Raw genomic sequence first — 144179 nt, forward strand, 5'->3', positions numbered from 1 at the left:
TGGAAGTTGCCTCTTCCTCTTCCTCTTCCCATTCTTGGTTGGTATCTGTCTCGTCCTTGACCAGTACCACTGGTACCTGGTCTTTCTTCTTGGGCTACTTTGATTGGCTCTGCCTTCACTGGTTCAGTGTAGGCAACCACTGATAGATCCTTTCCTTTCTTAAAATGATGAATTCGGATGCCACAATTATTCCATAGGTGACCGAAGGCCTTGCAGTAGGTACATTGTGGGCATTCCGTGGAGATGTGGTCCTTGGATTTACATCTTGAACACCAAGTCTCCATCTTCCGGACCGGCTGTCTTGTGTGGCTAATCTCTGCAATTTGCCTAGCCATTTCTTCAATTCTCTTGGTCCATGATCCTTTCTTTGATTTTTCCTTTGTCCGATTATCGGAGCTGCTGGATGTTTCACTGGAATCGGTTGCTTCAGTAGCCGAACTACTGCTACTGGTCCTTCGCTTCTTGTGGCTCTTTTCTTTCTTAGCCTGTTGTTCCAGTTTTAATGCTCGCTGGACCAGGTCGTTGGATTTCTTTGTAGGGGCTGGTACTTCTTGTTCTCTCAGCTTCTTGCTTCTGAACCCATTCAGAAACCATGCCCTTAATCTCTTCTCAGACGGTGGTTCTTGCAACTGTCTGGTCAGTTCTTTGATCTTTTGGACATAGTTGTGGACTGACAAATTCCTCTGTTTGATCTGATATAATTCACAGAGAATATCCTCATCCCCTCGATTGTCGGAATATTCCAACCTGAAGGCCTTAAGTAATTTATTATATGATCTCAGTTGGCATGCAGGGTAATGGTAATACCATTTCCTTGCTGCTTCCTCCAAGGTTTGTGGAAAGTATTCCCCCCAATCATCTTCATCAATGTTTTTTAGTTCAGCATACTGCTCAAAAGCTTGTATGTGAACATCAGGATCATCCTTTTTCCCTCCTTTCAACATGGGAAAGGAAATCTTCAGGGAAGCGGTGTAATCATTTCGATTACTGTTAATCCCGCCAGTTCTCTTCTTGGCTTCAGACTGACGCTTGGGAACCTTCTTGCAATTGTCAGTGTCAGCATCCCAGTCAATCTCTGTCTCTGCCTCGGTATCAGTATTCTCTCCGTTTTGTCTACTAGAAGTTCGGTGACTTCCCTTTCTGCCTTTGATATGCTCATCTTTCTGGCGAGACTGAGAACTCTTGGAACTCTTTGCCTTTCGTGCTTCCCGTTTTGCCCGTATGCGTCGAGAATGATTGGAGTGCTGTGAGTCCTGCGTCTCATCAGCCTGACTATGCTCCTCCTGAGCCTTAGTGTCAGTCATTTTCTCTTGCTTGGGGTCAGACTCTCTTCCTGACTCCTCAGGAATGGGGTCCACACGATTGGTAGATTTCCGGCCACGATTGGATTTTGGTGCCATTTGTTGAAAACTTCAACTGGGAGAAGAGTCTTTCAGTCAACGAGCTTCAGCTCTAGCCACCGTGATCGCCAAAATGGAATTGGAGCTGATCTCTTGAGACAGCTAATTCCAGTGTTGAAGGATTTCAGCTACTTAGAGTAGGAAGAGTTCAGACAGCAGACTAGACAGAAATCAGTGACTAGACTGAAATATGAATACTGAAATGAGAATCAGACTTAGAGACTGGAATAAAGTTCAGATTCAGATTCAGAAGACTGTTGAGAAGTGAGTATCACTGGAATATATATATATCATGATTGAGATTACAGTGAATATGATTACAGAGAGAGAAAGTATAGCCGACAATACTGTCACTGATGCTCAAGTGCAATTATAGCTCAAAGCGCTAATACAAGTGATAACAATTGCCAACCCGATATCAAAGTAATGGGCCCTATTTATATGCTTCGGGTTTACCGTAGTAATTACTCTAGTAATTACTAAGTGATTCACTACCCATCTTCTAAGAACACGTTCCCACATGGTGACGCGCCAACCGTCTTCACCCACCGCACTAGATTCGCCTATGCTAAAATCGGGGTTCTATCGGAGTAGACTATGCTAAACCGAATGCTTCAAGGCAAAGTTTCACAATCTGAGGAGTATCTGCTAGGTCCTCCTCCTCCATCCACTTTGCATCCAATGTAGGATAGTTCTTGAATTTAACCAAGAACCACCTAATCACTTTACCTTTAATCTTTCTATCTTCATGTGCCTGTATTTGTTCTGGAACGAGTATCTCCTCGCTTTCCTCCACTTCCGGTTGCTCATTTGGCTCCCCATCATTGGGCTCATCGCCTTTAAAAGGCTTCAAGAGACTCACATGAAAAGCATTGTGAATTCTCCAAGTATCAGGCAGCTTCAGTCTAAAGGAGACATCATTTATCTTTTATTTTATCTGGAAAGGTCCATAGTATCTCATGCTAAGCTTTGGAAAAAGCCGCTCCTTTCGCTTTTTCTTTCTTAGGCGTGCCTTCTCAAAACGTAAGAATCGTTCTCCTTTAATTTTAAATCGTGACGGTGTCGATCTACTCCCTTTTTGTGTTTTTCTTAGATTTCTCTAAAGCCTCCTGGACCTTGGCAAAAGCAATGTTCAAGTCCCTCGTGTACTAGTTGGCTTCAAAGATCTTATCTTTCGTGCTTAAGAAGGGTGGAACCTTCGGAGCACCTTCAATAATCTCAAATGGCGCCTTCCCCGTCGAAGAGTGAATCGTGTTATTGTAGGCAAATTCCACCAAAGGTAAAAACCTTTGCCATTGAGTCTTTTGATCCGAGATGTAAGACTTCAATAAATCCAGTACGACTGAATTTACTATCTCAGATTGCCCATCTGTCTGCTGGTGGAGTTCCGCCCAAGCTGAAATCGGGGTTCTATTGGAGTAGGCTATGCTAAACCGAATGCTTCAAGGTAAAGATTCACAATCTGAGGAGTATCTGCCAGGTCCTCCTCCTCCATCCACTTCGAATCCAATGCGGGATAGTTCTTGAATTTAACCAAGAACCACCTTATCGCTTTACTTTTATCTTTCTATCTTTATGTGCCAATATCTGTTCTGGAATGAGTATCTCCTCGCTTTCCTCCACTTCGGGTTGCTCATCTCGCTCCCCATCATCGGGCACATCGCCTTTAAAAGGCTTCACGAGACTCACATGAAAAGCATTGTGAATCCTCCAAGTATCGAGCAGCTTCAGTGTAACAGACTTGGACACTCCAAGTCAAGAATCAACCGCGACAGCACCAAACAACCACTTCAAAACAATTCACAGATCACAATAGATTTGCACTGGCCCGGCGGAGTTCCGTGCCTAAAGATATTGGCACCAAAGTCTGGCGCCCCTTTCGGTATTTCTTTTTGTATTAATCAATCATCAAAGTACAAGAGAGCGGTTAGGGTTTCACTCTCAGACTCTGCGTCCAGATGCCCTGAGAAGTGAGGCCCTCACCACTAATTTAAAGGTTACAAGGGATGCCCAAAAGCAGAGCCCCAAAAGCTGCAAAGCAAAAGCAGATTCTCTCTCTCTCTCTCTCTCTCTCTCTCTCAATGAGAGTCAGTAAAAAGCAAGTTCTCTTTTTCTCTTTCTTTCTCCCGAATCAAAGCGAAAAGCTGAGACTTGCGTCGCTCAAAATTTCCCAAAAAAAAAATAAAAAAAAAATAATAATATTCCGCCTCCGCGATTTCCGGAAATTAGGGTTTTTGGCAGAAATTAGGGTTTGCAGGAATTTTAGGGTTTCTGCTATCCGCCACGTCATCACTTTGTGACATACCCCCCTCTTGAAAGCATTGTAATCGACCGCGATTACGCCTGCAAAACCGACAAAAGCCATAAACCGTCTTAGCAGACACTGACTGTTAGTACCTACGTACTAGGAACACACATCTGCACATGTACAAAATCGACAGTCACATCACACGACATCACCAGACATCACAGGACATCACATGACATTCAACATTCATTCGGATCTTAGACCATGATTTATCGGCAATGTAGCTAGCAATCACATCTAGGTCCAATCGGGACCTCATCGATGTCCGATTGACTAACCCCTATTGCAACCATGTCTATTCGAGATCAAGTAGACCAAAATGCTGCAGTCATTTCGTCTATCAGTTCCTGCACTCACAAGAAGTCAAGAACAAATCAGTATCATTATCAGGAATTCCATTTCATAAAGTCATCCAGCAGAATACTGTCAACTCTCAGTATCCCTGAAGCTCAAAGAGACATCAGTGACTTTAGTATCAAAATCGAGGCATCTGTTGACAAAGGAGCGGAGTAACTCCCCTCTTGTGCATCCCACTGCACCAGATCTTCGGCCAAGCTGAGTTTCTGGGTTCCGTTTGGAGTAGACTATGCTAAACCAAAACATTGAGGTAAAGTTTCACAATCCGAGGAGTATCTGCTAGGTCCTCCTCCTCCATCCACTTCGCATCAAATGCAGGAAAGTTCTTGAATTTAACCAAGAACCGCCTTCGGACTTTACCTTTCTTCGTATCATTATGTGCCAAAATCTGTTCAGGAACAAGGATCTCCTCGTTTTCTTCACTGCGGGTTGCTCATTAGGCTCCCCATGATCAGGCACATCACCCGGAGACATCATTTATCTTTTCAGTAATCTGGAAAGGTCCGTAGTATCACATACTAAGCTTTGGAAAAAGCCTCTCCTTTCCCTTTTTCTTTCTTAGGCGTGCCTTCTCAAAGGTAAGAGCACCCAATCATCCTCCTTCAGTTTCAAGTCGCGACGATGGCGATCCGCAGCCTTTTTCTGTCGTTCTTGAGACTTCTGCAAAGTCTCGCGAACCTTGGCAAAAGCCGTATCCAAATCTCGCGAATATTCATCCGCTTCAAATATCTAATCTTTCGTGCGCAGGAAGGATGGAACCTTCACAGCACTTTCAACAATCTCACATGGCGTCTTCCCCGTCGAAGAGTGTATCGTGTTATTGTAGGCAAATTCCACCAAAGGTAAGTTCTTTTCCGATTGAGTCTTCTGATCCGAGATACAGGACTTCAATAAATCTAAAATCACTGAATTGGCAATCTCAGATTGCCCGTCAGTCTGCAAGTGGAACGATGACGAGAACTGCAACCGCGTGCCAATGTTCTCCCAAATTGCCTTCCAAAACAAACTCATAAATCTGGGGTCTCTGTCGGAGACAATCGTCTCAGGCGTGCCATGTAATCGGAAAATCATCGTGATCATTCTGTATTCTCGGGAGATAAAAAAAAAATGAAATCCATTTCAATATTTTCCCAGGGGCGGGTGGGTATGGGTAAAGGCTGTAACAATCCCTGTGCCTTATGCCTGTCAAACTTGACCTTTTGGCATACCAAGCAACTGCGCACAAACTCTTCCACATCCTTCTTCAGTCTCCGCCAAAAGAAATCTCTCTCTACCCCTTTCATGGTGGTAGCAATGCCGCGGTGACGCGTAAAAGGTGGACAGTGGCAATCAGTCATAACCTTTTCCCTCAACGGCTGTGTAACGCACAACATAGTCTTTTTCATCAAGTAGCCTTCCCGAAGGGAGTATCCAGCTACTGTCTCCCCATCCCGTATCCGTGTGAAAATATCTGCAAAATCTGTATCTGTGGCACACTGATCGACCATATCCTCGAAGCTCCTATGATGTATCGCGGAAATAGCCAGAACCAACGGTTTTCGAGACAAAGCATCTGCCACCACATTCTTCTGTCCCTGCACATGGACAATCTGGAAGTGGAACTATGACAAGATGTTCGTCCACCGCATCTGCTTTTCCGAAAGCTGCTTCTATGACAAGAAGTAGTAGCGCCAACTCTGATGGTCTGTAAAGACAGTGAAATCCGCTCCGAGTAGGTAATGCCGCCACTGAGCAAGAGCGTGGATAACCGCCAAAAGCTCTTTCCCATAGATCTGTGCTGTCATCTCCGGCCTAGAGAACAAACGGCTCTCGTAAGCTATGACATGGCCTTCTTGCATCAAGACCGCACCCAGACTACGACCACAAGCATCACAATATACTTCAAATGACTTCTGCAAGTCCGGCAAAGTCAAAATAGGTCCCGTAGTCAATTTCTCTTTCAATGTCCGAAAGGCAGTCACCTCTGTGGGTCCCCACGAAAAAGGTACTCCTTTCTGTGTCAAGGTATGCAAAGGGGAAGCAACCTTTGCAAACTTTCGTATGAACCGCCTGTAGTACGAACACAATCCCAAGAAGCTTCTAACTTCATGGACATTCCTCAAATCGGGCCAATCACGGATAGTCTCTATCTTGGCCGGGTTCATTTGCACTCCTGCTGTTGACACAATGTGTCCCAAAAAATGTATCTCTAGTAGGAAAAATTCACTTTTCGTAGCATTAATCACTAATGTGTGATCTCGTAATGCCTGAAAGACTTGAAGCAGATGATCTCTGTGTTGTGCCTCATTCTTGGAGAAAACAATGATGTCGTCAAAGAAAGTGCCAACAAATAGCCTGTACTCTCGAAAAATCCTATCCATCATCCGGTTAAATGTCGCAGGAGCATTGGTTAAGCCGAAAGGCATCACCAAAAACTCAAATAACCCAAAAGTCGTTCGAAAAGCTGTCTTGTAGACATCTCCTGGCGCTATCCTGATCTGATGATATCCACTCTTCAAGTCAATCCTGCTAAAGCACGAGGATCCCTGTAACCTGTCGAGTATATCATCGATCCTAGGAATCGGAAATCTGTTCTTGATGGTGATTTCGTTGAGAGTGCTATAATCGATGCACATTCTCCAAGATGTGTCTTTCTTCAAAACCAACAACACTAGAGAGCAATACGGTGAAGTACTAGGCTGGACAAGACCCTTTTCCAAGAGGTCTTTCACTGGGTTCATAATCTTTTCATTCTGTACTCGGCTCACACGATAAGGTGGCCGATTCGGTGGCGTGCTTCTAGATATCAGATCGATGGTATGATCTTCAGGCCCTCTCAAAAGCAATCGGCATGAGCGTGGAGAAAAAAAATCTTGGCGTTCTTTTCTTCAGGTCAAACCATATTCAACCTTTATCCATCGTTCAGTTCTCCCAAAAGAATGAGTAAGAAAACTGAAGTTCATCAAGTACAATCTCTAAGCCCTTCATTTATCAAAGTCGCTTTCTCGGCCCGGTAGTCAACCACGGCGTAGTTCTTGTGGTACCAAGGGATCCCGAGTAGAACGTCACTCGCGTGCCCTGAACACCCCTGTCATTGCAAAGAAAGTTTGCCAATGCTCGGTGTAATGGCAACATCCCATCCGGGTGCCAGTCGAACTACCTCCGCCTGTGGCGTCAGTTTGTCGGGCGTAGTTCCAAATCGAGCCGCCAATTCCAAGTGAAAAGAAGTTGGCCTTGGCTCCTTCAAAAGAGCTTCCTGATCCTTCACTTTGCCCCGAAAGCGGCAAAGTTTGTACTTTCATTCATTAGATTCGGTGCAGGTCCCACGCCATGTGGTACCAGTTCTGCTTTTCTATCTGCCTTTTCTGCCACATTCCTCAGCTGCTCTCGAACTCTCAGACCTGTCGTCGTCTTTATCATTCTGTTCTTTCTGTGCCTTATCAGGGCACTTCGTGGAAATATGTCCATGTTCCCCGTATCTAAAGCACTTCCCCTCTCTGATGAAGCGAGCTCTCTCCTCAGGAGTAAGCTTGGGTTGTGCATCCTTTTTCTCTGGCTTGCTCTTTTTCTTTCTATTTTCATTCCCAGAAGTCTGTTCGGCTCGTTGTGTCATGGCCTTATCTGTGGGGTAGGTCAAAGTGCCAGAGTGAATGGCAAAGCCCCGCTTCGCATGACTCATCAACTCCTGAATAGAAGCTGACTTCTGTTCCAAGCAGTGATCTCGGATCTCTGTAGGTAGACTCAAGGTAAACCGCTCATCTGTTCTCTGAACGAGATCTTCTTGAATGAAGAGGCGGGTAGAAAAGAGTTCCAGAATCTTTCACAATAAGCATTGATTGTATCTTTCTTGGTCATCCGAAGATGGTTCCAAGCAGCTCGTGCATCTCGTTCATATTCTTGCGTCAACCAAGAAGAAATAAAAAGCTTCTTAAATTTCAGCCATTTAACTAGTGCAGTCTTGTTTAAAAGAAGCGTGGACCACCAAGTACGAGCATTCCCCTTAAAGTAAGAGGCAGCTCTCTGAATCTTGGAGTGCTCTGAATAGCGTCCTTCCGCGAAAGCGATGTCAAACTGCTGAATAAAAGACAAAGCCTTCGAAGCATCTGAGTATCCTGAAAAGTATCAAACTTGATCGAGTGGCCACCTTCCTTAAACTCTCGGACTTTCTTGCTTTTTTATTCTTCGAGAAAGTCATACTGGTTGGCTTTGTAATATTCTTCTTGTTCGCATAAAAGTTTCCATGATCAGAATCTGAGCTGTCTGTAGACAAGTCCTCAGTAGAACTGTCAGTCTCTGGGCGAGATGTAGCCTTCTTCTTGCCCTTTCCGAAGCTTTGTTTCTTGCTTCGCTTTTTACCTTTTCTGTCTTCTTCGCTCGAATCTGAAGAGCTAGAAGAACTGTCAGAAGAAGAAGAAGAAGAAGAACTGGGTACTCCTTCAAATCGAACACGCTTCTTCTGTTTCTTTGCCTTGTCAAATGTCGACTGACGACCCAAATATCCCGGGAAGTCAGTGCCTTTCATCTGTTTTTTGCCGTGCTTTTTGTCTTTCTTTTGCACGTCGAAAAGCTGAGCAATCCGTGCATCAACCACGTTCTATAGTTCCTTCTCCGTATATTTCTTGAAGGCAGAAGGTTTCTTGAGAGCGGGTTTCGGGAGTGGTGTTGTGGTTCTTTGCCACTCCATCTGTACCTCTTCCAAAGAGGTCTGGTTCATATATTTTGCCATCTTCGGGTCCTTGGCAAAATTGAGCATCATCTTTGTTGCATCGCCAATCAATTGACGACCTTCCATCTCTCTTTGCTCCGCCTGAGTAGGCCGAGGCGGGCCATACTCTCTGTCTGAATCTTCGTTGTGATCCCAGCCCGCATCTCCAGATGCAGAGGGAGTCGACTGATCCTTGCATGAAGCCATAGGTGCCGCGGAAAAAAAAATTCGGGGATCGGATTTCCCGTAGAAGAGAAATCGGCCGTGCTCTGATACCACTTTAACAGACTTGGACACTCCAAGTCAAGAATCAACCGCGACAGCACCAAATAACCACTTCAAAACAATTCACAGATCACAATAGATTTGCACTGGCCCGGCGGAGTTCCGTGCCTAGAGATATTGGCCCCAAAGTCTGGCGCCCCTTTCGGTATTTCTTTTTGTATTAATCAATCATCAAAGTACAAGAGAGCGGTTAGGGTTTCACTCTCAGACTCTGCGTCCAGATGCCCTGAGAAGTGAGGCCCTCACCACTAATTTAAAGGTTACAAGGGATGCCCAAAAGCAGAGCCCCAAAAGCTTCAAAGCAAAAGCAGATTCTCTCTCTCTCTCTCTCAATGAGAGTCAGTAAAAAGCAAGTTCTCTTTTTCTCTTTCTTTCTCCCGAATCAAAGCGAAAAGCTGAGATTTGCTTCGCTCAAAATTTCCCAAAAAAAAATAAAAATAAAAATAAAAATAATATTCCGCCTCCGTGATTTCCGGAAATTAGGGTTTGCAGGAATTTTAGGGTTTCTGGCAGAAATTAGGGTTTCTGCTATCCGCCACGTCATCACTGTGTGACATTCAGTCTAAAGGAGACATCATTTATATCTTCTTCTATCTGGAAAGGTCCATAGTATCTCATGCTAAGCTTTGGAAAAAGCTGCTTCTTTCCTTTTTCTTTCTCAGGCGTGCCTTCTCACAACATAAGAGCACCCAATCGTCTTCCTTCAATTTCAAATAGCGACGATGTCGAACTGCTGCCTTCTTGTGTCTTTCCTGAGATTTTGCTAAAACCTTCCGGACCTTGGCAAAAGTAGTGTCCAAAGTCCCTCGTGTACTGGTCTGCTTCAAAAATCTTATCTTTCGTGCTTAAGAAGGGTGGAACCTTCGGAGCACCTTCAATAATCTCAAATGGCGCCTTCCCTGTCGAAGAGTGAATTGTGTTATTTTAGGCAAATTCCACCAAGGGCAAATACTTTTCCCATTGAGTCTTCTAATTTGAAATGTAAGACTTCAATAAATCCAGTGCGACTGAATTTGCAATCTGAGATTTCCCATCTGTCTGCGGGTGGAAAGATGACGAGAACTGCAACCGCGAGCCAATGTTCTCCCAAATAGCCTTCCAAAACAAACTCGTGGATCGGGGATCTCTGTCAGAGACTATTGTCTCAGGCATGCCATGTAATCTGAATATCTGGGCAATGAACAGTCTCGCTAAGTTATCCGGCTTGACTGTTTTCTTCATTGGAATGAAATGAGCTTGCTTGCTAAATCTGTCAATAACAGTCCAGATACCATCGTGCCCACTCTGTGTCTTCAGGAGATCAAAAATGAAATCCATAGAAATACTTTCCCAGGTGCGGGTGGGAATGGGTAAAGGCTGTAATAATCCCTGTGCTTTATTCCTGTCAAACTTGACCTTCTGCTCACTTGGGACGCCAAGATTGTACAGTCTGCGCATCAATCTCACTCTACGCACTCTGTCAAAGGCCTTTTAGAAGTTGACAAAGCAGCAATAGATACGCTGCCCACGTGATTGACCCTCCTGGATGATAGCTCGAAGAGTGAATATGTGATCAAGAGTAGCAAAACCTCTTCTGAAACCTGGCTGCCCTTGTGCTCTTACACCCTCTCTCTCTGCTCAACGGCTGAGTTCGTGCTCGAGTACAAAAGTATAAAGCTTAGCCAATGTGTGGCATATCATGATGGTACGATAGTTACCAGGGAACATAGGATCCTTAGCCTTGAATATCGCCACAACGATATTGGAACTCCAACTCTCAGGGAAGCCTTCACGAACAAGCTCTGTTAAACATGTTGGCCAGGAAACGTGCCAATGTACCTTGTGTGTGGCGCAAATGTTCGGCAACCAGCCTGTCGTGGTCATGTGCTCTACCTCTATGCAGGCATCATGTATCATGCTCTCAGTAAAGAACATACAGATTTGAGGATGGGGCCTTGATGGCAACGCTAAGCTGGCACTACATATAAACTAGTCTCATACTGTCCCCAAGTATCCGTAGAGGTAATGGGTATGGAAGCTTGCCGTTCTTCAAAAAACCGCCATGCCTCGTTGGAGTCTTGGCTTAAGAACAACTCGTATAACTCCTGCTCAAGTCGAGCTAGAAAGCTTCTCTTCTTTCGCCTCACATGGCGCCAGAATGTTATCTGTGACTGTCTGTGTGTAATAATCCTTGCCACTACCTTTTTGTGTAGTTTGGTCCTCATCTCTCGACATTCATCGTCGTACTAGCTATTCGGGGACCTAGTGTATGGGCTAAAACCATGTCAAAGCCTTACCTTCTAGAATCATTCCAAATCCCTTGTACCCTCGTGCAAGCCATAGGAAAAAGTGGATAGATTAGCCAAAATGGCTAGGTTTATTCCAACCAAATTTGATGTTAAAACTCTTGGATTGGCTTTTGTAGAAAATCTCTATCCACTTTATGGTTTATCAACAAACATTGTGTCAGATAGAGAGAGGAAGTTTAATAGCCATTTTTGAACGGTCGTGTTTAAGAGGTTGGACACCAAACTAAGCATGAGTACAGCTAAACATCCTCAAACGGATGGTCAAACTGAAAGGGTTAATCAAATCCCAGAAGATAAGTTACGAGTATATTTGTAAGTAAAGGGAAAACTAATTGGGAAGAGTACTTACCTATAGTAGAGTTTGCATATAATAGTGCCAAGCACTCTTCCACTGGATATAGTCCATTTATGTTAATGTATGGGTTTAAGCCTAGAGCTCCTTATGCGCAAAAAGAAAAGGTTCAAGTAGCTAAAGATTTTTTAGAAGATATGAATGAAAAGATTAAACTTGCTAAGATAGTATTAGAAGGGCTCAAGATAGAGCAAAGACATATATTGATTTGCATAGAAGACCTCTTACCTTTGAGGAAGGGGAGCAAGTCTATTTAAAAGTGCCTCAAAAAAAGTCTGAAACATGAAGAAAGGACCATGTTTAAAATTATCACCAAGGTATTGTGGACCTTTTACAATACTAAAGAGAGTTGAAGATATGGCTTACAAACTCCAATTACTAGAGACAAGTGGTATACATCCATCATTCCACGTAAGGAGACTAAAAAAGAAGTTGGGTCAATCTGATAATCTTATTCAAGATGATCAAATAGTGAAACTCATAGATACTCAATTTCTTCCACATAAGCCAAGGAAAATACTAGACACTCGAGAAAAAATAACTAGAAATACAATTTATAAAGAGTGTTAAGTGGAAAGATTGTGCTAAAGAGAGTTCAACATCGGAGCGAGTAAGGATTATTTAGAAACGGTTCCCCAACTATAGGATTATTCGACAAGTGTGTGTGTGTAGCGACAGAAAGAGCACGCTATATTAGTTGCCCAAGACACCTTAGTTGCACGCCAAGCTACGCAACGCCCAATACAACTTCTTGGAAGCCTCTAAAGTATGAAAGGCAGCAAGAGGAATGCTCGAATATGCTGGTCAACTCTTCTTCTTTATAGTAAAGCATCGACAAAGTGGGTGAAATTCAAATAAATTGTTCTCTTTAGTATGGTTGACACGGTAGTACGACCAGGACGTGATCACACCATGGAACCAGATGAGGATGCAAGAAGATGACACTCTGGCCACCTATAGTGAACGTTTCTGGAATACCTTTTTGCCAATTGCTTCATTTTGAAAGATCTCTTTTGTGGAGCAGATGGAACAGTATTGGTGTTGATTACCCAAAGAGTTTCGACGATACTGTTTGGAACAGAAGTTCCAAGAGCATTCAGCAACTCATGGAAGATGCTATGGATTGTTTCTCCATGCACTTAGGCCCTTGACTTATGCAACAGATGAGCGAGTGTCCCAAGTCTTTGCAGGATTCTTCCAAGGAGAAGAAGAAATGCAAGAAGCAATAGAAGAAATCCGCAAAGAAATCATCCTAGATGTAAAATCAAAGGGTGAGTTTGTCCCACTTGTATCAGCTTCGGCCATTTCTAAATTAATGAAATCCAGTCATTTTTGTTTACTGGATCTTCTTGAGAGAGGTGAAAGACCATAAAAAATCTAAATTTGTCAGAGTTAGAACAACTTACAAGAACACCAAGAATTTTTTCAAGCTCAAGCCAATTGTTTCTCTGAGGGTTTGCTTGGAGAGCTACTTTCTGAGAGAAGTGAAGCTCATTTGCGGAGATTGCTTCGCCTATACACACCTTGATTCAAAAGGGTGTTTCATTTACGTGGGGACCTTCATAGATTGCAATGTTTGAGAAGCTTAAGGAGAAGCTGACGACTGGTCCTGTTCCCAGATTTCTAGAAACAGTTTGAGGTTTATTGTGATGCTAGCAATCTGGGTGCGGTCTTGATGCAGGAGGGCGATGTCATTGCTTACAAGAATGGTTGCACAGATTTACGAGGAGGAGCTGTTAGCAGTGATACATGCTCCGACTTAGTGGAGGCATTACTTGCTTCGAGCAGATTTCATAGTATTAACGGATCATCAAAGTTTAACGCATATTGTCCCAAAAACAGCCTTCAGATAAGCAAATGAAATAGGCAAACATTTTGTCACAGTTCCATTTCCAAATTGTTTACATCACGGAAAAGAAGAATTTAGCGGCCGATGCATTGTCTTGCAAATTGCAATCCACACATATCCGCTATCACGGCAGTGCATCATCAGAACTTTGAGGAAACGCTTGAGCAATATGCTACTGATATAGGTTTCTTAGACATCTTTGACAGGGTACAGAGTAAGAGTATATTACCGGTTAGGCCTCAAGTAATTCCCAAGGCCTAGGTCAGGCAATGACTTTGATATGACTTAAAATTGAATCAGTAAAGTCATTTTTTAATGAGTTTTCAGGAGGGTTAATTTTCAGATGAAACTGCTGCATATCTCCCAACTCAGGAATTGGATTGTCACACGAATTGGCACTATAGGTTCCTCTTAACCTAAATCTACATGCTTGTACTGTTAGATGCCCATTGAAGTGTGATTACATCCGATAAAACGTGTGTACAAGAGGGTTTTAAAGGTGGAAAATTTAATCTAATTGATTTGTTGGGGCATCTGGATCTTGCAAACATGCACACAAAATTTCCGGCACTAAATCCCCTAGGCCCTAAGACACTACTATGCACAGGATTGGCTCTAGAAGTGATGTAGCATGTCCATGTGGCACACAAACCCATGTGCACATGACAAGTACATCATTTATTGTTTCTAAATCGGGCAATATCTTGATTGCTTCCATTTAAGCAGGATCCATATGCACACTATATATCCTGGCCAAGGAAGTGAATTACTTCCAAAATGAGTTCGATTGACGAGCTGCATGTTCTTGCATAGCTTGTCAAAGACGATAGTCAAATGTTCCTAATGCCCTCTTAACTCTCCAAATACAAAATCATGTCATCAACGAATGTGCCAACTAATTCTCTGTGTGGTGCTTGTGAAAGATCCCAAGCTACGAGTATGCTAGATTGCCCTTCCATCATCTCAATAGCTAGCAATGGGGGAGACTCTAAATGCACCGATGTCAGCTTGTTTTAAGTTGCATTGCTTTATTATGGACAGATTGTCACCCTATTAGCACCCCTTGGACACACCATTACCTGCATCCACACGCTCAGTGTCACATAGTGATGATATGGCATGACAATACCGACCAGATGAGGAGAACATTCACCACATAGGAGCTGGACAAGAGCAGTGGAGCCAAGTCAGCGCCTGGCTGCACACAAATCCCCGGTGGGAATCGTGTTTTTGGCCAAGTTGTTGGAAGCGTTGACTTTTTGAGGCACCGGAGCTTTTGGGCTTGCCTGTTACACTTAAATTGAATCTCATGCAAGTTGATACAGAGAGTATATGGGTAATTTCTCAAAATGAAAATGTCGTTTTACAATGAGTGTTTTCTCCACAATAGTGAGGATGGAGTTATTGTATGGCCGAATATAAGAATGACAGCTCTCGCATAGGCTCCGATGTGTTATAGCTTACACAAGACTTCCAATGCAGGCCATGGAAAATTATTTCCTCATTTCAAGCTTCCATGTTACCATAGCCATTTTTCATTTCCTATTTAGGTTTTCATAATAATGAGCAGCTTCTAAGCCTTGAAAGTTGTTTCCTTTTTTCATGGACCCAAGTGTTGCACATACATTGCCCGTCCCATGTGACTATGCCAATAGTAACTACTTTTGTGGATGTGATATGTGGTAAGCATGAAATGGGTTTGATTCGGACCCTTGGGCCATTTCAAACGTAAGTCTAATTACTGAGCATTTTGGAAACATTTTATGGCATTCAAGTCCAAAAAATCATTGAGTATCAAAACAGAGCATTTGTGCATTTTCGTGACTATATAACATTATGGTCTAGAATGAGTCATGAATAAATCACCAATATGAAAGAAAATTCAAATAGAAAGTGATTCTTTTTTACCATCAGCTCGGGGGAGGTAGTAGGGAGAACTTTATAGATATCTGTGTACGTTGATGTACACATCACACCCACAAGGGGCCATACCGTGGGAACAACTTCCCCAATGGAGATTTGAGAAGTTGGTAAACAGTGAGCCTTAAACCCTCAACCTGAAGGCTACATCATGAGTGCTCAACCATTTGAGCTACATTCTTTGGGTAGAAAGTGATTCTTTGTTTGTGTAGACCTGCACAAGCAGCAAAAGTTTTGAATTGTGACATTAACTTAGGTCTTGTCATCTTCTTTGTTCTATTTGAAGCTTTACTTAGCAATAGTAAGCTTGCATTTTTTACTTTGCAGTGGAGATCCATTTCTCTTTGGGCCATTTTGGAAGCAGAACGCAGAAGAAAGCACAGTTGTGATTCCAGGATGGTACCGGATCGGTTATCAACTTCTTGAGAGTTCAGGGTATCGTTCGCTGACGCCAGCTCTGGAAAAAGAAATTCGAACTTTGCACTCGCTTGTTGGAAATGCTGTTACAGAGAACAAATACATTGTAGTAGGGGTTGGATCCATGCAGCTTCTGAATGCTGCCGTTGCTGCTCTTGCTCCTAATAATGGGACTCCTGCCAGCGTCATTTCTGCTGTTCCTTATTATTCGGTAAGCACTTTATCCTCTAAGTTGTGATAACTTTCTGATAGACAGCCAGAGTGGTGCTGATGGATTGTTTATTTAACATTGCTCCATATCCAGGCTTATCGTTCGCAGACAGAGCGGTTCGCAACATCACACTATGCTTGGGCCGGTGATGCATATATCTATGCAGAGCAGCAAAGCACTGTGAATGGATCATCAATAGAATTTGTCAATACGCCGAACAATCCCGATGGTGCAATTCGAGACGCAGTCGTCAATGGCAGTAATGCCTTCGTGATTTATGACCTTGCCTATTACTGGCCCCATTTTACAGCCATTACTGCAGCCCGTGATGATGATGTGATGTTATTTACTTTGTCGAAGGTCACTGGTCATGCAGGAAGCCGACTCGGGTAAAACTCCAGCATATGCTAAGTTGCTGCAAGAAATTTGGTGTTTAAGCTTGTGTGTGTGTGGGGATGTGTAGGTGGGCTATTGTGAAGGACTACTCTGTTTATTCAAGGTTGCTTAAGCATGTTGCATCGTTGGTCATTATAACATCACACGAGACCCAATTGAGAGCAACACAGCTGTTAAGAACTATCAACAAGGCCTATTCTAAGCAGCTTATTGCCAAAGAGAAAGTTCCATTGGGTCTTCCTCCTACTTATTATGCAAGCAAAGGTCTGAGCTTCCATTATGCATATGCCACTCTACGCCACCGATGGAAGAGGCTGAACCAAACATTAGAAACATCACAATGGCTTGGATTGCAGCTGTTGGATCCGAGTTACTGCAATTTTTTCAAAGAAGTGACAGGTCCTTCACCAGGTAAACCTTGAAAAGGAAAGTGGGTACATGCACACTCACACGAGCACTCACGCATGCATGTGCATGCACGCATGCGTGCGTGCGCGCACACACACATACCCCGCAAATTTCTGGAAATTTCCTAAATACCCCTCTAATCTTAAAAATTCCCAATATGCCCCTCAAAACTTGGACAAATGTTCCTAGTGTTCCCTTCAATTTGACCAAATTTTCCAATATGCCCCTTAAATTTTGCCAAAATTCTCAAATACCCCTTTAAAGTTTCAAAAAAAATCTCTCAATGCATTACATTTACGAACTTTTGATTGAAACAATTGTGCTCTAATGATTTGGCATGTTAAAATGAGGATTTTAAGGGTCTTTAGGAATAAATCATGATTTTCACATGCAGATGTCATATTTCTTGGTCCAATGGTAATACTATGAAATACGCATATAAGCACACACACACACATATATATGCATGTGTGTACGTGCACGCTAGATTGCACTAACGCTTGTGGTGATTGCTATTGATGTATGTGCAGCTTATGCATGGGTTCATTGCAAAGAAGATAGTGATGAGGATTGTGAAACGTTACTATTCCAAGCAGGAATCATAGCTAGAGCTGGTAAGAACTTTGGTTCAAGTGACCAATATGCTCGTTTAAGCCTTTTGAAACGAGATTGTGTGTTCGATAATCTTGTGGACCACTTATCAGTAATGGTATCAAGAGAGGATTCCAATAGGCCATCGGATCCAAAAGCAACCTTATCTACCCAGTAAAACAAAAATCTGGTCCATGTATGCTAAATGTCCATTTGATTGATCAAATTATTATGGCAAAAAAAAAGAAACTACGCCTGGCCAATGTACACGAGAAAATCTTATGAGATTACTCTTTAATTGAAATAGGAGATTGATTACAGTGAATTAATTCCTGTAAAATAGCAAAGCTATGATTTATAATTTGATGAAGTAGTGAAAACAAATTTTGAAGTTTTTTTAAAATATAAAAAGCAGGTGTTTATACTATTAGGGAGAATTACTGAAATAGCCTTGAAATTCGGGGAAATACCCCTCAATTTCTAAATTTCTCAAAATACATGTGGGTCACCTATAAATATGTGAACAGAGCACACGAGTCCTATATAAGGGGTTTTTAAACCTTGAATGTGACCCTTATTAACATACATAAGGGTAGGCAACAAAGGAGGCTTACACAGATTGGATAGAAAAAGGATTCATTTATTTGTGAAAAATCTAAAAGAGTATGGAGTTTTAAAATAGACCTTGAACGCACATGATATGGAGGGGTTACATATAGTGGACCCCCCCCCCCCCCCCCCCCAACACACACACACACACACACAAAGGATGTTTACAAAATAACAAAGGGTATTTTGGGAATTTTGGAAAAATGTAAGGGCATTTTGGGAAATTTTGGCAAAATATAAGAGGTAATTTGGGATTTTTTTTCCAAGTTTTAGGAATATTTTGGGTAATTTTCTCATATTATTAACGTCAAAGATACAACATTACCATAGAGAGGGTTGAGCAAGACATACATTCTTATTCAATACACAAGCAACCCGTCCTAGCTTGTTATCCCATGCACCCCGAACTAACTGATAGGCTTGAGGCATATGAGCATGCTCTAGTGTCCATACATGGAGCCTAAACAAAGCATGCATCATATGAGAAAGTGGGAACAAAACTTTTGATTCGTTGGCTCATCATCAACTCGCCATGTTCGCTATGGCAAGGTGGAACAAAGCTTTGTTACATCAAGGCAGATACTTCCTCATTACAATGAAAACATTTCGTATGAGAGAGAAGAAGAAGAAGAAGAGAGTTTTAACGTTGTAGGAAACTCTTCCTATTGGCCTAACTAATAACTTCATCCATCCTAGATGACTAGAGAGGTTTCCCACATTCTCATACTTGTCAAGTTGGGCTTAACCCCAAAAAACTCCCCCTTAAGCCGAACTTGGGGAGTTTTACAATGACTAATTTAATGGCTTATGGCTATCATGGGTAGTGTACTCCTAGGATACTACTGATACATCTAGGTGTAGTACATGATTCATCATGGTGGTTCTCATAATGGATTCATCACTCATGGCTCAATAATACTCATCCTAGGCTCACAAGGTAGTCCTAAAGAGATACTGTTATCATGTTGTTCATTCATTCATGTGTAGTTGATGTCGCGCAAACGAATTGAGTGTCATGATTCCATCATTCTTCGCTATCATCGGTTCTTCTTCATTTTCATCTTCAACTTGATGTTTGTCGGTCTAGTTGGTCTGGTTGTGGAGAATGAGTCTTCATGGATAATGGTGCAAAGCACGTATGCATTACAATGTTTATGATGCTTGTGTGTGTGCTTGTGTTTAGGTGAAAGTACTCATACATATCGTGTAGTGTGCTCATTATGTGTCGGAAGGTCTTACCATATCCTTTGATAGCAGTGTCTAGTCAATGTGCATTGTGCTTTTGTACATAGGTATTGCATACATATCAATGTGGGCCTTGTACAAATATATCCTCAAGGAAATTTATTGAATGTGAAGTCACTCTTCTCTTTTGAGAATCTCCTCTTCACAATGGTTGAAGCCTTGAAGCTTGAGGAAGAAATCCTTGAAAGATTATTTGAGATTCATTCGTCTTTGCTCCTGTGGGAAGCACCCATCATAGGGTCTGTCGCGTGGGAGAGATTCCTTTCAAAATTGGGTTCGAAGTCCTTTGGGAAAAACTTCGTGGGAATAACCCCTTTTGTGGCCTTGGCCCTTGGTGGCAAATGTCAAGTGGGAAGGGTTGCTTAGTGAAGACAAACTTCCAAAAAATGAAATGGAGAGCGCAATAGTTCTCGATGGTCAAGTGGTTTTAGCCGTGCCAAGGAAGACTGGCGGGTCAGCGTGGCTATGCAGGCTGTTGAGGAGCATAGACTACAGGGCCAGACCGAGGAGGGTTTCTTCGCAAGCAGTCCCTCACCACCTCCTTTCGCCCCTACCCACTCTCTCCTCACCCCCTGGCCCCTACCCACCTTCTCCCTTCCTCTCGCCCCTACCCACCCCCTCACCCCTAGCCTCCCCCATTTGCCCAACCCCCTCACCAAACAACCTCACCACTAGCCTCACCCCATTTACATTTCCCCCCTCACCTCTACATTTATACTAGCCTCTTACATTCTGAGATTTTGCTACAAACTTGGGCCTTCTTCAATTTCTACTTTCTGTACAACATATCTCACTGTGGAAGGGTTGCCGTACTTCTTCACTATATTCCGCAAATACCTACATTTCATCATTTCTTCTCCACAGAGCTTCAATCGGGTTGACTGCATTTTTTCTGCTAGTTTCAGTGTTCTTTCTAATTTCAAAGTTCTCTCTCACCGGTGGTCTTATGGCGGGCAACCTGTAGCAGGGCTATAATGTCACTGGCATAGGACATGCAGTTAGTTCACACTGGAGGGACTCTCACCCAGTCAGTGATATGGGTGGTGACCTAGTGGACACCGTGGTCGGATCACCACCGGCGCAGTTTGGAGATACGCTTAGTTGGATTGAGATATTTTGCTAGCCATTTGTGGCTCTTTATGAGATACATATGTGTGGTTAATTCCAATCGTATCATATATTATCATCATCCACTTTGTATGGTTGTGCGTCTTGAGCCTCGAGTCTAGAGTCTGGAGATCAGCATGACCCATTTGCACTCTCTCCCTGCACATTGGAGCCTCGACACCCCATTGTACCTGTAAGTCTTGGGCTTGAAGCTGAGTGTGCTACCATCCAGAGTTTGTATGGTTCTGAGTACCAGTGAGTTCTGAGTCGGCTAATGTGCTTTGAGTTGTTGTTTCATTGTTGTGTGATGTTTTCTTTTTGTTAAAGTGAGGTTTTACGCACACTGCATTGAGGAGCACCCACAATAGAGAGCACGACAGACTTTCCCTGCTACAATTTTGTATGTAAGACTGACAAATTTCGAAGTGCTTTTTGTAATTTATTTGGCTTGACTTTGATTCAACACAAATTTAGAAAACAAAGGAGTCTTTATTTCTAAAAAGTGAATTAAATTAGAAAAGAGAAGTTACAAAATACAATGATTCAGGTGGATAATACATGTGACCAATATTTTGGGAAAAACCTTTACGCTTCTTTCTTCAAAAACTAAGAGTTGGATCTCTCTATGTAGTAGTGGGATGTGTAAGATTTATTTAATGTCGTAATTAATGGTCACCCATTGGGAGTGTGTTTGATTTAATTTAAACGTGTGAGTGTGTTTTGACAAAAGGGCAGTTCATTTGAGGACTTAAATTACCCTTTCGCTTACTAAGCACCTCTTGGTGGACCGGCTACCTCATTGCTTTCGTGAAATGAGTGGTATAAAACAAACACACACACACACACACACACATGCACGCATTTTTGAGACAGACCAACTTATCGACGCGTGACATAGCTCGCTGCTTATTATTTTTTCAAGCTGCAAAGTAGAGTCACCCTTTACAAAAACAAAAGTAATCACCCTCCAAAATTGAAGGCTGGCTTGCTAAAAAGTTTGCATACTATAAATATATATATAGTACTAAGTATTGTGACTTTTTGTAGAAGAAGTAAAAAATAAGTCTTTTCATTTTCTACCATCACAATACTTGCTACTTAGCATTCACTTTTACATTTCAAACCAAATGTTTCTTAAGGTTCTTGAAATGAAGGAGAGAGTGACACATGGATGCCCTCTCCTTCCTTGAAACTTTTAAGCTCAATTATATATAGTATAGATGTTCCAAGAAGAATCATTTTTGGCTTTCTAAAAGAAACCCTTAGTGTTGTGCTTGGTTAGGGAGACTTCCATTGTTTTCAGTGCATGATGAGACTTACCTTTCATTTCACATTTGACATGTCTTTACTTTTCTTGCATTCTATTGTTTTAGAATGCTATAGTGAAGCTTTACCTTGCATAAAGTTTGCTGGTGAAACTAGCAAAATTTTTGAGATTTGCAAAATTTTGGGATGACTTTTTCACATATTTCGTCGGTTTTTCTTTCGTTTACCATGGTTTGCAGTTAACTAGTTTCGATTTTCAATCAGCTCAAGACTAAGCTGAGGCAATTCTTTCCCAAACACTGATACCGGTTTAATTCAACCTAGCAATTTTATCACTTTCTAATTGTTTTTGAAAGTTGTCGTGACCCTTTCACTTGTTTTTTTTTATAAGTGAAGCTTCACCTTGCATAATTTTAGTAAGTTTTACACACGCACACACATACACACATGTGCTTTTTTTTGCATTATATTGTTTTAGAATGCTAAAGTGAAGCTTGACCTTGAATAATTCTAATAAATTATATACACACACATTCACATATATTAATTAGTTCTTTTTGTTTCACCTTTCATTTACAACTTCAGATGGCTTTACATTTCTTGCATTTTATAGCTTGATTCCAGTTAGTGTTAACGTTTGAGAAAGTCTCTTTTATTAAGCCGTTGCTAGTCGAGTTTCTTCCTCATCACTAAGAAGAAAACCGGAAAGTTAATTGAGATTTGCAAAATTTTTGGACGACTTTCTCACATATTTTATCGGTTTTTCTTCCGTTTACCATGGTTTGCAGCTAGCTAGTCTTGATTTTCAATCGGCTCACGACTCAGCTGAGGCAATCCTTTTTCAAACACTGATACTAGTTTAATTCAACCTAACAATTTTATCACTTTTTTATTGTTTTTGAAAGCCGTCGTGACCCTTTCAGTTGTTTTTCAAACAAGAGGTCTTGGCTCTTCCTTAGGACTAAGTGGCACGGGCATGGTGGGGTGGGATCTACGACGGGGGCATTGTGGGCCGTAGATCCCAAATGCAGGTAAGTAATCTAGGGTACCTGCATTTCGAAAGTAATCTAGGGTACCCCCACTTTGGGGCGTCGGGTTTGAACCCGGGACCTCACGCATGAGAGGCACGTACCTTAACCATTATGCCATGTGTGCATTGTGAAACGTGGAGGCCCTAATCTACTTAAAACATGTAAATTACGAGCGGGTGCCGAAAGTAAATTAGGATACCGTAGATTACTTTTTATTTTAAAAAGTAATTTAAGATACCCTAATTTACTTTTGGTGCTGCCACTAAGATTTACGGCCCACAATGCTCCCGTCGTAAATCCCACCCTCCCATGCCCGTACCACTTAGTCCTTATTTTAAAAAGTGATCTACGATACCTTAATTTACTTGTGCGCCACCACTAAGATCTACGGTCCACAATGCCCCCGTCATAGATCCCACCCTCCCATACCCGTGCCACTTAGTCCTGAGACCCCCCCTTCCCCCTAAATATAGGTGTTACTTAGTGTTGAGGGGTCTTGGCTGGCCATCAACAACATAACCAATCAAAGAAGCTCATTAAGGGTGAAATTGACTTCCCGCTTGAAAAATGATGGCTGCCCAGAGGCTTGTTGGCTGTTCTTATTTGCGCAATGGGTGGACAAATTTTCTTTTAAGTGCCTAAACGTTGGGCAGGGTAAAGAGCCTTTGAAGACAGTACCGGGCTGCGCGGGCACGCCTGCTTAAAAGCCTACTCATCGCTGACGTGTCAATCAACTTCTCCTTCCCTCGGCTCCTCCAGCAGAAATCTCTCTCTCTCTCTCTCTCTCACACACACACCCGCGCGCACGTAATGCCTGCTACGAGTCCGCCTAGAGCTGGCGGACGTCAGCTCTTTTCGGCCACCTTTCTCATCTTCTCAGTTTCTTTCAATTTCCTCTTTGCTTCAAGCTGGCTTTGGGGGAGGCTCGCCAAAGAACCCGGGCTTACACGCCTTCAGGAACGAGAGGCAGGGACTGTGCTTGATGAGAATTTTCCCATAGCTGGATGGAGTAGACGGGCCGCTGATGCCGCAGAAGCAGTGGCCCTCTTTGATTGTAGCGGTAATGGAGAACTCTACACAGACACAGTTCCTGTGACGGACAAGAATAGCTTCGATGGAGGTACTGAAGAGGCGATTTCATGTGAGTGTTATGAGTGCTTCTCAGGGCCTCGCTGTGCAGATGCTATCGAGAATTGCAGCGCAAATGTAGACAGGCAAGAAGGCTAACATTTCTTTCTTTTTCTTTGCATGAAATTGGAAATTCTATTTGTAAGATTTACTTCTTGGCATTTATAGCATATGCTTTAACAATGGATTAAACTATACGTGTTCGGGCTTGCTCCCTCCAGGAAAATTGCAATTCAAGATACCTAGGGGTGTTTATCTAATGGCCTTTTTCCTTGCATGTGTACACAGAAAGAGTAGGGGGAGGGAAAGAAGCATGATTTTGGGCAATAGCTCATTTGATTAGGTCGAGCAAAGGTGACCAAGATATCTTTAAGATCAAGCGTTGTATCACTACCTGCATACAAATTGCTGGATAAGGTACCCCCACACGTAGGTGGGTAATTTGTAGTTGCCCTAACCCCCTTTGCAAATAACAATAACCTTCTCCATCACATGTGAGCATCACCCCTAGCAGTCACTTTCGCCCATCTTGCTGCATGAATTCATTTTTCCTCTTGGGATTCTCTTTTTGGCATGGGAAAATGTGGACTTTTGCTAGATTTTCCAACTGTATGATGGAGACACACTTTTCTATGTGTGCTGTTTTTATTAATTTTTTTTCCATAAAAGGGGGGCGCTTGTGAATTATATTAGAAGAACAAAATTACATGATATGCTCGTATACAAAACATGTCATGACCGTATACAAAAGCCATCTCAAAATATAGACCGTCGTGCCACCTAGTTACAAGGCTAATTTCATGTACATCATAATGTTCAGCATCTAGGAAGATCATTCAGAACTTTTTGGATGTGTTGGAGCAGCCTTGCCTGTACAGCTTTTCACCTTCATTCCTGCACTCGTCAATCATCCTTTGAAGGTGAGTATATAACCGATCAAGCAACACCTCTTGTTGCTTGTTTATGTTTGAGTATATGACCCATACACTCGGTCAGCACCTTGTAATTAGCTTGGTATAGACTGCAAATTAAGAGTAGCAAACACAGTTCTCAGACTTTTAGTCCGGTAAGAGCCATCAAATAACCTATTATTCCTCTCCTTCCAAATGACCCATAAAAATTCACCCCCAATTCTGTTCCATACAACTGAAAAGGTGGAGACGGAGTCTCCCAGTAGCATCTGCTTCCAATTCGGGCAAAAGCCCAGTGAAGAATAGAGCGGAGCCAACATTCTTTGAATTTTAATACAATTCATAAACAGGTGAGGGATATCCTCCACTTCCCTTTGGCAGTAGACACACAAGCCCGGCCCTAACCCTACTTTCTAAATACGACTACTTGTCCACACAGCTTTATGCAAGATTAACCAAAGCAGAACTGAATGTTTAGCTGGTATTCCACTATTCCACATAGACTTGAACTTAAAGTGCCACTGCGTCCTGTCCAGAGACACATTCCAACGAGCATTAAGTAGAACATGAATTGGGGTAGGCAAAATAGGGGGCAGGGAAGGTGGGTGGGAGAACATACTCCCCTGCTGCCAATAGATGGCCTTAGTCTAGGGAATAGTACCGAGGGACAGCATCCATTCGGATGCATTGGGGAAGCTAGGTCTCCTAGTTTTAACTAGATTCAGTTCCCACAGTTGAAGACGATGTCACAAAGTGATGATGTGGCTGCCCGCTCTATTGAAACCCTAACCCTAAAAATCAAAAACCCTAATTCTATTGAAACCCTAACCCTAAAATCAGAAACCCTAATTCTTCCCTAACCCTAACCCTAATGCCACGTGGCAGCTGTACAGATCTCCGTGATTTGCAGCGTGAATTGTGCTGGCAGCTTTTTGACAGTTTTTGAGCCATGCTACACAATTGTTGAGAGAGAGAGAGGGAATCTCTTTGCTTTATTTGAATAAGCAAGAGCGAGAGAAAGAGAAAAGCCTCTTTGCTTTATTTTAGCAAGAGGAAGAGAGAAAGAGAAACTGCTTTATTTTTGCAAAGCTTTTGAGCTTTTGATTTTCACCTTTTGGGGCTCTGCTTTTGGCATCCCTTGTACTCTTTAAATAAGTGGGGAGGCCACTCACAACTTAGAGCATGTGGACGCAGAGTCTGAGTGTGAGCGCCTGCCCGCACTCTTGTACTTTGAACTCAGATTAATACAAAAAGAAAGACCGAAAGGGGCGCCAGTCTTTGAGGCCAATACTCTAGGCACGGAACTCCGCCGGGCCAGTGTGAATCAATTGTGAACTGTGACTGTTTTGAAGTGGTTGTTTGGTGCTGTCGCGGTAGATTCTTGACTTGGAGTGTCCTAGTTTGTTACAGACGAGCCTTGTGGATTAGCTCTATATCATTGAGCCACCTGCATTCGGTACTGTGCCACAAGTCTTGCCATTTAACAAGCCCTTTACGGTGAATTCTCCTTGCTGTACGGCATTGCTGTAAGCTGAGAGGGAGAATAGGGGGGAGAGACCACCATAGAGAATCAAGTCCTCTGAGAGGGAAACTGTACTTGGAGTCCCAGTTAATTCAATGTGACTTCTGTATCGGTTCCACGAGTTCCACAGTTACTTGAGGAGATCTGATCCGCTAGCACGAATTTCATTTGCCCCAAAGAAGATGGTGACCCAAGGGAGGTATTCCCAGCCATTCGTTTTACTGATTTTGAACTTGTGAAGGTTTCTGAATAGTAGAACCGCCCACTCTTCTTCCCTTTGCTCAAGAGCTCTGATGATTAATTTGACAACAAGTTTGTCCGCCCAAGCCGTGATGTTTGTAAGGCCTAATCCCCCTTCCTCCTTTGGGAGGCAACATATGTTCCACTGAACCTTAGCCATTCCTTGCTTTGGGGGATTTCCTGACCATAAAAGTTTTGATAGACTTTGATGATGCTCTTCAAGTGGGAGTCTGGGGGACGCCAGCAAGAAAGGAAGAATACCACATAGCTACATAGAAAATGCTTAATAACTATAGACCGTCCTGCTATGTTTGCTTGAAACCCCAACCATTTGTTGAGCTTGGTGGAGAATCTCTCAAGGACCCATTGCCATCTCTGTCCAAGCGTTACTCTGAAACCAAACGGAATGCCTAGCAATCGGATTATAACTCCATCTTGCAGAATCTTGCACCCTTGGCTGACAATCCAGTTTGGGAGGGGGGAGAGAGATGATCGAATACTTGTCTTGTTGTGATTGATTCGAGAACCTGAGGCCTTGCAGAAGAAGTCCAAGTATTCCTAGAATGATGCTAAGGACTGGTTATCATTCTGGAGAAGACCATTGGTGTCGTCAGCGAATAGTGAGAGACACTGTTGCTGGCCATTAGGTAAAAGAATACCTTTGAGATTGCCACTAGCCATTTTGGCTTTGACTAACCAGTTGAGGGCGTCTGCAGAGATAGCAAATAGGAGAGGGGCAAGGGGGCATCCTTCTCTCATTGAATGGTATAGAGGGAAGGGGTCTGACAGTGAGTTATTGAGGGCAACTCTAGCATGTGCATTCCAAGGAGAGTGAGGACAAACCTTATCATCATGGGGCCAAACCCCATCATAACCAGACTCTGGATGATAAACGACCATTCCAACCTGTCATAGGCTTTATCGAAGTCTACTTTGACGAAAACAAAATCCTGGCCAGAAGCTTCAGCGTGTTTGATTCCCTCCCACATGTAGATAATTACTTCCATGATCCTTCTTCCCTTGATAAACCCCTTCTGCTCGGCGCGCAGCCACTCTGTCAAGGCCGGGGTAATTCTACTAGCAATGGCTTTCGCAAACACTCTATAAGAGGATGTTAACATGGTGAGGGGCCTCCAATTGGCCAACTGTTCCTTAGGGCCTTTTTTATGAAGGAGTTTGATAATACTAGTGTTAATGCTGATTGGGAGAGCTAAGAATTTGACTGCCTCATCCCATACCAACTTTAAGATTGGTGCTATCGTGTCTTTGAAAGCGTGGTAAAATTCTGCCGGCAACCCGTCGATACCTGGGGCTTTCTTTATTTTAAGAGCATTGATAGCCCTCCTGATTTCCTGTATGGTGAGGTCAGAATCCAGTTGCCTGGCTATGCGGGGAGGGATAACCTGCTTTCGACTATTTTGAATCTGTTCTCTTGCTCCAATTTTGGCGTGGTTAGAGCTCTCTACCGGACTAAAGAGATTAGAGAAATGGGTGTGGACTAGCAGGATGTTCTCCTCCTGGGGATGGATGAAATGCATACTCATTGGCCAATAAAATCGGCAATCAAGAAACCTCTTGTCCCACCGATGTGTACTGAAGATAAACTCGAGGACAAGTGAGTCAACCAACTTTTTGGGTCAAAGGAGAAGCAATTGAAGAAACGTAACAAGGGAGTTGACTTCCCTGGTTACTTGGGCCGAAAAACTCTTGACTTTCCTCTATTGTCCCCAGCATCCTACAGGCTTTCAGGACATAATCAAATGTAACCGCATTTAGACCAGCATTCTCAAGTTGCATTTGTTTAAAGAAATTGAGAACCTCCTCATCATGCCCAACATCCTGTCCTACTGCACTTCGACTACGACATGCTTGCAATAAACCCAGATTTAGTGTTATACCACCTGGATCAAATGGTATTAGAAGCGTCTTCTTTACTTTTCAACCCACATTGATTTTTCTTGCATCAATAGGCGACTGACATGCATCCATCTCATTGTCCAAAAACTTTATAAACTGCACATCAACCTCAGATACACGTTTTGCATACCCTCCTGAACCTGGCTTTGCAAGCCATTTTGGCTCATAGACTCCATCATATGGTATGGTAGCATCACTCTTCTCCAAGACATTGGAATAGCTCCTCAATTCATGTGATTGCAACTGGAGATCTTGGTCCAAAATCTGATTCGAATACTCATGTTCGATAACTGCTTGAAAATCATCCCAGCTTTGTCTATGTTTTTCTTGAATCTCTCGAACGCGACCATTAATTTCAGGTATCAGTAATTCCATCTCTTGCACATAAACCTGGAGATAACCAACAATATCATATCCATCGAATAATTTCTTCTCATTATACACAAACTGCAGAGCGATTTCCACTGTTGTTTCAATCCATTCTTCTTCTAGTCTTGCTACCTGACCTTGCGCTGAAGCATCTGTATAATCTCTCCTTTGGCTGTCGAGGCATTGTCCACCCCATACGCCATAGTTTCTTCAATCTGATCCAAAATATCTTCTCCTACTGCAGTTATCATCACTCCAACCCCAGCTCTTTCGCGTTGGGTCCACCACAAATGCCAAGAAGAGTTGTGCGCAGTGGCGGGAAGACGCCGGGTCCCTAGTTGTGGGAGTTTGTAGCTGAGATAAAGAAAGTAATTAAAATCACTTAAGTGAAAGCGGATATATACAGAGGGCTGATCCCTAATCACTGATCTTTGAACATTGCAGATATATATAAATCCTGGTGACAATCCTATGATTCCCAAATGCTGGTGCTCAAACTCAGTGATGGAATTCTGGAGTGGGTTGGGTAGATAGGTAGCCGGAGGGTCCGATCTCCCTCGCATAGCCCTTGCTTGCCAACCGCTCCTCCGACCATGAATTTTTCAAATCCCCTTTTATTCAAGCTTAGCCCAAACCATGAAGTGGACGTATTTTTTCCTGTTGTCGCTTTTCTTCTCCATCCATGCCTTCTTGGCTACTGCCTTCAACACTTTCTTCTTTTTCAGCTTGCTAGTTAGTATTCACCAATTTTTGTTACAGAGTTTCAAAAAATCCAAAATCTGTTTTGTGTCATCCTCCGTTGCACCTGGTGACCCATGACAAGGCATGAGCCCCATTTGAACAGGATGCACTTGAGGATGTGAGAAGCCGGCTATGAGTCCCCAATTGCTGCAAACTGCTGGATCGGCATATATAGTGTTCCTTCGTTTCTGGCTCTATGTCACATAGCTCGCATATCCGCTCCTCTGGGGGTGTCGAAGTGTATCTCCCTATCTCTATGTACAGCTGATGAGAGGAAGTGCGAAGCTGGCCTAGCGCACATCGGAGTCCATGCTGTAACAAACTTGGACACCCCAAGTCAAGTAACTACCGCGACACAACAGAGATTCACTTCAAAAGAGTTCACAATCCACAATTAGGTTGACACGGCCCGGCGTAGTTCCGTGCCAAGAGGTATTGGCCCCAAAGATTGGCGCCCCTTTTGGTATTTCTTTTTGTATCGATCTGTGTTCAAAGTACAAGAGAGTGGGTAGGTGCTCACTCTCAGACTCTGCGTCCAAATGCTCTAAGAAGTGAGGCCTTGCCCACTTATTTAAAGATACAAGGGATACCCAAAAACAGAGCTAAATTTTTGGACCAAATTTCTCTATAAGCTTGGATTTGGCTTTAGATAGGCTTATTCAGTGGATTTATGAAGTTTGGATAGATTTTGGGCTAAAAATGGCTCTGGAGACATCATACGCGTATGATGTCTTTTTCATCAATTTTGCATGGGATTGGTTCTGTGGACTCCCCATGTACTAGTGAAGGACTGTTCCTACTCAAATCTTGGTTTGGACTTGAGTATGTTGGATTTGGGCCAAAAATAGGCTTTAGGTGAAGGATTTTCCCTCAATTGGGCTAATGGGGTGATCCTCTTGACCAAATGGTTCCAAATTTCATATGTAGCATGTATTAGATATATATAATGGATGTATGATGACAAATGAGCAGTTTTGGCTCTGTAAGTGCAAATAGACATCATACGCGTATGATGTCTTTTGTGTCAAAATGGTGGTTTTTGGTTGTAGATAGCTTGTAGATGTGTTTAACAACAATCCTACAAAGTTTCAATGAGTTTGGAGTTATTTTGATAAAATTAGGACCAAAAATCAATTTTATGGCCTACTTTGCGTCTTTTTGGTTTTCCTTGGGTTTTCTATCATCTCTCCCTGCCTGCTGAGTCCCAGCATCAGCATTCTCCTTCTGAATTAGTCGGTAAATGGCCTCCTGCTCAAGCTGATCCCGCCGGTCTGTGGTCATCTCTACCTCATAAGGTGTGAGAGAATGATAGGTTTTGGTGTCAGGATCATAGAGTGTACGCTTTCCCTTGCTCAATCTGGTTCTGGCCAGTTTATGACAATGCGAAGCAATATGGATCCATCCTTCGGGAAGAGGCTTATTGGTTTTGACGCGAGCTTCGAAAAGAATCTCAGCCATCTCCCTGTACTGCGGTGCCAAACCCGGGTTTGCTGCAATGTCTTTCTCAGGCAGTTTGGAAGATTCGACCGTGAGCTGTAGTAGCTGATTAGTAATATTAGTCAATCCTCTGACCTGAATCTTCCACTGGCCCATACACAGCTAAATCCTGTGTAGCTCTTCCTTCATTGCGTGGATGTCATTGATTTGAAGAGCATCATTGAGCAATGTCTGCCAAGTCTTCCATTCCACAGTTGATCGCTCATACCAATCCCTAAGCTCATCAGTTATTTTGAAATATGTGAGTCAATCAACTGGTTCTTGATGTTGAGGATACAACGCTGGAAAAAATCTTGGCAACTCAGTTTCTCTTGCTGGAACAGCATACAAGAGAACTGGTGAATCAGGCACAAATTCCAAGAAATTCAGATCTGTCTGGTTCTCTTGTTGCATCATCTTCCTAGTAATTCTTACTAGCTGAAATAGGGTTCGAAGAGCAGTTGCCTGTGCTCCTACTGACATTCGCGTTTGGGGTCCTCTGCTAGTGGCTGTCTGGTTCTCCAGGATAGCTTTCACTCTCTGGTCCAAAACACCTCTGGCAGTTTGTAGCTGTACCAGAACATCCTTAAGTTGGACCCTAACATCCTTCATGCAGCGGTAAGTTGGTTTGTTACCCAGCAGAAGTTCCAGTTCTAGAGCTAAAGAGTGACAATCTGCAGTAGACTGTCTTTGCCTGTGCGGGTTTACCACTTTCTCATCAGCATTGAGTATCCATTCTGGAACTCATTCCAACAGCTGAACTGTACTGGGATGCGGAGGTAGTCTGCAGGCTTCTTTATCATGGAAAGCCGCAGATTTCCAATGTTCCACCATTTCCCTGGCTCCCAGATCAAACTTTATTACTCAGAGACCAGAGAAACTGGGTTAGAAGAAGTCACTAAGGAACTGGAGGTTGTTGATCAAGAGAGCAAGAGATCAAGAACCACTTTCTCATCAGCATTGAGTATCCATTTTGGAACTCGTTCCAACAGCTGAACTGTACTGGGATGCGGAGGTAGTCTGCAGGCTTCTTTATCATGGAAAGCTGCAGATTTCCAATGTTCCACCATTTCCCTCTGCAACGATAGCCTGGGTTTCTTCAAGAGTTTCTCTTGATCTCTTGAGAATCAGATTGGAGGAGTTTCCAGAATCAGATATTTTTGGTCTTTTCCATGTGCAACCAGTTCCAGCTTCAGAACCAGTACCTGAAGAATCAGATCAGGCTGATTTAAGAACCAGTACTAGTATGGTCCAGCCAGAGTGGGAATCAGTTCAGAACCAGTATGAACACATTTTCCAAATTTTAAGTGGCCAACGGTCAAATGGTATGCCAGTGATAATTATTACAAGGATGGGTAGCAGTCTTGTCCAATGCATGTTTGCCACGTCAGCAACGGCGCACACAAGTCTAGGTGCGGCGAGTGGTGGAGCTTTTATGGCGCGAACACGTATAACAGTCAGGAGAGTTAGCATTTTTCCTCATAAATCTCCCGTGCGGCGTTTTCCTCCTGTCAACCATTCGCCATCGCCAAGCTCCGAGGTTTCTTCACTACAGCCGCAAACTTCAATCTCTGACGAGACAGCTGACTGTCAGACAACCTTACCAGCGACACCAGGCAACGGCTTTAACACAAGTAAGTCCTCTTCGCCTTCGCCTGTTTCATCCTCGTCGACCTCACAATGTATGGGTAGAAGGAAACGTTCAGAGAAGATGCAGGAAACTCTTGAAGAAACCCAGGCTATCATTGCAGAGGCAAAGGCAAGCCTTCCTGTTCTTCCATACAGTAAAATCCAACGATATGTCTTTACTGATCATGCAATGACTCTGCTACAACTCTGGGATCTGCGAGTTGTATTGCAAGCGACAAGGATTGCTTTTGATGCAGGGATCATCAAGCAAGTTCTTGATTCCTTTGATGTAGAAAACAGCAGTGCTATGATAAATAATAGGAGGGTGTCAGTGACACCAGAAGCCATTGCATTTGCATTTCGGATGCCCAATGAGCCTAAACCATCGGTGGCAACTGCGCAGCAAATAAGTATTGCTCTAAAGGAGGATGAAGCAGCTCGAAAGAAGCGCAAGGCAAGTGCTCAAGGAGTTCCAGTAGCAGGACTGGAAGCCTCCGCTGCTTACAGGTTTGTAGCCGAAGCAGTCAGTCTTAAGAATAACCCAACTTATGTGTCAGAAAAATTATTTGCTATGCTGTTGGCCAAGATATTGGATCCACAAGTCCATATCAACTTGTGTCAAATACTCTCGCATAATGTACTTCAACAGACTGCCAAGTTGAAATCTCAAACTGTTTTCAAGGCATGGTATGTCTGGCAATTTCTGTATTGGGCTACTGCTGCAGATGTTAATGAGCAGGTAAAGTTGGCTTGGAGTGAGCAGCCTATTTCTGAACCTAAGAAAATTGAACTGTCCTCAGACGACGAGGAAACGGACAGTCAAACGATTTCCAATGACCTGAAAAGGAAAGCCAGTGCAGAGGAAGCTGGCAGTTCAAAGAAGCCAAGAATTACACTGACAAAAAGCAGTGAGTTTCTGAAGCGAATAGAAAGCCAGGTTAAGGCAGTGAGCACTGAGAAAGCTGAGAGAAGTAAAACGGAGCAGCATATTGTTCAGCAAACTATGCCTGATCAGTTAGTTGGTGCTACTGGGAAAGATCAGGTAAAGCCAGTCACTGAGGCAAAGGTACCAGACCAGTCAGGGGACAAAGGCAAGAATCAATTGGATAAGGGGAAAGGTCCAGCGTCCTCAACTATGTCTGAAACAGTTCCTATCATTTCTCAAAACCCTCTGCAACTGGTTAAAAAGGATAAGTTACAGCAAATGCAAACTTAGAAATTAAGAGGGCATCTTTTACTCACCAAAACTTATTATGCATCTCTACCTTATGCAGCTCCTGTGGCAATATATGAACCAATTGATTCTGATCCAACAACGGTCAAAGACAGATGTTCAGTACTGATACAGTCCTCTTGGAATACCATTGTCAGCTGTATGGGACAATTGGTGGAGGCTGCAGGATCAGAAGATGAAGTTAAAAAGCTTAAAGCTGACTTGGCAGAAGCACATCATCAGATTGCCACACTCCAGAAAGCCCAGGAAGTGCAGAACATACAGCACAGGGTATTGGAAGCTCAATCAGAAAGAGCTCAGGAGTTGTTGAACAAAAAGTTAGCTAAAGCTGAATCTGAAATTATGATCATAAAGAATCAAAGGAATGAAGCATCGAGAGCTGCCGAGCGAGCTGAAATGGGGCTCAGAACGAAGCGGGCAGAATTTAGAAAGCTGCTATTACACCATACAGCTCTGAAGCGTTCGCTGACGGACAGATACATCTACAATAGCTTGTCTGAAATTTTGAAACCCGTAGGCAATGCTGTTTTTGATTTAGAAAATTTAAAGTCCTTGATGGAAAGTCTGCAAAGTGATTTGCAGGACAAGGTGAGTGAGTTCAACAATGCTCTGATGAACCAAGCCATCATGGATTATATTGAGCAGCAGACATCCCCAGAGGAGGACGAAGAAGAAGAAGATGAAGCTGATAAGGAGGAGGATAATCAAGAAGCCGGGCATACACAGGATGATGATGATGCCTCACCACCATCTCCACCCCCAGGACCTGGTACTGGTGGGACAGGGCCAGATGAAGGAGGCCAGTCACAGCCAGACCAACCAGACTAGACTGAGGAACAGCAGGAAAGACAGGAAACAGAACAACAGTCGGCTCATCAGCAGACTGAAGAACAGCAGCCCAGTAACACTGGAGATAATCCAACTAATCAGTCCCATCATAGCAGAGAGGCTAAAGGGAAAATGAAGGTTAAGGATGAAGGACCAGTGAATGATCATCAGCATTCACTGCAGCTCATTACCTTGAATAAGCAGCTGAGACATCAACAAGCCTCCATCACCAGACAGTATCTGGAGGATGATGCTCTATGGACTGATTTAGAAAGGTTCCGAAGATTATATGTGGGAGCCAGGGAAATGGTGGAACATTGGAAATCTGCGGCTTTCCATGATAAAGAAGCCTGTAGACTACCTCCGCATCCCAGTACAGTTCAGCTGTTGGAACGAGTTCCAGAATGGATACTCAATGCTGATGAGAAAGTGGTTCTTGATCTCTTGCTCTCTTGATCAACAACCTTCAGTTCCTTAGTGACTTCTTCTAACCCAGTTTCTCTGGTCTCTGAGTAATAAAGTTTGATCTTTGCTCCATTATATACTCCGGCAACATTAGTCCCGATTTGTCTTTTAATTTGACCGTGCCATTGGAGAAGACCCAATCAACCTCAAAAGGTCCTGCCCAGGCAATCTTCAAATTCGGCTTCTTTGGACCCAGTCTTAACTGATATAGAAGCACTAAGTCTCCTTTCTGGAATTCTCAGACTTTAATTTGGCGATCATGCCAGTGCTTCCTTCTTTGTTGAACAATTTCCTGTTCCAATATAGCTCTTTGCCTGAGTTCATCTAACTGCATTAGTTCATCCAGTCGTTTCTTAAGATTATGGTTGAAGTCTAGTCCATACTTTACAGCCATTCTCAGACTAGGGCTTATAAACTCCATAGGAACCACAGCTTCAGTTCCATACACCATTCTGAATGGTGTCATTCCAATAGTTACCTTATAAGCTGTCCTATAAGCCCAGAGAGCAGTCTGAAGCTTCAAATCCCACTGGTCTGGTTTCTTTTATACCACCTTAGTGAGAATAGTCTTAATTGTCTTATTGCTACTTTCAGCCTGTCCATTGCATCTGGGATAGTAAGGAGTAGATTTCCGATGCTTGACTGAAAGCATATCCAATAGGATTTCCATAGTATCATTGATGAAATGTGTCCCTTGATCGGTCACAATTTCCACTGGACATCCATATCGGCAGACAATATTCTCAAACAGAAATCTTGCAGTTGACTTGGCTGTGTTGTCAGGAAGAGCCTTAGCTTCAACCCACTTGGTAACATAACAAGTAGCCATCACGATGTACTTGTTCTTCCTGGGAGTCACCTTCTTAAAAGGTCCCATAAAATCCAATCCCCATTTCATGAATACTCCCAATGGTTGTATTGGCATTAAGGGAGTTATGTCTGCAGCTGTTGGTCAGCCTATTCTCTGGCATATATCACAAGTTTTACAAAAGCTTCTGACATCAGCAATCATTATTTGCCACCATAGACCTGCTTGCAGAATCTTCTTGTAGGTTACTTCGTTGGAAAAGTGTCCACCAGACTCTCCATTATGTGCCTCTGAGATAACTTGCATTCTTCCCTCCATTGGAACACATCTCCGAAGTATACCATCCACACCCAATCGATAAAGTACTCCCCCAATGATGGTAAATTTCAGGCTTTTTATGATCAGAGCCTTCTTCTGATTCTGTTTCCAATCTTCTGGAAAGGCACCTTGGAAAAGGAATTGATAAATATCATACCATTCAGGATCCACTGATTCTTCTGCTTCTAATTGAAATAAATCAGCATCCACTGGTTCATCTCTCAGAGGTGATTCTGAATATCCTTCTGTACTTCTGGAAAGGAAGTCAGCTCCACAGTGGTTTCGGCCAGGCTTATAGAAAATTCTGAACTCAAATTCCATAAGGAACATCATCCATCTTATCGGCCTGCCTTGAATAATGACTTTGTTAATCAGAAACAGAAGAGCTTGATGATCCACATAAAAATGGAATAACTTCCCCAATAGGTAATGCCTGAACATTGTAGCGCTAAAAACCATTTCGAGGGCTTCTCTTTCAGTAGTCGTATAGCCTTGTTCAGCCTGACTGAATCTCCGACTAGCAAAATAGACCGGATAGTCTGTCCTGCCATTTGGCTGAGCTAATATTGCCCCCATTGCCAATCCTGAAGCATCTACGTGTACATGAAAAATAATATCCCAATTCGGCTGCCTGAGGACTGGTTTACTTGTAATGGCTTTTTCAAATTCTGGAAACTCTCCTCACATTCAGCAGTCTAATTGAACTTACTGGTCTTCTTTGTAAGGTCATATAGTGGTACTGCTTGAGAAGCAAATTTGTGTACAAATCTTCTATAAAAATTCACATACCCCAAGAAAGAACTCAACTCAGAAGCAATTCTAGGAGCTTTAGCTTGCTGGACACATTGTATTTTGTCATTGGCCATTTCTATTCCATTGCGGGAAACCACATATCCTAGTAGCTATCCCTTCCAAACCAGAAATACTGATTTAAATGGATTCAAGCAAATCCTTTTCTCCTAATAGCGTTTAAAAACCATCTCTAGGAATAGAAGGTGCTGTTCCTCAGCTGAATAGACAGTGAAGTCATCCATGAAAATGGCGAGGAACCGATGAAGAAATTCATTAAACATCTCCATCATACACCGCTGAAAAGTAGTTGGTGCATTGCATAGGTCAGAAGGCATCACCAGATACATGAATGCTCCCCACTCAGAAAGTGGTCTTGGCCCAATCTGTAACTGGTTATAGCCGCTATAACCATCCATGAAGCTATACATATCATATCCTGCGATCTCATCAAGCAACATATCAGTAAAAGGTAAGGGAAACGGATCCTTAATGGTCTGGGCATTTAGTTTCCTATAGTCGACACAAACCCTTAATTTCCCATTCTTCTTAGGAACGACGACTATTGGAAATAACCAATCACTACTTGCTACCTCCGTAATGAACCCAGCCTTGAGAAGATTATCATTCCCCTCCTTGACCTTCTTTGCATAGTTGGGGTTCATCCGGTATCTTTGCAATCTGAGTGGCCTAGCTTCTGGTTTCAATGGTATTCGGTGCTGACAGACTTCAGGATCTACTCCCTTCAAATCTGTATATTCCCAGGCAAATACATCTTTATAGTTCTGGAACATTTTCCTTGTCTTTTCCTTCATTGCCGGTTTCAGGTGCTTGTTGACTTTGATCATTCTGGGATTTTCCTCTGATCCCAGGTTCCACTCCTGCACTTCTTGATCATCTGGAAGCAACCAATTTGATCCTCCTCCTTTTCGTTTGGTCGAATCTTCAGCGTAGTCCCAAGAAGGTCCATTCATCTCTGAATCATTATTCTGATTTAGTGGATCCTCTTCAGAACATACTGATGCTTCTATTTTGCCAGTATCCGTTGGTTCCTCCATTCTTCCAGTTAGCTGAACGGTTCTTTCCCCTGTATTGACTTCAGTAAACTGATCAGGGAATTGTCTTTTTTGCTTGTCAGCTTGTTCTTTGTTTATTAAGATTGCATTCAAATCAATTTCTGCCAAAGGAAAGATGTTCATTGCTGCTAGCATTCGCTCAATTTTCTTAGCTCGGTATTTCTAACAGAACTCCTTCGGCCTCAGTTCCTTTTTCCATCTCCTGGTGTTGTTGGTTTGGATTTTGATTTTGCCACTGGCCCCTTCTGTGATTAAGGTTTGGTTGGCGTAGTCATGAACAGCATGTGCTGTTCTTAACCATGGGCGGCCTAATAGCATTCCATATGCTCCCTGGACATCCAAAACTAGGAAACTAGTTTTGAATTTTTCCCTCCCCACTCTTATCTGCATGTTTTCAATCATGCCCGTTGCTTGTACGACTCGATGATCTGCCATTCTTACTTTGAATGGTGTTGGTTTCATGTTAGTGATACCCATTCTTTGCTGAAGATGGGCTCCCAATATATCGACTCCTGCTCCTCCATCCAGTACGACGCTTGAGAGAGGTTCCCACTGCTTCCTGATCTTGTAATCTACCTGAATAAGTGGAACTTCATCATCCCGGACAGCCTTCAGGTCCACCGTTCTGGCCTCTGCCTCAGTCTTCCTGCGTTGTCTGATAAAGTTGGCCACCTCTGGTAAGGTCTTTCTTATATCCTCCAGTTCTACAGTCAGCTTCGGGATTCTCTCACAAATTTTCACATGAATTTCCTCTCGCTCCTGGTCAGACTGATTGTCAGAACTTGAAGAACTAGTGTCTTCACACTCTTCCACTCCCATTTCATCAGCTAGTCCGTGTACTACAGCCAGCATGGTCTCTGTCATGGCCGGTACTGACTGATCTTTATCAGTCGATTGGGCTGGTATCTTCTGAATGACCCTAGCCTTGGAACTTTCCGGCTGCTCTGGCAGCTTCTTAGCTAAATCCTCTGTGATTTTAGCTGCTAGTTCCCGTTGCTCTTGCCACTCATCTACCACCTTTTCTTTACCTTTGGCCTTCCAAACTTCCCTTTGCTGGGCCCACTTGCTGGTGTTAGGATTAGCTGGTACTTCTGAAATGTCTGGAATTTCTTCAATGATTACTTCCTTGCTCCTGGTAACTACTCTGATTGGGACTGGCTCTGGTGCCTTAGCCTCAGTAGCAGTCGTTACTGGTGCATCTGGACATTGGGTTGCAAAATGACCATACTTCTCACAGGTGTAGCAATTCATGCTTCTGGTCTGGAAGTTGCCTCTTCCTCTTCCTCTTCCCATTCTTGGTTGGTATCTGTCTCGTCCTTGACCAGTACCACTGGTACCTGGTCTTTCTTCTTGGGCTACTTTGATTGGCTCTGCCTTCACTGGTTCAGTGTAGGCAACCACTGATAGATCCTTTCCTTTCTTAAAATGATGAATTCGGATGCCACAATTATTCCATAGGTGACCGAAGGCCTTGCAGTAGGTACATTGTGGGCATTCCGTGGAGATGTGGTCCTTGGATTTACATCTTGAACACCAAGTCTCCATCTTCCGGACCGGCTGTCTTGTGTGGCTAATCTCTGCAATTTGCCTAGCCATTTCTTCAATTCTCTTGGTCCATGATCCTTTCTTTGATTTTTCCTTTGTCCGATTATCGGAGCTGCTGGATGTTTCACTAGAATCGGTTGCTTCAGTAGCCGAACTACTGCTACTGGTCCTTCGCTTCTTGTGGCTCTTTTCTTTCTTAGCCTGTTGTTCCAGTTTTAATGCTCGCTGGACCAGGTCGTTGGATTTCTTTGTAGGGGCTGGTACTTCTTGTTCTCTCAGCTTCTTGCTTCTGAACCCATTCAGAAACCATGCCCTTAATCTCTTCTCAGACGGTGGTTCTTGCAACTGTCTGGTCAGTTCTTTGATCTTTTGGACATAGTTGTGGACTGACAAATTCCTCTGTTTGATCTGATATACTTCACAGAGAATATCCTCATCCCCTCGATTGTCGGAATATTCCAACCTGAAGGCCTTAAGTAATTTATTATATGATCTCAGTTGGCATGCAGGGTAATGGTAATACCATTTCCTTGCTGCTTCCTCCAAGGTTTGTGGAAAGTATTCCCCCCAATCATCTTCATCAATGTTTTTTAGTTCAGCATACTGCTCAAAAGCTTGTATGTGAACATCAGGATCATCCTTTTTCCCTCCTTTCAACATGGGAAAGGAAATCTTCAGGGAAGCGGTGTAATCATTTCGATTACTGTTAATCCCGCCAGTTCTCTTCTTGGCTTCAGACTGACGCTTGGGAACCTTCTTGCAATTGTCAGTGTCAGCATCCCAGTCAATCTCTGTCTCTGTCTCGGTATCAGTATTCTCTCTGTTTTGTCTACTAGAAGTTCGGTGACTTCCCTTTCTGCCTTTGATATGCTCATCTTTCTGGCGAGACTGAGAACTCTTGGAACTCTTTGCCTTTCGTGCTTCCCGTTTTGCCGTCTGCGTCGAGAATGATTGGAGTGCTGTGAGTCCTGCGTCTCATCAGCCTGACTATGCTCCTCCTGAGCCTTAGTGTCAGTCATTTTCTCTTGCTTGGGGTCAGACTCTCTTCCTGACTCCTCAGGAATGGGGTCCACACGATTGGTAGATTTCCGGCCACGATTGGATTTTGGTGCCATTTGTTGAAAACTTCAACTGGGAGAAGAGTCTTTCAGTCAACGAGCTTCAGCTCTAGCCACCGTGATCGCCAAAATGGAATTGGAGCTGATCTCTTGAGACAGCTAATTCCAGTGTTGAAGGATTTCAGCTACTTAGAGTAGGAAGAGTTCAGACAGCAGACTAGACAGAAATCAGTGACTAGACTGAAATATGAATACTGAAATGAGAATCAGACTTAGAGACTGGAATAAAGTTCAGATTCAGATTCAGAAGACTGTTGAGAAGTGAGTATCACTGGAATATATATATATCATGATTGAGATTACAGTGAATATGATTACAGAGAGAGAAAGTATAGCCGACAATACTGTCACTGATGCTCAAGTGCAATTATAGCTCAAAGCGCTAATACAAGTGATAACAATTGCCAACCCGATATCAAAGTAATGGGCCCTATTTATATGCTTCGGGTTTACCGTAGTAATTACTCTAGTAATTACTAAGTGATTCACTACCCATCTTCTAAGAACACGTTCCCACATGGTGACGCGCCAACCGTCTTCACCCACCGCACTAGATTCGCCTATGCTAAAATCGGGGTTCTATCGGAGTAGACTATGCTAAACCGAATGCTTCAAGGCAAAGTTTCACAATCTGAGGAGTATCTGCTAGGTCCTCCTCCTCCATCCACTTTGCATCCAATGTAGGATAGTTCTTGAATTTAACCAAGAACCACCTAATCACTTTACCTTTAATCTTTCTATCTTCATGTGCCTGTATTTGTTCTGGAACGAGTATCTCCTCGCTTTCCTCCACTTCCGGTTGCTCATTTGGCTCCCCATCATTGGGCTCATCGCCTTTAAAAGGCTTCAAGAGACTCACATGAAAAGCATTGTGAATTCTCCAAGTATCAGGCAGCTTCAGTCTAAAGGAGACATCATTTATCTTTTATTTTATCTGGAAAGGTCCATAGTATCTCATGCTAAGCTTTGGAAAAAGCCGCTCCTTTCGCTTTTTCTTTCTTAGGCGTGCCTTCTCAAAACGTAAGAATCGTTCTCCTTTAATTTTAAATCGTGACGGTGTCGATCTACTCCCTTTTTGTGTTTTTCTTAGATTTCTCTAAAGCCTCCTGGACCTTGGCAAAAGCAATGTTCAAGTCCCTCGTGTACTAGTTGGCTTCAAAGATCTTATCTTTCGTGCTTAAGAAGGGTGGAACCTTCGGAGCACCTTCAATAATCTCAAATGGCGCCTTCCCCGTCGAAGAGTGAATCGTGTTATTGTAGGCAAATTCCACCAAAGGTAAAAACCTTTGCCATTGAGTCTTTTGATCCGAGATGTAAGACTTCAATAAATCCAGTACGACTGAATTTACTATCTCAGATTGCCCATCTGTCTGCTGGTGGAGTTCCGCCCAAGCTGAAATCGGGGTTCTATTGGAGTAGGCTATGCTAAACCGAATGCTTCAAGGTAAAGATTCACAATCTGAGGAGTATCTGCCAGGTCCTCCTCCTCCATCCACTTCGAATCCAATGCGGGATAGTTCTTGAATTTAACCAAGAACCACCTTATCGCTTTACTTTTATCTTTCTATCTTTATGTGCCAATATCTGTTCTGGAATGAGTATCTCCTCGCTTTCCTCCACTTCGGGTTGCTCATCTCGCTCCCCATCATCGGGCACATCGCCTTTAAAAGGCTTCACGAGACTCACATGAAAAGCATTGTGAATCCTCCAAGTATCGAGCAGCTTCAGTGTAACAGACTTGGACACTCCAAGTCAAGAATCAACCGCGACAGCACCAAACAACCACTTCAAAACAATTCACAGATCACAATAGATTTGCACTGGCCCGGCGGAGTTCCGTGCCTAAAGATATTGGCACCAAAGTCTGGCGCCCCTTTCGGTATTTCTTTTTGTATTAATCAATCATCAAAGTACAAGAGAGCGGTTAGGGTTTCACTCTCAGACTCTGCGTCCAGATGCCCTGAGAAGTGAGGCCCTCACCACTAATTTAAAGGTTACAAGGGATGCCCAAAAGCAGAGCCCCAAAAGCTGCAAAGCAAAAGCAGATTCTCTCTCTCTCTCTCTCTCTCTCAATGAGAGTCAGTAAAAAGCAAGTTCTCTTTTTCTCTTTCTTTCTCCCGAATCAAAGCGAAAAGCTGAGATTTGCGTCGCTCAAAATTTCCCAAAAAAAAAATAAAAATAATAATAATAATATTCCGCCTCCGCGATTTCCGGAAATTAGGGTTTTTGGCAGAAATTAGGGTTTGCAGGAATTTTAGGGTTTCTGCTATCCGCCACGTCATCACTTTGTGACATACCCCCCTCTTGAAAGCATTGTAATCGACCGCGATTACGCCTGCAAAACCGACAAAAGCCATAAACCGTCTTAGCAGACACTGACTGTTAGTACCTACGTACTAGGAACACACATCTGCACATGTACAAAATCGACAGTCACATCACACGACATCACCAGACATCACAGGACATCACATGACATTCAACATTCATTCGGATCTTAGACCATGATTTATCGGCAATGTAGCTAGCAATCACATCTAGGTCCAATCGGGACCTCATCGATGTCCGATTGACTAACCCCTATTGCAACCATGTCTATTCGAGATCAAGTAGACCAAAATGCTGCAGTCATTTCGTCTATCAGTTCCTGCACTCACAAGAAGTCAAGAACAAATCAGTATCATTATCAGGAATTCCATTTCATAAAGTCATCCAGCAGAATACTGTCAACTCTCAGTATCCCTGAAGCTCAAAGAGACATCAGTGACTTTAGTATCAAAATCGAGGCATCTGTTGACAAAGGAGCGGAGTAACTCCCCTCTTGTGCATCCCACTGCACCAGATCTTCGGCCAAGCTGAGTTTCTGGGTTCCGTTTGGAGTAGACTATGCTAAACCAAAACATTGAGGTAAAGTTTCACAATCCGAGGAGTATCTGCTAGGTCCTCCTCCTCCATCCACTTCGCATCAAATGCAGGAAAGTTCTTGAATTTAACCAAGAACCGCCTTCGGACTTTACCTTTCTTCGTATCATTATGTGCCAAAATCTGTTCAGGAACAAGGATCTCCTCGTTTTCTTCACTGCGGGTTGCTCATTAGGCTCCCCATGATCAGGCACATCACCCGGAGACATCATTTATCTTTTCAGTAATCTGGAAAGGTCCGTAGTATCACATACTAAGCTTTGGAAAAAGCCTCTCCTTTCCCTTTTTCTTTCTTAGGCGTGCCTTCTCAAAGGTAAGAGCACCCAATCATCCTCCTTCAGTTTCAAGTCGCGACGATGGCGATCCGCAGCCTTTTTCTGTCGTTCTTGAGACTTCTGCAAAGTCTCGCGAACCTTGGCAAAAGCCGTATCCAAATCTCGCGAATATTCATCCGCTTCAAATATCTAATCTTTCGTGCGCAGGAAGGATGGAACCTTCACAGCACTTTCAACAATCTCACATGGCGTCTTCCCCGTCGAAGAGTGTATCGTGTTATTGTAGGCAAATTCCACCAAAGGTAAGTTCTTTTCCGATTGAGTCTTCTGATCCGAGATACAGGACTTCAATAAATCTAAAATCACTGAATTGGCAATCTCAGATTGCCCGTCAGTCTGCAAGTGGAACGATGACGAGAACTGCAACCGCGTGCCAATGTTCTCCCAAATTGCCTTCCAAAACAAACTCATAAATCTGGGGTCTCTGTCGGAGACAATCGTCTCAGGCGTGCCATGTAATCGGAAAATCATCGTGATCATTCTGTATTCTCGGGAGATAAAAAAAAAATGAAATCCATTTCAATATTTTCCCAGGGGCGGGTGGGTATGGGTAAAGGCTGTAACAATCCCTGTGCCTTATGCCTGTCAAACTTGACCTTTTGGCATACCAAGCAACTGCGCACAAACTCTTCCACATCCTTCTTCAGTCTCCGCCAAAAGAAATCTCTCTCTACCCCTTTCATGGTGGTAGCAATGCCGCGGTGACGCGTAAAAGGTGGACAGTGGCAATCAGTCATAACCTTTTCCCTCAACGGCTGTGTAACGCACAACATAGTCTTTTTCATCAAGTAGCCTTCCCGAAGGGAGTATCCAGCTACTGTCTCCCCATCCCGTATCCGTGTGAAAATATCTGCAAAATCTGTATCTGTGGCACACTGATCGACCATATCCTCGAAGCTCCTATGATGTATCGCGGAAATAGCCAGAACCAACGGTTTTCGAGACAAAGCATCTGCCACCACATTCTTCTGTCCCTGCACATGGACAATCTGGAAGTGGAACTATGACAAGATGTTCGTCCACCGCATCTGCTTTTCCGAAAGCTGCTTTTATGACAAGAAGTAGTAGCGCCAACTCTGATGGTCTGTAAAGACAGTGAAATCCGCTCCGAGTAGGTAATGCCGCCACTGAGCAAGAGCGTGGATAACCGCCAAAAGCTCTTTCCCATAGATCTGTGCTGTCATCTCCGGCCTAGAGAACAAACGGCTCTCGTAAGCTATGACATGGCCTTCTTGCATCAAGACCGCACCCAGACTACGACCACAAGCATCACAATATACTTCAAATGACTTCTGCAAGTCCGGCAAAGTCAAAATAGGTCCCGTAGTCAATTTCTCTTTCAATGTCCGAAAGGCAGTCACCTCTGTGGGTCCCCACAAAAAAGGTACTCCTTTCTGTGTCAAGGTATGCAAAGGGGAAGCAACCTTTGCAAACTTTCGTATGAACCGCCTGTAGTACGAACACAGTCCCAAGAAGCTTCTAACTTCATGGACATTCCTCAAATCGGGCCAATCACGGATAGTCTCTATCTTGGCCGGGTTCATTTGCACTCCTGCTGTTGACACAATGTGTCCCAAAAAATGTATCTCTAGTAGGAAAAATTCACTTTTCGTAGCATTAATCACTAATGTGTGATCTCGTAATGCCTGAAAGACTTGAAGCAGATGATCTCTGTGTTGTGCCTCATTCTTGGAGAAAACAATGATGTCGTCAAAGAAAGTGCCAACAAATAGCCTGTACTCTCGAAAAATCCTATCCATCATCCGGTTAAATGTCGCAGGAGCATTTCAGCCATTTAACTAGTGCAGTCTTGTTTAAAAGAAGCGTGGACCACCAAGTACGAGCATTCCCCTTAAAGTAAGAGGCAGCTCTCTGAATCTTGGAGTGCTCTGAATAGCGTCCTTCCGCGAAAGCGATGTCAAACTGCTGAATAAAAGACAAAGCCTTCGAAGCATCTGAGTATCCTGAAAAGTATCAAACTTGATCGAGTGGCCACCTTCCTTAAACTCTCGGACTTTCTTGCTTTTTTATTCTTCGAGAAAGTCATACTGGTTGGCTTTGTAATATTCTTCTTGTTCGCATAAAAGTTTCCATGATCAGAATCTGAGCTGTCTGTAGACAAGTCCTCAGTAGAACTGTCAGTCTCTGGGCGAGATGTAGCCTTCTTCTTGCCCTTTCCGAAGCTTTGTTTCTTGCTTCGCTTTTTACCTTTTCTGTCTTCTTCGCTCGAATCTGAAGAGCTAGAAGAACTGTCAGAAGAAGAAGAAGAAGAAGAACTGGGTACTCCTTCAAATCGAACACGCTTCTTCTGTTTCTTTGCCTTGTCAAATGTCGACTGACGACCCAAATATCCCGGGAAGTCAGTGCCTTTCATCTGTTTTTTGCCGTGCTTTTTGTCTTTCTTTTGCACGTCGAAAAGCTGAGCAATCCGTGCATCAACCACGTTCTATAGTTCCTTCTCCGTATATTTCTTGAAGGCAGAAGGTTTCTTGAGAGTGGGTTTCGGGAGTGGTGTTGTGGTTCTTTGCCACTCCATCTGTACCTCTTCCAAAGAGGTCTGGTTCATATATTTTGCCATCTTCGGGTCCTTGGCAAAATTGAGCATCATCTTTGTTGCATCGCCAATCAATTGACGACCTTCCATCTCTCTTTGCTCCGCCTGAGTAGGCCGAGCGGGCCATACTCTCTGTCTGAATCTTCGTTGTGATCCCAGCCCGCATCTCCAGATGCAGAGAGAGTCGACTGATCCTTGCATGAAGCCATAGGTGCCGCGAAAAAAAAAATTCGGGGATCGATTTTCCGTAGAAGAGAAATCGGCCGTGCTCTGATACCACTTTAACAGACTTGGACACTCCAAGTCAAGAATCAACCGCGACAGCACCAAATAACCACTTCAAAACAATTCACAGATCACAATAGATTTGCACTGGCCCGGCGGAGTTCCGTGCCTAGAGATATTGGCCCCAAAGTCTGGCGCCCCTTTCGGTATTTCTTTTTGTATTAATCAATCATCAAAGTACAAGAGAGCGGTTAGGGTTTCACTCTCAGACTCTGCGTCCAGATGCCCTGAGAAGTGAGGCCCTCACCACTAATTTAAAGGTTACAAGGGATGCCCAAAAGCAGAGCCCCAAAAGCTTCAAAGCAAAAGCAGATTCTCTCTCTCTCTCTCAATGAGAGTCAGTAAAAAGCAAGTTCTCTTTTTCTCTTTCTTTCTCCCGAATCAAAGCGAAAAGCTGAGATTTGCTTCGCTCAAAATTTCCCAAAAAAAAATAAAAATAAAAATAAAAATAATATTCCGCCTCCGTGATTTCCGGAAATTAGGGTTTGCAGGAATTTTAGGGTTTCTGGCAGAAATTAGGGTTTCTGCTATCCGCCACGTCATCACTGTGTGACATTCAGTCTAAAGGAGACATCATTTATATCTTCTTCTATCTGGAAAGGTCCATAGTATCTCATGCTAAGCTTTGGAAAAAGCTGCTTCTTTCCTTTTTCTTTCTCAGGCGTGCCTTCTCACAACATAAGAGCACCCAATCGTCTTCCTTCAATTTCAAATAGCGACGATGTCGAACTGCTGCCTTCTTGTGTCTTTCCTGAGATTTTGCTAAAACCTTCCGGACCTTGGCAAAAGTAGTGTCCAAAGTCCCTCGTGTACTGGTCTGCTTCAAAAATCTTATCTTTCGTGCTTAAGAAGGGTGGAACCTTCGGAGCACCTTCAATAATCTCAAATGGCGCCTTCCCTGTCGAAGAGTGAATTGTGTTATTTTAGGCAAATTCAAATTCCACCAAGGGCAAATACTTTTCCCATTGAGTCTTCTAATTTGAAATGTAAGACTTCAATAAATCCAGTGCGACTGAATTTGCAATCTGAGATTTCCCATCTGTCTGCGGGTGGAAAGATGACGAGAACTGCAACCGCGAGCCAATGTTCTCCCAAATAGCCTTCCAAAACAAACTCGTGGATCGGGGATCTCTGTCAGAGACTATTGTCTCAGGCATGCCATGTAATCTGAATATCTGGGCAATGAACAGTCTCGCTAAGTGATCCGCTTGACTGTTTTCTTCATTGGAATGAAATGAGCTTGCTTGCTAAATCTGTCAATAACAATCCAGATACCATCGTGCCCACTCTGTGTCTTCAGGAGATCAAAAATGAAATCCATAGAAATACTTTCCCAGGTGCGGGTGGGAATGGGTAAGGCTGTAATAATCCCTGTGCTTTATTCCTGTCAAACTTGACCTTCTGCTCACTTGGGACGCCAAGATTGTACAGTCTGCGCATCAATCTCACTCTACGCACTCTGTCAAAGGCCTTTTAGAAGTTGACAAAGCAGCAATAGATACGCTGCCCACGTGATTGACCCTCCTGGATGATAGCTCGAAGAGTGAATATGTGATCAAGAGTAGCAAAACCTCTTCTGAAACCTGGCTGCCCTTGTGCTCTTACACCCTCTCTCTCTGCTCAACGGCTGAGTTCGTGCTCGAGTACAAAAGTATAAAGCTTAGCCAATGTGTGGCATATCATGATGGTACGATAGTTACCAGGGAACATAGGATCCTTAGCCTTGAATATCGCCACAACGATATTGGAACTCCAACTCTCAGGGAAGCCTTCACGAACAAGCTCTGTTAAACATGTTGGCCAGGAAACGTGCCAATGTACCTTGTGTGTGGCGCAAATGTTCGGCAACCAGCCTGTCGTGGTCATGTGCTCTACCTCTATGCAGGCATCATGTATCATGCTCTCAGTAAAGAACATACAGATTTGAGGATGGGGCCTTGATGGCAACGCTAAGCTGGCACTACATATAAACTAGTCTCATACTGTCCCCAAGTATCCGTAGAGGTAATGGGTATGGAAGCTTGCCGTTCTTCAAAAAAACCGCCATGCCTCGTTGGAGTCTTGGCTTAAGAACAACTCGTATAACTCCTGCTCAAGTCGAGCTAGAAAGCTTCTCTTCTTTCGCCTCACATGGCGCCAGAATGTTATCTGTGACTGTCTGTGTGTAATAATCCTTGCCACTACCTTTTTGTGTAGTTTGGTCCTCATCTCTCGACATTCATCGTCGTACTAGCTATTCGGGGACCTAGTGTATGGGGCTAAAACCATGTCAAAGCCTTACCTTCTAGAATCATTCCAAATCCCTTGTACCCTCGTGCAAGCCATAGGAAAAAAGTGGATAGATTAGCCAAAATGGCTAGTTTATTCCAACCAAATTTGATGTTAAAACTCTTGGATTGGCTTTTGTAGAAAATCTCTATCCACTTTATGGTTTATCAACAAACATTGTGTCAGATAGAGAGAGGAAGTTTAATAGCCATTTTTGAACGGTCGTGTTTAAGAGGTTGGACAACAAACTAAGCATGAGTACAGCTAAACATCCTCAAACGGATGGTCAAACTGAAAGGGTTAATCAAATCCCAGAAGATAAGTTTCGAGTATATTTGTAAGTAAAGGGGAAAACTAATTGGGGAAGAGTACTTACCTATAGTAGAGTTTGCATATATAGTGCCAAGCACTCTTCCACTGGATATAGTCCATTTTATGTTAATGTATGGGTTTAAGCCTAGAGCTCCTTATGCGCAAAAAGAAAAGGTTCAAGTAGCTAAAGATTTTTTAGAAGATATGAATGAAAAGATTAAACTTGCTAAGATAGTATTAGAAGGGCTCAAGATAGAGCAAAGACATATATTGATTTGCATAGAAGACCTCTTACCTTTGAGGAAGGGGAGCAAGTCTATTTAAAGTGCCTCAAAAAAAGTCTGAAACATGAAGAAAGGACCATGTTTAAAATTATCACCAAGGTATTGTGGACCTTTTACAATACTAAAGAGAGTTGAAGATATGGCTTACAAACTCCAATTACTAGAGACAAGTGGTATACATCCATCATTCCACGTAAGGAGACTAAAAAAGAAGTTGGGTCAATCTGATAATCTTATTCAAGATGATCAAATAGTGAAACTCATAGATACTCAATTTCTTCCACATAAGCCAAGGAAAATACTAGACACTCGAGAAAAAATAACTAGAAATACAATTTATAAAGAGTGTTAAGTGGAAAGATTGTGCTAAAGAGAGTTCAACATCGGAGCGAGTAAGGTTTATTTAGAAACGGTTCCCCAACTATAGGATTATTCGACAAGTGTGTGTGTGTAGCGACAGAAAGAGCACGCTATATTAGTTGCCCATGACACCTTAGTTGCACGCCAAGCTACGCAACGCCCAATACAACTTCTTGGAAGCCTCTAAGTATGAAAGGCAGCAAGAGGAATGCTCGAATATGCTGGTCAACTCTTCTCTTTATAGTAAAGCATCGACAAAGTGGGTGAAATTCAAAATAAATTGTTCTCTTTAGTATGGTTGACACGGTAGTACGACCAGGACGTGATCACACCATGGAACCAGATGAGGATGCAAGAAGATGACACTCTGGCCACCTATAGGAACGTTTTGGAATACCTTTTTGCCAATTGCTTCATTTTGAAAGATCTCTTTTGGTGGACAAGGCCTGAGACAGATGGAACAGTATTTGTGTTGATTACCCAAAGAGTTTCGACGTGACTGTTTGGAACAGAAGTTCCAAGAGCATTCAGCAACAAGGAAGATGCTATGGATTGTTTCTCCATGCACTTCAGGCCCCTTGAACTTTATGCACCAGATGGAGCGACGTGTCCCATATTCTTTGCAGGATTCTTACAACGGAGAAGAGAAATGCAAGAAGCAATAGAAGAAATCCGCAAAGAAATCATCCTAGATGTAAAATCAAAGGGTGAGTTTGTCCCACTTGTATCAGCTTCGGCCATTTCTAAATTAATGAAATCCAGTCATTTTTGTTTACTGGATCTTCTTGAGAGAGGTGAAAGACCATAAAAAATCTAAATTTGTCAGAGTTAGAACAACTTACAAGAACACCAAGAATTTTTTCAAGCTCAAGCCAATTGTTTCTCTGAGGGTTTGCTTGGAGAGCTACTTTCTGAGAGAAGTGAAGCTCATTTGCGGAGATTGCTTCGCCTATACACACCTTGATTCAAAAGGGTGTTTCATTTACGTGGGGACCTTCATAGATTGCAATGTTTGAGAAGCTTAAGGAGAAGCTGACGACTGGTCCTGTTCCCAGATTTCTAGAAACAGTTTGAGGTTTATTGTGATGCTAGCAATCTGGGTGCGGTCTTGATGCAGGAGGGCGATGTCATTGCTTACAAGAATGGTTGCACAGATTTACGAGGAGGAGCTGTTAGCAGTGATACATGCTCCGACTTAGTGGAGGCATTACTTGCTTCGAGCAGATTTCATAGTATTAACGGATCATCAAAGTTTAACGCATATTGTCCCAAAAACAGCCTTCAGATAAGCAAATGAAATAGGCAAACATTTTGTCACAGTTCCATTTCCAAATTGTTTACATCACGGAAAAGAAGAATTTAGCGGCCGATGCATTGTCTTGCAAATTGCAATCCACACATATCCGCTATCACGGCAGTGCATCATCAGAACTTTGAGGAAACGCTTGAGCAATATGCTACTGATATAGGTTTCTTAGACATCTTTGACAGGGTACAGAGTAAGAGTATATTACCGGTTAGGCCTCAAGTAATTCCCAAGGCCTAGGTCAGGCAATGACTTTGATATGACTTAAAATTGAATCAGTAAAGTCATTTTTTAATGAGTTTTCAGGAGGGTTAATTTTCAGATGAAACTGCTGCATATCTCCCAACTCAGGAATTGGATTGTCACACGAATTGGCACTATAGGTTCCTCTTAACCTAAATCTACATGCTTGTACTGTTAGATGCCCATTGAAGTGTGATTACATCCGATAAAACGTGTGTACAAGAGGTTTTAAAGGTGGAAAATTTAATCTAATTGATTTGTTGGGGCATCTGGATCTTGCAAACATGCACACAAAATTTCCGGCACTAAATCCCCTAGGCCCTAAGACACTACTATGCACAGGATTGGCTCTAGAAGTGATGTAGCATGTCCATGTGGCACACAAACCCATGTGCACATGACAAGTACATCATTTATTGTTTCTAAATCGGGCAATATCTTGATTGCTTCCATTTAAGCAGGATCCATATGCACACTATATATCCTGGCCAAGGAAGTGAATTACTTCCAAAATGAGTTCGATTGACGAGCTGCATGTTCTTGCATAGCTTGTCAAAGACGATAGTCAAATGTTCCTAATGCCCTCTTAACTCTCCAAATACAAAATCATGTCATCAACGAATGTGCCAACTAATTCTCTGTGTGGTGCTTGTGAAAGATCCCAAGCTACGAGTATGCTAGATTGCCCTTCCATCATCTCAATAGCTAGCAATGGGGGAGACTCTAAATGCACCGATGTCAGCTTGTTTTAAGTTGCATTGCTTTATTATGGACAGATTGTCACCCTATTAGCACCCCTTGGACACACCATTACCTGCATCCACACGCTCAGTGTCACATAGTGATGATATGGCATGACAATACCGACCAGATGAGGAGAACATTCACCACATAGGAGCTGGACAAGAGCAGTGGAGCCAAGTCAGCGCCTGGCTGCACACAAATCCCCGGTGGGAATCGTGTTTTTGGCCAAGTTGTTGGAAGCGTTGACTTTTTGAGGCACCGGAGCTTTTGGGCTTGCCTGTTACACTTAAATTGAATCTCATGCAAGTTGATACAGAGAGTATATGGGTAATTTCTCAAAATGAAAATGTCGTTTTACAATGAGTGTTTTCTCCACAATAGTGAGGATGGAGTTATTGTATGGCCGAATATAAGAATGACAGCTCTCGCATAGGCTCCGATGTGTTATAGCTTACACAAGACTTCCAATGCAGGCCATGGAAAATTATTTCCTCATTTCAAGCTTCCATGTTACCATAGCCATTTTTCATTTCCTATTTAGGTTTTCATAATAATGAGCAGCTTCTAAGCCTTGAAAGTTGTTTCCTTTTTTCATGGACCCAAGTGTTGCACATACATTGCCCGTCCCATGTGACTATGCCAATAGTAACTACTTTTGTGGATGTGATATGTGGTAAGCATGAAATGGGTTTGATTCGGACCCTTGGGCCATTTCAAACGTAAGTCTAATTACTGAGCATTTTGGAAACATTTTATGGCATTCAAGTCCAAAAAATCATTGAGTATCAAAACAGAGCATTTGTGCATTTTCGTGACTATATAACATTATGGTCTAGAATGAGTCATGAATAAATCACCAATATGAAAGAAAATTCAAATAGAAAGTGATTCTTTTTTACCATCAGCTCGGGGGAGGTAGTAGGGAGAACTTTATAGATATCTGTGTACGTTGATGTACACATCACACCCACAAGGGGCCATACCGTGGGAACAACTTCCCCAATGGAGATTTGAGAAGTTGGTAAACAGTGAGCCTTAAACCCTCAACCTGAGGGCTACATCATGAGTGCTCAACCATTTGAGCTACATTCTTTGGGTAGAAAGTGATTCTTTGTTTGTGTAGACCTGCACAAGCAGCAAAAGTTTTGAATTGTGACATTAACTTAGGTCTTGTCATCTTCTTTGTTCTATTTGAAGCTTTACTTAGCAATAGTAAGCTTGCATTTTTTACTTTGCAGTGGAGATCCATTTCTCTTTGGGCCATTTTGGAAGCAGAACGCAGAAGAAAGCACAGTTGTGATTCCAGGATGGTACCGGATCGGTTATCAACTTCTTGAGAGTTCAGGGTATCGTTCGCTGACGCCAGCTCTGGAAAAAGAAATTCGAACTTTGCACTCGCTTGTTGGAAATGCTGTTACAGAGAACAAATACATTGTAGTAGGGGTTGGATCCATGCAGCTTCTGAATGCTGCCGTTGCTGCTCTTGCTCCTAATAATGGGACTCCTGCCAGCGTCATTTCTGCTGTTCCTTATTATTCGGTAAGCACTTTATCCTCTAAGTTGTGATAACTTTCTGATAGACAGCCAGAGTGGTGCTGATGGATTGTTTATTTAACATTGCTCCATATCCAGGCTTATCGTTCGCAGACAGAGCGGTTCGCAACATCACACTATGCTTGGGCCGGTGATGCATATATCTATGCAGAGCAGCAAAGCACTGTGAATGGATCATCAATAGAATTTGTCAATACGCCGAACAATCCCGATGGTGCAATTCGAGACGCAGTCGTCAATGGCAGTAATGCCTTCGTGATTTATGACCTTGCCTATTACTGGCCCCATTTTACAGCCATTACTGCAGCCCGTGATGATGATGTGATGTTATTTACTTTGTCGAAGGTCACTGGTCATGCAGGAAGCCGACTCGGGTAAAACTCCAGCATATGCTAAGTTGCTGCAAGAAATTTGGTGTTTAAGCTTGTGTGTGTGTGGGGATGTGTAGGTGGGCTATTGTGAAGGACTACTCTGTTTATTCAAGGTTGCTTAAGCATGTTGCATCGTTGGTCATTATAACATCACACGAGACCCAATTGAGAGCAACACAGCTGTTAAGAACTATCAACAAGGCCTATTCTAAGCAGCTTATTGCCAAAGAGAAAGTTCCATTGGGTCTTCCTCCTACTTATTATGCAAGCAAAGGTCTGAGCTTCCATTATGCATATGCCACTCTACGCCACCGATGGAAGAGGCTGAACCAAACATTAGAAACATCACAATGGCTTGGATTGCAGCTGTTGGATCCGAGTTACTGCAATTTTTTCAAAGAAGTGACAGGTCCTTCACCAGGTAAACCTTGAAAAGGAAAGTGGGTACATGCACACTCACACGAGCACTCACGCATGCATGTGCATGCACGCATGCGTGCGTGCGCGCACACACACATACCCCGCAAATTTCTGGAAATTTCCTAAATACCCCTCTAATCTTAAAAATTCCCAATATGCCCCTCAAAACTTGGACAAATGTTCCTAGTGTTCCCTTCAATTTGACCAAATTTTCCAATATGCCCCTTAAATTTTGCCAAAATTCTCAAATACCCCTTTAAAGTTTCAAAAAAAATCTCTCAATGCATTACATTTACGAACTTTTGATTGAAACAATTGTGCTCTAATGATTTGGCATGTTAAAATGAGGATTTTAAGGGTCTTTAGGAATAAATCATGATTTTCACATGCAGATGTCATATTTCTTGGTCCAATGGTAATACTATGAAATACGCATATAAGCACACACACACACATATATATGCATGTGTGTACGTGCACGCTAGATTGCACTAACGCTTGTGGTGATTGCTATTGATGTATGTGCAGCTTATGCATGGGTTCATTGCAAAGAAGATAGTGATGAGGATTGTGAAACGTTACTATTCCAAGCAGGAATCATAGCTAGAGCTGGTAAGAACTTTGGTTCAAGTGACCAATATGCTCGTTTAAGCCTTTTGAAACGAGATTGTGTGTTCGATAATCTTGTGGACCACTTATCAGTAATGGTATCAAGAGAGGATTCCAATAGGCCATCGGATCCAAAAGCAACCTTATCTACCCAGTAAAACAAAAATCTGGTCCATGTATGCTAAATGTCCATTTGATTGATCAAATTATTATGGCAAAAAAAAAGAAACTACGCCTGGCCAATGTACACGAGAAAATCTTATGAGATTACTCTTTAATTGAAATAGGAGATTGATTACAGTGAATTAATTCCTGTAAAATAGCAAAGCTATGATTTATAATTTGATGAAGTAGTGAAAACAAATTTTGAAGTTTTTTTAAAATATAAAAAGCAGGTGTTTATACTATTAGGGAGAATTACTGAAATAGCCTTGAAATTCGGGGAAATACCCCTCAATTTCTAAATTTCTCAAAATACATGTGGGTCACCTATAAATATGTGAACAGAGCACACGAGTCCTATATAAGGGGTTTTTAAACCTTGAATGTGACCCTTATTAACATACATAAGGGTAGGCAACAAAGGAGGCTTACACAGATTGGATAGAAAAAGGATTCATTTATTTGTGAAAAATCTAAAAGAGTATGGAGTTTTAAAATAGACCTTGAACGCACATGATATGGAGGGGTTACATATAGTGGACCCCCCCCCCCCCCCCCCCCAACACACACACACACACACAAAGGATGTTTACAAAATAACAAAGGGTATTTTGGGAATTTTGGAAAAATGTAAGGGCATTTTGGGAAATTTTGGCAAAATATAAGAGGTAATTTGGGATTTTTTTTCCAAGTTTTAGGAATATTTTGGGTAATTTTCTCATATTATTAACGTCAAAGATACAACATTACCATAGAGAGGGTTGAGCAAGACATACATTCTTATTCAATACACAAGCAACCCGTCCTAGCTTGTTATCCCATGCACCCCGAACTAACTGATAGGCTTGAGGCATATGAGCATGCTCTAGTGTCCATACATGGAGCCTAAACAAAGCATGCATCATATGAGAAAGTGGGAACAAAACTTTTGATTCGTTGGCTCATCATCAACTCGCCATGTTCGCTATGGCAAGGTGGAACAAAGCTTTGTTACATCAAGGCAGATACTTCCTCATTACAATGAAAACATTTCGTATGAGAGAGAAGAAGAAGAAGAAGAGAGTTTTAACGTTGTAGGAAACTCTTCCTATTGGCCTAACTAATAACTTCATCCATCCTAGATGACTAGAGAGGTTTCCCACATTCTCATACTTGTCAAGTTGGGCTTAACCCAAAAAACTCCCCCTTAAGCCGAACTTGGGGAGTTTTACAATGACTAATTTAATGGCTTATGGCTATCATGGGTAGTGTACTCCTAGGATACTACTGATACATCTAGGTGTAGTACATGATTCATCATGGTGGTTCTCATAATGGATTCATCACTCATGGCTCAATAATACTCATCCTAGGCTCACAAGGTAGTCCTAAAGAGATACTGTTATCATGTTGTTCATTCATTCATGTGTAGTTGATGTCGCGCAAACGAATTGAGTGTCATGATTCCATCATTCTTCGCTATCATCGGTTCTTCTTCATTTTCATCTTCAACTTGATGTTTGTCGGTCTAGTTGGTCTGGTTGTGGAGAATGAGTCTTCATGGATAATGGTGCAAAGCACGTATGCATTACAATGTTTATGATGCTTGTGTGTGTGCTTGTGTTTAGGTGAAAGTACTCATACATATCGTGTAGTGTGCTCATTATGTGTCGGAAGGTCTTACCATATCCTTTGATAGCAGTGTCTAGTCAATGTGCATTGTGCTTTTGTACATAGGTATTGCATACATATCAATGTGGGCCTTGTACAAATATATCCTCAAGGAAATTTATTGAATGTGAAGTCACTCTTCTCTTTTGAGAATCTCCTCTTCACAATGGTTGAAGCCTTGAAGCTTGAGGAAGAAATCCTTGAAAGATTATTTGAGATTCATTCGTCTTTGCTCCTGTGGGAAGCACCCATCATAGGGTCTGTCGCGTGGGAGAGATTCCTTTCAAAATTGGGTTCGAAGTCCTTTGGGAAAAACTTCGTGGGAATAACCCCTTTTGTGGCCTTGGCCCTTGGTGGCAAATGTCAAGTGGGAAGGGTTGCTTAGTGAAGACAAACTTCCAAAAAATGAAATGGAGAGCGCAATAGTTCTCGATGGTCAAGTGGTTTTAGCCGTGCCAAGGAAGACTGGCGAGTCAGCGTGGCTATGCAGGCTGTTGAGGAGCATAGACTACAGGGCCAGACCGAGGAGGGTTTCTTCGCAAGCAGTCCCTCACCACCTCCTTTCGCCCCTACCCACTCTCTCCTCACCCCCTGGCCCCTACCCACCTTCTCCCTTCCTCTCGCCCCTACCCACCCCCTCACCCCTAGCCTCCCCCATTTGCCCAACCCCCTCACCAAACAACCTCACCACTAGCCTCACCCCATTTACATTCCCCCCTCACCTCTACATTTATACTAGCCTCTTACATTCTGAGATTTTGCTACAAACTTGGGCCTTCTTCAATTTCTACTTTCTGTACAACATATCTCACTGTGGAAGGGTTGCCGTACTTCTTCACTATATTCCGCAAATACCTACATTTCATCATTTCTTCTCCACAGAGCTTCAATCGGGTTGACTGCATTTTTTCTGCTAGTTTCAGTGTTCTTTCTAATTTCAAAGTTCTCTCTCACCGGTGGTCTTATGGCGGGCAACCTGTAGCAGGGCTATAATGTCACTGGCATAGGACATGCAGTTAGTTCACACTGGAGGGACTCTCACCCAGTCAGTGATATGGGTGGTGACCTAGTGGACACCGTGGTCGGATCACCACCGGCGCAGTTTGGAGATACGCTTAGTTGGATTGAGATATTTTGCTAGCCGTTTGTGGCTCTTTATGAGATGCATATGTGTGGTTAATTCCAATCGTATCATATATTATCATCATCCACTTTGTATGGTTGTGCGTCTTGAGCCTCGAGTCTAGAGTCTGGAGATCAGCATGACCCATTTGCACTCTCTCCCTGCACATTGGAGCCTCGACACCCCATTGTACCTGTAAGTCTTGGGCTTGAAGCTGAGTGTGCTACCATCCAGAGTTTGTATGGTTCTGAGTACCAGTGAGTTCTGAGTCGGCTAATGTGCTTTGAGTTGTTGTTTCATTGTTGTGTGATGTTTTCTTTTTGTTAAAGTGAGGTTTTACGCACACTGCATTGAGGAGCACCCACAATAGAGAGCACGACAGACTTTCCCTGCTACAATTTTGTATGTAAGACTGACAAATTTCGAAGTGCTTTTTGTAATTTATTTGGCTTGACTTTGATTCAACACAAATTTAGAAAACAAAGGAGTCTTTATTTCTAAAAAGTGAATTAAATTAGAAAAGAGAAGTTACAAAATACAATGATTCAGGTGGATAATACATGTGACCAATATTTTGGGAAAAACCTTTACGCTTCTTTCTTCAAAAACTAAGAGTTGGATCTCTCTATGTAGTAGTGGGATGTGTAAGATTTATTTAATGTCGTAATTAATGGTCACCCATTGGGAGTGTGTTTGATTTAATTTAAACGTGTGAGTGTGTTTTGACAAAAGGGCAGTTCATTTGAGGACTTAAATTACCCTTTCGCTTACTAAGCACCTCTTGGTGGACCGGCTACCTCATTGCTTTCGTGAAATGAGTGGTATAAAACAAACAACGTGACTAAATTTGAAAAGCACAAATATAATGAATCAATGACATTTGGTTGTAGTAGGAGCCTTTTCAAAGTACGAACCAATTGAAATGTATTCCCTCCTTTTCTTTGATAGTGCAAGCTCACTTTTTATTTCGCAAGTACACCTCTTTACTTTATGTTTGAAAAGCTGCAAAGACACTGACATTTGGTTGTATTAATAAGAGCCTTTTCAAAGTACTAACCAATGAAAATTATTCTTTCCTTTTCTTTAATCGTGCATGCTCACTTTTTGATGTATTCGGCATGCACACCTTGTTTAGTTTATCCTTCAAATATCAACTAGTATGTGACCCGCGCGTTGCCGCGGCTACATGTGCGTCAATTGAAGCAACCATTGTTCTCCTTCCCTTCACATGGAGGGAGAATTTGGGAAAATGCCTATGGTTCTCATGTGAGCTTTTATAGCTCTTTAATACACTTGTGCATCAACCACCACTATAACTACTTTTTAGATGACAATGTATGACAACACACAAGGTCTAAGTGCCCTCCACATTCACATCAACCAAGCACAAATCTATTTTTTGGATCAACAATATGTCTACCTTTGCGAGTGTAAGATCAAACAACTAATGAAGTGTAGTTACTCTCCACACTCTTGTGGAACGACCAAGGACAAATCTCCTTCTAGTTGATCATGCCAAGCTCCAACATTGTCCTCCTAGTCATGGTGAGTTTGTCCTCCCCCCCCCCCTAAAATCTCCTTCTAGTTGATCATGCCAAGCTCCAACATTCTCCTCCTAGTCATGGCGAGTTTGTCCCCCCCCCCCCCCCCCCCCCCCCCTCCTTGTCTCTATCTATGTGTGTGTGTTCAAGAATCATAGGGTCAATTTGAGGTCTCTTGCAAATGAATTAAGTAATGGGCTCCCTTCGCATGATGTCTTGTTTTAACATCCTATGTTTCTCTCTAAGGAGGTAGCGAATTTGCAATTAGGCTAGAGATGTCTCCCTCACACAATGGATATGGCACCATGCTGAGTGGTAGTGGCCCTCTAAATAGGCTAATAGAGAGCTGGTATCCTTCTATGATTATAGTGTTTGCATTGAATAACAAATTCTTTAGATGCATTAGCATCCCCTCTCACCATCCTTACCAATCAAGGCATTGGTCATAATAGCAACTCTCCCATGCTTCTCTCGTGTAGTTTTGGTCTTGCATTTGGGGCATCACATTCAACTAAATCATCAATTTCTATTTGTTGGCGCTTAGGATGCATGTACTAGCCATGAACCAACATGCCAACATTACACCACATAGTAGTAGAAGAAACTTTGCCATTGGTATGCACAACTGATTTGGTGAGCAATGTGTCGTTTGCTTCTCAAAGGCAATATTCATGATGGGTGTGTGACCTGGGGGTGATTGCATGGCTATAGCAACTTTGTCTCTATATGTAGATAAATTTCAAAACAAACACTCTTGTGAACGACCAAGGACAAATCTCCTTCTAGTTGATCTATGCCAAGCTCCAACATTGTCCTCCTAGTCATGGTGAGTTTGTCCTCCCCCCCCCCCCCTAAAATCTCCTTCTAGTTGATCATGCCAAGCTCCAACATTCTCCTCCTAGTCATGGCGAGTTTGTCCCCCCCCCCCCCCCCCCCCCCCCCCCCCCCCTCCTCTGTCCTATCTATGTGTGTGGTTCAAGAATCATAGGGTCAATTGAGGTCTCTTGCAAATGAATTAAGTAATGTGGGCTCCCTTCGCATGATGTCTTGTTTTAACATCCTATGTTTCATCTCTAAGGAGGTAGCGAATTTGCAATTAGCTAGAGATGTCTCCCTCACACAATGGATATGGCACCATGCTGAGTGGTATGGCCCTCTAAATAGGCTAATAGAGAGCTGGTATTCCTTCTATGATTATAGTGTTTGCATTGAATAACAAATTCTTTAGATGCATTAGCACCCCTCTCACCATCCTTACCAATCAAGGCATTGGTCATAATAGCAACTCTCCCCTGCTTCTCTCGTTAGTTTTGGTCTTGCATTTGGGCATCACATTCAACTAAATCATCAATTTCTATTTGTTGCGCTTAGGATGCATGTACTAGCCATGAACCCAACATGCCAACATTACACCACATAGTAGTAAAGAAACTTGCCATTGTATGCACAACTGATTTGGTGAGCAATGTGTCTTTGCTTCTCAAAGGCAATATTCATGATGGGTGTGTGACCTGGGGGTGATTGCATGGCTATAGCAACTTTGTCTCTATATGTAGATAAATTTCAAAATTTATAGGCTGATTGCACTCAATCTAGCTATCATGGAAGGCGCATATTGTTTGTTTGTGTACATCTGGGCACCATTGGCACCTTAAAATATGAGGCAATGAACAAAAAAAGTTCACCCCAATTGTTTCTCTTTGCAAGAGTTATGGCATCATGCTAAAAGAAAGAGCGTGCTGCAAAACACACACTCACACACACACACAACACACACACACACACACACACATACACACATGGAGTACACATGCACGTTCTTCTTTGAAAGAGAAGATTGTATTCAACCATTCACATGTTTTCCCTTACCCATCTTTTATACCATAGCAGCCATTTGGCTTAGCTCCCACTCCCTTAAATGTTAGATAGAGCATTGAGGCACTACATGAAGGAGAGTCCCTTTTTGTACGCGAATTATATCCCTTAACTATTTGAGAGTGCGACCATCATACCTACATGAGTGCTCAGCTTTTTGATCACATCAAACTTGCTTTACCCACATTTTAGCCCATACCATGGCCTACATACCTTTCTCTCCTACCACCTCATGGATTCAACTTGTTAGTGGCCACCCTTATATCCATATCTTCAAGCAATTTACATGTTGTACTTGGTCCCACAGGTCCAATCTGACCTTTAGGATAATCCTCTCTCTCTCTCTCTCTCTCTCTCTCTCTCTCTCCCGCCCGTTAACCTTTGAGTCACTGTGATTGTTTCTATGATATTTAAAGTTATGTCCCCCTCTCCTGTTAAGTATGTGACATGCAAGCCCTTGAGTTCAAATATCAAGTTCGTCGGCTAAAATTTTTAGGTCTCTTGTGATATTCTTCTTCTTCTTCTTCCCTTCTCTCTCTCTCTCTCTCTCTCTCTCTCTCTCTCCTCCTCTCTCTCTCTCTCTCTCCTCGCTCGATAGGCAGCATGATGACCTTGTTGCCAACAATGTTTGGATTGGATAAGTTTGCCTAAACTCAATAGCTGAGAGTTGGGATTAGTGGTCTCAAGATTAACGGGTCTCAAACCACGTCACTATGAAGAAATCTCTCTCTCTCTCTCTCTCTCCTCTCTCTCCAGGCTGCATGTCTAGTTTGTAGTATTAAAATGAAGCATGTGAGAGGCTAAGAGCCTGTCGTGTGTACCAGCAACCTGCTTTCTGCCCGGCAAGAGCCAGATCTTCTCTCTCTACTTATCTAATTATGGTAGTTAAGAGCCTCGAAAGGGGCATAGCCTTTCCCACATGTTGACTTGGTTGACTTTTGAGGCCCTCTTGGCTAGCAGGAACCTGTTCAAGATCTATCTCATCACTCACTCAAATCAAGCATTTATCTTTGAAGCCACCGATCTTCTTGACTCGCAAACAAAGCTGGAAGGCTATTTAGCTGTTCCAATTGATCAGGCTCTAAATGACACGGAGACAGTCCTACAATGGAGGCACAGGCATGTAGGCAGCCCTACAATAAGAGACCAGAGTCATCATTTCTAAGGGGAGGCAAAGGCTCACATTAGGTATGCAACACCAAGGAGATTCAAATGAGTAAAGGATTGCTAACTCCAAGACCAAGGCCCATACCCTCGACTGCAATGATTATCCTCCAATGCAATCACATCAGTGTTTTGGAAAAATAATTTTTTCAAAACATACAAATTTGCTTTCCTTTAATTTTCCAAGAGGAAATTTTGAAAATTAGGTTTATTTTGCAGGTTTTAACACTATTTTTCTCTATTTTGGGATAGAATTTCTCCTTTTCTCCCCTTGCCCTCAACCGGTATTTTTGAAATTAAAAACGGCATGATATTAAGTTGAGACACATTTTTCCCAAACACTGATTGAAGACCCGTCTTGCACGACCGTTGCCGTGAGCACTGTAGCAACAGGCAATGCCACCTGTCCCCTAGCAGAACCCCTTTTTTGTTGCCTATGTCAGAAGTTTGAGATGTAAAAACTTGGGAAAGCTAAAAAGCTTGGATGTTCACTTTTGAGCTCTCACATTGTAGCATCCGCTGACTCGCCAAAAAAGATGAAGAAAGTGTGGAGACGATGTGGGACTCTCTCTCTCTCTCTCTCTCTCTCTCTCTCTCCTCTCTCTCCTCTCTCTCTCTCTCGTGGGAGGGCCGCAACTATGCAAAAATGGAGTCCGTCGGGATCAAGGGGGACAGGTAGCGGTAGAGGAGTAGGTGGCTCAGCAAGCGCTTGTGGCGAGTGGGACATGTATTGATCAAAACTCTTGGCGTCCTGGCCAACAGAGATTGAGGTTGTATAAGGGTGTGGGGCTTGTGCGGATCAGCTGTTGGCAGCCAGGGTGTTGATAAAGGATACTACATTCTTGTTGCAGCAACATTTGAGAAGTTGTACATGAACTAAGTGGTGGGTTGTGTTCATGATAGAGTTTGGGAAGGGGGAGGGCATTCTCTGTCAAGCACTAAGGCCAATCAATGGCACCCTCTCTCTCTTTCAAACGAAAATAGACACACACACTCCTCAGCATGACTAAATGGGATTGGTCCTCCCTCTCTCTCTGTGTGTGTGGTGTGTGTTGTGTGTGACACACACACATACAACTGCAGCAAATAACGAAGACGTCTCTCTCTCTCTCTCTCTCTCTCTAAGATCTACGACCCGCACGACAATGCCATAGAAATGAAACATGATCTCCCTCTCTCTCTCTCTCTCTCTCTCTCTCTCCACACACACACACACACACACACACACACACACACACACACACACATGCACGCACACTCTGTCTCCTCTGTCTCACACACACACACACACATGCACGCATTTTTGAGACAGACCAACTTATCGACGCGGGACAATAGCTCGCTCGCTTATTATTTTTTCAAGCTGCAAAGTAGAGTCACCCTTTACAAAAACAAAAGTAATCACCCCCAAAATTGAAGGCTGGCTTGCTAAAAAGTTTGCATACTATAAATATATATATAGTACTAAGTATTGTGACTTTTTGTAGAAGAAGTAAAAAATAAGTCTTTTCATTTTCTACCATCACAATACTTGCTACTTAGCATTCACTTTTACATTTCAAACCAAATGTTTCTTAAGGTTCTTGAAATGAAGGAGAGAGTGACACATGGATGCCCTCTCCTTCCTTGAAACTTTTAAGCTCAATTATATATAGTATAGATGTTCCAAGAAGAATCATTTTTGGCTTTCTAAAAGAAACCCTTAGTGTTGTGCTTGGTTAGGGAGACTTCCATTGTTTTCAGTGCATGATGAGACTTACCTTTCATTTCACATTTGACATGTCTTTACTTTTCTTGCATTCTATTGTTTTAGAATGCTATAGTGAAGCTTTACCTTGCATAAAGTTTGCTGGTGAAACTAGCAAAATTTTTGAGATTTGCAAAATTTTGGGATGACTTTTTCACATATTTCGTCGGTTTTTCTTTCGTTTACCATGGTTTGCAGTTAACTAGTTTCGATTTTCAATCAGCTCAAGACTAAGCTGAGGCAATTCTTTCCCAAACCTGATACCGGTTAATTCAACCTAGCAATTTTATCACTTTCTAATTGTTTTTGAAAGTTTCGTGACCCTTTCACTTGTTTTTTTTTATAAGTGAAGCTTCACCTTGCATAATTTTAGTAAGTTTTACACACGCACACACATACACACATGTGCTTTTTTTTGCATTATTTGTTTTAGAATGCTAAAGTGAAGCTTGACCTTGAATAATTCTAATAAATTATATACACACACATTCACATATATTAATTAGTTCTTTTTGTTTCACCTTTCATTTACAACTTCAGATGGCTTTACATTTCTTGCATTTTATAGCTTGATTCCAGTTAGTGTTAACGTTTGAGAAAGTCTCTTTTATTAAGCCGTTGCTAGTCGAGTTTCTTCCTCATCACTAAGAAGAAAAGAAAACCGAAAGTTAATTGAGATTTGCAAAATTTTTGGACGACTTTCTCACATATTTTATCGTTTTTCTTCTCCGTTTACCATGGTTTGCAGCTAGCTAGTCTTGATTTTCAATCGGCTCACGACTCAGCTGAGGCAATCCTTTTTCAAACACTGATACTAGTTTAATTCAACCTAACAATTTTATCACTTTTTTATTGTTTTTGAAAGCCGTCGTGACCCTTTCAGTTGTTTTTCAAACAAGAGGTCTTGGCTCTTCCTTAGGACTAAGTGGCACGGGCATGGTGGGGTGGGATCTACGACGGGGGCATTGTGGGCCGTAGATCCCAAATGCAGGTAAGTAATCTAGGGTACCTGCATTTCGAAAGTAATCTAGGGTACCCCCACTTTGGGGCGTCGTTTTGAACCCGGGACCTCACGCATGAGAGCACGTACCTTAACCATTATGCCATGTGTGCAATTGTGAAACGTGGAGGCCCTAATCTACTTAAAACATGTAAATTACGAGCGGGTGCCGAAAGTAAATTAGGGTACCGTAGATTACTTTTATTTAAAAAGTAATTTAAGATACCCTAATTTACTTTTGGTGGCTGCCACTAAGATTTACGGCCACAATGCTCCCGTCGTAAATCCCACCCTCCCATGCCCGTACCACTTAGTCCTTATTTTAAAAAGTGATCTACGATACCTTAATTTACTTGTGCGCCACCACTAAGATCTACGGTCCACAATGCCCCCGTCATAGATCCCACCCTCCCATACCCGTGCCACTTAGTCCTGAGACCCCCCCTTCCCCTTAACCCCTAATATAGTGTTACTTAGTGTTGAGGGTCTTGGCTGGCCATCAACAACATAACCAATCAAACCTCATTAAGGGTGAAATTGACTTCCCGCTTGAAAAATGATGGCTGCCCAGAGGCTTGTTGGCTGTTCTTATTTGCGCAATGGGTGGACAAATTTTCTTTAAGTGCCTAAACGTTGGCAGGGTAAAGAGCCTTTGAAGACAGTACCGGGCTGCGCGGGCACGCCTGCTTAAAAGCCTACTCATCGCTGACGTGTCAATCAACTTCTCCTTCCCTCGGCTCCTCCAGCAGAAATCTCTCTCTCTCTCTCTCTCTCACACACACACCCGCGCGCACGTAATGCCTGCTACGAGTCCGCCTAGAGCTGGCGGACGTCAGCTCTTTTCGGCCACCTTTCTCATCTTCTCAGTTTCTTTCAATTTCCTCTTTGCTTCAAGCTGGCTTTGGGGAGGCTCGCCAAAGAACCCGGGCTTACACGCCTTCAGGAACGAGAGGCAGGGACTGTGCTTGATGAGAAATTTCCCACAGCTGGATGGAGTAGACGGGCCGCTGATGCCGCAGAAGCAGTGGCCCTCTTTGATTGTAGCGGTAATGGAGAACTCTACACAGACACAGTTCCTGTGACGGACAAGAATAGCTTCGATGGAGGTACTGAAGAGGCGATTTCATGTGAGTGTTAATGAGTGCTTCTCAGGGCCTCGCTGTGCAGATGCTATCGAGAATTGCAGCGCAAATGTAGACAGGCAAGAGGCTAACATTTCTTTCTTTTTCTTTGCATGAAATTGGAAATTCTATTTGTAAGATTTACTTCTTGGCATTTATAGCATATGCTTTAACAATGGATTAAACTATACGTGTTCGGGCTTGCTCCCTCCAGGAAAATTGCAATTCAAGATACCTAGGGGTGTTTATCTAATGGCCTTTTTCCTTGCATGTGTACACAGAAAGAGTAGGGAGGGAAAGAAGCATGATTTTGGGCAATAGCTCATTTGATTAGGTCGAGCAAATGACCAAGATATCTTTAAGATCAAGCGTTGTATCACTACCTGCATACAAATTGCTGGATAAGGTACCCCCACACGTAGGTAAATTTGTAGTTGCCCTAACCCCCTTTGCAAATAACAATAACCTTCTCCATCACATGTGAGCATCACCCCTAGCAGTCACTTTCGCCCATCTTGCTGCATGAATTCATTTTTCCTCTTGGATTCTCTTTTTGGCATGGAAAATGTGGACTTTTGCTAGATTTTCCAACTGTATGATGGAGACACACTTTCTATGTGTGCTGTTTTTATTAATTTTTTTTCCATAAAAGGGGGCGCTTGTGAATTATATTAGAAGAACAAAATTACATGATATGCTCGTATACAAAACATGTCATGACCGTATACAAAAGCCATCTCAAAATATAGACCGTCGTGCCACCTAGTTACAAGGCTAATTTCATGTACATCATAATGTTCAGCATCTAGAAGATCATTCAGAACTTTTTGGATGTGTTGGAGCAGCCTTGCCTGTACAGCTTTTCACCTTCATTCCTGCACTCGTCAATCATCCTTTGAAGGTGAGTATATAACCGATCAAGCAACACCTCTTGTTGCTTTTTATGTTTGAGTATATGACCCATACACTCGGTCAGCACCTTGTAATTAGCTTGGTATAGACTGCAAATTAAGAGTAGCAAACACAGTTCTCAGACTTTTAGTCCGTAAGAGCCATCAAATAACCTATTATTCCTCTCCTTCCAAATGACCCATAAAAATTCACCCCAATTCTGTTCCATACAACTAAAAGGTGGAGACGGAGTCTCCCAGTAGCATCTGCTTCCAATTCGGGCAAAAGCCCAGTGAAGAATAGAGCAGCCAACATTCTTTGAATTTTAATACAATTCATAAACAGTGAGGATATCCTCCACTTCCCTTTGGCAGTAGACACACAAGCCCGGCCCTAACCCTACTTTCTAAATACGACTACTTGTCCACACAGCTTTATGCAAGATTAACCAAAGCAGAACTGAATGTTTAGCTGGTATTCCACTATTCCACATAGACTTGAACTTAAAGTGCCACTGCGTCCTGTCCAGAGACACATTCCAACGAGCATTAAGTAGAACATGAATTGGGGTAGGCAAAATAGGGGGCAGGGAAGGTGGGTGGGAGAACATACTCCCCTGCTGCCAAAGATGCCTTAGTCTAGGAATAGTACCGAGGGACAGCATCCATTCGGATGCATTGGGAAGCTAGGTCTCCTAGTTTTAACTAGATTCAGTTCCCACAGTTGAAGACGATGTCACAAAGTGATGATGTGGCTGCCCGCTCTATTGAAACCCTAACCCTAAAAATCAAAAACCCTAATTCTATTGAAACCCTAACCCTAAAAAAAGAAACCCTAATTCTTCCCTAACCCTAACCCTAATGCCACGTGGCAGCTGTACAGATCTCCGTGATTTGCACGTGAATTGTGCTGGCAGCTTTTTGACAGTTTTTGAGCCATGCTACACAATTGTTGAGAGAGAGAGAGGGAATCTCTTTGCTTTATTTGAATAAGCAAGAGCGAGAGAAAGAGAAAAGCCTCTTTGCTTTATTTTAGCAAGAGGAAGAGAAAAGAGAAACTGCTTTATTTTTGCAAAGCTTTTGAGCTTTTGATTTTCACCTTTTGGGGCTCTGCTTTTGGCATCCCTTGTACTCTTTAAATAAGTGGGGAGGCCACTCACAACTTAGAGCATGTGGACGCAGAGTCTGAGTGTGAGCGCCTGCCCGCACTCTTGTACTTTGAACTCAGATTAATACAAAAGAAAGACCGAAAGGGCGCCAGTCTTTGAGGCCAATACTCTAGGCACGGAACTCCGCCGGCCAGTGTGAATCAATTGTGAACTGTGACTGTTTTGAAGTGGTTGTTTGGTGCTGTCGCGGTAGATTCTTGACTTGGAGTGTCCTAGTTTGTTACAGACGAGCCTTGTGGATTAGCTCTATATCATTGAGCCACCTGCATTCGGTACTGTGCCACAAGTCTTGCCATTTAACAAGCCCTTTACGTGAATTCTCCTTGCTGTACGGCATTGCTGTAAGCTGAGAGGGAGAATAGGGGGGAGAGACCACCATAGAGAATCAAGTCCTCTGAGAGGAAACTGTACTTGGAGTCCCAGTTAATTCAATGTGACTTCTGTATCGGTTCCACGAGTTTCCACAGTTACTTGAGGAGATCTGATCGCTAGCACGAATTTCATTTGCCCCAAAGAAGATGGTGACCCAAGGGGGTATTCCCAGCCATTCGTTTACTGATTTTGAACTTGTGAAGGTTTCTGAATAGTAGAACCGCCCACTCTTCTTCCCTTTGCTCAAGAGCTCTGATGATTAATTTGACAACAAGTTTTCCGCCCAAGCCGTGATGTTTGTAAGGCCTAATCCCCCTTCCTCCTTTGGGAGGCAACATATGTTTCCACTGAACCTTAGCCATTCCTTGCTTTGGGGATTTTCCTGACCATAAAAGTTTTGATAGACTTTGATGATGCTCTTTCAAGTGGGAGTCTGGGGGACGCCAGCAAGAAAGGAAGAATACCACATAGCTACATAAAAATGCTTAATAACTATAGACCGTCCTGCTATGTGTGCTTGAAACCCCAACCATTTGTTGAGCTTGGTGAGAATCTCTCAAGGACCCATTGCCATCTCTGTCCAAGCGTTACTCTGAAACCAAACGGAATGCCTAGCAATCGGATTATAACTCCATCTTGCAGAATCTTGCACCCTTGGCTGACAATCCAGTTTGGAGGGGGGAGAGAGATGATCGAATACTTGTCTTGTTGTGATTGATCGAGAACCTGAGGCCTTGCAGAAGAAGTCCAAGTATTCCTAGAATGATGCTAAGGACTGTTATCATTCTGGAGAAGACCATTGGTTCTCGTCAGCGAATAGTGAGAGACACTGTTGCTGGCCATTAGGTAAAAGAATACCTTTGAGATTGCCACTAGCCATTTTGGCTTTGACTAACCAGTTGAGGGCGTCTGCAGAGATAGCAAATAGGAGAGGGCAAGGGGCATCCTTCTCTCATTGAATGGTATAGAGGGAAGGCTGACAGTGAGTTATTGAGGGCAACTCTAGCATGTGCATTCCAAGGAGAGTGAGGACAAACCTTATCATCATGGGGCCAAACCCCATCAAACCAGACTCTGGATGATAAACGACCATTCCAACCTGTCATAGGCTTTATCGAAGTCTACTTTGACGAAAACAAAATCCTGGCCAGAAGCTTCAGCGTGTTTGATTCCCTCCCACATGTAGATAATTACTTCCATGATCCTTCTTCCCTTGATAAACCCCTTCTGCTCGGCGCGCAGCCACTCTGTCAAGGCCGGGGTAATTCTACTAGCAATGGCTTTCGCAAACACACTATAAGAGATGTTAACATGGTGAGGGGCCTCCAATTGGCCAACTGTTCCTTAGGGCCTTTTTTATGAAGGAGTTTGATAATACTAGTGTTAATGCTGATTGGGAGAGCTAAGAATTTGACTGCCTCATCACCCATACCAACTTTATGATTGGTGCTATAGTGTCTTTGAAAGCGTGGTAAAATTATGCCGGCAAACCGTCGAATACCTGGGCTTTCTTTATTTTAAGAGCATTGATAGCCCTCCTGATTTCCTGTATGGTGAGTCAGAATCCAGTTGCCTGGCTATGCGGGGAGGGATAACCTGCTTTCGACTATTTTGAATCTGTTCTCTTGCTCCAATTTTGGCGTGGTTAGAGCTCTCTACCGGACTAAAGAGATTAGAGAAATGGGTGTGGACTAGCAGGAGTTCTCCTCCTGGGGATGGATGAAATGCATACTCATTGGCCAATAAATCGGCAATCAAGAAACCTCTTGTCCCACCGATGTGTACTGAAGATAAACTCGAGGACAAGTGAGTCAACCAACTTTTTGGGTCAAAGGAGAAGCAATTGAAGAAACGTAACAAGGGAGTTGACTTCCCTGGTTACTTGGGCCGAAAAACTCTTGACTTTCCTCTATTGTCCCCAGCATCCTACAGGCTTTCAGGACATAATCAAATGTAACCGCATTTAGACCAGCATTCTCAAGTTGCATTTGTTTAAAGAAATTGAGAACCTCCTCATCATGCCCAACATCCTGTCCTACTGCACTTCGACTACGACATGCTTGCAATAAACCCAGATTTAGTGTTATACCACCTGGATCAAATGGTATTAGAAGCGTCTTCTTTACTTTTCAACCCACATTGATTTTTTTCTTGCATCAATAGGCGACTGACATGCATCCATCTCATTGTCCAAAAACTTTATAAACTGCACATCAACCTCAGATACACGTTTTGCATACCCTCCTGAACCTGGCTTTGCAAGCCATTTTGGCTCATAGACTCCATCATATGGTATGGTAGCATCACTCTTCTCCAAGACATTGGAATAGCTCCTCAATTCATGTGATTGCAACTGGAGATCTTGGTCCAAAATCTGATTCGAATACTCATGTTCGATAACTGCTTGAAAATCATCCCAGCTTTGTCTATGTTTTTCTTGAATCTCTCGAACGCGACCATTAATTTCAGGTATCAGTAATTCCATCTCTTGCACATAAACCTGGAGATAACCAACAATATCATATCCATCGAATAATTTCTTCTCATTATACACAAACTGCAGAGCGATTTCCACTGTTGTTTCAATCCATTCTTCTTCTAGTCTTGCTACCTGACCTTGCGCTGAAGCATCTGTATAATCTCTCCTTTGGCTGTCGAGGCATTGTCCACCCCATACGCCATAGTTTCTTCAATCTGATCCAAAATATCTTCTCCTACTGCAGTTATCATCACTCCAACCCCAGCTCTTTCGCGTTGGGTCCACCACAAATGCCAAGAAGAGTTGTGCGCAGTGGCGGGAAGACGCCGGGTCCCTAGTTGTGGGAGTTTGTAGCTGAGATAAAGAAAGTAATTAAAATCACTTAAGTGAAAGCGGATATATACAGAGGGCTGATCCCTAATCACTGATCTTTGAACATTGCAGATATATATAAATCCTGGTGACAATCCTATGATTCCCAAATGCTGGTGCTCAAACTCAGTGATGGAATTCTGGAGTGGGTTGGGTAGATAGGTAGCCGGAGGGTCCGATCTCCCTCGCATAGCCCTTGCTTGCCAACCGCTCCTCCGACCATGAATTTTTCAAATCCCCTTTTATTCAAGCTTAGCCCAAACCATGAAGTGGACGTATTTTTTCCTGTTGTCGCTTTTCTTCTCCATCCATGCCTTCTTGGCTACTGCCTTCAACACTTTCTTCTTTTTCAGCTTGCTAGTTAGTATTCACCAATTTTTGTTACAGAGTTTCAAAAAATCCAAAATCTGTTTTGTGTCATCCTCCGTTGCACCTGGTGACCCATGACAAGGCATGAGCCCCATTTGAACAGGATGCACTTGAGGATGTGAGAAGCCGGCTATGAGTCCCCAATTGCTGCAAACTGCTGGATCGCATATATAGTGTTCCTTCGTTTCTGGCTCTATGTCACATAGCTCGCATATCCGCTCCTCTGGGGGTGTCGAAGTGTATCTCCCTATCTCTATGTACAGCTGATGAGAGGAAGTGCGAAGCTGGCCTAGCGCACATCGGAGTCCATGCTGTAACAAACTTGGACACCCCAAGTCAAGTAACTACCGCGACACAACAGAGATTCACTTCAAAAGAGTTCACAATCCACAATTAGGTTGACACGGCCCGGCGTAGTTCCGTGCCAAGAGGTATTGGCCCCAAAGATTGGCGCCCCTTTTGGTATTTCTTTTTGTATCGATCTGTGTTCAAAGTACAAGAGAGTGGGTAGGTGCTCACTCTCAGACTCTGCGTCCAAATGCTCTAAGAAGTGAGGCCTTGCCCACTTATTTAAAGATACAAGGGATACCCAAAAACAGAGCTAAATTTTTGGACCAAATTTCTCTATAAGCTTGGATTTGGCTTTAGATAGGCTTATTCAGTGGATTTATGAAGTTTGGATAGATTTTGGGCTAAAAATGGCTCTGGAGACATCATACGCGTATGATGTCTTTTTCATCAATTTTGCATGGGATTGGTTCTGTGGACTCCCCATGTACTAGTGAAGGACTGTTCCTACTCAAATCTTGGTTTGGACTTGAGTATGTTGGATTTGGGCCAAAAATAGGCTTTAGGTGAAGGATTTTCCCTCAATTGGGCTAATGGGGTGATCCTCTTGACCAAATGGTTCCAAATTTCATATGTAGCATGTATTAGATATATATAATGGATGTATGATGACAAATGAGCAGTTTTGGCTCTGTAAGTGCAAATAGACATCATACGCGTATGATGTCTTTTGTGTCAAAATGGTGGTTTTTGGTTGTAGATAGCTTGTAGATGTGTTTAACAACAATCCTACAAAGTTTCAATGAGTTTGGAGTTATTTTGATAAAATTAGGACCAAAAATCAATTTTATGGCCTACTTTGCGTCTTTTTGGTTTTCCTTGGGTTTTCTATCATCTCTCCCTGCCTGCTGAGTCCCAGCATCAGCATTCTCCTTCTGAATTAGTCGGTAAATGGCCTCCTGCTCAAGCTGATCCCGCCGGTCTGTGGTCATCTCTACCTCATAAGGTGTGAGAGAATGATAGGTTTTGGTGTCAGGATCATAGAGTGTACGCTTTCCCTTGCTCAATCTGGTTCTGGCCAGTTTATGACAATGCGAAGCAATATGGATCCATCCTTCGGGAAGAGGCTTATTGGTTTTGACGCGAGCTTCGAAAAGAATCTCAGCCATCTCCCTGTACTGCGGTGCCAAACCCGGGTTTGCTGCAATGTCTTTCTCAGGCAGTTTGGAAGATTCGACCGTGAGCTGTAGTAGCTGATTAGTAATATTAGTCAATCCTCTGACCTGAATCTTCCACTGGCCCATACACAGCTAAATCCTGTGTAGCTCTTCCTTCATTGCGTGGATGTCATTGATTTGAAGAGCATCATTGAGCAATGTCTGCCAAGTCTTCCATTCCACAGTTGATCGCTCATACCAATCCCTAAGCTCATCAGTTATTTTGAAATATGTGAGTCAATCAACTGGTTCTTGATGTTGAGGATACAACGCTGGAAAAAATCTTGGCAACTCAGTTTCTCTTGCTGGAACAGCCAAGAGAACTGGTGAATCAGGCACAAATTCCAAGAAATTCAGATCTGTCTGGTTCTCTTGTTGCATCATCTTCCTAGTAATTCTTACTAGCTGAAATAGGGTTCGAAGAGCAGTTGCCTGTGCTCCTACTGACATTCGCGTTTGGGGTCCTCTGCTAGTGGCTGTCTGGTTCTCCAGGATAGCTTTCACTCTCTGGTCCAAAACACCTCTGGCAGTTTGTAGCTGTACCAGAACATCCTTAAGTTGGACCCTAACATCCTTCATGCAGCGGTAAGTTGGTTTGTTACCCAGCAGAAGTTCCAGTTCTAGAGCTAAAGAGTGACAATCTGCAGTAGACTGTCTTTGCCTGTGCGGGTTTACCACTTTCTCATCAGCATTGAGTATCCATTCTGGAACTCATTCCAACAGCTGAACTGTACTGGGATGCGGAGGTAGTCTGCAGGCTTCTTTATCATGGAAAGCCGCAGATTTCCAATGTTCCACCATTTCCCTGGCTCCCAGATCAAACTTTATTACTCAGAGACCAGAGAAACTGGGTTAGAAGAAGTCACTAAGGAACTGGAGGTTGTTGATCAAGAGAGCAAGAGATCAAGAACCACTTTCTCATCAGCATTGAGTATCCATTTTGGAACTCGTTCCAACAGCTGAACTGTACTGGGATGCGGAGGTAGTCTGCAGGCTTCTTTATCATGGAAAGCTGCAGATTTCCAATGTTCCACCATTTCCCTCTGCAACGATAGCCTGGGTTTCTTCAAGAGTTTCTCTTGATCTCTTGAGAATCAGATTGGAGGAGTTTCCAGAATCAGATATTTTTGGTCTTTTCCATGTGCAACCAGTTCCAGCTTCAGAACCAGTACCTGAAGAATCAGATCAGGCTGATTTAAGAACCAGTACTAGTATGGTCCAGCCAGAGTGGGAATCAGTTCAGAACCAGTATGAACACATTTTCCAAATTTTAAGTGGCCAACGGTCAAATGGTATGCCAGTGATAATTATTACAAGGATGGGTAGCAGTCTTGTCCAATGCATGTTTGCCACGTCAGCAACGGCGCACACAAGTCTAGGTGCGGCGAGTGGTGGAGCTTTTATGGCGCGAACACGTATAACAGTCAGGAGAGTTAGCATTTTTCCTCATAAATCTCCCGCGCGGCGTTTTCCTCCTGTCAACCATTCGCCATCGCCAAGCTCCGAGGTTTCTTCACTACAGCCGCAAACTTCAATCTCTGACGAGACAGCTGACTGTCAGACAACCTTACCAGCGACACCAGGCAACGGCTTTAACACAAGTAAGTCCTCTTCGCCTTCGCCTGTTTCATCCTCGTCGACCTCACAATGTATGGGTAGAAGGAAACGTTCAGAGAAGATGCAGGAAACTCTTGAAGAAACCCAGGCTATCATTGCAGAGGCAAAGGCAAGCCTTCCTGTTCTTCCATACAGTAAAATCCAACGATATGTCTTTACTGATCATGCAATGACTCTGCTACAACTCTGGGATCTGCGAGTTGTATTGCAAGCGACAAGGATTGCTTTTGATGCAGGGATCATCAAGCAAGTTCTTGATTCCTTTGATGTAGAAAACAGCAGTGCTATGATAAATAATAGGAGGGTGTCAGTGACACCAGAAGCCATTGCATTTGCATTTCGGATGCCCAATGAGCCTAAACCATCGGTGGCAACTGCGCAGCAAATAAGTATTGCTCTAAAGGAGGATGAAGCAGCTCGAAAGAAGCGCAAGGCAAGTGCTCAAGGAGTTCCAGTAGCAGGACTGGAAGCCTCCGCTGCTTACAGGTTTGTAGCCGAAGCAGTCAGTCTTAAGAATAACCCAACTTATGTGTCAGAAAAATTATTTGCTATGCTGTTGGCCAAGATATTGGATCCACAAGTCCATATCAACTTGTGTCAAATACTCTCGCATAATGTACTTCAACAGACTGCCAAGTTGAAATCTCAAACTGTTTTCAAGGCATGGTATGTCTGGCAATTTCTGTATTGGGCTACTGCTGCAGATGTTAATGAGCAGGTAAAGTTGGCTTGGAGTGAGCAGCCTATTTCTGAACCTAAGAAAATTGAACTGTCCTCAGACGACGAGGAAACGGACAGTCAAACGATTTCCAATGACCTGAAAAGGAAAGCCAGTGCAGAGGAAGCTGGCAGTTCAAAGAAGCCAAGAATTACACTGACAAAAAGCAGTGAGTTTCTGAAGCGAATAGAAAGCCAGGTTAAGGCAGTGAGCACTGAGAAAGCTGAGAGAAGTAAAACGGAGCAGCATATTGTTCAGCAAACTATGCCTGATCAGTTAGTTGGTGCTACTGGGAAAGATCAGGTAAAGCCAGTCACTGAGGCAAAGGTACCAGACCAGTCAGGGGACAAAGGCAAGAATCAATTGGATAAGGGGAAAGGTCCAGCGTCCTCAACTATGTCTGAAACAGTTCCTATCATTTCTCAAAACCCTCTGCAACTGGTTAAAAAGGATAAGTTACAGCAAATGCAAACTTAGAAATTAAGAGGGCATCTTTTACTCACCAAAACTGATTATGCATCTCTACCTTATGCAGCTCCTGTGGCAATATATGAACCAATTGATTCTGATCCAACAACGGTCAAAGACAGATGTTCAGTACTGATACAGTCCTCTTGGAATACCATTGTCAGCTGTATGGGACAATTGGTGGAGGCTGCAGGATCAGAAGATGAAGTTAAAAAGCTTAAAGCTGACTTGGCAGAAGCACATCATCAGATTGCCACACTCCAGAAAGCCCAGGAAGTGCAGAACATACAGCACAGGGTATTGGAAGCTCAATCAGAAAGAGCTCAGGAGTTGTTGAACAAAAAGTTAGCTAAAGCTGAATCTGAAATTATGATCATAAAGAATCAAAGGAATGAAGCATCGAGAGCTGCCGAGCGAGCTGAAATGGGGCTCAGAACGAAGCGGGCAGAATTTAGAAAGCTGCTATTACACCATACAGCTCTGAAGCGTTCGCTGACGGACAGATACATCTACAATAGCTTGTCTGAAATTTTGAAACCCGTAGGCAATGCTGTTTTTGATTTAGAAAATTTAAAGTCCTTGATGGAAAGTCTGCAAAGTGATTTGCAGGACAAGGTGAGTGAGTTCAACAATGCTCTGATGAACCAAGCCATCATGGATTATATTGAGCAGCAGACATCCCCAGAGGAGGACGAAGAAGAAGAAGATGAAGCTGATAAGGAGGAGGATAATCAAGAAGCCGGGCATACACAGGATGATGATGATGCCTCACCACCATCTCCACCCCCAGGACCTGGTACTGGTGGGACAGGGCCAGATGAAGGAGGCCAGTCACAGCCAGACCAACCAGACTAGACTGAGGAACAGCAGGAAAGACAGGAAACAGAACAACAGTCGGCTCATCAGCAGACTGAAGAACAGCAGCCCAGTAACACTGGAGATAATCCAACTAATCAGTCCCATCATAGCAGAGAGGCTAAAGGGAAAATGAAGGTTAAGGATGAAGGACCAGTGAATGATCATCAGCATTCACTGCAGCTCATTACCTTGAATAAGCAGCTGAGACATCAACAAGCCTCCATCACCAGACAGTATCTGGAGGATGATGCTCTATGGACTGATTTAGAAAGGTTCCGAAGATTATATGTGGGAGCCAGGGAAATGGTGGAACATTGGAAATCTGCGGCTTTCCATGATAAAGAAGCCTGTAGACTACCTCCGCATCCCAGTACAGTTCAGCTGTTGGAACGAGTTCCAGAATGGATACTCAATGCTGATGAGAAAGTGGTTCTTGATCTCTTGCTCTCTTGATCAACAACCTTCAGTTCCTTAGTGACTTCTTCTAACCCAGTTTCTCTGGTCTCTGAGTAATAAAGTTTGATCTTTGCTCCATTATATACTCCGGCAACATTAGTCCCGATTTGTCTTTTAATTTGACCGTGCCATTGGAGAAGACCCAATCAACCTCAAAAGGTCCTGCCCAGGCAATCTTCAAATTCGGCTTCTTTGGACCCAGTCTTAACTGATATAGAAGCACTAAGTCTCCTTTCTGGAATTCTCAGACTTTAATTTGGCGATCATGCCAGTGCTTCCTTCTTTGTTGAACAATTTCCTGTCTTCTTTTTTTTTTTTTTCTTTTTTTTCCAATTTAGCTCTTTGCCTGAGTTCATCTAACTGCATTAGTTCATCCAGTCGTTTCTTAAGATTATGGTTGAAGTCTAGTCCATACTTTAAGCCATTCTCAGACTAGGGCTATATAAACTCCATAGGAACCACAGCTTCAGTTCCATACACCATTCTGAATGGTGTCATTCCAAATAGTTACCTTATAAGCTGTCCTATAAGCCCAGAGAGCAGTCTGAAGCTTCAAATCCCACTGGTCTGGTTTCTTTTATACCACCTTAGTGAGATAGTCTTAATTGTCTTATTGCTACTTTCAGCCTGTCCATTGCATCTGGGATAGTAAGGAGTAGATTTCCGATGCTTGACTGAAAGCATATCCAATAGGATTTCCATAGTATCATTGATGAAATGTGTCCCTTGATCGGTCACAATTTCCACTGGACATCCATATCGGCAGACAATATTCTCAAACAGAAATCTTGCAGTTGACTTGGCTGTGTTGTCAGGAAGAGCCTTAGCTTCAACCCACTTGGTAACATAACAAGTAGCCATCACGATGTACTTGTTCTTCCTGGGAGTCACCTTCTTAAAAGGTCCCATAAAATCCAATCCCCATTTCATGAATACTCCCAATGGTTGTATTGGCATTAAGGGAGTTATGTCTGCAGCTGTTGGTCAGCCTATTCTCTGGCATATATCACAAGTTTTACAAAAGCTTCTGACATCAGCAATCATTATTTGCCACCATAGACCTGCTTGCAGAATCTTCTTGTAGGTTACTTCGTTGGAAAAGTGTCCACCAGACTCTCCATTATGTGCCTCTGAGATAACTTGCATTCTTCCCTCCATTGGAACACATCTCCGAAGTATACCATCCACACCCAATCGATAAAGTACTCCCCCAATGATGGTAAATTTCAGGCTTTTTATGATCAGAGCCTTCTTCTGATTCTGTTTCCAATCTTCTGGAAAGGCACCTTGGAAAAGGAATTGATAAATATCATACCATTCAGGATCCACTGATTCTTCTGCTTCTAATTGAAATAAATCAGCATCCACTGGTTCATCTCTCAGAGGTGATTCTGAATATCCTTCTGTACTTCTGGAAAGGAAGTCAGCTCCACAGTGGTTTCGGCCAGGCTTATAGAAAATTCTGAACTCAAATTCCATAAGGAACATCATCCATCTTATCGGCCTGCCTTGAATAATGACTTTGTTAATCAGAAACAGAAGAGCTTGATGATCCACATAAAAATGGAATAACTTCCCCAATAGGTAATGCCTGAACATTGTAGCGCTAAAAACCATTTCGAGGGCTTCTCTTTCAGTAGTCGTATAGCCTTGTTCAGCCTGACTGAATCTCCGACTAGCAAAATAGACCGGATAGTCTGTCCTGCCATTTGGCTGAGCTAATATTGCCCCCATTGCCAATCCTGAAGCATCTACGTGTACATGAAAAATAATATCCCAATTCGGCTGCCTGAGGACTGGTTTACTTGTAATGGCTTTTTCAAATTCTGGAAACTCTCCTCACATTCAGCAGTCTAATTGAACTTACTGGTCTTCTTTGTAAGGTCATATAGTGGTACTGCTTGAGAAGCAAATTTGTGTACAAATCTTCTATAAAAATTCACATACCCCAAGAAAGAACTCAACTCAGAAGCAATTCTAGGAGCTTTAGCTTGCTGGACACATTGTATTTTGTCATTGGCCATTTCTATTCCATTGCGGGAAACCACATATCCTAGTAGCTATCCCTTCCAAACCAGAAATACTGATTTAAATGGATTCAAGCAAATCCTTTTCTCCTAATAGCGTTTAAAAACCATCTCTAGGAATAGAAGGTGCTGTTCCTCAGCTGAATAGACAGTGAAGTCATCCATGAAAATGGCGAGGAACCGATGAAGAAATTCATTAAACATCTCCATCATACACCGCTGAAAAGTAGTTGGTGCATTGCACAGGTCAGAAGGCATCACCAGATACATGAATGCTCCCCACTCAGAAAGTGGTCTTGGCCCAATCTGTAACTGGTTATAGCCGCTATAACCATCCATGAAGCTATACATCTCATATCCTGCGATCTCATCAAGCAACATATCAGTAAAAGGTAAGGGAAACGGATCCTTAATGGTCTGGGCATTTAGTTTCCTATAGTCGACACAAACCCTTAATTTCCCATTCTTCTTAGGAACGACGACTATTGGAAATAACCAATCACTACTTGCTACCTCCGTAATGAACCCAGCCTTGAGAAGATTATCATTCCCCTCCTTGACCTTCTTTGCATAGTTGGGGTTCATCCGGTATCTTTGCAATCTGAGTGGCCTAGCTTCTGGTTTCAATGGTATTCGGTGCTGACAGACTTCAGGATCTACTCCCTTCAAATCTGTATATTCCCAGGCAAATACATCTTTATAGTTCTGGAACATTTTCCTTGTCTTTTCCTTCATTGCCGGTTTCAGGTGCTTGTTGACTTTGATCATTCTGGGATTTTCCTCTGATCCCAGGTTCCACTCCTGCACTTCTTGATCATCTGGAAGCAACCAATTTGATCCTCCTCCTTTTCGTTTGGTCGAATCTTCAGCGTAGTCCCAAGAAGGTCCATTCATCTCTGAATCATTATTCTGATTTAGTGGATCCTCTTCAGAACATACTGATGCTTCTATTTTGCCAGTATCCGTTGGTTCCTCCATTCTTCCAGTTAGCTGAACGGTTCTTTCCCCTGTATTGACTTCAGTAAACTGATCAGGGAATTGTCTTTTTTGCTTGTCAGCTTGTTCTTTGTTTATTAGGATTGCATTCAAATCAATTTCTGCCAAAGGAAAGATGTTCATTGCTGCTAGCATTCGCTCAATTTTCTTAGCTCGGTATTTCTAACAGAACTCCTTCGGCCTCAGTTCCTTTTTCCATCTCCTGGTGTTGTTGGTTTGGATTTTGATTTTGCCACTGGCCCCTTCTGTGATTAAGGTCTGGTTGGCGTAGTCATGAACAGCATGTGCTGTTCTTAACCATGGGCGGCCTAATAGCATTCCATATGCTCCCTGGACATCCAAAACTAGGAAACTAGTTTTGAATTTTTCCCTCCCCACTCTTATCTGCATGTTTTCAATCATGCCCGTTGCTTGTACGACTCGATGATCTGCCATTCTTACTTTGAATGGTGTTGGTTTCATGTTAGTGATACCCATTCTTTGCTGAAGATGGGCTCCCAATATATCGACTCCTGCTCCTCCATCCAGTACGACGCTTGAGAGGTTCCCACTGCTTCCTGATCTTGTAATCTACCTGAATAAGTGGAACTTCATCATCCCGGACAGCCTTCAGGTCCACCGTTCTGGCCTCTGCCTCAGTCTTCCTGCGTTGTCTGATAAAGTTGGCCACCTCTGGTAAGGTCTTTCTTATATCCTCCAGTTCTACAGTCAGCTTCGGGATTCTCTCACAAATTTTCACATGAATTTCCTCTCGCTCCTGGTCAGACTGATTGTCAGAACTTGAAGAACTAGTGTCTTCACACTCTTCCACTCCCATTTCATCAGCTAGTCCGTGTACTACAGCCAGCATGGTCTCTGTCATGGCCGGTACTGACTGATCTTTATCAGTCGATTGGGCTGGTATCTTCTGAATGACCCTAGCCTTGGAACTTTCCGGCTGCTCTGGCAGCTTCTTAGCTAAATCCTCTGTGATTTTAGCTGCTAGTTCCCGTTGCTCTTGCCACTCATCTACCACCTTTTCTTTACCTTTGGCCTTCCAAACTTCCCTTTGCTGGGCCCACTTGCTGGTGTTAGGATTAGCTGGTACTTCTGAAATGTCTGGAATTTCTTCAATGATTACTTCCTTGCTCCTGGTAACTACTCTGATTGGGACTGGCTCTGGTGCCTTAGCCTCAGTAGCAGTCGTTACTGGTGCATCTGGACATTGGGTTGCAAAATGACCATACTTCTCACAGGTGTAGCAATTCATGCTTCTGGTCTGGAAGTTGCCTCTTCCTCTTCCTCTTCCCATTCTTGGTTGGTATCTGTCTCGTCCTTGACCAGTACCACTGGTACCTGGTCTTTCTTCTTGGGCTACTTTGATTGGCTCTGCCTTCACTGGTTCAGTGTAGGCAACCACTGATAGATCCTTTCCTTTCTTAAAATGATGAATTCGGATGCCACAATTATTCCATAGGTGACCGAAGGCCTTGCAGTAGGTACATTGTGGGCATTCCGTGGAGATGTGGTCCTTGGATTTACATCTTGAACACCAAGTCTCCATCTTCCGGACCGGCTGTCTTGTGTGGCTAATCTCTGCAATTTGCCTAGCCATTTCTTCAATTCTCTTGGTCCATGATCCTTTCTTTGATTTTTCCTTTGTCCGATTATCGGAGCTGCTGGATGTTTCACTGGAATCGGTTGCTTCAGTAGCCGAACTACTGCTACTGGTCCTTCGCTTCTTGTGGCTCTTTTCTTTCTTAGCCTGTTGTTCCAGTTTTAATGCTCGCTGGACCAGGTCGTTGGATTTCTTTGTAGGGGCTGGTACTTCTTGTTCTCTCAGCTTCTTGCTTCTGAACCCATTCAGAAACCATGCCCTTAATCTCTTCTCAGACGGTGGTTCTTGCAACTGTCTGGTCAGTTCTTTGATCTTTTGGACATAGTTGTGGACTGACAAATTCCTCTGTTTGATCTGATATAATTCACAGAGAATATCCTCATCCCCTCGATTGTCGGAATATTCCAACCTGAAGGCCTTAAGTAATTTATTATATGATCTCAGTTGGCATGCAGGGTAATGGTAATACCATTTCCTTGCTGCTTCCTCCAAGGTTTGTGGAAAGTATTCCCCCCAATCATCTTCATCAATGTTTTTTAGTTCAGCATACTGCTCAAAAGCTTGTATGTGAACATCAGGATCATCCTTTTTCCCTCCTTTCAACATGGGAAAGGAAATCTTCAGGGAAGCGGTGTAATCATTTCGATTACTGTTAATCCCGCCAGTTCTCTTCTTGGCTTCAGACTGACGCTTGGGAACCTTCTTGCAATTGTCAGTGTCAGCATCCCAGTCAATCTCTGTCTCTGTCTCGGTATCAGTATTCTCTCTGTTTTGTCTACTAGAAGTTCGGTGACTTCCCTTTCTGCCTTTGATATGCTCATCTTTCTGGCGAGACTGAGAACTCTTGGAACTCTTTGCCTTTCGTGCTTCCCGTTTTGCCCGTCTGCGTCGAGAATGATTGGAGTGCTGTGAGTCCTGCGTCTCATCAGCCTGACTATGCTCCTCCTGAGCCTTAGTGTCAGTCATTTTCTCTTGCTTGGGGTCAGACTCTCTTCCTGACTCCTCAGGAATGGGGTCCACACGATTGGTAGATTTCCGGCCACGATTGGATTTTGGTGCCATTTGTTGAAAACTTCAACTGGGAGAAGAGTCTTTCAGTCAACGAGCTTCAGCTCTAGCCACCGTGATCGCCAAAATGGAATTGGAGCTGATCTCTTGAGACAGCTAATTCCAGTGTTGAAGGATTTCAGCTACTTAGAGTAGGAAGAGTTCAGACAGCAGACTAGACAGAAATCAGTGACTAGACTGAAATATGAATACTGAAATGAGAATCAGACTTAGAGACTGGAATAAAGTTCAGATTCAGATTCAGAAGACTGTTGAGAAGTGAGTATCACTGGAATATATATATATCATGATTGAGATTACAGTGAATATGATTACAGAGAGAGAAAGTATAGCCGACAATACTGTCACTGATGCTCAAGTGCAATTATAGCTCAAAGCGCTAATACAAGTGATAACAATTGCCAACCCGATATCAAAGTAATGGGCCCTATTTATATGCTTCGGGTTTACCGTAGTAATTACTCTAGTAATTACTAAGTGATTCACTACCCATCTTCTAAGAACACGTTCCCACATGGTGACGCGCCAACCGTCTTCACCCACCGCACTAGATTCGCCTATGCTAAAATCGGGGTTCTATCGGAGTAGACTATGCTAAACCGAATGCTTCAAGGCAAAGTTTCACAATCTGAGGAGTATCTGCTAGGTCCTCCTCCTCCATCCACTTTGCATCCAATGTAGGATAGTTCTTGAATTTAACCAAGAACCACCTAATCACTTTACCTTTAATCTTTCTATCTTCATGTGCCTGTATTTGTTCTGGAACGAGTATCTCCTCGCTTTCCTCCACTTCCGGTTGCTCATTTGGCTCCCCATCATTGGGCTCATCGCCTTTAAAAGGCTTCAAGAGACTCACATGAAAAGCATTGTGAATTCTCCAAGTATCAGGCAGCTTCAGTCTAAAGGAGACATCATTTATCTTTTATTTTATCTGGAAAGGTCCATAGTATCTCATGCTAAGCTTTGGAAAAAGCCGCTCCTTTCGCTTTTTCTTTCTTAGGCGTGCCTTCTCAAAACGTAAGAATCGTTCTCCTTTAATTTTAAATCGTGACGGTGTCGATCTACTCCCTTTTTGTGTTTTTCTTAGATTTCTCTAAAGCCTCCTGGACCTTGGCAAAAGCAATGTTCAAGTCCCTCGTGTACTAGTTGGCTTCAAAGATCTTATCTTTCGTGCTTAAGAAGGGTGGAACCTTCGGAGCACCTTCAATAATCTCAAATGGCGCCTTCCCCGTCGAAGAGTGAATCGTGTTATTGTAGGCAAATTCCACCAAAGGTAAAAACCTTTGCCATTGAGTCTTTTGATCCGAGATGTAAGACTTCAATAAATCCAGTACGACTGAATTTACTATCTCAGATTGCCCATCTGTCTGCTGGTGGAGTTCCGCCCAAGCTGAAATCGGGGTTCTATTGGAGTAGGCTATGCTAAACCGAATGCTTCAAGGTAAAGATTCACAATCTGAGGAGTATCTGCCAGGTCCTCCTCCTCCATCCACTTCGAATCCAATGCGGGATAGTTCTTGAATTTAACCAAGAACCACCTTATCGCTTTACTTTTATCTTTCTATCTTTATGTGCCAATATCTGTTCTGGAATGAGTATCTCCTCGCTTTCCTCCACTTCGGGTTGCTCATCTCGCTCCCCATCATCGGGCACATCGCCTTTAAAAGGCTTCACGAGACTCACATGAAAAGCATTGTGAATCCTCCAAGTATCGAGCAGCTTCAGTGTAACAGACTTGGACACTCCAAGTCAAGAATCAACCGCGACAGCACCAAACAACCACTTCAAAACAATTCACAGATCACAATAGATTTGCACTGGCCCGGCGGAGTTCCGTGCCTAAAGATATTGGCACCAAAGTCTGGCGCCCCTTTCGGTATTTCTTTTTGTATTAATCAATCATCAAAGTACAAGAGAGCGGTTAGGGTTTCACTCTCAGACTCTGCGTCCAGATGCCCTGAGAAGTGAGGCCCTCACCACTAATTTAAAGGTTACAAGGGATGCCCAAAAGCAGAGCCCCAAAAGCTGCAAAGCAAAAGCAGATTCTCTCTCTCTCTCTCTCTCTCTCAATGAGAGTCAGTAAAAAGCAAGTTCTCTTTTTCTCTTTCTTTCTCCCGAATCAAAGCGAAAAGCTGAGATTTGCGTCGCTCAAAATTTCCCAAAAAAAAAATAAAATAATAATAATAATATTCCGCCTCCGCGATTTCCGGAAATTAGGGTTTTTGGCAGAAATTAGGGTTTGCAGGAATTTTAGGGTTTCTGCTATCCGCCACGTCATCACTTTGTGACATACCCCCCTCTTGAAAGCATTGTAATCGACCGCGATTACGCCTGCAAAACCGACAAAAGCCATAAACCGTCTTAGCAGACACTGACTGTTAGTACCTACGTACTAGGAACACACATCTGCACATGTACAAAATCGACAGTCACATCACACGACATCACCAGACATCACAGGACATCACATGACATTCAACATTCATTCGGATCTTAGACCATGATTTATCGGCAATGTAGCTAGCAATCACATCTAGGTCCAATCGGGACCTCATCGATGTCCGATTGACTAACCCCTATTGCAACCATGTCTATTCGAGATCAAGTAGACCAAAATGCTGCAGTCATTTCGTCTATCAGTTCCTGCACTCACAAGAAGTCAAGAACAAATCAGTATCATTATCAGGAATTCCATTTCATAAAGTCATCCAGCAGAATACTGTCAACTCTCAGTATCCCTGAAGCTCAAAGAGACATCAGTGACTTTAGTATCAAAATCGAGGCATCTGTTGACAAAGGAGCGGAGTAACTCCCCTCTTGTGCATCCCACTGCACCAGATCTTCGGCCAAGCTGAGTTTCTGGGTTCCGTTTGGAGTAGACTATGCTAAACCAAAACATTGAGGTAAAGTTTCACAATCCGAGGAGTATCTGCTAGGTCCTCCTCCTCCATCCACTTCGCATCAAATGCAGGAAAGTTCTTGAATTTAACCAAGAACCGCCTTCGGACTTTACCTTTCTTCGTATCATTATGTGCCAAAATCTGTTCAGGAACAAGGATCTCCTCGTTTTCTTCACTGCGGGTTGCTCATTAGGCTCCCCATGATCAGGCACATCACCCGGAGACATCATTTATCTTTTCAGTAATCTGGAAAGGTCCGTAGTATCACATACTAAGCTTTGGAAAAAGCCTCTCCTTTCCCTTTTTCTTTCTTAGGCGTGCCTTCTCAAAGGTAAGAGCACCCAATCATCCTCCTTCAGTTTCAAGTCGCGACGATGGCGATCCGCAGCCTTTTTCTGTCGTTCTTGAGACTTCTGCAAAGTCTCGCGAACCTTGGCAAAAGCCGTATCCAAATCTCGCGAATATTCATCCGCTTCAAATATCTAATCTTTCGTGCGCAGGAAGGATGGAACCTTCACAGCACTTTCAACAATCTCACATGGCGTCTTCCCCGTCGAAGAGTGTATCGTGTTATTGTAGGCAAATTCCACCAAAGGTAAGTTCTTTTCCGATTGAGTCTTCTGATCCGAGATACAGGACTTCAATAAATCTAAAATCACTGAATTGGCAATCTCAGATTGCTCGTCAGTCTGCAAGTGGAACGATGACGAGAACTGCAACCGCGTGCCAATGTTCTCCCAAATTGCCTTCCAAAACAAACTCATAAATCTGGGGTCTCTGTCGGAGACAATCGTCTCAGGCGTGCCATGTAATCGGAAAATCATCGTGATCATTCTGTATTCTCGGGAGATAAAAAAAAATGAAATCCATTTCAATATTTTCCCAGGGGCGGGTGGGTATGGGTAAAGGCTGTAACAATCCCTGTGCCTTATGCCTGTCAAACTTGACCTTTTGGCATACCAAGCAACTGCGCACAAACTCTTCCACATCCTTCTTCAGTCTCCGCCAAAAGAAATCTCTCTCTACCCCTTTCATGGTGGTAGCAATGCCGCGGTGACGCGTAAAAGGTGGACAGTGGCAATCAGTCATAACCTTTTCCCTCAACGGCTGTGTAACGCACAACATAGTCTTTTTCATCAAGTAGCCTTCCCGAAGGGAGTATCCAGCTACTGTCTCCCCATCCCGTATCCGTGTGAAAATATCTGCAAAATCTGTATCTGTGGCACACTGATCGACCATATCCTCGAAGCTCCTATGATGTATCGCGGAAATAGCCAGAACCAACGGTTTTCGAGACAAAGCATCTGCCACCACATTCTTCTGTCCCTGCACATGGACAATCTGGAAGTGGAACTATGACAAGATGTTCGTCCACCGCATCTGCTTTTCCGAAAGCTGCTTTTATGACAAGAAGTAGTAGCGCCAACTCTGATGGTCTGTAAAGACAGTGAAATCCGCTCCGAGTAGGTAATGCCGCCACTGAGCAAGAGCGTGGATAACCGCCAAAAGCTCTTTCCCATAGATCTGTGCTGTCATCTCCGGCCTAGAGAACAAACGGCTCTCGTAAGCTATGACATGGCCTTCTTGCATCAAGACCGCACCCAGACTACGACCACAAGCATCACAATATACTTCAAATGACTTCTGCAAGTCCGGCAAAGTCAAAATAGGTCCCGTAGTCAATTTCTCTTTCAATGTCCGAAAGGCAGTCACCTCTGTGGGTCCCCACAAAAAAGGTACTCCTTTCTGTGTCAAGGTATGCAAAGGGGAAGCAACCTTTGCAAACTTTCGTATGAACCGCCTGTAGTACGAACACAGTCCCAAGAAGCTTCTAACTTCATGGACATTCCTCAAATCGGGCCAATCACGGATAGTCTCTATCTTGGCCGGGTTCATTTGCACTCCTGCTGTTGACACAATGTGTCCCAAAAAATGTATCTCTAGTAGGAAAAATTTCACTTTTATGTTGCATTAATCACTAATGTGTGATCTCGTAATGCCTGAAAGACTTGAAGCAGATGATCTCTGTGTTGTGCCTCATCTTGGAGAAAAACAATGATGTCGTCAAAGAAAGTGCCAACAAATAGCCTGTACTCTCGAAAAATCCTATCCATCATCGGTTAAATGTCGCAGGAGCATTTCAGCCATTTAAATAGTGCAGTCTGTTTTAAAAGATGCGTGGACCACCAGTACGAGCATTCCCCTTAAAGTAAGAGGCAGCTCTCTGAATCTTGGAGTGGCTCTGAATAGCGTCCTCCGCGAAAGCGATGTCAAACAAAAATGCTGAATAAAAGACAAAGCCTTCGAAGCATCTGAGTATCCTGAAAAGTATCAAACTGCATCGAGTGGCTCTTCCTTTAAACTCTCGCGACTTTCTTGCTTTTATATTCTTCGAGAAAGTCATACTGGTTGGCTTTGTAATATTCTTCTTGTTCGCATAAAAGTTTCCATGATCAGAATCTGAGCTGTCTGTAGACAAGTCCTCAGTAGAACTGTCAGTCTCTGGGCGAGATGTAGCCTTCTTCTTGCCCTTTCCGAAGCTTTGTTTTTGCTTCGCTTTTTACCTTTTCTGTCTTCTTCGCTCGAATCTGAAGAGCTAGAAGAACTGTCAGAAGAAGAAGAAGAAGAAGAACTGGGTACTCTTCAAATCGAACACGCTTCTTCTGTTTCTTTGCCTTGTCAAATGTCGACTGACGACCCAAATATCCCGGGAAGTCAGTGCCTTTCATCTGTTTTTTGCCGTGCTTTTTGTCTTTCTTTTGCACGTCGAAAAGCTGAGCAATCCGTGCATCAACCACGTTCTATAGTTCCTTCTCCGTATATTTCTTGAAGGCAGAAGGTTTCTTGAGAGCGGGTTTCGGGAGTGGTGTTGTGGTTCTTTGCCACTCCATCTGTACCTCTTCCAAAGAGGTCTGGTTCATATATTTTGCCATCTTCGGGTCCTTGGCAAAATTGAGCATCATCTTTGTTGCATCGCCAATCAATTGACGACCTTCCATCTCTCTTTGCTCCGCCTGAGTAGGCCGAGGCGGGCCATACTCTCTGTCTGAATCTTCGTTGTGATCCCAGCCCGCATCTCCAGATGCAGAGGGAGTCGACTGATCCTTGCATGAAGCCATAGGTGCCGCGGAAAAAAAAATTCGGGGATCGGATTTCCCGTAGAAGAGAAATCGGCCGTGCTCTGATACCACTTTAACAGACTTGGACACTCCAAGTCAAGAATCAACCGCGACAGCACCAAATAACCACTTCAAAACAATTCACAGATCACAATAGATTTGCACTGGCCGGCGGAGTTCCGTGCCTAGAGATATTGGCCCCAAAGTCTGGCGCCCCTTTCGGTATTTCTTTTTGTATTAATCAATCATCAAAGTACAAGAGAGCGGTTAGGGTTTCACTCTCAGACTCTGCGTCCAGATGCCCTGAGAAGTGAGGCCCTCACCACTAATTTAAAGGTTACAAGGGATGCCCAAAAGCAGAGCCCCAAAAGCTTCAAAGCAAAAGCAGATTCTCTCTCTCTCTCTCAATGAGAGTCAGTAAAAAGCAAGTTCTCTTTTTCTCTTTCTTTCTCCCGAATCAAAGCGAAAAGCTGAGATTTGCTTCGCTCAAAATTTCCCAAAAAAAAATAAAAATAAAAATAAAAATAATATTCCGCCTCCGTGATTTCCGGAAATTAGGGTTTGCAGGAATTTTAGGGTTTCTGGCAGAAATTAGGGTTTCTGCTATCCGCCACGTCATCACTGTGTGACATTCAGTCTAAAGGAGACATCATTTATATCTTCTTCTATCTGGAAAGGTCCATAGTATCTCATGCTAAGCTTTGGAAAAAGCTGCTTCTTTCCTTTTTCTTTCTCAGGCGTGCCTTCTCACAACATAAGAGCACCCAATCGTCTTCCTTCAATTTCAAATAGCGACGATGTCGAACTGCTGCCTTCTTGTGTCTTTCCTGAGATTTTGCTAAAACCTTCCGGACCTTGGCAAAAGTAGTGTCCAAAGTCCCTCGTGTACTGGTCTGCTTCAAAAATCTTATCTTTCGTGCTTAAGAAGGGTGGAACCTTCGGAGCACCTTCAATAATCTCAAATGGCGCCTTCCCTGTCGAAGAGTGAATTGTGTTATTTTAGGCAAATTCCACCAAGGGCAAATACTTTTCCCATTGAGTCTTCTAATTTGAAATGTAAGACTTCAATAAATCCAGTGCGACTGAATTTGCAATCTGAGATTTCCCATCTGTCTGCGGGTGGAAAGATGACGAGAACTGCAACCGCGAGCCAATGTTCTCCCAAATAGCCTTCCAAAACAAACTCGTGGATCGGGGATCTCTGTCAGAGACTATTGTCTCAGGCATGCCATGTAATCTGAATATCTGGGCAATGAACAGTCTCGCTAAGTGATCCGGCTTGACTGTTTTCTTCATTGGAATGAAATGAGCTTGCTTGCTAAATCTGTCAATAACAGTCCAGATACCATCGTGCCCACTCTGTGTCTTCAGGAGATCAAAAATGAAATCCATAGAAATACTTTCCCAGGTGCGGGTGGGAATGGGTAAAGGCTGTAATAATCCCTGTGCTTTATTCCTGTCAAACTTGACCTTCTGCTCACTTGGGACGCCAAGATTGTACAGTCTGCGCATCAATCTCACTCTACGCACTCTGTCAAACGCCTTTTAGAAGTTGACAAAGCAGCAATAGATACGCTGCCCACGTGATTGACCCTCCTGGATGATAGCTCGAAGAGTGAATATGTGATCAAGAGTAGCAAAACCTCTTCTGAAACCTGGCTGCCCTTGTGCTCTTACACCCTCTCTCTCTGCTCAACGGCTGAGTTCGTGCTCGAGTACAAAAGTATAAAGCTTAGCCAATGTGTGGCATATCATGATGGTACGATAGTTACCAGGGAACATAGGATCCTTAGCCTTGAATATCGCCACAACGATATTGGAACTCCAACTCTCAGGGAAGCCTTCACGAACAAGCTCTGTTAAACATGTTGGCCAGGAAACGTGCCAATGTACCTTGTGTGTGGCGCAAATGTTCGGCAACCAGCCTGTCGTGGTCATGTGCTCTACCTCTATGCAGGCATCATGTATCATGCTCTCAGTAAAGAACATACAGATTTGAGGATGGGGCCTTGATGGCAACGCTAAGCTGGCACTACATATAAACTAGTCTCATACTGTCCCCAAGTATCCGTAGAGGTAATGGGTATGGAAGCTTGCCGTTCTTCAAAAAACCGCCATGCCTCGTTGGAGTCTTGGCTTAAGAACAACTCGTATAACTCCTGCTCAAGTCGAGCTAGAAAGCTTCTCTTCTTTCGCCTCACATGGCGCCAGAATGTTATCTGTGACTGTCTGTGTGTAATAATCCTTGCCACTACCTTTTTGTGTAGTTTGGTCCTCATCTCTCGACATTCATCGTCGTACTAGCTATTCGGGGACCTAGTGTATGGGCTAAAACCATGTCAAAGCCTTACCTTCTAGAATCATTCCAAATCCCTTGTACCCTCGTGCAAGCCATAGGAAAAAGTGGATAGATTAGCCAAAATGGCTAGGTTTATTCCAACCAAATTTGATGTTAAAACTCTTGGATTGGCTTTTGTAGAAAATCTCTATCCACTTTATGGTTTATCAACAAACATTGTGTCAGATAGAGAGAGGAAGTTTAATAGCCATTTTTGAACGGTCGTGTTTAAGAGGTTGGACACCAAACTAAGCATGAGTACAGCTAAACATCCTCAAACGGATGGTCAAACTGAAAGGGTTAATCAAATCCCAGAAGATAAGTTACGAGTATATTTGTAAGTAAAGGGAAAACTAATTGGGAAGAGTACTTACCTATAGTAGAGTTTGCATATAATAGTGCCAAGCACTCTTCCACTGGATATAGTCCATTTATGTTAATGTATGGGTTTAAGCCTAGAGCTCCTTATGCGCAAAAAGAAAAGGTTCAAGTAGCTAAAGATTTTTTAGAAGATATGAATGAAAAGATTAAACTTGCTAAGATAGTATTAGAAGGGCTCAAGATAGAGCAAAGACATATATTGATTTGCATAGAAGACCTCTTACCTTTGAGGAAGGGGAGCAAGTCTATTTAAAAGTGCCTCAAAAAAAGTCTGAAACATGAAGAAAGGACCATGTTTAAAATTATCACCAAGGTATTGTGGACCTTTTACAATACTAAAGAGAGTTGAAGATATGGCTTACAAACTCCAATTACTAGAGACAAGTGGTATACATCCATCATTCCACGTAAGGAGACTAAAAAAGAAGTTGGGTCAATCTGATAATCTTATTCAAGATGATCAAATAGTGAAACTCATAGATACTCAATTTCTTCCACATAAGCCAAGGAAAATACTAGACACTCGAGAAAAAATAACTAGAAATACAATTTATAAAGAGTGTTAAGTGGAAAGATTGTGCTAAAGAGAGTTCAACATCGGAGCGAGTAAGGATTATTTAGAAACGGTTCCCCAACTATAGGATTATTCGACAAGTGTGTGTGTGTAGCGACAGAAAGAGCACGCTATATTAGTTGCCCAAGACACCTTAGTTGCACGCCAAGCTACGCAACGCCCAATACAACTTCTTGGAAGCCTCTAAAGTATGAAAGGCAGCAAGAGGAATGCTCGAATATGCTGGTCAACTCTTCTTCTTTATAGTAAAGCATCGACAAAGTGGGTGAAATTCAAATAAATTGTTCTCTTTAGTATGGTTGACACGGTAGTACGACCAGGACGTGATCACACCATGGAACCAGATGAGGATGCAAGAAGATGACACTCTGGCCACCTATAGTGAACGTTTCTGGAATACCTTTTTGCCAATTGCTTCATTTTGAAAGATCTCTTTTGTGGAGCAGATGGAACAGTATTGGTGTTGATTACCCAAAGAGTTTCGACGATACTGTTTGGAACAGAAGTTCCAAGAGCATTCAGCAACTCATGGAAGATGCTATGGATTGTTTCTCCATGCACTTAGGCCCTTGACTTATGCAACAGATGAGCGAGTGTCCCAAGTCTTTGCAGGATTCTTCCAAGGAGAAGAAGAAATGCAAGAAGCAATAGAAGAAATCCGCAAAGAAATCATCCTAGATGTAAAATCAAAGGGTGAGTTTGTCCCACTTGTATCAGCTTCGGCCATTTCTAAATTAATGAAATCCAGTCATTTTTGTTTACTGGATCTTCTTGAGAGAGGTGAAAGACCATAAAAAATCTAAATTTGTCAGAGTTAGAACAACTTACAAGAACACCAAGAATTTTTTCAAGCTCAAGCCAATTGTTTCTCTGAGGGTTTGCTTGGAGAGCTACTTTCTGAGAGAAGTGAAGCTCATTTGCGGAGATTGCTTCGCCTATACACACCTTGATTCAAAAGGGTGTTTCATTTACGTGGGGACCTTCATAGATTGCAATGTTTGAGAAGCTTAAGGAGAAGCTGACGACTGGTCCTGTTCCCAGATTTCTAGAAACAGTTTGAGGTTTATTGTGATGCTAGCAATCTGGGTGCGGTCTTGATGCAGGAGGGCGATGTCATTGCTTACAAGAATGGTTGCACAGATTTACGAGGAGGAGCTGTTAGCAGTGATACATGCTCCGACTTAGTGGAGGCATTACTTGCTTCGAGCAGATTTCATAGTATTAACGGATCATCAAAGTTTAACGCATATTGTCCCAAAAACAGCCTTCAGATAAGCAAATGAAATAGGCAAACATTTTGTCACAGTTCCATTTCCAAATTGTTTACATCACGGAAAAGAAGAATTTAGCGGCCGATGCATTGTCTTGCAAATTGCAATCCACACATATCCGCTATCACGGCAGTGCATCATCAGAACTTTGAGGAAACGCTTGAGCAATATGCTACTGATATAGGTTTCTTAGACATCTTTGACAGGGTACAGAGTAAGAGTATATTACCGGTTAGGCCTCAAGTAATTCCCAAGGCCTAGGTCAGGCAATGACTTTGATATGACTTAAAATTGAATCAGTAAAGTCATTTTTTAATGAGTTTTCAGGAGGGTTAATTTTCAGATGAAACTGCTGCATATCTCCCAACTCAGGAATTGGATTGTCACACGAATTGGCACTATAGGTTCCTCTTAACCTAAATCTACATGCTTGTACTGTTAGATGCCCATTGAAGTGTGATTACATCCGATAAAACGTGTGTACAAGAGGGTTTTAAAGGTGGAAAATTTAATCTAATTGATTTGTTGGGGCATCTGGATCTTGCAAACATGCACACAAAATTTCCGGCACTAAATCCCCTAGGCCCTAAGACACTACTATGCACAGGATTGGCTCTAGAAGTGATGTAGCATGTCCATGTGGCACACAAACCCATGTGCACATGACAAGTACATCATTTATTGTTTCTAAATCGGGCAATATCTTGATTGCTTCCATTTAAGCAGGATCCATATGCACACTATATATCCTGGCCAAGGAAGTGAATTACTTCCAAAATGAGTTCGATTGACGAGCTGCATGTTCTTGCATAGCTTGTCAAAGACGATAGTCAAATGTTCCTAATGCCCTCTTAACTCTCCAAATACAAAATCATGTCATCAACGAATGTGCCAACTAATTCTCTGTGTGGTGCTTGTGAAAGATCCCAAGCTACGAGTATGCTAGATTGCCCTTCCATCATCTCAATAGCTAGCAATGGGGGAGACTCTAAATGCACCGATGTCAGCTTGTTTTAAGTTGCATTGCTTTATTATGGACAGATTGTCACCCTATTAGCACCCCTTGGACACACCATTACCTGCATCCACACGCTCAGTGTCACATAGTGATGATATGGCATGACAATACCGACCAGATGAGGAGAACATTCACCACATAGGAGCTGGACAAGAGCAGTGGAGCCAAGTCAGCGCCTGGCTGCACACAAATCCCCGGTGGGAATCGTGTTTTTGGCCAAGTTGTTGGAAGCGTTGACTTTTTGAGGCACCGGAGCTTTTGGGCTTGCCTGTTACACTTAAATTGAATCTCATGCAAGTTGATACAGAGAGTATATGGGTAATTTCTCAAAATGAAAATGTCGTTTTACAATGAGTGTTTTCTCCACAATAGTGAGGATGGAGTTATTGTATGGCCGAATATAAGAATGACAGCTCTCGCATAGGCTCCGATGTGTTATAGCTTACACAAGACTTCCAATGCAGGCCATGGAAAATTATTTCCTCATTTCAAGCTTCCATGTTACCATAGCCATTTTTCATTTCCTATTTAGGTTTTCATAATAATGAGCAGCTTCTAAGCCTTGAAAGTTGTTTCCTTTTTTCATGGACCCAAGTGTTGCACATACATTGCCCGTCCCATGTGACTATGCCAATAGTAACTACTTTTGTGGATGTGATATGTGGTAAGCATGAAATGGGTTTGATTCGGACCCTTGGGCCATTTCAAACGTAAGTCTAATTACTGAGCATTTTGGAAACATTTTATGGCATTCAAGTCCAAAAAATCATTGAGTATCAAAACAGAGCATTTGTGCATTTTCGTGACTATATAACATTATGGTCTAGAATGAGTCATGAATAAATCACCAATATGAAAGAAAATTCAAATAGAAAGTGATTCTTTTTTACCATCAGCTCGGGGGAGGTAGTAGGGAGAACTTTATAGATATCTGTGTACGTTGATGTACACATCACACCCACAAGGGGCCATACCGTGGGAACAACTTCCCCAATGGAGATTTGAGAAGTTGGTAAACAGTGAGCCTTAAACCCTCAACCTGAGGGCTACATCATGAGTGCTCAACCATTTGAGCTACATTCTTTGGGTAGAAAGTGATTCTTTGTTTGTGTAGACCTGCACAAGCAGCAAAAGTTTTGAATTGTGACATTAACTTAGGTCTTGTCATCTTCTTTGTTCTATTTGAAGCTTTACTTAGCAATAGTAAGCTTGCATTTTTTACTTTGCAGTGGAGATCCATTTCTCTTTGGGCCATTTTGGAAGCAGAACGCAGAAGAAAGCACAGTTGTGATTCCAGGATGGTACCGGATCGGTTATCAACTTCTTGAGAGTTCAGGGTATCGTTCGCTGACGCCAGCTCTGGAAAAAGAAATTCGAACTTTGCACTCGCTTGTTGGAAATGCTGTTACAGAGAACAAATACATTGTAGTAGGGGTTGGATCCATGCAGCTTCTGAATGCTGCCGTTGCTGCTCTTGCTCCTAATAATGGGACTCCTGCCAGCGTCATTTCTGCTGTTCCTTATTATTCGGTAAGCACTTTATCCTCTAAGTTGTGATAACTTTCTGATAGACAGCCAGAGTGGTGCTGATGGATTGTTTATTTAACATTGCTCCATATCCAGGCTTATCGTTCGCAGACAGAGCGGTTCGCAACATCACACTATGCTTGGGCCGGTGATGCATATATCTATGCAGAGCAGCAAAGCACTGTGAATGGATCATCAATAGAATTTGTCAATACGCCGAACAATCCCGATGGTGCAATTCGAGACGCAGTCGTCAATGGCAGTAATGCCTTCGTGATTTATGACCTTGCCTATTACTGGCCCCATTTTACAGCCATTACTGCAGCCCGTGATGATGATGTGATGTTATTTACTTTGTCGAAGGTCACTGGTCATGCAGGAAGCCGACTCGGGTAAAACTCCAGCATATGCTAAGTTGCTGCAAGAAATTTGGTGTTTAAGCTTGTGTGTGTGTGGGGATGTGTAGGTGGGCTATTGTGAAGGACTACTCTGTTTATTCAAGGTTGCTTAAGCATGTTGCATCGTTGGTCATTATAACATCACACGAGACCCAATTGAGAGCAACACAGCTGTTAAGAACTATCAACAAGGCCTATTCTAAGCAGCTTATTGCCAAAGAGAAAGTTCCATTGGGTCTTCCTCCTACTTATTATGCAAGCAAAGGTCTGAGCTTCCATTATGCATATGCCACTCTACGCCACCGATGGAAGAGGCTGAACCAAACATTAGAAACATCACAATGGCTTGGATTGCAGCTGTTGGATCCGAGTTACTGCAATTTTTTCAAAGAAGTGACAGGTCCTTCACCAGGTAAACCTTGAAAAGGAAAGTGGGTACATGCACACTCACACGAGCACTCACGCATGCATGTGCATGCACGCATGCGTGCGTGCGCGCACACACACATACCCCGCAAATTTCTGGAAATTTCCTAAATACCCCTCTAATCTTAAAAATTCCCAATATGCCCCTCAAAACTTGGACAAATGTTCCTAGTGTTCCCTTCAATTTGACCAAATTTTCCAATATGCCCCTTAAATTTTGCCAAAATTCTCAAATACCCCTTTAAAGTTTCAAAAAAAATCTCTCAATGCATTACATTTACGAACTTTTGATTGAAACAATTGTGCTCTAATGATTTGGCATGTTAAAATGAGGATTTTAAGGGTCTTTAGGAATAAATCATGATTTTCACATGCAGATGTCATATTTCTTGGTCCAATGGTAATACTATGAAATACGCATATAAGCACACACACACACATATATATGCATGTGTGTACGTGCACGCTAGATTGCACTAACGCTTGTGGTGATTGCTATTGATGTATGTGCAGCTTATGCATGGGTTCATTGCAAAGAAGATAGTGATGAGGATTGTGAAACGTTACTATTCCAAGCAGGAATCATAGCTAGAGCTGGTAAGAACTTTGGTTCAAGTGACCAATATGCTCGTTTAAGCCTTTTGAAACGAGATTGTGTGTTCGATAATCTTGTGGACCACTTATCAGTAATGGTATCAAGAGAGGATTCCAATAGGCCATCGGATCCAAAAGCAACCTTATCTACCCAGTAAAACAAAAATCTGGTCCATGTATGCTAAATGTCCATTTGATTGATCAAATTATTATGGCAAAAAAAAAGAAACTACGCCTGGCCAATGTACACGAGAAAATCTTATGAGATTACTCTTTAATTGAAATAGGAGATTGATTACAGTGAATTAATTCCTGTAAAATAGCAAAGCTATGATTTATAATTTGATGAAGTAGTGAAAACAAATTTTGAAGTTTTTTTAAAATATAAAAAGCAGGTGTTTATACTATTAGGGAGAATTACTGAAATAGCCTTGAAATTCGGGGAAATACCCCTCAATTTCTAAATTTCTCAAAATACATGTGGGTCACCTATAAATATGTGAACAGAGCACACGAGTCCTATATAAGGGGTTTTTAAACCTTGAATGTGACCCTTATTAACATACATAAGGGTAGGCAACAAAGGAGGCTTACACAGATTGGATAGAAAAAGGATTCATTTATTTGTGAAAAATCTAAAAGAGTATGGAGTTTTAAAATAGACCTTGAACGCACATGATATGGAGGGGTTACATATAGTGGACCCCCCCCCCCCCCCCCCCCCAACACACACACACACACACACAAAGGATGTTTACAAAATAACAAAGGGTATTTTGGGAATTTTGGAAAAATGTAAGGGCATTTTGGGAAATTTTGGCAAAATATAAGAGGTAATTTGGGATTTTTTTTCCAAGTTTTAGGAATATTTTGGGTAATTTTCTCATATTATTAACGTCAAAGATACAACATTACCATAGAGAGGGTTGAGCAAGACATACATTCTTATTCAATACACAAGCAACCCGTCCTAGCTTGTTATCCCATGCACCCCGAACTAACTGATAGGCTTGAGGCATATGAGCATGCTCTAGTGTCCATACATGGAGCCTAAACAAAGCATGCATCATATGAGAAAGTGGGAACAAAACTTTTGATTCGTTGGCTCATCATCAACTCGCCATGTTCGCTATGGCAAGGTGGAACAAAGCTTTGTTACATCAAGGCAGATACTTCCTCATTACAATGAAAACATTTCGTATGAGAGAGAAGAAGAAGAAGAAGAGAGTTTTAACGTTGTAGGAAACTCTTCCTATTGGCCTAACTAATAACTTCATCCATCCTAGATGACTAGAGAGGTTTCCCACATTCTCATACTTGTCAAGTTGGGCTTAACCCCAAAAAACTCCCCCTTAAGCCGAACTTGGGGAGTTTTACAATGACTAATTTAATGGCTTATGGCTATCATGGGTAGTGTACTCCTAGGATACTACTGATACATCTAGGTGTAGTACATGATTCATCATGGTGGTTCTCATAATGGATTCATCACTCATGGCTCAATAATACTCATCCTAGGCTCACAAGGTAGTCCTAAAGAGATACTGTTATCATGTTGTTCATTCATTCATGTGTAGTTGATGTCGCGCAAACGAATTGAGTGTCATGATTCCATCATTCTTCGCTATCATCGGTTCTTCTTCATTTTCATCTTCAACTTGATGTTTGTCGGTCTAGTTGGTCTGGTTGTGGAGAATGAGTCTTCATGGATAATGGTGCAAAGCACGTATGCATTACAATGTTTATGATGCTTGTGTGTGTGCTTGTGTTTAGGTGAAAGTACTCATACATATCGTGTAGTGTGCTCATTATGTGTCGGAAGGTCTTACCATATCCTTTGATAGCAGTGTCTAGTCAATGTGCATTGTGCTTTTGTACATAGGTATTGCATACATATCAATGTGGGCCTTGTACAAATATATCCTCAAGGAAATTTATTGAATGTGAAGTCACTCTTCTCTTTTGAGAATCTCCTCTTCACAATGGTTGAAGCCTTGAAGCTTGAGGAAGAAATCCTTGAAAGATTATTTGAGATTCATTCGTCTTTGCTCCTGTGGGAAGCACCCATCATAGGGTCTGTCGCGTGGGAGAGATTCCTTTCAAAATTGGGTTCGAAGTCCTTTGGGAAAAACTTCGTGGGAATAACCCCTTTTGTGGCCTTGGCCCTTGGTGGCAAATGTCAAGTGGGAAGGGTTGCTTAGTGAAGACAAACTTCCAAAAAATGAAATGGAGAGCGCAATAGTTCTCGATGGTCAAGTGGTTTTAGCCGTGCCAAGGAAGACTGGCGGGTCAGCGTGGCTATGCAGGCTGTTGAGGAGCATAGACTACAGGGCCAGACCGAGGAGGGTTTCTTCGCAAGCAGTCCCTCACCACCTCCTTTCGCCCCTACCCACTCTCTCCTCACCCCCTGGCCCCTACCCACCTTCTCCCTTCCTCTCGCCCCTACCCACCCCCTCACCCCTAGCCTCCCCCATTTGCCCAACCCCCTCACCAAACAACCTCACCACTAGCCTCACCCCATTTACATTTCCCCCCTCACCTCTACATTTATACTAGCCTCTTACATTCTGAGATTTTGCTACAAACTTGGGCCTTCTTCAATTTCTACTTTCTGTACAACATATCTCACTGTGGAAGGGTTGCCGTACTTCTTCACTATATTCCGCAAATACCTACATTTCATCATTTCTTCTCCACAGAGCTTCAATCGGGTTGACTGCATTTTTTCTGCTAGTTTCAGTGTTCTTTCTAATTTCAAAGTTCTCTCTCACCGGTGGTCTTATGGCGGGCAACCTGTAGCAGGGCTATAATGTCACTGGCATAGGACATGCAGTTAGTTCACACTGGAGGGACTCTCACCCAGTCAGTGATATGGGTGGTGACCTAGTGGACACCGTGGTCGGATCACCACCGGCGCAGTTTGGAGATACGCTTAGTTGGATTGAGATATTTTGCTAGCCGTTTGTGGCTCTTTATGAGATACATATGTGTGGTTAATTCCAATCGTATCATATATTATCATCATCCACTTTGTATGGTTGTGCGTCTTGAGCCTCGAGTCTAGAGTCTGGAGATCAGCATGACCCATTTGCACTCTCTCCCTGCACATTGGAGCCTCGACACCCCATTGTACCTGTAAGTCTTGGGCTTGAAGCTGAGTGTGCTACCATCCAGAGTTTGTATGGTTCTGAGTACCAGTGAGTTCTGAGTCGGCTAATGTGCTTTGAGTTGTTGTTTCATTGTTGTGTGATGTTTTCTTTTTGTTAAAGTGAGGTTTTACGCACACTGCATTGAGGAGCACCCACAATAGAGAGCACGACAGACTTTCCCTGCTACAATTTTGTATGTAAGACTGACAAATTTCGAAGTGCTTTTTGTAATTTATTTGGCTTGACTTTGATTCAACACAAATTTAGAAAACAAAGGAGTCTTTATTTCTAAAAAGTGAATTAAATTAGAAAAGAGAAGTTACAAAATACAATGATTCAGGTGGATAATACATGTGACCAATATTTTGGGAAAAACCTTTACGCTTCTTTCTTCAAAAACTAAGAGTTGGATCTCTCTATGTAGTAGTGGGATGTGTAAGATTTATTTAATGTCGTAATTAATGGTCACCCATTGGGAGTGTGTTTGATTTAATTTAAACGTGTGAGTGTGTTTTGACAAAAGGGCAGTTCATTTGAGGACTTAAATTACCCTTTCGCTTACTAAGCACCTCTTGGTGGACCGGCTACCTCATTGCTTTCGTGAAATGAGTGGTATAAAACAAACAACGTGACTAAATTTGAAAAGCACAAATATAATGAATCAATGACATTTGGTTGTAGTAGGAGCCTTTTCAAAGTACGAACCAATTGAAATGTATTCCCTCCTTTTCTTTGATAGTGCAAGCTCACTTTTTATTTCGCAAGTACACCTCTTTACTTTATGTTTGAAAAGCTGCAAAGACACTGACATTTGGTTGTATTAATAAGAGCCTTTTCAAAGTACTAACCAATGAAAATTATTCTTTCCTTTTCTTTAATCGTGCATGCTCACTTTTTGATGTATTCGGCATGCACACCTTGTTTAGTTTATCCTTCAAATATCAACTAGTATGTGACCCGCGCGTTGCCGCGGCTACATGTGCGTCAATTGAAGCAACCATTGTTCTCCTTCCCTTCACATGGAGGGAGAATTTGGGAAAATGCCTATGGTTCTCATGTGAGCTTTTATAGCTCTTTAATACACTTGTGCATCAACCACCACTATAACTACTTTTTAGATGACAATGTATGACAACACACAAGGTCTAAGTGCCCTCCACATTCACATCAACCAAGCACAAATCTATTTTTTGGATCAACAATATGTCTACCTTTGCGAGTGTAAGATCAAACAACTAATGAAGTGTAGTTACTCTCCACACTCTTGTGGAACGACCAAGGACAAATCTCCTTCTAGTTGATCATGCCAAGCTCCAACATTGTCCTCCTAGTCATGGTGAGTTTGTCCTCCCCCCCCCCCTAAAATCTCCTTCTAGTTGATCATGCCAAGCTCCAACATTCTCCTCCTAGTCATGGCGAGTTTGTCCCCCCCCCCCCCCCCCCCCCCCCCCCCTCCTTGTCTCTATCTATGTGTGTGTGTTCAAGAATCATAGGGTCAATTTGAGGTCTCTTGCAAATGAATTAAGTAATGGGCTCCCTTCGCATGATGTCTTGTTTTAACATCCTATGTTTCTCTCTAAGGAGGTAGCGAATTTGCAATTAGGCTAGAGATGTCTCCCTCACACAATGGATATGGCACCATGCTGAGTGGTAGTGGCCCTCTAAATAGGCTAATAGAGAGCTGGTATCCTTCTATGATTATAGTGTTTGCATTGAATAACAAATTCTTTAGATGCATTAGCATCCCCTCTCACCATCCTTACCAATCAAGGCATTGGTCATAATAGCAACTCTCCCATGCTTCTCTCGTGTAGTTTTGGTTTTGCATTTGGGGCATCACATTCAACTAAATCATCAATTTCTATTTGTTGGCGCTTAGGATGCATGTACTAGCCATGAACCAACATGCCAACATTACACCACATAGTAGTAGAAGAAACTTTGCCATTGGTATGCACAACTGATTTGGTGAGCAATGTGTCGTTTGCTTCTCAAAGGCAATATTCATGATGGGTGTGTGACCTGGGGGTGATTGCATGGCTATAGCAACTTTGTCTCTATATGTGGATAAATTTCAAAATTTATAGGCTGGATTGCACTCAATCTAGCTATCATGGAAGGCGCATATTGTTTGTTTGTGTACATCTGGGCACCATTGGCACCTTAAAATATGAGGGCAATGAAAGCAAAAAAGTTCACCCAATTGTTTCTCTTTGCAAGAGTTTTGGGCATCATGCTAAAAGAAAGAGCGTGCTGCAAAACACACACACACACACACACACACACACACACACACACACACACACACACACATATATACACACATGGAGTACACATGCACGTTCTTCTTTGAAAGAGAAGATTGTATTCAACCATTCACATGTTTTCCCTTACCCATCTTTTATACCATAGCAGCCATTTGGCTTAGCTCCCACTCCCTTAAATGTGAGATAGAGCATTGAGGCACTACATGAAGGAGAGTCCCTTTTTGTACGCGAATTATATCCCTTAACTATTTGAGAGTGCGACCATCATACCCTACATGAGTGCTCAGCTTTTGATCACATCAAACTTGCTTTACCCACATTTTAGCCCATACCATGGCCTACATACCTTTCTCTCCTAGCCACCTCATGGATTCAACTTGTTAGTGGCCACCCTTATATCCATAGTCTTCAAGCAATTTACATGTTGTACTTGGTCCCACAGGTCAATCTGACCTTTAAGGATAATCTCTCTCTCTCTCTCTCTCTCTCTCTCTCTCTCTCTCTCTCTCTCTCTCTCTCTCTCTCCCGCCCGTTAACCTTTGAGGTCACTGTGATTGTTTCTATGATATTTAAAGTTATGTCCCCCTCTCCTTGTATAAGTATGTGAGCATGCAAGCCCTTGAGTTCAAATATCAACGTTCGTCGGCTAAAATTTTTAGGTCTCTTGTGATATTCTTCTTCTTCTTCTTCCCTTCTCTCTCTCTCTCTCTCTCTCTCTCTCTCTCTCTCTCTCTCTCTCTCTCTCTCTCTCTCTCTCTCTCTCTCTCTCTCTCTCTCTCTCTCTCTCGCGCGCGCGCGCTATGCAGCATGATGACTTGTTGCCAACAATGTTTGGATTGGATAAGGTTTGCCTAAACTCAATAGCTGAGAGTTGGGATTAGGTGGTCTCAAGATTAACGGGTCTCAAACCAAGGAAATGAAATGGAATGGAGAGCGCAATAGTTCTCGATGGTCAAGTGGTTTTAGCCGTGCCAAGGAAGACTGGCGGGTCAGTGTGGCTATGCAGGCTGTTGAGGAGCATAGACTACAGGGCCAGACCGAGGAGGGTTTCTTCGCAAGTAGTCCCTCAGGAGGTAATGAGTTGCAGGTTTGGTGGCAATTAGGGAAGTAGGAGGCCACAAGAAGTTTTGGACAAATTCTCACAATATTTCCCACATTGTGACTAACCTCAACATCATGAGCTTCTCTGAGGGAGGCGCCGCATACCTAGCTAGGTACGATTGGGGGCAGGGGACCGCCGGCCCGGTGGGGGGGCCGGTGGTCCCTTGCTCCCAATCGTACCTAGCTAGGTATGCGGTGCCTCTCCAGCAAAAGCTCATGATGTTATGCATTGTATGAAAAACACTGAGATAGACTCCGTTTTCCTACATGAAAAATTTTCTAAATCTTCTTGTGGGTGAGGGCAACCAAGAATGTGTAGGTAGATGGTTGTGCAATGGAAGATGAGAGTGCACAGGCTCGTTGGGGTGGCTTGCGATGGTGACTTGGCAGCAAGCTATACGAGAGTGGCCTAGTGTGGGAAGTTGTGGCATAGGCAACTGATAGAAAACACTTGTATTGATGTCAGTTGTGCTGATAGGACAAGAAGCAACAAGTGAGTTTCTCCATGGATAGTCTATTGAAAGGCAACGAGGCAGTTGCGTTGCCAACTTACAAGTTACCACTATTGCAAAAAGCGCTATTTGGAGGCTTGTGGTCCTGAGGATATAAGGCAAAATTTTCACCATAGCCTTTGTTGTATTGCACCCTCTCAACTCCTGCAGCAACCCTGTAGGCTACCCTATTGCAGTGCACTCACTAGAAGTTTTGGACAGATTCTCCCAATCATTCCCACATTATGACTTACCTCAACATCATGAGCTTCTGTGAGGGAGGCACGACATACCTAGCTAGGTACGATTGGGGGTAGGGTACCGCCGGCCCGGTGGGGGGCCAATGGTCCCCCGCCCCCAATCGTACCTAGCTAGGTATGCCGTGCCTCCCTAGTAGAAGCTCATGATGTTCTGCATTGTATGAAAAACATTGGAAAAGCCTCCCTTTTCCTACATGAGAAAATTCCTAAATTTTCTTGTGATAAGAAACACCTTGAAAGTTTGATACTTTCCCCAACCACCACGTGCTTAGGCTACCCGCTCAACTTGACTGACTTTAAGTTTGGTTTTATGCTAGAGATGGTTGGCCACAATTCCAAAAGAGAAAGAAAAACAAAACAATTCGTGCTTCTTTGGAGATTGAAAGGCTAGAGCAAAGAAAGCTACCCAGGAGGATAAAAAACTAAAGAGGAGGATATTGCCAACATGGCTCTAATGATGCCAGCTGTAGGAATTTAAGGGGTGAGAAAATGAAAATATACAAATATTAAAATGAACTTTATTCATAAAATCTCATGGAACTTCCATACTTGTGAGCCTCATTTATAGGCTTCCAGGTTAACATTCATTGGCTAGGAGCATTGCATCATCTTCCTATTGGCCTGACTAATAACTTCACCCATCCTAGATGACTAGAGGGGTTTCCCACATTCTCGTACTCTTCAAGTTGGGCTTAACCCCAACAAAGCCAAGATGTGCATGTGGAAAAAACTACAAGAGGTACTTCACATTAGCGACGCTCGTAGTGCGACGCTCAAAAGTAAAATCCATGGCGTCTCTATGGACATCGCTATAGGTGTCGACGCTATTCTATTTGTTGCATAGTGACGCCCATAGCGACGTCATAGCGACGCCGACAGGGGCAAAAAAAAAAACCCAGAGCGCCAAAAACTCAGATCCTAGATCTGAGTTTTCGGCGCTCAAGTGAAAGAGGTAACCTGCGCTCTCCCTCTCTCTCTCTCTCTTTCTTCCACACACACACACACATGAGGAGATGAAGGAGAGCCAGGTATGCTCCTTCTCTCTCTCTCCTCTCTCTCTCTCTCTCATGTTCCCTTCTCCTCTTTCACTCTCTCTCCCTCTCTCTCTCTCTCTCTGACACACACACACACACACACACACACATGCATTGTGTCTTTGAAAGAGAGAGAGAGAGAGAGAGAGAGAGAGAGAGAGAGAGAGAGAGAGAGCACATGCATAAACAAAAAACAGATACACATACACAAGCATAAACAAAAAATGCATACACATACACACACACATTGAGAGAGGAAAAGAGAGAGAGAGAGAGAGAGAGAGAGAGAGAGAGAGAGAGAGAGAGAGAGAGGAGAAAACAAGGAGAAAGAGAAAGAGGGAGAAAGAGAGAGAGAATAAAAAACCAGAGAGAGAGAGACGGGGAGAAGACGAAAGAGAGAGGTAAGGGAAGAAAACAAAGAGAGAGAGATTAGGTTAAGATTTAAATTATATTTAAAATTAGGTTAGATTACATTTAGATTTTTGTTTATGTTGAGTTTAAGATTAGGTTAGATTTAGATTTACGTTAGATTAAAATTAGGTTAGATTTAAAACGTGGACAAGGTTTAAAATTAGCTAGCTATGTTAGATTTAAGTTTCATTATATTTAAGTTTAGGATTTAAGATTGGATCAGATTTAGGTTTATGTCGAGTTTAAGATTAGATTTGATTTAGATTTAAGATTAAGACAAGATTTAAGATTAACTAGATCAAATTTAGATTTAAGCTAGATTACATTTAACTTTAGGTGAGATTTTAAAATTAGATTAGATTTAGGTTTATTTTGAGTTTAAGATTAAATTAGATCTATATTTATGTTCGATTTAAGATTAGATTAGATTTAGGTTGGATTTTAGTGCATGTCAATGAAGGCGCGCTTTGCCCAAGAGCAAACACTAGTTACACAACAATATATATATTCCCATCAGAATCTGACACCTGTTAATTCACACACTAATCATATTCAATTAGCCGCAAATCACCACATGTTCAATTAGCTTAGATTTAAGATTAGATTTTGGATTTAGTTTTTATATTAAAGTCTACCTTTGGGATTACGGTACAAAAATTAGAGTTATGCGAACGGTGATCCCTCTCTTCCTCTCTACGCATACGACCTGAAGTTGAAAATCTTTCAACGGCATGATACTCAAATTGGAGGCCAACATGTAATGTGCTAAGTAATCCCTCGAACAAAGATCTGCTGTGAAGAGATGTTAAGATGTTGTGAATTGCTATAGCTAGAGAAGAGGCAAAGGGGTTTTGTCCACTACATGCACTATCATGTAGACGTGGGTGTGTAGATTTCTCGTACCCACAAATATAGGCATTGACCAATAAAGACGAGATTATAACCCGGTGGTTCTGATCTCCGTGCACCTCTAGACCGAGGTGTGCGGGATTGGACATGACTAGAGAATGTGAGGTAGTTTACAGTGCGAACAAAGAGAGAGAGAGAGAGAGAGAGAGAGAGAGAGAGAGAGAGAGAGAGAGAGAGAGATAAAAGACGGAAGATGCCAATAGAAGATTAAATTTATGTCCAGGTTATAAGGTTTTTACCTTCATTATGAGTAGTGACGAGGATGTGGGGCCGTCCAATCAAAATACCTATCTCTCAACAAGGATCTTATGTCCTTCTAATCAATGCAAGCATGTTGTGCGACGGACAAGCGCGTTTCTTTGCAGCACGTTTGCGAATTTGGCGAGTTTGATCCATCTATTATAGATCGAGTTGTTGCCAATTATAACTCGTCGGACTCTTACGCTGGCCAACAGGCAGCAATCTTGCAACCCAATAGACGTGTTCGCAGGCGCTTTGATCAAGCAGCATATGTGAGGCTACAAGATGTAGTCTCTGACAGCTCGGAGGATGATCATGCAGACCACATTCCCAACGTGGCAATGCTTGAGTCCGAGATTGATGAAATGATCGAGACGATCATGGATTCAGAAAGGCTTATCTATGATGATATGAAAAGTGAAGCCGATACGCCATTGTATGATGGAGCAAGTGTGTCTAGATTGAAGGCACACGGAGACATGGAGAAGTGTCCGAATTGTGATTCCGAGAGATATCGAGTAGATCTCCACGGAACAAAAATTCCACAAAAGGTTTTGTGACATTTTCCTCTGCTTCCTCGAATCAAGAATTTCTTCGAATGTAATTCCATGGCCGTCCTAGCATCATGGTATGAGGAGAATAAATCTTCGGATGGTCTGCTGCGAATTCGTGCAAATTGTGCAGCCTGGAAACATATAGACAAAACATGGCCGGATTTTGCCAGGGAAGCTCGAACTTTGCGCCTAGGCCTGGCTATGGATGGCGTAAATCCATTTGGTCAGAGATCAATATCTTACAGTGTATGGCCCATTGTCATCGTCAACTACAACATTCCCCCGTGGTTGACTACTAAGAAGGGACACTTGTGGCTAAGCTTGATTGTGCCGGGATGGTATAAAGTGAAGAATATGGATGTGTATCTTCGTCCACTATTGGAAGAGCTACAACAATTGTGGATTGGCATAGAAGTGGTGGATATGAGCCGACACACAGGTCGACGGAATGCTTTGATCAGAGGCATTCTAATGTAGACCATGCATGACTATCCCGGACTAACAGAATGCTCAGGTGATTTACACTCAAACTCAAACACTGTAAATCTTGGTTTTTCTCAAGCTTATCTATTGTCATGTGTATACATGCAGGGCTTCAAACAATCGGATACAGAGAATGTATCACATGTGGACCTAGACTGAATGCACGTCAGACGCCCTCATTGGAGAAGCAAATATACGAAGGTCATCAAGCGTATCTTCGAGAGAATCATGTGTTACATGATGGATTTTTGGGAAGAGAGCCATCGAGGATGTCTGCACAAGCATGGTTAGAGCAGAAGGAGATGTGTGATGACGGTTTGCCCCCAAAGATGAAGAGACTCTCTCTATGGTACAAGTTACCATATTGGCCCCGAATCATGATCAATCACTTGCTCGATCCAATGCACATATTCAAAAATGTGGGTAATCTGCTATGGGACCATCTGACCGGCAAGAAAGATACTTTGGGAGCCAGGGTTGACCTTAGAAATGTGGATCGTATTAGAGCAATATTGGCCGCAGACAACATCCGATGGATCGATAAAACTCTCTAAAGTGCCATGGATTTTGACAGGAGCCCAAGAACACAAAGTAAAAGAGACCATTCGATCTGTGCGGACCCCCACTGCCGTAATGCACTCACTCCGAACCTGTTTCACTAAAGAAGGACAGCTTACTGGTTTGAAGTCACACGACTGGCATAAAATGTGTCAAGTATGTTTGAAGTGGAACATATCATAGTGGGAATTGTGTAACAAATCCGTGTGTGGACTTTAATATCATTGCTAGACGTGTTTTGCTTATTGATGGCCATTGAGGGATGTGTGTCTCCTAACATTCGTAACACAATCTACAAACTTGCGAAGTTGGTGCAATGGATCTCACAAAAGGAGATCAATGTAGACTCCATACCATTTGCCAAACTAAACGCTGCAGAGGTTGTGTGCATGTTTGAGAAACACTTTCCTACTACCATGCTAACCATTCAGGTGCATCTTCTTGTTCACATAGTTGATGAGGTGGAAATAGCTGGCACAATATATTCCAGATGGATGTTAGTTTTAGAACGTTTCATGAAAACACTTAAGGGATATGTGCGTTAGAAGGCACGTCCGGAGGGTAGCATGACAGAAGATTGGCTGGTATTAGAGTCCCTAGTTTACATTGGAGAGTGGCTAGACGGATTTGATAAAGCCCAGGACACGCTATGGCAACCATAGATGATGAGCGCATATCTGGGATTGTCATGTGCAATCTCGGTGTTGAGAAGAAGATGACGGAAGATCTAGAGGCTAAAATCAATCGATTTTTCATGCTTCACAATCCAGTGATGCAAAAGTGGATTTCACAATACGAGGATGCAAAGCAAGAGCGACAAAGGGCACGGATCTAGTGTATTGTTTTGTAAAATATATATTTATACTTATAAAAAGCTGTCTTATGTTTTTTTCTGCAGAATCCGACAGATACGCCACTTGAATGGGATGAGACGTCTGATTAGACGACGTCAGTCTAGCCGTAGCTAGATAGCATTAGTTTCCTTTTGTCATAGCATGTATAATGAGATGACGTGTATACGTCTTTTTGTAACTATTGGAAAACCAAAATGACAATGGTGTTGTAACTATTACATTTGCAAAGCTTAACCATCAAGTGATTTTGCCCAATTGTCATTGGTTTACTTTCATCAATTTACATTTGTCAGTTTTGTATCTTTATTCTGCAAACAATCTATGGATGAAGGAGTTAATGGTTATATTGTCGTGTGGGTGACTACTTTGGGTCTATACCTTGCACTTTCTTTCAAAGGTGAATCTGGGCTTATCTTGGATTCATTTAGGTTTACTCTATTATTGAAACATTCAATATGGTTGATGGGTGAATGTCCTGCCACCCAAAATTTTTTACTCTCGGGCATCGCTATAAGCGTCGCTATATAAGGCTCTGTAATGTCACTATGAGTGTCGCTATAGGTAGCCTGTAACCGTCGCTATAAGCGTCGCTATATAGCGACGCTTATAGTGACATTCCTGTAGCAACGCTGTTAGCGACGACTTCAGCGACTCCGGGGAGTATAAAAACCCAATGTATTTTCGTCGCTAAAAACGTCACAAGTGCACACAACCTCTTGTAGTGAAATACATTTCATTAGAACAAGTAAGTTACTCATGATGATGCTATGAAAAGTTTCTCTTTCTAATATATTCTCACATATTTCTGCAAGAAACACATCTTGGCATATTTGTGGCACAAACCCAGGATGGCTACTATCGTAGAGAGAGAGATGTGTAAGAAGATATGAGAAAAATACTTGAGCTTAGTGAAGCATTATGCCAAGTTTATTTTTGATGTCTATTTTACTCCTTTTTGGATTGTGTACGATAAAAGATGTAAGTTGTCTTGCAAAAAATACACTAAATTAGCCCAAAATATGTAAAGTCTATGAATTTGAAGGGTAAAGTGCCCATCAAAAATCAACCATGGTGCTGCTATGTGGTCTATGTGAAGGCACTCTTACCCTCAGATGCCTTGCCCTTGTCATCAGCCCTTTGCTCAAATACAAAAACCTGCTCAATGCTTGCTATTTCACTGCATGAAATAAGGACATTACATCAAGGACTATGCTGATTTAAAGGCTACCTCATATGGGGAAGAACCACCATAGTACCCAAATGAAGGCCTCCAACATGTATCAAAAAAGAAAAGGCAAGAGGAGGCAAAAATAATAAATCTAGTTAGGCAAAGAATAAGTTCACCTATAGTCCACAACTATGACCTTGAGAAATTAGAGGATGACAAAGATAAAGAAGGTTCATAAGCTCATCAAGCAGGTTCAAAAAACACTCCCCAAGATAAAGAAGGATCATAAGCTCATCAAGCAAGTATAATTTGTTTTTGATCCTTTCAACTATGACCTTGAGGAATTAGAGGATGACAAAGATAAAGAGGGATCATAAGCTCATCAAGCAGGTCCAAAAAGCATTCCCCAAAACCATCACATGCCATCTCCATCAAAATCCATCTCAAGTTGCCAAAGAAGATGATCAATGTATGGAGGAGCATTGATAAGAGCCCCCTACTAGGCCCAATGCTAGAAATGCAGGAAAGGCATCATCAACCTCTTTTGATTCAAATGAAGAATCAATCCCTAACTCCAAACTCCCTAACCCTCATCTCAGAAATAACCCCTCCTTTGTTGATGAGCATGATGAATCACTAAAGGCTCAAGTAGAATGCTCCCCCATCCTTCTGTTGATATCTTAATGACTCAGACTGAAAAGGAAAGGCTTCCTATTCCCTCCTTGGCTAAAGCAAGATGAAGTAGGAGGCCTCTAAGGACCCTAACAGAGCCTTTGTATCCTTGGAAAAACCTCACAAAAGCAATAACAAATGAAGTGTACTACTCTCAAAGGCTTTACCTTTAACTGCGAAGGATTAACTAGTCGAACCAGGGCCCATGCCATTAAACAATGGATGTCATATTCTAACTTCAAACCTGACATTGTTTGTCTACAAGAAATATAGTTCTCTAAAAATACCGTAAGTACTAACCTGCTCAGAATGGCTCACGTTTGAAATGCTATACTGTTGAACATACAAGTGGAAAGGGTGGAGTTGCAATTGGTACTGTCCAATAGGTCCTCCAATAATTGTTTGGTTATATAATCCTTAATAGTCCCTTCAATTTTACTGGTGTATCTGTATATTCTTTCAACTCAATTTTAGATAGGATCATTGCTTGGTCAGAGCTAGGAAACTTGCCTCAACCATGTATGTTTGCAGGGACTTTAACATGTTGGAATCAATAGAAGACAAATGAAACAATGGATAGGAGTCTTGGAAAAGAATAAGAGGAGTGAAATGTTGAATAATATGAAATTACTTGACATTTCCCAAAGTACGGGATTTACATATGGTCTAATAGACAACAAGATAACTGCTACTACAGAGCAGTAAGGTTAGATAGGATATAAATGAATATTGATTTGGCTCAAGAATTTCATAAGGATGCTTGCATGTACATGGTTGGATCGACACATATTGATCAATCTCTATTGCCCATTAACTATGTTAAGTTAAAGGGAAAGGAGGCATTTGACTCTGCATTCCGTATTCACTCTTCTGGTTTTAAAGCATGGGACAAGGCAGAAAAAAGATACCCAAATTATTCTTGATGAATTTAAGTCTACAGCTAGGGGAAAAAAATATCTCTAATTTAGAGAACTCTATCCCATCTAATAGTCCTCCTTCCCTGCCCTCTTTGAGATGAAGGGCCAACTTAGAAGAGATGAGCTCCTACCTATAAAGGCTCCTGTGATGTGGAAACGAGAATTCTGGGCTAGCAGAATTGTTACCCGTAACAAAATAATGTTTAACTTAATCAAAAGGAAGAAGGTAAAGGATTTTATACCATTATTAAAGGATAAACCTGGCAACACTATTCAATCTCATAAAGATAACCTGGAGGTAGCCATGGATTACTAGTCAAACATTTTTTCATCTCCACCAAAAGAGGGGCTGATCAAACAAATGCTAGGGCAAGAATAAGAAAAAGGATGGTGCCCCCAACCATGGCCAGAATGATAGACCAACCCCTCACAAAGGTGGAGTTGAAAAGATCTATTGAAGCTCTTAAGGTAGGTAAATCACCAGGCTTTGATGGTTTGCCCAATGAATTCTACCAACACTCTCAGGACTTCCTCATTCCACACTTGATGAAGTTCTAGCAAGACGCCTTGAAGATCGGAGCTCTTCCCTCTTCAATTAACATTGGGATCATCAAGCTCATTAACAAAAGGGGGAGGAGGGACTTAGGGAATTGGAGACCTTTTACTTGTCTGACCTCGACTTATAAAATTCTTTCCCTAGCTCTAACAAGGAGCCCAATTTTTCATAATACCATTCTCCTAGGATAAAAAGGCTTCATTAAGAGTAGATTTATCTTGGATGCAATAATCACTTTGTGGGAAGCAATAGACTATGTTGGAATTCTGAGAAGACCTACATGTTTTTTCCAATGCGAGATCCTATGGCCCTAGGGCCATAGAGCTACCAAGGTGCTCATGTAACTTCCCTTGAATGGCCTAAATTATCTTTGAGAGAATTTACATTGACACCTAGGCCACCCTCTAGCCCTAGGGCCATAGTTTCATTCTATTCTAATGAGATATCATATGGCCCCAGGGTAATAGGGTGCCAATGTATAAGATCAAGGACCATAGGTTGCCTCTATTTCAATGAGAGATTCTATGGCCCTAGGGCCATAGTGTCGGCCGGCTGCAAAGCCTCACCATATCGATGTTAGAAAAGCAAGAACCATATACATAAAATATCAATCCGTGGGATGTAGCTGACCCAACTAGTGCATGGAGGCTACAAGAGATAGCTTATCCCTAGGAAAACCCAAGTCTAGTGTGCTCTCACCTAGATCAATTTCAGGTGTGTATCAAACCCCAAAAGCCACTTTTACCGCAACCTTGATCCGATGAATTTGTATAGCTATGGTGCTCCAAATGCAAAACAACTTAATGCCTAGCATGTGCAGAGTATCCTCAACATCCCTATGTGCTCAAAAGTCAATTCTGACACTCTAGAAAAATCACGCCTAAGATAAACAACATGTTTACCAAAGACTAATACGTTGATTTCATGTATTTATAGTGCTTTAGAATGTGTAGAGTATCCTCAACGCTCTCACATGCTCAAATGTCATTTCTGACACTTGGTTAAAATCACATATAAGATAAACAACCTATTTTAGGTTCGTCAATTTTGAACTCTGAAGCACTCTATAGCTTCCTTAAGACGTGCTCTATCTATTTTTATGGTCAAAAACTAGTCTGGATGCATGTATGGTGCGTAAGGAACAAAAATAGCTCATAGACGAACATGACTAAAACCATAACTTCATCACGAGAAATATACATAAAAAGAGAGATCTTTCACATACGAGCGCGTTGGTATGCTCGGATTTACAATGCAACACCACACGAGCGAGACACGAAAGATTTAAACAATAGAGGAGTGTACTGCAGCACACACTCACTTTCATTATCCAAAATGTAGGTCCAAAGCTATAAAAATTTGGCTTTTATAACTTAGCCAAGGTTTAAAATGTGCAATTTCCACGTGCCCAAGACCTTTGAGGCTCCACAACTTATTCTATCTACAACCTATGCTCACTAAGTGACCTATTCTTTATAGATTGGAACTCTCATTGAGCTCGTAACACGTTACAATTATCAAAATTGCTACATAAATAGAGAAATTACAATACATGGCCATTTTGGGAAAATATGAAAAATGTGTAACTCCAATGTTCACTGCTTCTTCATATTCATCTTTGATGTGCATTTATAAGGCTTCAGTCTTTAGCAAATTCTATTAACTAACATCGGCACAATTTTAGCAGCTCTTGTTAACTGACATCGGCTCAATTACCATTCCCCCCTTTCGATTTTAGTACTCGTCCTTGGACACTTTTGAGAAGTGTCCGTGGAGGCTTTTGATTGGTTGTTGCTAGGCTAATTATCTTCATTTGTTGTTGAATTTTCTGATGAGGTTCATTCCACCATAGCATCTTATTGGTTTGAATTTGTCTCTAATGTAAGAGATGATGTCGCATTTGTCCATTGTAGCAGCATAATGGTGAGGCTGTTGTTTATTTATTATGAGTATGTACAAGAGAAGCAGAATGACGAGGATGTAAATCAGGGTCTAATACCTGGATGACCAAAGGAGAAAAACCCATGGAAAAAAGTATCTTTGGAATATACACATTATTGGAGTACTTTTAGCATGGGAAATATTAATAAAGTACTGAAGGGATTATTTGTCAATGGATGTAGAAATAAAGGGGTAGCAAATATGTGGGTGGCATAATGAAACATTTTTTTGCCCATTGTAGTCCACTCAAGGTACATAGGTGGAAGCAAAAAAGAGTGTCTAATGCATATGTCCAATGGCGGGACATCCTATATGCATACATAAAAATGCATGGTCAATAATATGCTGTGCAAGAAGGATTTTTGAGTGGTTCTTCAAAAAAAAGGTGTAGCTATGGAAGCATATGACATGGCTTTACAAGATGGCACCACTTTAGGAAGGGTTTTCGTTGTCGAGGATTTGTGCTCTCATCTTACTGTGCACTGTGCGTGAGTGTTGAACTCTACATCACTCCATCGTGATTAAGTTAATAGACTTTGATTCTTATGCTCATCTCATCCAGCATGAGCGACACGACTTAGATATGCTCAACTCTTCCAGCTTGAGAGTAAGCCTAATAACTATGATTTGTAGCACAAAGTTTATTAAGACTTGAATCTTTGGGACTAATGATTTGCTCATTACATGGCTTAGCAGCCCAAATTTGACTATGCCAAGTTGTGTTTTTTGGCATTTGCACCCTGACGACTTGTCTTTTCACATTCTTAATCTTACTACAAACATTCCTTCTGGTAAAAATAATCTTGAATCTTCAAAAAGAGGATTATTGAAGAACCAAGTTGGCATTGAAGGTTTCTTTTGCCACACCTGTTTAATCACCTTTGAATCTACAGCCTTTTTGTTTGGTTGGGTTGTCCTTCTTTGATTGTGAAGACTCCATTCTCCGTTTGATTCTCCAATTAGGTATGTTGTAAGGAGTCTTTGAGGTTGTTGTATGCCTCTGTTGTTTGTCGGTATGTGGATTTTAAATTGGAGCATTGGACGACTTAGGAATCCAAATCTCTTGACGACCTTTGTAACTCCTTTGTTGACTTTTCTTAGCTCTAGGTCTTGCTGAGCTCGTGAGATCTTCATGCAGGTCTGGTGTAGTTGCAGTTGGCTTGTGATTGACTGGTAGCCAAATCTTTGTATAGCCTATGTAGAATCCTTGTCCAAGATCTTTGAGATCCATCTCTGTTCTGTATCCCCTTGAGTGTTGTGGTTAACTATAATAGTATTTGACATTGTCCTTTTGTAAATTTGCTTATTAGGTATGTTGGAATATTATCGAGGTTGATACCTAGTGGGCCTTCTTTCTTGGGAGGGTCTTGATGCTACTTTCATATGCCCTTACCTGCAGTTTTGGTACCCATATCTGTTTGTTACCTCTATATTATTCTTGTTCTTTTAAACTCCATTGTGATGCTATCCATACCATGTGTTTGTCTTTGTGTCGATCTTTCATCTTCAATCCACAATGGATCAATGACTTTAACTAGACTGCTCGAGACAAACACTTGCTTGAATTTCTTTTGTTTTCTTGAGTACTTGGGTTGATATACCTTTTTGTTTCTGGGTGGCTTTGCTTGATTTAGAAATTGAATTGAATTTTGGAAGCCTGAATTGCTTGAAAAAATTGATCCATGAGGGCTCTTTGATGTAGAGGCATATGATGTCACATCTTTTGTGCTGGTCAATGGAAGGTCCACTTTAGCTTTACCTTTGGATACAAATTGTGTCCTTTATTCTTGTGACATTTGCAACTTTGAATCCAACAATAGCGGTACCTGTAATTGGTGTTGGCCACCTCTCAGAAAAGAGAGTAATAGAATTGTATCTCTTTGTATGCTTTGTGCTAGTCTAACCCCACTAACCTCCAAGGATGACTTATACAGTCATGTCTTTTGAAGGATTTACTTGAAACTTTACATGCTCTTCATGCTTTTGGATGCTAAGAGTAGAAATTTCTTAAGAATTTTCCATATGAACAAATCTCACACTATTTTTAAGGCCAAATCCTTCCACAAGGTAGTATTTGAAATGATGTTTCAAGCCATGCTCTCAAAACTTTGGCTAAGATTTGGCCATGTGGTCAAATTCTAAGATCATTTTGAAAGTGGGAATTGGAAAATTTCCAAATTCACTATTATGGTGTTTTTGAACTTCGTCTCTCTAAAACCTTATGGGCCATTGGCATTCCCAATATGATGTTATCTACTATATCTTTTGTTGTGATCACGTGGAACTAGGCTATGATGGTTTTTGCACTTATCTGCATGGTTATAGAAATGATTCCCCAAAATTCAGCTTGCTTGTTTTCATATATGCTAATGAATTCAGGAGCATCTTCCAACTGTGGTTGGCCACATTTTTTCCAAGTCTGAAATAACATGAGATTCTTGTCTAGCTAAAAATATAGCTTCACTTCACTTGACAGCTTTTCTTTGTTTCACCAGTAATGTTGCACTTGATCTTCTCAAGGTTTCTTTCTGAATTGAATAGTCTTGCTGTGGTGGTGTCCTTGAGTCCAACTCTTTTTGCATCTTCTTTGCTTTGAATACCTACTTCAATCGATGTTGACTCGATTGCCTGCAATGCTACACCATTTTCTTGTAACTATTTAGCATTATTTTCCTGCATCTGAGTAACATTTTCTCTTAAAAGATCCATTGTATTTTTTGGAAAAAAAAATCTCCTCAAAGGATATTTTGGTGGTGACCTTTGTGTAGATTTCCGATCTTTAGCTTCCGTTGAATTTGAACTATGCTTCGCTTGTTTTGGCAGCTTGAGGTTTTGCACCATCTTAAGATAATCTTTGACTTAATTGTCACCATGTGTAAGGGTTTGTACAAGGTCATGAACTTGCTGGTATTCATTGCCATCTACATCTCGATATGCATATGTGAGCTTGGTCTTATGCAATTCCTTGAACACTATTGGATTCATTGGCTTTTGACTTTGTCTTGAGGAAGTCAACTAAAACTTTTGTCCTTAATGATCTTCATACGGACACTTGTCATCAAATTCTGAGAGAATTTGGATCAACTAGGAATTTCCAATAACCATATGGTCTTTTAATGGCTTTTGATTTGAAGATGGCTGGTTCAAAGCTCTAGGGCTTCTAACTAACATTGTGTTTTCTAGTACAAGAGCTGAGCTTAATAAATTAATAGCTCCCCCCTTGCTAGGGTGATCACTAAAGCCTTCTCCATGGGTTGGGCTCAAGACTGTTTGACTTTGATTTGATCTCACCTTTTGGGACTGTGAAGGCACACTGTGTGTAGCACTATTGATGTTTGACATGTGTAGACCTTCTGCATAGTTTCCTATGTATCTCCATGAAACATAGCATATGATTCCCCAAGTCAAGTTGTAGATAGCATTATCTTTGCCATGATATTGTATATCCCATGGTCTCCTATGATATGAGCTTCTGTGGTTTTAGGACCCAAGGCATCATAGATCTTAGACTCTCGTCTATATCTACGATTATTTTGGTCAAAGTATATGCTCATTCGGTCACAACGTCGAAGCTTGATTTTTGATCGAGGAGAGTTTGCCTCTGAACATATTTCTAGGTTCACAAGGGTAATATCCTTCAGCTCTAGAGAGGATGGGCTATAATAAATTCTATCCTCTGAAATGAACCATCCTTCTTGATCTATCATTGGGCACACTTCTATGAGCTGGTATGTGGGCTGTTCAAACACTGGTTGATCCTTTTTGTACAGTTGCCCTTTTTTATCTACATAGGGTGCATATGAATTATATGTGCCATACAATGCTTACAAAATTTGCTTTGATGTGTCCTTTAGACTCGTGAAATATTACACACTAGCGACAATGGATGCAACATCACTTGCAAACCTAACACTCTTTTCAACCTTTGGTGCTTTGACCAAATTCACGCAAGAATTTGTTGTTCAAAGGGTCAATTTTAAGCTTCTTAGGTGCATGTGCATCTTCATACAAATTCTGAACTTGTCGTTCTTTTACTGGTGCTTCTAATGGTAACGCAAGAACATCTAATTGCATCAAAAGTGATAAGTTGGATGTACTTACATCTCAACTTGCATTTCCAATTTTCTTGGTGCTCTCCTTAATAATTTATGTGTCCCTATTGTCTGGATTTCTTAGACAATTCTCTAGGAAATGTCCACCTTTTCTTCCACAATCTAAGCAATACACCATTACAGGTGGTATTTCAATTGGTTCTCCCATTGTAAGCACTTGCTGAGAAGTCTTTGCTTCTATACTTTTGCAAAGGTGTTAGCTTCTTCTTTTAGAACACCAAGCATCAAGCTGTAGACTGCTCCATCTTGACCTTTGCCATCTTTGACTTGGTTTTCCAACTAGATTGGCTTCTATTGGTTGGTCTATTGAATGTTCTATTTTTGGCTCTTGACTATAGATATGACCATTGTAATCCATGTACAACAATTCTGATCGCATATGCACCAACTGTATGGTTTTTTGACTTGCAAAGATCTCCATATAACCACTTGGATCAATTTTTTGCACATCTATCTGCACCTCATCTTTGAGCTTACAATACCTGGATCCACTAAAGTCTATGAATATCTGGGAGTTTTTTGGATCTGGCTTCACTCTGATCAATAGGATCATGGCTCCTATGCTACTTTTGATGCTCATAAGATACCTATGGCCTTCTAAATATGTATACAAAACCTTTTCTTCATTGTAGCCATAGACTTGTAAAACTTGCTCTATTGCATTTATGTCTTTTCTACTGCCATTGACTAGCTCTCGTCCACTTGAACTCTTGGCTCGACTCTAGTCCATATTGTATTGGTCTGTAAAGTTGTTCCCTCATAGATTCTTTTGTTGCATGGTAAACTTTCTCCTTCTTAGGTTGAAAAAATTGCTTGTGTCCAACAATTCTGGTAGTTGAATACTATCTACAAGTTGGGCACTCTAGATTGAATGCATTAGAATTTGAAACGATGAAAAAATATGGCTCTAAATACCGTGATCTGCAATCACATGTACCCTTGGTGATAACAAGCTATCTTTGGAGCACCAAAGATAAAATTGCTATCTTCGGAGCGCCAAAGATGAAATTTTACTATTTCAAAAGATTTTTGTCCAAGGTGATTTTCCTAGGTTTTTACATGTAGTTTCAAGTCTCTCCACTGAATTTCAAAAAATTGAACAATTTACCACCCTTTTCGATCCGTAGTCGAGGTTTCCACTTTTCTTGGTGTTTTTACCCTTGCACAGCTCCAAATTTGATGAAACTTGCTTAGGAGTTGTATTATGGTCTAAATAGACCCTGTAAGTTGAAATTTTGGCAAAATACCCTCTCCGGAGAGATTTATATCTTTGGTGTGCCTAAGCTAAAACTCTGCCAGATTTTGACCTTTTTCATTTTTTTCCAGAGATTGATATTCCCACAAGTTTTAGGATTTATCCACACCTTGGTTTCAAGTTAGCTTGATTTGACTTTTCCTTGTTGATTTTCTCTAAAGTCTGCGGTTTTTCCCAATTTTGGACTTGACCAAGTGTTTTAGTGATCCAAATGTTTCCAAAATCAATGGGAACGGTCTTATCAAGTTGGTCTACTACCTTGCAAGTTCAATCTCTCAGTTTCAATCCCACAACTCCCTGTCTATCCTAGGTGCACCTAAGATAGATTTGACATTTTTTTGGTTTTCTTCAATGCACCTTGGATTAGATGCAATCCTAATGGTTTTCTACTTACCCTACTCCTACTCAACATAAAAAAAGAGTGTAGAAAGTGGACTAGCTAGTCTCAAGGATCCTTCACCTAATCTGTCCTACTAAACTAATGCTCCCAAGTTCCTTATCGAGTATCTCTACTCTCAAGCACCTCTCAACCGTGATAAAGTAAAAAAATGTCTTACTCTAGCCAAAACTAGAGGAAGTAGTCAAAATGTCAATGATGAATGCTTTGGTTTTTCACTAGTCTAGGTTGCCTCGTTCCTGACAACGGCATCAAAATGTCCACCTCACCATATCAATGCTAGCAAAGCGAGAACACATACATAAAATGTCAATCCGTGAGACGTAGCCGACTCACTAGTGCATGGAGGCTACAAGAGATAGATAATCTCTCAAAAAACCAAAGTCTAGTGTGCTCTCACCGAGATCGGTCTCAAGGTGTGTTAGACACGAAAAGCCACTTTCCTTACCGCAAGCTTGTTTCGATGAATTTGTATAGCTACAATGCTCCGAATGCAATGGAACTTAGTTTTTATACAGGAATGTTGATAATAGGTTTCTAAAGAAACCCACATTTTACCCTATGGCCCTTAGGCCATAGGGTGCTCTTTGTAGGTATTTTTAAGACTCTATGAAAGCTTGAAATATACCTTTCTATGGAATTAGGGCCATAAGAAAAGGATTTATTATAGGTATCAAAAGAGAGGTAATTATAGTCCTATTAAGATTGTAGCATGATTTTTTATATATACCATGGTCCCTATGGCCTTATGGCTATAGGGCCTATATGGAATACCTTATAGAGAAACTAGAAGCAATTTATACACTTTGGGCCATAAGATACATTTTGGTAATCTCACCACAAACTCTTTATCTTTTTACTCATCATAACATAGATCATAGTGCCAAAGGGTTCCCTGTATGTTAGTTAAACAACCCTATAGACTTACGGCCATAGGGTGGCCAAAGCGCCCTTTAGCATCCTAATGTATACTACAAACAAAGAGTACTCAATGGCCCCAAGGCCATTGACGACCTAATTGCATGTGTAGGGGCTCTATATTGGGACCCTATGGTCCAAGGGCAATAGGGTGCCCCCTTTATGGTTTTATGACCATAACATGATATGCTTTGGACATAAGAGCTGGTAGCATAACACAGATCTTGTTTCTTTGGCTTCTTAAGTGTCACTTGGACGATCATACAAAACACCCAAATAAGCTAAAAATATGTGATGCTCTCGATATACATCTTGAAGACTACATAAAAACCTAAACTACACCACCCTATGGACTCAAGACCATAGCATTCTTTGCAAGTGTAGACTATAAAAGGAATTTGGAATTGGACAATAACCTATGGACTTATGGAAAGGGAAAAGTACAAACAATGCTAACAATAGCTTTCAAAGTGAAAATGGGATCATTGGAAAGAGAATCAACAATCACTTTGTAGGTGCTCATTTTAAATGATAGATAGATTGCCAAGTCTTCAATTTCATGCTTTTCTTGATTTTAAAGTCACATAATCACATAGAATTCTTTTGTATATTATAAATTCAATAACACATTTATTTTTCTCAATGTTCTTAATAGCCATGGATACAAATTTGGTTGTCTAATAGAATCTTCAAAAATATAGGACGTTGGAAGTTTTTAAAGAATTGAAAGGGTGGTATATATTCAATATGCTAGAAAAACATACTGAAGAAACTACTCAAGGTCACAGAAATCAAAAGGAACCCTCTTAAAAGTACAAATACATCAACAAAGATCATTAATAGGTCTAAGCTTTGCACTTCAATGCATTTGGTTGTGTTTAATTTAACCACCATTGAATATACAAACCAATTTACATACTTAAACAATTGTCATACATTATACAATCATTGCTTTGAATAAACCTTGATACAATGTTCCCATTGGTATATGACAAGCTAAAAAATTGGACTAATCCTAGATTCCCTCTATTAAGACAAATTCAAGATATCCATTCCAATTCTCTACATCATCTTGATGAAAAACAAAATCACAATTCAAACCAAGATACTTGCACTTTCTGTCTTTGAACAAAATCTTGTTGCAGTTGAAGAACTAGATCTTCACATAAACCAAAGGATAAATTCTTTATGAAGAATTTGTGATTCGATACTTGATGTTCATTGTCTAGAAAAGTATTTGACATTTACAACAAATATAGGTTGTTGAGAAGTTTGTGGTCTTGCTAGGAAAGCACTGCGCTTTTGGCTATGAGAGTTTGTGAGAGAACTCCAAAAACTATATGAAGGAGTTATACCATGGATGCCATGAAGTCTAGGGTTTGGAAGGAAGATCTATCAAAGAAGCCCCACTATTTCTTTCTTGCACTCACACACACAAAGAAAGAACACAAAAGAGAATATCAAAACAACACAAAGATGAAAATATCAAGTCTATGGTCGTATCATGTCATGGGTAATATGAAAGGGTTAATAGATGAGTTAATGGCGTTTAATCTTTGTCTACCAAAGAGGCTACGAATTGTATTTTGGAATTGTAATTTTGTGCTTACCATAATATATATGTTTTGTCTAGTGATTGGATTAATTGTGTATACAAATCCTCTTGGTTCATAGCAAGATAACTACACTTATGTCAAAAGAAAATTTATAGTCTATAAGGGGTAGAATGATGGGATCCGGTGAAAGAAGTATTTCATTGAGCCTCTGTGCCAAAGAGAAACACTATACATTGATGGAAGTGTATTGTACGGCTAATCCATACGTTAATTGCAAGAAATCGCACAGAGTGTGGGTTATTCATCTATAATAACTCTAGTATGTGCAAAATTTAGATATGAGAGAAGTGAAGGAAAGATAATTTCCCTCCCAAGCCCTATTCTTTCCCGTAGGCAATAATGATATTGCGGCGAGAGATGTACCTATAGCAAGGAGAACCAAGAATTTGTAGAGAGATTAATTTCAAAGAGTGAGATAGATAAGATGAAATTAGAGATATATGTTGGATAAGAGATGGTAAAAACGAAAACAACAAGAAATCAACAAAATATCAAAGTAGAACACATCTTACTTGACAAACCCTTCGGGAGTTATCCACCATTTTTTATGGAGAGAGAAGAAGAGGGAAGACTTCAAGCCTTGATTGATGCACCAAGTTCAAGTCCTTCTTTGATTAGAGATTATCTTCTAAGAATAGATTTCAAGATTGGCTAGTCTTCCTCTAGGAGTAAGTGTACTCATAGGCTTATGTTTATGGCTAAGTACAATTAAGTACAATTAGGCCTATGTTTATGGCTAAGTACAATTAAGCATTACTACTCTCACTCCCTCTTGAATTCATCTCATGAATGATTTACAAGGAAGAAGAGGTCCCCTTTTATAGGTGAAGGGAACCCCCAAGGGTTACACAAGAAAGAGAAGAGCTAGTGCGAATAGGAACTGACAAAGTTTGAAATGAGCTGTCCCTGCATGATGTGGATAGACTGGGGTCCAGTATTTTGATCATATCTCCTCAACCCTGGCTCCAAATAAAAAACTAAAAATAGGGACAAAAAAATTCAGCTCATAAGCTATGACTCCCATTTTATATACTTTTTCCAATTCGGATTGGAACCTTGTATAAAAAAATGATCAAAATAGGATATAGTTTTGGTAGCAAAAGTCTTCTTGTGGTCCCTTTAGCCTATACTTTCATTTGATTCCAATGGACACCTCATGCAATATGAAAGCATCACATTGCTCCTTGACAATTTTTTGTAATCATGCTTGCAATAATGCATTAAAATAGGTGTATCTTTGAGAATCATGCAAGCTAGTGTTCTACCCCGGGGGATTCGCTCTATATACAAAACGGGACGCCACCTGCGAGCGGACAACTTGGATAAAACCTCTATATACGACTCATACTAGGAAATAGACCCCCTTTTTATGCTTATACGATAATCAATGAAGAAAACTATCATACCCCTATCTCATATTAAATCTAGGTCTCACATGATCTAACTGAGTAAAACTAGTCAAAGAGTGTGTAGCATAGTGACTGGCAACATACTAAGGAACCACTTCTTTTGATAACTAGATGTACCCTCAATGTGTTGCAGTTTGACTTTCAAACTATGTGCCCGATCAGCCTACACTTTGGCTACTTGTCCAATTCTAACCCATCTAAATTACTTAAAAAACATGGTTGTAAAGTTGTGTTAAGCTCACCGTGTAAATTTGCATTTATACAAACTTTTTATGGCTTTCATCCCTCAAAAAAGGTACTATAATCACAAAACAAGCAATTGATACAAAGCATTGTTAGTTTTTGCATGTATTTTTGTAGCTATTGACTCACAAGTTTGAGGTTAGAATCTTTTGGGATGCCATGATTTTGAAACACAAAAACTTCCTCTCATTCTCCCCTTTTCTCACCTCCCCCAACAAATATGATACCCCCCTCCCTTATTTTTAAGCTTGGGAAATAAATTATTGGGGCCTACCCCTAACTTATACGCTTATGTAATTTGTAAAAAAAACCCCTCCCTTGCACTTACGTGGTGCGGTAAGTTTTCCATGGTGAATCCCCCGGGTGTTCTACTAAGATGTGATTCCCTCCTAGTAGCTATTAAAAAGAAAAATATGAAAAATACATAGAATATATACATATTGAAAGTTACCCTAGATATAGAATCTAGCTAGGGTGTGAGATAATAATGAGATAGTAGAAAGAAAGAACCAATGCTTTTTGCCCCTAGTTAAAGAGGTGGAGCTATTGAAGCTTTTTCCCATAGTACGTTTTGACGATAAAGTAAGAATATGTTACCCTTGAGATAAATAATAGGATGAGATAGAAAGATTTATTGTTATACTTAGATATGCATATGTACATTATAGAAAATATACTTATGTATCTAAAAAGTCACAAGATAGATCTTGTAGCATTCATTCCCACTATGTACGTGTCACAGCACGACATCCACCTCCTCTAAACCTGCACATCCTCGGTATGTGCCATATTTGATCTTTGCAAGATCAATCCTCTTGTATGATTTCATCTTCATTAATAGATTTCAGCGCTTCATCCTCACTTTGATCTTCACCTATGTTTTGTTCTTCCTCCTCTTCAACATCTTCTTGATCACGGTCTCCTCTTCTCTTAAACATTTTGATTCTTTTTCTTGGAATGGAAATCTTTACTTCTGTACCATCTAGTTCAGACAAGCTGTAAGTAGCATTTTCATACACATGCTTTACAACATTTAGTCCAAACCATCTTTTTGAGAACTTATGCATGACTGTGTGCTGGTTATCAAGGCTACTATCATTCACTAAAACCCAATCAACTTTGTCAATTGCTTTGCTCCTGAGCCGACGTTTCTTATCAAAGTAGTCCTTGTTTTTCAACCTTGCATTTTTGAGTCGTTCTTTTGCAGCCTCAATGTTTCCAGGTCTTCTCTCTAGTTGCCTTATACGCAATGCAAGGAGATATTTCTTGCTAAGCCCCTCTTGCCAAGGTAGTACATTGCATGTGGGAATTGTATCTTCAATTAGCATCGCTGGATTTTGACCATACATTAGCTTCGCAGGCATATAGCCAATTACTGAGCTATGTGTTGTACAATCAGCCCATAAAGCATATGGCAATAGTTTTAGCCACTCACCAACTTTTCCTTTGAAAGCCTTAGCCAAAGCTTTGATGATAGGAGGATGCCCTCTTTCACTCTTTCCATTGCCTTCAAGGTTGTAAGTTGTAGTAAGAGAAAGCTTGATTCCTAATCTGGAGAAGAACTCCCTTGCTTGCTCGGCATCCAACTCACCTCTATCTGCAGTGATCTTCCCCACACAACCATAACATCAAGTCACCTCATCAAGCTTCTGTGGTTTTGGCTCTTAATGCTCTTCCTTCAACCTGGTTAGTTAGGTCCTCTCGTGCAAGAACCAAGTATCTCATCTCCCAAAGTCCTCAAGGCATTGTGACTAGATCCACAACCCATTTATAATGCATGGCTAGTGGATATATAGGGTGCAATCCATCACGATGTTGGACATTTGAATACATTTGACAAGTTACACACGACTCTACAAATTGAGATACATCTTTATACATACTCTCCACTAGTATTTTCTTTCAACTTGGAGAAGGTTGCCCACACACCCCTGTGTCCAACCCATAGACTCTCATGAAACTCTTGCATGAGCTTTACTTGAGTTTCTTTTTTACATATCACCCATTGTGGTGTAGCACCCTTTTGTTTAGGATGCTTCCACAAGTAACCATCCCTCAAAAAGTATCCATATGATTTCTTGCATATCCTCCTGAATTCTTGTTCAGACCAATCATCCTGTTTTGCTAGAGTACTCAACTAGCTTCCAATAAGAAGCCAATCACCTTCATAAAGCTCTTTTAAGAACAATTCAAGTGGATTAGTCATGCAGACATTGTTACCTTTGACATGAGAGATAGAATAGAACTTTGTGCCTACATCATCTCCCTCGTCAATCATTTGTGACTCATCTTCATACCTTGCCCTTGATAGCATATCTGCCACTGTATTGTCTTTACTTGCAATATACTTAAACTCGAGATTTAAGGACTTATTGTAGGCAATCCACCACACAATAGCAATTTCTGGCATTGAGCAACTTGTAATCATCCCAAGAAGTGGAAGACAATCTGTTTCTACAACTACACATGCACTAATTAGGTACTCTTTCCCATATTTCAAAGTTTTAACCATACCCCATAACTCTCTCTTTATCTGTGGATAGTTTCTTTGGCGAGCACTTAGTACCTTTGCTCCAAATCTCACCACATACCTATGTCCTTCTTCGTCATCTTGCCCTATTGCCCATCCAATTACTGTAGGACTGGTGTCTACTGTCACAATTACTGACCTTTGACACTCATAGTCTACCTTTCTCAAAGTTGGTGCTAATTGGAGCAACTCCTTTAGCTTTTTCATGGATTATGTGCTTCTGTCCATTTAAACTTTTGATTCTTTCTAAGCAATTGATAAAGAGGATCAGCTACATATGCATCACGTGGAATCCAAATAACATAGAAGACACATGCTCCCAGAAACCTTTTAACCTCAGTGATGCTAGTGCATGTTTCTTTCATTCTTTGGATGACATCTACCTTTGTTGGACAAGGTTTCCTACCATATGGCCCGCACATGTGCCCCACTATGAGAATTTCATTGACACCAAACATAGACTTTTTTCCTTGACAAAGTGAGATTCACTTCTTCCAACCTAGACAAAATTTTATCACAATCATTTATGTGATTTACCACAAACCTGTGACACCCCCTGAGATCCAAAGCTTCATCTTTCTCACTTTCTTCACATCCTTTGATAGGAAAATCATCAATGAAAGGCATTGTGATTTGAGGAATAAAGTCACGTAAGACTTTATTCATCCCATTCATCATATGTGCAACCGAGTTGGTTGCTCCCTGTGGCAAGGTACACATCCTTACCAAACCTAAATGTGTTCTCATAGTTGTCAAGTATTTGCTTTCAATTGATAGCTGAAATTGACTATACCCTGAGTAGAGACCCCCATCCAGTAGATTGCCCTCGTTGCAAACGCCTCTACAAACTCATCCACGATCAGTCACATACCTACATTTCTAATTTTCAACTTGTTCACTGGTTGCATATCTTGGATGAAGCATAGAGCACCATTCTTCTTTGGAACTGTGAACCACCTGTTTGAGTATGGACCACAAGAAGGCTCCAAAATTCCCATTTTGATCTTTTCATTCAATAGCTCTACTAACTTGGGCAAATGAGCCTTTGAAATCGGAATAGGCCGCAGATTCCAAGGCACACGAGCTATTGTAAAAATTACCATAGGAGCTACAATAGAAGGATCAACACATCCTATCTCATGTGGCTCAAATGCAAAAGCCTTACCATACTTTGAAAGCATTTCTTTAAAGCACTTTATCTCCTCATGTGTTAGAAACTCGTCACAACCTATCTGCAACTCTTGAAAAGACTCCTTTGTGAAGGTGTGCCCAATCTTTTTAGGATTCCTCAAACTTGGTTGCAAACAAGCTTGCTCAATCTTTTCCCTATTGTTGGGTGGTAAGGGTGAAGCTACTGGTTTCACCTTTGTTGGAGGCTCGCCATAGCATAGGCAATCTCCCACAAATCTATCAATCCGGAGAGAGAGAGCATGACCCGGCTAGGGCTTGGAGGCATCACACAAAGAATGTGTGAGAGCGTCATCGGATGCAAAGATTGAGAGGATTCAAGAGCGTGCATCCTCCAATGCAAATAGAAATCATCCCAAACAACTAATGCTAATCGCACATCAAGCATCAATTCAAGCAATTATCTACACACATCAAGCAACGAAGTGAAACACACTAATCTTGGAATCTCTCAAGCACAACTCTAATTACATGCATTGACGATTAAGCACACAAGATCGCATTCAAGTCGGCCACCCCAACCATGCCAATCATGGTGTCCAAATCAAGTCACACATAATTAAATTAAGCTCAAGGCTTCTTAAACCTACACACACACAAGCACACCATTAGAGGACAACTCTAATCCCTCAATCACGAGTACGCCCACTCCGCTTAATCGAGAGAGTTAGATAAGGACTCCACTAATCGGAGTAGCTTAGCATAAGTAAGAGTTAGATTAGAGAAGATCAACACTTCAAAACAATGAAGGAAAGTAGATAAACATGATCGACAACATAATGAAGACTAGATTAATTAAGAGAGAATTACACTAATTACATGTGATTAGCACTAGCCTTCTAAGCATGGGCATTAAGCTCAAAGGCTAGGCCATCAAGACCTCCTCTAGGGAGAGAGTTCTCAAAAGGACCACTCAAGAATGACCTCTCATTAAGCATAGGGCTCTTTTATAGTTTTGGGCCTCAAACCCTTCAACTATGGGATAAAGTGAGCTCTCTAGCCTAGACTCATACAACTTTGGAACTCCTAAATGAGCCCAAGCCCTATACAATGAAAAGTAAATATTGTGTACATCCATAGCATATCCACAACTTGGTGCATAATTGGTGCAACCGTTAGCCGCTGCTAACACTCCCCCCTTCCTAATTTGGCGCACGTCCTCGTGTGCCAGTGAAGCAAGACACGGTGACATGGTATAAAGCAAGTCCAAGGAAGAAATGTTGAGCTGCAAAACATAAGAACAAGTAATGAGCATCAAAGGCCACCAATAATGAATAAAACATGAAGCATAAATGAACAACCATGCAAAGTGATTTTTTGCTTCTAAAAGATGGGTTAATCATAGTCAAAAACTAGACACATAAAGCAAAAAAATACTCAAACTATTGTGAAGATTAAACCACTTGAAATTTCATTTTTATGCATGAAACACATGCAATCAATTATGACCTTAAGCTAATGCAAGTTCATAAACCTACTAGCCTAAAACTATGTGAACAATCTTGATAAATCATTCAAGTCTATCATGTCTATGGGCTATAAAAAAGCTCCTAATCTATTAGTACATTGTCAAAGCTTTTTGAAGCTCATGGAAGTTTTTTATTTAGTCATTCATTGAAAATTTAAAGCACAATCACAAGGCTACCACCCCAAGGCAAGTCTAGGTGCGACTCTCAGCTCCTTGAACCCTCAAGAAGGTTTTCCAAAAGCCTACTAGCTTACCAAGGCGATGGCTAACCCCTATCAACCCAGGGCATCGGTTTAGGGCTTTGACCAAGCGAGCCAAAGTGATTCCCCTCGCCTACCAAGTGTCAATAAGGCGCTAGGCCTCACATAGACACAACATAACATATAATTTTTATTTTCATGTGCCTTAGTAGCATTTTTGCTACTTTTTTGGACACTTCCTTGCTTCATGGTTCATTTTTTAGCACATTTTTATTGCTTCCTTTATGAGATTTTATGGCAATTGGACTAAAAAAGATTAAAGCCTAATCATAGCCCTAGGTCGTGACAAAAATGAATGGAATATTACGACTATCACTAAGAATCTAGGACTAGCAAGAAATGAACCTACATTAACCTAAGGTCAAGGCCAATTACCTATGATTTACACACATAAAACCTAATTTTTTGATGAGTTAATTTTCACAAAGTAGGGTGTTGAAACTTTATGATGCCTAGCTTTCTAACATGAAAAAAAACCATAGCTTAGAAGCAAAATTTCACTTAAACCAAGCAAGAGAATGGAGAGATGAACAAAGAGCCAAATCATGGAAGGATTACACCTATTCATGCTCTTTGAGCATCCGTGAGTAAGCATCCTTTGTGTAGAGAAGTCTCTTGATCCATTTTATTTGCAAAAAGAAGCCTTTTGAAGCTAAGTGTAAACACAAGCTCCAAAAACCAATTATTGAAAACCACACAAAAATCTTCAAGGAAAACCTAAAGCTAGGGTCTTGCATACCCGAATTTGCCAAAGGGAAAAAACCCAAGGGAAAAAAATGCCTTTGGTTATGCACATGATGCTCCAATGTAGCAAATTTATGCATACACATCAACCATGAGAGATAATGAGCTTCTACATAAGCAAATAGTGTAATTTTTATCATCTCTCATGCATGATTCAAAGTTGACTAGTTTCTAACTCTCCTGAAGTATGGAATTTAAAACAAGCCAAGAGCTAAAACATAATGCAGCTTTGATGAAATGAAATGGCTCTCGAAGCCTAATTTTACATTTTAAAGCTTTTCAAAAAGTTGGCTAACAACTAGCTCACATGAAATTTTCAATTTTAAGAGCAATCTATGAGCTAGAGACGACTATAACTTAGTGAAATGAATGGCTCTTACTAGCCAAATTTGTTCTTGAAAGCTCAAATGTTGGCTAAACACTAGCTCAAAATGAAAAATTTGCATTTTTAGACCAAGCTATGAGCTAGCATTACAACTTTAATCCAAACATGGAATGGCTCTAATTAGCCAAATTTTGCAAAGTTTTCAATGATGACTTCTTTTTGGATCATTTGGAATCACACATCTACCACAACCCTTCAAAATAACTCAAATCATTAGTGCTCTCAAGCATTTGGTCATTTAACACAAGCACTAAAAGCATTGTCAATCACAAGCCCGAAATTGTAATGCTATCTTATGGCTATCAAACAAGAAGCCTCCTTTCAATGTAATTGGCTATCCTTCTCTCAAATATATCGCTTATTAGTGCATGACAAAAGTTTTATGTTCAAACCAAGCACTAAAAAGCAATGCTCAATCATACATCCCCTTCATGCAAAGCATAATGGCCATCCCAATCAATTCTTGATTATGCATCACCAATTAATTTGAAGAAGTTAAAGAATGTTTGCTTCAATCTCGAAAATAAATCCCAAATACCATAGCAAAATCTTCTTTAATGTCGGATCTGATTGTCACGCCTCCCATATTTCACTTTACTTCGGTAGCCAAACACCAACCCAAGTTCGTCCAAGAAACCCAAGGAGACTTGTTTTTGCGAAGTGAGGCACGTAAGAACCTCTCCCTTCTACGAAAAAGGATTCTATATATTTTATTTTATTTTTGTTCTTAATGCTTTTATTTTTCAGACTGTCTCAATTTCACGGGGATGAGAGAGAGAGAGAGAATCTTGAGCGGCTGTAGATACAGTCAAGTACACTGTGTCGGCAATTGTGTTGCGCCATAACTCCGCCATCCGCGAGTAGTAGCTGCACTATGGGACTCGGCAATAGATGTACGCGCGTGAGTGTGTTGTTTTAGGGTGCCGTTTTGGGCGAGCGTTAAGCAGCTATAGCCTCCATCAGATAAAGTCGTTACTTATTAAACCCCGTTTTGTGCAGTAGTTGATCCAAGCCTCAAAGGGCTGATGAAAACATCTTGAAGCAATGAGGTAGTGTGCATGCAGTAGGAAATTGTAGGGCAGGTGAGCTCATAGTCGATCCGACCGTCCAAGGCCAAGTGCGTTTCAAGCTAGGCGGGCCTACAGTCAACCAGAACGGGAGTCGTGAGTCATCTGCACATGGAACTGTGTGTGTGTAATTAGTGCGAGTTCCGGTAGACCCGATGGACAACAGATACGCATCTCATGTTTGCCAACCAACAGTAGTAGCAGGGGTTGTGAGAGAGCAACCTCATGAGCTTCAGTACGCAGCACAAACAGGCACACAAAGAGATAAACGACGCGTTCCTAGTTTGATCAGTTTGAAGGCGAGATATATAGAGTTGATGGGTCCCTAATTGATGGGCGTGGTTATGGATTGGCTCTTGCTACGAAGACAGAACTGTGAGAGTGTTTCTTTGTGCATGCATGATCCACAGTAGCAGGGATGCTTGAAGGCTTAAATAGCCTCTGGACTGTATCTATAGGTTGGCGTGCCATTAATGGTAGCGATATGGGCATTGAGCAATTGGGTTGGTGTGTGTGCGCGTATGAAGACTTACTAGCTGCCACTCCTGGCGACTCCTGGCGACAACAGTATGGAGGGACTTGGGAGCCATCATGTGCCAGCGCGAGGGATTACAAGTGGAATAAATCCCGGCACAACTACGAATGAAATCAAGGCCGAAAATTGAGGGTTGTATTATCAAGCCAAAGCGGGGTCAGCTCCGTTTCCGTGTGTGTGGGGCCAGCTGCAGCATGCGCGTGGGTTTCCAGGGCTACAAGACAAAACGACCATTCGGCAGTGCTGTGTGCTTGTTTGGCAGTAGTGAGTCAAGGCGGAGCTCCACGGAATCAGCGGGGTCAGCGAGTCGGGCCAGCAAAAATTGCGCTATCAAAAAATTGTGTGTGTGTGATCGCTACGAGCCAAGCGAGCATATCTGCATCACGTGCAAGTGAGCGGGTGACGAGTCACTCGGACCAACGTGTGTGTTCGCGAGCGCCAATCCAAGCCGCAAGTAGGTGTGTGTGTGTGTGTGTGTCGAAAACGCCAATCCTGGCCAGGCAACTTGCAGCTTGGTTGGACTGTAGTGCATGCAACCCCGAAATCAGGTGTGTGCAATTGGGAGCTAATAGGCGGAGTTCACGTGGGCAGTCAATACAAAAATGGGTGTGTGTGTGGTGAATTTGGGGCTTGTTCCCACTGTAGGCCATAGGCAGTTAGGCGGACATTCTTATTGAATGCACCAATAGTTTCTATGCTTAACCCCATTCTGATAAAATTTGATCACATAATTTCATGTTCACGACAATGAGACCTCCCACATCAAAGATTCGACAAAAACAAGTGAATATTCTCATCAAAAATCATACGGTTATTTACTAGTACAAGTAATTAGCTTTGCACCAAAATTTTGTATATATCAACATGTAGCCTATCATTCTCCATTTCAATTGAAAATTGCAATTCAAATTTTGAAATCGAATCAATCTCTATAATCAATTGGGAGATTCCCTCATGGTTGATTAATGCGCAATTTTTCTTTCAACTGCCACTTCAATCCAACTTATCAATCATTGCAACTCGCATTACTCATATCACTATCCATAATTACGCATACCAATTTGGTACAAAACATTGGTCAATTCAAACCCGGTTTTTAATCATCGCAAAATTAATTGCTCGCCTTTAATTTCTCTAATCATCCAAACCCTGTCGGATTTGTCATTTTTGGATTCTATGGATACACACACGTGATTGTGGCACCTCCAAATGCACAAATCACCGAAATTCTTACCATATCCAATCAAATTAGCATACATGACAATGGTAAAACGTAAAATCATTTTCAATTGTGTATCAATTGAATCATACAAAGTCAATCAATCAAATACACACCGATCATTTGGGTCTTTTAATCATCATAATTGGCAACCAAGACCAATTATTCATCCCCAATTTAAGCATAATTGGCCATTACTTAAGCACACACACCTAAATTTAAGCCGTCGATTTGTGCCAAGAATTTCATTAAACACTCATTGCATTTCATCAATTGCACACTTGATCACCCATACATGAGTATATACATGCTAAATTAACTCAATTTTAATCAAAAATTGATCAAATTTTAACTCAATTTAGCATTGCACACACACAAAAATTAGGTGCACAAATCCAATTTTTTGCTCAATTAGCAACGAAATTAGGCCAATTCCTAATGCTTGCACACACATTTCTTGCAAAATCATCAATCTACAAGCATTTAGGTGTTCAATTTGATTCCAATTTCATCAAATTAGGCATAAATTCCATCAATTAGGCACACACACCTAATTTTAGGAATGACTTAGCAACTCAATGGGATCAACTTAATCGATCAAAAATTGAAAGGAGTAGGTCAACCCACTTACAATTGATTGCATCCAATCTAATCCTTGCTCCACGCGACGATTCCATCTTGCACACACATGTGTGCAACTCCGATTTGGTCCAAAATTGATCAAAAATTTGACCAAAATCAACACTCAATCACATGATTAGCTAAGCATAGATTAGAGCAATTAAGAGTGATGATCCTCCTCAATTAAGGGGATTTTGCATACATTCCAAATCAAAATTAGTGGTTAGGTTAGCACAATTAGCATGAAATTAGCATGGAATTAGTACAATTAGCACGAAATTAGCATAAATGGGATGCAAAATTAGCAAAATCAAAAGAGAATTTAGGGGTTTTTGGGGTGAAATGACTCTATACACATCCAATTAAACCTAATTACACTACACACAAAACAAATCCTATCTAATTACAAGAAATCGGTAATCAAATTACTCTTATCTTTTGCAACCTCAACTCCACTAGCGTAGGCAACCCGTCCCCGGCAGCGGCGCCAATGTTGGAGGCTCGCCATAGCATAGGCAATCTCCCACAAATCTATCAATCCGGAGAGAGAGAGCATGACCCGGCTAGGGCTTGGAGGCATCACACAAAGAATGTGTGAGAGCGTCATCGGATGCAAAGATTGAGAGGATTCAAGAGCGTGCATCCTCCAATGCAAATAGAAATCATCCCAAACAACTAATGCTAATCGCACATCAAGCATCAATTCAAGCAATTATCTACACACATCAAGCAACGAAGTGAAACACACTAATCTTGGAATCTCTCAAGCACAACTCTAATTACATGCATTGACGATTAAGCACACAAGATCGCATTCAAGTCGGCCACCCCAACCATGCCAATCATGGTGTCCAAATCAAGTCACACATAATTAAATTAAGCTCAAGGCTTCTTAAACCTACACACACACAAGCACACCATTAAAGGACAACTCTAATCCCTCAATCACGAGTACGCCCACTCCGCTTAATCGAGAGAGTTAGATAAGGACTCCACTAATCGGAGTAGCTTAGCATAAGTAAGAGTTAGATTAGAGAAGATCAACACTTCAAAACAATGAAGGAAAGTAGATAAACATGATCGACAACATAATGAAGACTAGATTAATTAAGAGAGAATTACACTAATTACATGTGATTAGCACTAGCCTTCTAAGCATGGGCATTAAGCTCAAAGGCTAGGCCATCAAGACCTCCTCTAGGGAGAGAGTTCTCAAAAGGACCACTCAAGAATGACCTCTCATTAAGCATAGGGCTCTTTTATAGTTTTGGGCCTCAAACCCTTCAACTATGGGATAAAGTGAGCTCTCTAGCCTAGACTCATACAACTTTGGAACTCCTAAATGAGCCCAAGCCCTATACAATGAAAAGTAAATATTGTGTACATCCATAGCATATCCACAACTTGGTGCATAATTGGTGCAACCGTTAGCCGCTGCTAACAACCTTCTTTGCTACACTCTTGTATTTAGTTTCAACATGGACTTCTCGGCCAATTGTTTGCTTGAAACATTGGTTTTCTTTAAAGGCTTCTATGACTTGATACATTTCCATACTTCCACAACTTCATTTTCAAGATGTAAACTAGACTCCATTACAGCATCAAGCTCACCCATAGTATCTACAAAGAAACTTGCTCACACAGACCTAAAAAAAAATTTGTAGGCTCTAGTAACCCACTCTCTTTCATGTCTATTTGTACATTATGTACATATTGCCTCTCACATCTCTTCAAGTTTTGTAAAACATATTGATCCATTCCTTGTTACCAAGGAGCTCATTGAGAAAGTTTTGTTACCATATACATGTGGTAGTGATGTGTGTGAACACACTAGGACCGCCGGGGCATTTTTTCCCTCTTTAGGAGGTTTTTTCCCCCGTGCATTGTATATACGCCCATCACTCTAGGGCTAACTATCTTTCCATTGCACACTAAGTAACACACTCTCTATTGTGTGCCTTGAGCTCCCTTCGTCTTCTCCAAGCTGTGTGTGTTTCTCTGCAACCCTAATTCCAACAATTGGTATCAGAGCAGGTCACGTCCTCCCGGGCTTAGTCGCCAGCTGCTCCAGCACACGCCTGCTCACTTTTTTCGATTTCAGTGAGCTTTGGCGAGCGTTCGCAGGTCGACAAATATTTTGGATAAGCTCGAGGAGCTCGGTCTGCTCAGAATTTTGATTTGGGCTCATTCCGGCCTCCGTTTCCTCTACAGGCAGTACTGCACAGGCTATTTCGTCATTTTGTGCAGATTTTCTATCAGTGCCGTTTTCTGCATAACAGGTGCCTTATAGTCTTCTACGGTTTGTGCTATATAGCACAAGTTGTTCCCGCTCCATTTCTCCTATTTTCGGGCAGTTTTCACATCAGGTGCAGCATTTACCATGGCTGACAACAACAACACAGATGTGTTCAAGATGTTTGCTACTGAGGACAGGTTGGATGGGGACAACTACCCTATGTGGGCTTATATGATGCAACATGTTCTTGTGTCAAAAGGTGTCTGGAACATTGTGCAGGGCATTGATGTACGTCCTGGTTCTGAAGATGTAGGCGATGTTGAGGATGTTGCAGGTCTTGCTGCAAGGATTGCAGCTGTTAGAGTTGTTTTGCCTACGGCAGAACAAGCTCGTTGGGATGTTAAGGATGCGCAGGCTCATGCATTGATTGCGTTGTCTGTGAAGCGCACCATTATTCCTCACATCCGTTCAGCAAAATCTGCAAAACAGGCTTGGGATATTCTAGCAGGTCTTTATGCAAGCCGCAATGAGGCTAAAATTGCTTTGCTGCGTAAAGAGCTAGAGTCGAAGATTATGCATGAGGAAGATGATATGGACACTTTCCTTGCTAGTGTCAAGGATATCAATGAGCAACTCATTTCTGCAGGTGAAGTCATTTCGGACAGTTCCCTTGTGCAGACTGTTCTTGATGCCTTACCAGATTCCTACCAGACTTTTGCTAGTACTTGGAGACTGATGACCCAAGGAAATCCTGAAGTTGTCAAGTTTGATGCATTATGCACATTGCTGTTGCAAGAGTCACTTTCTAGAAAAAACAGGACTAGGCAGCGTGCAGTTGAACAGGCTTTTATTGCTTCTCAAAGAAAGGGTGGTAACAGTAATGCAGCCACTTCTTATGGTTCTGCTGCGAGTGGCAAAAATTCTGTTCCTAATGCTTCTGGTGGCAGCACTTTGTCTGGCAATTCTGGTGATAAGGGCAAAAAGAAGATGCGTTGCCATTATTGTAAAGCCAATGATCACTTGATCAAGTCGTGTCCTAAGTTGAAGGCCAAAGAGGCTAAGAAGAAAGAGGGTGGTTCCACTGCAAATGCTGGTTCCACTACAAATGCAGCCATTGTTGAGTCTTCTGTGAAAGGAGATTGTGATGCTGATGTTGATGCAGAATGGGCTTTTAGCGCAGAGTGCACTTACAATCCTGCTGTCCATGATGCATGCTTGTCAGTTGCTGCAGATTCACATGTGTGGTATTTCGACAGTGGTGCTACAAAGCACATTACCTCACATCGTGAATTGTTTACCTCTCTCGAGTCTGTCCCTCATGGGAATTCAGTCACTTGTGCCAACAACGCCTCTTGTCCAGTTCAGGGAGTTGGAAAGATTGTGCTCACTGTTGCTAATGGCAGTTCCTTCACACTTGTTGATGCACTTTATGTACTTGGGATCAAGAAGAATCTCTTGTCTGTATCCGCACTTGCTAGACTTGGACTTGTAGTCACATTTGTGGATGACAGATGTACAGTTCATGATCTCAGTTTTGGTGATGAAATTGTTGCATCTGGGCTTTTGTGCCGTGGGCTGTATAAGCTCACTTTGTATGACAAGTGTGGACAAAATTTTGCAAATGCTGTTGCAGATTCAAGGGCTATTTCAGATGCAAAACTTTGGCATGCACGTTTTGGTCATCTGAATTTTGCCAGTTTGCTGTGTTTGCAGAAATCTGATATGGTTGCTTCTTTGCCGCCTCTTGAAGCACCTGTCAAACATGTTTGTGAAGGCTGTATTCTGGGTAAAATGCAGCGTTCTAAGTTTCCAAAGGATGGTTCAGTTAGGGCCACATGCAGGTTGCAGCTTGTGCATAGTGATGTTTGTGGGCCCATGCAAACTCCGTCCTTGGGCAATTGCCTGTACTTCGTGACTTTCATTGATGATTACTCTAGGCATGCATGGGTATTTCCGCTTAAAGCGAAGTCCGAAGTTTTTATGTGCTTCAAACAATTTTTGGCTATGGTTGAAAATGTCTCAAAATGTACTATGGGCACCCTCCGTTCCGATCGAGGGGGGGGGTATATGTCTCATGAATTTAATGCATTTCTGGCTAGTCGTGGGATAAAACACCAATGTACAGTGCCTTATACACCTCAGCAAAATGGTGTTGCTGAGAGGAAAAACAGGTCACTAACGGAAATGGCACGATGTATGGTCAAAAGTCAAGCTTTGCCGCATTCTTTTTGGCTTGAGGCCATCATGTGTGCCACTTATGTACTTAACAGGTGTCCTACGAAAGCTTTGCAGTCTATTACTCCATATGAAGCATGGCATGATAGAAAACCTTCTATTGAGCACATGCGTGTTTTTGGCTGTTTGGCATATGCTTTGGTGCCACAAGTGCAGCGCAGAAAATTGGATGATAAGGCTGTCAAATGTATTTTTGTTGGTTATAGTGCTGAAAGCAAAGGTTACAGGTTGTATCATCCGCAAACAAAACGTATTCTGGTTTCACGGGATGTAGTGTTTGTGGAAGACTCTGTTCAGCCCTTGCTGTCATGTACTAGAGACAGTAATGTAAGCTCACAGGACATTTATGACACTTTGTTGCCTCTTTTCAGTGGTGGAAATACGAATGTAAGTTCCAATGAGGAAAATGTACAGCCTATGGGGGTTTCTGAAAATGTTTTAGAACAGCCTATTACTGATGCAGATGTACATGATGTACTTGATGAGTAAAGGGCTGTAAATGAGCAGGCTAGAGGTATGCCAAAATGGCTGGTGCACACTTTGCGTGACAGTAAATTGGATGCACCTTTATCTAGTCGTACTCGTTCAGGCTCTCGCCATGCATCTTATGCATCAGATTGTTATGCTTTGGCTGTGTCTAGTTTACATGATGTTGAGGAGCCTCTGTCTTTTGATGAAGCACAGAATTCAGAAAATTGGATTGCTGCCATGAAATCAGAATATAATGCACTTATAGAGAATGACACATGGACTTTATGTGATTTTCCTCCTGGCAAAAAGGCCATTGGTACGAAGTGGGTTTACAAGTTGAAACGCAAGCCGGATGGTGAGATCGATCGCCATAAGGCTCGACTTGTTGCAAAGGGTTATGCACAACAAAAAGGCATAGATTATGAAGAGACTTTTTCTCCCACTTGTCGTATGACTACTGTGCGTTTTTTATGTGCATTGGCAACTCATTTTGGTTGGGATGTACATCAATCAGACATTGTTACTGCTTTCTTGAATGGTGACATATTTGAGGAAGTTTATGTAACGCAACCTCGCGGTTTTGTCATAAAAGGACAAGAGGACAAAGTGTGCAAATGTAAGAAGGCTTTGTATGGGTTGAAGCAATCTCCTCGTGCTTGGTATGAGAAAGCTGACACTCATTTGGTTAACCGAGGCTTTCGTAACAGTCCAACAGAAAGCACATTGTATGTAAAGCGTGAGGATGATGTATTTCTCATTGTGGTTCTTTATGTTGATGATTTGCTGATCACTGGACCAAATGAGAGACATATTGCTGAATTTAAGGCTGATTTGAATGCTACTTTCAAGATGAAAGATTTGGGGCTGTTGCATCATTACTTGGGTATACAGTTTAAGCAGTGTGATGGTGGTATTGCCTTGTGTCAGAAAAGTTACATAGAGACATTGCTATGTAAGTTTGGACTTGAGGATTGCAAACCTATTGCCACTCCCATGGAAACAGGTTTGAAGTTGAGTCGACATGATGCTGGCGATCCTGCTAATGTCACTCTTTACCAAACTACTGTTGGCTGCCTCATTTATGTATGCAACACGAGGCCAGATATTCAGTTTGCAGTCTTGCAGGTCAGCAGATTTATGCATAGCCCAGGGTCTAAGCATTGGCAGGCTGTCAAGAGGATTTTCCGCTACCTTAGTGGCACTTTACATCTTGGCTTGTTTTATCCCAAGGGGGGATCATTGCCGCCAGACTTACATGATTTTTCAAACTCAGATTGGGCTGGTTGTTTTGACACGCGAGTGTCCACAAGTGGTTTTTGTTTCATGCTTGGCAGTTCATGTATATCATGGTTGAGCAAGAAGCAACCTACTGTGGCCACTTCGAGTTGTGAGGCTGAGTACAGGGCAGTCTTCACAGCTACGGTTGAGTGTGTATGGCTCAGACGCCTTATGGCTGATTTGGGTGTTGGACAGGACACTGCTAACACTATCTACACTGACAGTCAGAGCGCATTGGCAGTTGCGAGGAACCCAGTTTTTCATGCTCGCACAAAGCACATTGAGTTGCATTACCACTATGTCAGGGAGAGGCTCTCAGCAGGAGAGATCAGCTTGGCTTATGTGCCAACACAGGACAACCTTGCAGATCTTTTCACAAAGGCATTGTCTCGTGAGAAGCTTGAAGCTTTCCGCAAAGCTTTGGGCTTACTCCCCTTTGTGGACTGATCCTGTCCTCATGGCATGGCACTTCCCTTTACTCATGTGCCAGCTCTCGTTCACCGCATCACTCCAAGGGGGATTTGTTACCATATACATGTGGTAGTGATGTGTGTGAACACACTAGGACCGCCGGGGCATTTTTTCCCTCTTTAGGAGGTTTTTTCCCCCGTGCATTGTATATACGCCCATCACTCTAGGGCTAACTATCTTTCCATTGCACACTAAGTAACACACTCTCTATTGTGTGCCTTGAGCTTCCTTCGTCTTCTCCAAGCTGTGTGTGTTTCTCTGCAACCCTAATTCCAACAAGTTTCACTTATTTTTGGATCAGGCAAGACCCTTTTCTTTCTGTACCACTGCAATCCCGCCTTACAATGGTACTTGGCCAAAATCCATCATTTCCCTATGGTCATAAAACTCTTTGCTCACCTTTAGCAGAGGATGATCTCTGAGGTTGTCACGATTCTGTCATGGTTTACACAAACTATAAGAAATTGTACATCATGTTTACCATCTTTGCTTTGTATTCTGGCACAAGCTGAACCATCATCCATTACCTTTGTTTCCATTCGAACTCCCACAATGTAGGGTTTTCCAAGTATAAGATGATATGAAGATGTGTCCTATATACCTTTACATCACCTATTTGTAACCTTTACACTTCGACATGCTGCATACAATTCACTTGATGAATTGTTAGCCACTCTGACCATCCAACCATATTCTGTGTCCATTGTCCATTTGCATTTGTTGTAAAGACTTTTTGACATTATATTTATTTCAGAACCATGGTCAATTAAGGCAACAAATGGATCTTCAAGTTCACCTATCTTGATCAATGTCTCTATAGTAGCCCGGGCCCAATGGCTTCTGGAATAATGGCTCCTAGGAATACTTTGAGACTCTTCCCCATCATCAGCAAATTTTACTTGCATAATTTCCAAGAATACTAGTAGTACCCCACCATAGCTCGATCACCTTCTTTAGCATGCACCTATACTCCTTGTGTCTTCACAGTACAGCCTTCTTTAGCTTGTGGGCGAATAGGCTCTCCAAGTGTTTGTTTCTTTCTCTTGATGATGTCAATAATTTCTTCATGGAATTCATGCTTGGCTATGCCAAGTACCTCCCCCAAAGTAAACTCAACCTTGCTATTCAAAATCCTCTCCTATAGAACTTTCTTCAATTTTGTAGCAAGCTTAATGTCAGATTGTAGTTTGTAAGCTGGTCCTTTTGGCTTACATTTTGTTGGCTCCTTTTTCTTCTCGGTTGTAGATTCCTCCATGGTCACTTCTAGTGAAGGTGCCTCCTGTGTTGGTGGCGCTTGCAAAGCTACTGCATCATTCCTCCTCCACTTCTTGTAGCTCTTTTTGAAGGCCCTTCATCACCATTTTCACGCCTACACTTTTCTTCTACAATGGCTTCATGGCTTTGGCAGTTTGTAATGTAGGCATGGACAGACATTGAATCCACTGGATCATTCCACCCTATTTCTAGACGTATGCAATCACCTGCTTCATGTAGAATCTCTTTTGTAAGATTTCCCTTTTTAGCTAATTGCATGACATTTGGCCAAAATTGACCATGATGGTCACTCACCTCTTTATCACTAAGATGCTCAATTTTTACTCCATAAGTAGCTACCTCAACTGAAGAGGTGGCATGGTTATGTGCCATTTCTTCAACTAAGG

At 42.0% G+C, this 144179-nt stretch overlaps 3 protein-coding genes across 3 annotated transcripts in view; all 3 read left to right on the forward strand.

Moving 5' to 3' along the window:
* The window catches only part of LOC147434048 (tryptophan aminotransferase-related protein 3-like), a 33804-nt gene extending 16013 nt beyond the window's left edge, over positions 1-17791 (forward strand). The window contains exons 2-5 of the mRNA XM_086490660.1: positions 15771-16071; positions 16165-16460; positions 16535-16878; positions 17406-17791. Coding sequence (XP_086346786.1) covers positions 15771-16071; positions 16165-16460; positions 16535-16878; positions 17406-17644 — 1180 coding nt within the window. The 3' untranslated portion in view covers positions 17645-17791. The remainder of the gene's footprint in view (positions 1-15770; positions 16072-16164; positions 16461-16534; positions 16879-17405) is intronic.
* Positions 17792-23420: 5629 nt separating this feature from the next.
* On the forward strand, positions 23421-55710 carry LOC147434049 (tryptophan aminotransferase-related protein 3-like). Its single transcript, XM_086490662.1, has 5 exons — positions 23421-23938; positions 53690-53990; positions 54084-54379; positions 54454-54797; positions 55325-55710. Exons 1-5 carry the CDS (start codon positions 23535-23537, stop codon positions 55561-55563), a joined length of 1584 nt encoding a protein of 527 aa, XP_086346788.1. The 5' UTR covers positions 23421-23534; the 3' UTR covers positions 55564-55710.
* Positions 55711-66753: 11043 nt separating this feature from the next.
* Positions 66754-98600, forward strand: LOC147434050 (tryptophan aminotransferase-related protein 3-like). The gene is made up of 5 exons (XM_086490664.1): positions 66754-66868; positions 96580-96880; positions 96974-97269; positions 97344-97687; positions 98215-98600. The coding sequence occupies exons 1-5, from the start codon at positions 66768-66770 to the stop codon at positions 98451-98453; spliced, it is 1281 nt and encodes a 426-aa protein (XP_086346790.1). The 5' UTR covers positions 66754-66767; the 3' UTR covers positions 98454-98600.
* Positions 98601-144179: the final 45579 nt, after the last annotated feature.

Source organism: Adiantum capillus-veneris, chromosome 19, assembly GCF_014529385.1.
Source record: "Adiantum capillus-veneris isolate H3 chromosome 19, ASM1452938v2, whole genome shotgun sequence".
Lineage (NCBI taxonomy): Eukaryota > Viridiplantae > Streptophyta > Polypodiopsida > Polypodiales > Pteridaceae > Adiantum > Adiantum capillus-veneris.

Excerpts from the sequence above, each read along its gene's own strand:
- LOC147434050 (XM_086490664.1), top strand. The coding sequence starts at position 66,768 with ATGGAGGTACTGAAGAGGCGATTTCATGTGAGTGTTAATGAGTGCTTC. Across the intron at positions 96,881-96,973 it reads CTGCTGTTCCTTATTATTCG|GCTTATCGTTCGCAGACAGA; the intron begins GTAAGCACTTTA and ends CTCCATATCCAG. Across the intron at positions 97,688-98,214 it reads AGTGACAGGTCCTTCACCAG|CTTATGCATGGGTTCATTGC; the intron begins GTAAACCTTGAA and ends ATGTATGTGCAG.
- LOC147434049 (XM_086490662.1), top strand. The coding sequence starts at position 23,535 with ATGCCTGCTACGAGTCCGCCTAGAGCTGGCGGACGTCAGCTCTTTTCG. Across the intron at positions 23,939-53,689 it reads TGCAGCGCAAATGTAGACAG|TGGAGATCCATTTCTCTTTG; the intron begins GCAAGAAGGCTA and ends TTTACTTTGCAG. Across the intron at positions 53,991-54,083 it reads CTGCTGTTCCTTATTATTCG|GCTTATCGTTCGCAGACAGA; the intron begins GTAAGCACTTTA and ends CTCCATATCCAG.